Below are 112,090 nucleotides of genomic sequence, written 5' to 3'. Positions count from 1 at the left end.
GATTCAGTTCCCAATTTGAGACCATTGTTTTGTGATTTTTAGCAACTATTCTTTAAGTGTCCATCTATTCCTGTAAGTGCACTATGACCATGGTTCCTCTTTCCTAGTGTAATTTTTCTTTGTTTAGCATATGCCATTTTGATTTTTAATGTTGTTCCCCTTGTCACATTAAGTAATTTTGACATTGTTGTGACTGGCACACCTGAAATTTGGGCACCAGCTGTCTCACCTCTTTCAAAATCTGTTGGATCTTTCATGTTTGGTTTAGAAACTCTCATATTAAGATGTTGATTTTAAAACGTCTTTTATAGCAGCGACATATTGGTCAGAGTGTAGGCCTTAGTATGAAACATGTGTAGACTTCTTTTCAGTTGAGATTTGGTTACTTCATGATACGTGTCCTGTTTCATTTAGTGTTACCGTTATTTTGTTTACTCCCATGTGTCATGATGAGATTTGCATGGGCCCCACTTATCAGCAATGTTGTGCCCACGGATGATATGTCACAGAAGGTATATCAGCCTTACATAACCTTATGCTCATTTTTATTTGCATTGTTGTGTATTTGTGTAAGTATAAACACACTGGGAAAAACAATTGGATTTTTAAAACTTTAATCTGTCAACAAAACATAATAATAAGTAATCAAATTAAATGACTTTCATCTCTACATACATGATAAAGAAGACATCTCAGAAAAGGTCATAAAGCCATAATGCTATCTATTAAATCTCAATTTTAATCGCTCAGTTCGTGTGAAAAAAAATTAACATTCTGGTAGCCTCTACCTCGTAACAGCAGTGCCCCTAGCGCATGCAAGGCGTTCTTATCCCTGTCGCAGTCAATCCCGCGCAGGCGCAAACTGACGGGTTCCAGTCGGTGTAATTCAAAGCAAGGCCGGTGGGGGTAGAGAAGGAGTCATTATTAAGCAGGAAGGCAAATTTCATATTTTCTCCCTAGACAAAGAACGAGATCACTATTTGGCAAAAAGAAGGGGAGGGGAGGGGAAGGCTCGGCCGTGGAATTGGGGTTGCCTGCGCCCTGCAAACGGAGGCTGACTGAGACAGGGGAGAGCGGGAGATGAAATAAGCAACATTGGTAGCAATAACTTAACAATACAGCGGGTAAGCGACACAAAACACTGCAAATATTAGAGATATCCCGACATAGGTAGCTGCAGAGATGTGGATTGAGATGCGTGTGTGGGTAGTTCACAAAGGGGGGAATTAGGCTGGATTGCTCATTTTGTTTTCATTTGAAAATGTGTTTCTTGTCAGACAGAGTACAGTCCTTCCTTTGTTCGACTGCGCCGTTTTGCTGGTCTCTCTTCTGCGGGGTTTGTAAATAATAGTGGAGCAACATGGCTGACATTGACGCTGCTGACTGTGTAGCCAGCTTGCTAGCTAGCTTGTACTGTACTGGTTGCTGCTGCAGGCGGGAGTAGCTTTTAGCTAGCTAGCTAGCTAGCATTCTTGCATTGGATCAAATCCCGACAATGTTTTTTTTTTCCTGCACCATTTTGAAGAAGCCCCGTAATATTTTATATAGACTAGGGAAGGTAGCTGGCTATCCAGATTTTTTAGGTTAACTTTAGGAGGCGTCTGTTTGACGAGACAAGGATAATTACTTAGCAAGCTAGGTAGCTGTCTAGAGAAAGAAAATCGCAAGCTAGCTTGTTGCTAGTAGGTTAGATTGCTACTATTTTTGAGGTAGTCGGCTAGCTGTGATGGCTAGCCAGTTTGCCAGTAGCTTTCTCCTTAATTTATTATCTGTTGCAGTAAACAGATATATTGGCACAAAGATAAAAGTTGTGCTGGAACAAAGTGTTCCAGCTAGCTAGCTTCAGATGTTTTCCCCCCTTATGTTACCTTGCATGTTAATTCTTATCAAACTCTTAATGTTGTGGGATTTCCCCCTCCATCATTTTAGCTGGATGGCTAGACAGAAACAAAATCTTGTAAACGGCTAGTGCTGCATTGTTGAATGTTCTCGCCAAATTTAATTCGCATTTTAGGGGAGACCTTTTATTCACTGGATTGGTGGCGAGAGAGAGTGTGACATATTGCAGAACCAAGGTTAAATTACTGTCACCTAACCAGCCCGCTAATGTTAAATCAGATGGGAGAAACGCTTGTATCAGTAACGCAAGATAGTCAGCTAGCTAGCTATCATTAAGTGAAGCGGTGAATGTGGAGGGGGCGGGGATGCTGTTAGTTATTTTGTAGCCAACGTTAGCTAATTCATGGGTCTTTCAAACCCGTCAGAAGCACCTCTGCAGGAAAGCTACACTGCTAAATTACAGGGCAGTGTGTTGAATTTACTAACTAGCTACCAGTCTTCTGTGGTCGTGTTTATGTCTTCAAATGTATGCTGCATTCTTAGAAATACTTTAGCACACCATGATTGCCAGACACTGGGTGGCTTGCTGGAAGATACAGCTATACTGAGCTATGCGAGCGGTTTGGGTAGGTACTAGCTAGGTTAATTGCTGCAGGCATCGGAGTAATTGCTACCACTTATGTCAGTTTATAAGAATGTGCACCCATCATAACTATTTGGGTCAACAGTCTACTTTATCTACAAAACTGTATAGTTTAACATTAGCTAATATTCAGTCTGATGTTACATAAAGCATCCCTTTTCATGATGTCATGGCATGGCATGAACCGCGCTCTCCTCATAACCTTTTTAAACCACGAATACAGATGGTGCTGAGGGGTTATCACAGTATATTGAAGACAGTCTCAGAGTTGCGAATCACAGGATTAGTGTTGCTTGCATCGACCGCAGTGGTTTCATATATTACAGCCTAGCTGGAGTGTCATCTCACTTAACTATTCACTCATTAGGTGTTCACCAACTAATGAGAGCATAACTGTAATGCTGCAAATGTGTTATTAACCTCTTGTAACGTTAAATGGTCTTTTTTTGTATTTTGACAATGGAAATAATCTAATAATGTGGTAGACCCTTAAATGGAAACCATGTTCTAAAACATACCATTTTGTAATGCATCACTTATTTTGACCATATGTGAACTGGCACCAAATGTGTTTTTGAACACATTTGCTGCAATGCAAGATGAATATCAATGCCTGAAGTAAAACTGAAACAACATTGAATTAGATGTGAGCTTAATCTTTGCTCCTGCCCTAAGGATGTGCATGGACAGAAATATGGACAGTCAAATAAAAGAGAAAGCTCTTTCTCCCCCCATCTCTGAAAGTCATAGTGCATTACTACAGCAACTGTGTGTTCAGATACAGTACAATATGGACGCAGAATGTGAATGTCATTGGAATTACTTCAACTTTAAATTCTGTGGCATATGCGCACATCAAACTGCATCAAAGGGAGTTATTTACATGGACTGCTTCCTAGCCTGAAAACGTTTCTGGTCTGAACATCTGCACTCCCCATTTTAATGTCAGACAGTTTGGCAAAAAAATGATATCTGTGATCGGAATTTCTGAGAGCCTTCTCTGTCCCAATTCTTATCGAACCTTAGGTTTCCGTAGAGAAACACAGAAGAAAACTACATTGTTTTAACCTGTGATTTCACTACCCAAGGGGTTACCGGTTGTGTGGACGGTAATGTTTAGCAGTAAAAGTACAAAGTGAGATATATAAATAAGATGTATGTTGAAGTGAAATGAATACCTGGAGTAGTTGGCCTAATTGTTTTTGCTGTTATGTTTTTTTTTTTTTTTTGTTTGGCTGCTGAAAGAAGCTGTGTTGTGTAGTGGTGAGGTAGTTGCTACAGGGAAATATTACATGTGTTTCAGAAATCATGATTTGAATTTTAGTCATTTGTGTTTACATAGATGTAATTGCATACTCTTTAATCTGCACATGATGAAGAAAAGTCTCATATTAAGTCACAATACTTTGCCTTATCAGTCTCTTTGTTCATTTAGAATTTTTGTGGAACCATCTCTGAAATATTAGAAATTTGAATGGAGAGTTTCATGCAGTAAAATGTTTTTGGAAAGAGTTTTACATAATAAATTGCACAATTGTAGTGATTGAAAGGTTGGTTCTTCTTTGGAAGGTTAAACTGACAAAATAATTGTCATTTTATTTCATTTGGCATTATGAAATTGGTATTGAGTTAGACTTGATGACAGAAGAACTTTTCTAAGTTGTGTTGTGGTTTCTGTCTGGCTTATAAAAGCGTTTTAATAATTTATCTCTGGGGGTATGATGAATCTTCATTTCTTTTTTTTTTCTCAATTGTGTATGTGGGTACTTTTAGTTTTGTATCATTTGTGTCATTGTACCATTTTGCCCATCACACCCTTATCCAATGCAAGTATTATTGCTAACAAAATATAGAAGAAAATGTCTATTTTCATGCAACACAAGCATTTTACACAAGAACGAAAATGAGAGGTTTTTGACAATGGCTGCCCTGGCTAGTAGATTTCTGCGAGGTTGGCTAATGTTCTGTTACCCTAGTCCTGATTTAAAAAAAAAAAAGGACTTAGCTAATAGGCCACATTATAGTAGTTGTAATGTGTTGTAGCTAGTTATATTTTTTATATGCAATGTATCCTTGATGTTTACTATGTACTGTAGTGTTGATTTTGAACTGTATTGAGTCAATGCCTGCTGGATCTTGCAAACCACGATTGTTTAGATGCTTACATATTTATTCATTGTATTATACACAAAACAACATAGACATACAACAAATGGAAACATTGTAATTTTAATGGTGAACTACGAGAAGGAAGACAGGTAGAAGTGTGACAGCAGAACGAATTAGCCTATGGTTTGTGCGTGTCTCTTGTGGCTCCTTTGAGGACGTTTGGAACAGGTCATTCCTTTGGCCTGCTAGCAAAGCAAAACCATGACAGGACTTAATTCATCAGCAAAAGAATACATCCTCGGCTGATCGTAGCATTTGTTTCCTTTTTCAGAACAATATTGCGCCAATCAGTGCTGCTCAGAATGCCCTGGTCTGGTTGATAAACCCTTGTTGTTGTTCTCAGTTCTGCATTAAATTGCAGTAGACATCCATGCTGTTGCTAACCACAAGTTGATGACTCAGCAGACTCTTATGTCTTTCCCCTTATTGGACCATCACTTTCTGTGTCTGGATTTTTACACAAGCACATTATCCTAAGTGACGAAAGTGACTTCAGTTCAGTTTGAGAGCGGTCTCTCAGCTGAATCAATGTGTATATCTCAGAGTCGCCTTGAGCCCGAATAAATGACAAAGCAGCCTTAGATGAGGGGAGGGGCAAGGGTCAGGGCTCAGAATGATTGGCTCCAGAGTGAGAGTTCAGTAGAAAGAGGTGATGGGGTGGGAAGGAAAAACTATGTTTTGGAAAGGATCAGTTTTAGACGACAGGGAGTCGTCAAGGAAATATCTGATTAATATATTGAAGTCCAAACGGAAACCTGAGAATCCGAATGGGAAGAGAAATGCACATGCAGCACCTGCATTTAAGAGATAGGTGATAACGTAGAAAGCAATCAGGGAACCCAGAAAGGCAAAATTTAAGCACGCCTAAAGCCGAAGCTTTCTGTGCTCATCGAAAATAATCCTCGATTGGTAATATGTTGCGTTCCTCACCAAAACAATTCAAATGTTTGTTTTTTTTTCTTTTTCTTTTCAGTTGTTTACTTTAGAATGAATACCGATGTCACCAGTATAGAGCAGATGAGAAACCAATGAATGTAATATTGTGCTCTTTACTAAATAAGACAGAAAGAGCAAATCACAATTTTGAATTTTGGCTTGGATTAATAGTTAGAGTTGAGCTGATATTGCTTTCTGCTGTTACAATTTAGAATGCTTGAAATATTGGCTATGTTCGTTCACAGTATATTAGAAAATGCTGTTTCTCCAGAACTAAATTGATGTGATGAGTTAATTGCTTTAAGATACCAAGCAGGATGTAGATACATGGGATGTAGATTTATATATGATGTATAGATTTATGTTTTGTTTGGGGTGCATGTTTGTTTGTTCAAAAAGAATATTGTTCTGAAATATTAGTTGTTTGTTCTATATATTGTGGTAATTTCCCACTGAATATCATCATGGCTGTGTTTCCAGTAGGGCTGTCAAACAATTTTTAAAAAACTGATGTCATGAATCACACAGATTAAAATGATTGATTAGTCACAATTTTAAATCATTTCACAATGACACTTAAATTGAGGATGGAGACGAAAATGAAATAAGATCTAGGTAAAGGTGTTTATTTTGAAGTTAATAAGAACAAAGATCACCTACTTCTGATTTAAGTTTCTGCTTTGTAATAACACTGGGTCAGCCATTCTGAATGCTCTTTTCTGCTTCTCGTGCAATGTCTCTGTAAATGGAGTATGAAGTAATCAAGGCTCATACATATTACAGATGCCACTGGTAAGCAGAATAATTTCTAATTCAAACACAATTTTTACTTTTTCAGTTTTGCTTTCATTAGAGTAAGCTGAAAATTCATGAAAATGTGATTTGCCACAGAACAATTTGGCACCAGAACAAGATTTAAAATTTGTTTTGCATTTAATCAAACACTGAATAAAGTGAAGTAATTGTACCTGTGAAGTGATGTCAAGTGACTTTACCATAGTCTTCATTATACTGTATAATAAGTTTTGCATCCTTTGCTGCCCTCATAAAATAAAGACAAAGATGACTATGAGTCAGTTTAGCTCCATTTCCTTCTGCTGAGGCAGTTGCAGCAGCAGGTTAGCCATTCATTTACCTCTACAGTAAGAGTAAGACAAAAGCTGTTTAGAGACAGTCCTCTATAAATGTTGTATAATACTGAGCAGCTTGTAGTTTGTAACTCTTTACTTGTTAGTAGCAGCTGGGTTAGCTAGTTAAATTGTTTGAACCCCACTTGAATTGTGCCCTTCCGTCAATTCCTACATTCCAAAATAGTACTTGAATGAAATTTACCACTTCGATCGGGATACAGGAATTTAGTTTTTCTCCATATCAGCTGTATGGTTATCATATCAGGTGGCATCACAAGCTAGCTATACTTTCATGGGAATAAAATACAGTATGGACTGATACAGAGATACAGTACAGGTAACCTTGACTTTAGTCACAGAATCATCTGGAAGTTTTTTTTCACTTCCATTAGGTGTATTTCATCCTCTTCATAGGGTGAGCTTGTGCAGGAAGTCATTTTGCCAACCAACTGGCACCTGATAGTACATATGGATATAAAAATCAAATTGGGATTAATTAATTAAAATAAAAAATGTTTTTGAATCTGTAATGAGTTATCATATTCAAATGGACAGCTGTAGTTTCTCCATGTGTTAGATTGGAGATCTGTGTTACTACTTTGATGTTTAAGAAGACCTAGAAGAGGCATGTTATATAAGCAAATTTTATTTTGACTATAATTTTGCAGGAACAGTATCATCCATAATATTGGATTTTAATAGAGACGTTGAGGGTATTTCTTTTTATTCACTGAAAACTGAAAATCTACTTAGAGATTTTTCTTAAAGCTAATGTCCTTGCTATGAACTTGTGCCCTGCAATCCACAGATTTTGACAAACATTCAACTTGTTTTTGCTGAAGTATGTAAGCCTTGAACTATCAGCTTTGTCTGTTACTCAACAGATAAAAGAGCCATTGGTCCCTTGGATTATGATTGTAGTGTTCTGTAAAAATCAGTTACAGATTTGCGCAGTGTATTGGCTATGTTGGACAGTGAATGCAGCTGTGTCGAACTGCAGTAAGGAGCTTGAATTGTTGTCAGAAAGATGCAGGATCAATTCCCAGATGTGGCACTGCTGTTGTACCCTCAATCATGCTACCTTACCTAAATTGTCTTTGTAAGCGTGCAGCTCCATACTATAGGGATGCGTATAATATGTCGAGCTCCTACTGTAATGCGTAAGCTTTGTAAGTCATCCTGGAAAAGGGTGTAATAAATAATGTAGGCCTAATGAATGAATGAGTTGCAGTTTTCAAATGTAGGGAGTTTTCTCCCTCTCTTTGCAGAGTAGGCCTCCATTTCTATTGTTCACAGAGTGAATAGTGTTGTTATGTGGTGGGTCTGTTATATAACCACCTTTACTTAGCCGGCTAAATAATGTAAGGCTGATAGCCATGCCTGCGACCTAATTCTTCAGCATTCCCAGCACTGCTTAGGCTGTAAAGGGCCTGCTCAGGGGGACAGCAATTCAGCCCTCTTTGTGTTGGTTAAGAGTTTCAAGACTAGTTGACATGCATTGCCAGTTGTAGTGGAGATTTGTGCCAAGTATACCACACACTTGTTGTGTGTGAGCATATCTCAAGAGTCTCAAGACTTGGACAAATCAGTCAGATGTCAGTGGGTGACTTCATTAATGAGGAGATGTTTACATTGAATGCACTCAGTTCTCCTGTGGAGAACTGCCAAATTAATAGATAACACTGATTCTCAGTCACATTTGTTGTCTGATGTCAACCTTCTGCATAGTAATCGGAAACTGAATGTAGAATCTCGGGGGCTAATCTGCTGCTAAGGTCAGAAGAAAGTCACCAGAAGGCTGGTGTCTCCTCATTATGGTCAGAAATCAAAGGACGCTTTTCGGTTGTAACTATTGTATGTTAAACACATAGGTTTGCCAGGATCCATTTGTACATTTTTCACAACAATTGAAATAGACTTTTTTTTCCAGTCTTCCATTCATTTTTTTTCTATCGCTTGGAGTGATGGTTGCAGTGAATGAAGAGCTGCAGCCCTCATCCCCAATTCACGCTAAACTATCACTTTCCAACCTGATGGTCGTGAAAGCTTTATGTCAGTTAATGGTTTGTGCACATTAATGGCAAAAAACGGCATTTTCTTTCAGCAAAACCTTTGAGCAGAATCTCTTCATCAGGGCGTCTGGCTTGTAGATGGACAGGGAGGACAGGATTAGTTATAGAAATGTAATTTCCTGCTTTACAAAAATAAAACTGCAAAGAGAAGTCTTCAGAAATATGGAGGTTGTGCTGAAGCCTTGAATGTGACAGTTAAATTTACCAGATTTTGTTTCAGTGCATCCCTTTTTAACCACATGTCACAAAAATTCTATGCTCCCACATCATCCGTAGCTGTAAGTTGTAGCTGTTGACTGGATGGGTTTCCAAAAGAATGAATGCAAGATTTTTCTGAAGGTGAACATATGCATATGTGACCAGTTTCATGTGAAAACACAAACATGCTCCCACTTTCTATGATTTTTACAGACAGGTACCCAAAACTGTCAGCTGGTGAGGACCTGTTTTTTTCTGTCGTGTGAGGGAGCATCGATCAAGATGCAGTGCGTGAGAGCAGATGCTCGGAAGGCATCCTGATGCTACAGTAATAGCATTTTTAAACCAGTCTGGATTCAGCTGCACCCCAGCATGGCGACAGTTTCTGTCACATTTACATTACCTCCAGATGTACCTAAGCCTGTGCCAGGACCGTGCTGTGCCAGCTCGCTTTCTGATATGATATTTGAAGTAGCCAAAAACAGGCCAAGCGTTTATTGTGAAGCTGTGGAAGGAATCAGGATGTATTAATGCGCACACACACACACACCCCGCCCATTCAGTAACCATTCAGCAACAAAGTCTGTTTGTATTTTGTTTCACTGCATTACTGCAGAAAACTGGGAAAGGGGGGCATGGAATAGAAAATTAATTCAGTAACTTCTTTTCATGCTATTTCAGAGTCACACTTCAGCTTGACTAAAAATGCCAATTCCCCAACCGCATGAGAATGAGAGCTCCTTAAGAACTAGCTAGATGCCTGCAGCAGAGGCAGTTTGAGCAGCGTATAATGTATCAGCTGACATGTATGCATGGAGCGAGGTACGGTTGACCTCTGTCTGCTGGAAGATATCTGGCCTGTGGTATACCTGCAGAATGTAAAGGACAGCTTTGAGCTGATATGGCGTGGACCAGGTGCACTTGAATGTGGCCAGTGAGGATGTTGCATTATTGAGAAAAGCTCTGCTGTCTTGACAGTAAAGTCAGTCAGCCAGCCACTCGGTGCCATGATGTCTAAGTACTGTACATCGCAAGCTGAAGCATAAGGCTACTTATTGTATCAGAGTATGCGGAATGTCGTGACCAGCAAGCTACCTGCTGATGTCATCTCAGTAAGCACACCTTCACATACTGTGTGTTGCTACAATAAAGTCAAAGCTTTTTGTTACCTTTGTTAGATCCTGTAATGGTACAGTTCTGACTCAACCCTACTCATATGTCCACAGTACCTCTGCGGTATCTCTGTGAAAAAAAAAAAATATAACACATGTGCAGACTTGAACACAGCATGTGCACATAAGCATGTATGGTTTCAAATGTTTTTTGCATATTTATAAAAATCACAGATGGGTGGATATTTGTGGCCTTTAGCACACACAGAACAGATCAAAGTGATGTCCTGACACTCGTAATTCATTCAGCATTCATTTGTCTCCTTGTGGTATGCTGTCCTGTGTTTCCCATAATTTTGCACCATATAAGGAAGAAATAATGCAAAACTGATGTCCATCAGCAAAACTGTAGTCATTAGTGATGTCATAGTCAAGTCTCGTCAATACCTAGGATATAAATTATATACATGGGGTGTGACCCTTGGCAGACCATTCACTGTGAACCTGCTCTTAAAAGGTTTTTCTTGTTTGTATATCGATGTGTAATCACGTATCAGCAAAAGTGCAGCACTTTAAGGCACATGTCTGTGTTTTCCAGGACTCTGGAGTGCCACCTGGATACGAAGTGTTGTGAACATCCCTGCAAGTGCATTGACTTGCATGGTGGGGTGAGGAGACCACTCTTTCTCCTGCTGACGTGTGCTCACTGAATTTGGTAATATAGATTTTTTCACCCTAGTCTGGCAGCTTGGCTGCTCACCTAAATCCAGATGAATGAAGACCCCATTCGGGAAGACAGCGGGCCAGAGATCCAGAGCTGATGCAGGTGAGGTTCATCTGTGTGTGTGTGTGTGTGTGTGTGTGTGCGTGTGTGTAAACTAACCTACTAGCACACCTATATTACAGCCACAGATTTCCTCATCCCATGATAGTGGAAAATGCCATTCACCCTACATATTGTGTTTTTGCATAGGTTTCACCACCACATTGCCATGATGTGCTTACCACACAATGATTTTGAGAACATGGTTTCTCTGGTCAGTGTCAAAATGGAAGTATCCCTAGGATAACATAAATCTGCCTTTGACTGACCGTGTTTGAGAGTTTTTGATAGGATTGGAGTTATTTTATAAACATAAACATGATATTTCTACCTGCAAAATAAAACCATTTTCATATGGGACATGGAGTAGATACAAAGTACTGTGGTCTTTGGGACAAGTGGAGCTTAAGGTGGATATCTAATTTATTTGAGTAAACACTTCAATAACGTAATACTCGGATATGTAATATTAACAATACAATAATGCTGGAAAGATGGCTCCTGTAAAATTGGGAATTACTGCAACAGTAGCCTTCGTATGTGAGGATCAGGTTTTGTGGTTCTTGGCACATCAACTCATTTTGAGGGGTACTGTTGAGAATTCCTCCAGGGAAATTTTGCAAAATAACCTTTTCTTATCGCTGTTGTTTTTCATGCACAAAGACACAAATGGAGGCTTGTCAAGGACAGATTTTCTGCCTGCGTTTGAAAGCACCTTTTATCACAAACAATTATTCATGCACTGAGTTTGGTGGCAGGCAACTGGTGCGGGCAAGCTCAGCAGCTACATGCAGATTTCATTTTGCACTGTGACTAAATTAGTTTTAATGGAAAATGGAATTCGTGCAACTGGAGTTAATATCATTGCTGACCCCTGTTTCCGCTATTCTTTCAAATAAAGTACTGATCGATCTTGTTCAATTAAATCCCCAACCAGTATGTTTATTTTACTAATTAAACTAACGAGCAAAAAGGAATATATCTTTACCTGTATCAGCACTAACATCATGTCAACTGTACATTTCTTTCACATAGGACTAAAAGCAAATACCTGTCAAGTGACATCAAACACAGATCTGCAGTCAGTTATCAGCTCAGGCGAAGGCAGTCAATGAAAAGCCTGATTTGGATGCAAGCCAGCACAGCAGTGAAGGTTCAAGGAAACTGTGTAAAAAATGAAATTTTTATAAAACTGATCTTATACTTACTTTTTGAATGGTAAAATATTTTTAGTGAACATGAATGTCTACTGGTAGATTTTAGAGTTATTTATTTGAAATACAGAGTATCATAATTGTTACTTTGCTGAATTACAAAAGTCACCTTAAATTGTATGAACTGTTAATTATGTGAGTCCTAAGAAAGGTAATGTAAGTATTCACTGGATTACTCAAATTATCCTGGGTTACTGGTATTCTTCACCTGCTGTATAAACCTTCACATGCAACGTTGTGAAATTCAAGTTTGATTAATTTTTTATTGTTTTTTATTATACTCCAAAGCATAGTTTTAAAAAAACTGATTTGTCTTTGATGAATTACCTGTACAATGACAACACATTCACAAAAAGAGCTGATGTCACTGGTGAAATACAAAGCTTTGCTCAGATTGGTACTGTACCTTTGAAGGGGAGAGTATTTGTGTTGGGAGAGCTGTGTCTGGGTCCATAATGGAGGCTGGGTTGAAAATGTGATGACAGTGACTTGTTGTTCAAAAAGGCTTTTTTTTATTATTTTAGGGCACGCAGGTGTTTCTGCAGGTATGATGAAGAAAACGAAAAATTCCCACAAGTAAGTATTGGCATTGGCATTTAAGTATTTTTTCCCTTTTAGACTTGTAGACTACTGTGTGTGCTTCTGGGAATTCGAAGTTGACAAGCATGTAATTGTACAGTATACCTAAATGAACCCTTTGCAGATGTGATATTGCTCTCGTATGTAAATATTTTTGTTATTGATTGTGTGTAGTTTGGTTAACGCTCTCATGTTTTGATGAAACTATATAATAATTTTAGCAGTGGTACTGTAATATGTTGAGTGGCTGTCAGGATGATGATCTGTTATATATACACATTTTCAAGATGGGACAAGTCTGCTGGAAATGTTGGGTGTATGTGTACCTGTTTTAAAATGAACAGTAATTTTGTCAAAATGGCAGTAGCTGAATGTAAGCTTGGGAAATTTCAGTTAATCATTCAAAAATTAAACAACTACATAAAATTCCAGCAAAACATCCTTGGATGATTAAGTGATTACTGTTGTCATTTGTGTTGGAAAGTTGAAAAGTAAGGGCTTTTGTTGTGTGCATTTGCTGGATTATCGTTGCAGCGGCATTCATAAAGGTAACGATGCCTCTTTTCATATGTAGCACTTCCATTCCAGTTGTATCCTTTCTTTCCAGACAGTCTAATATGATGTAGGTTTCTTGCTTTGACAAAAAAAATGTTGCATCGAATGGTGGTTATAACTAGGAAGTTAACTATCTCTTGGGTGAGTTGACCTAAATACTTGCAAAGACGGTGAGACCATGAAACGGTAACGTCGCACGTCTTCCTTAACAGACGCTCCTCCAGATCAGCCTACAGATAAACAGCAGCGCGGACACCAGAGCTGTGCGCTGCACAACCAGAACAGTCTCATTGTAGGAAACAATAAACTCGCTGTCACTCACAAGTAAAGCAGTGGTGAAGGGGATGCCATAAAATGGGCCAATGATAAAAGTGCTGTAACAGCAAAAAAAATCTCAAAATGCATCAGTAATTAAAAGCAGCTGTACAGTGACAGCAGTTGTTCTTTTATGTCTTTACTGGTTTGACCAGTTACTGTAACTGCAGTCCAAATCCCTACTTCCTGGAACTGTGACAGATGTTTACCCATTTATCCCTGTAGTAACCAGCATTATTGTGGACGTGTATAGATGTTGGCAACCATGAGTAAAGGGTGCACATTTTGACGTAGATAAACACAGTAATTACCAAAGTCAAACCTTAAAATGACGAAGAAAAAGACAGGATTAGAGGAGCATATTCATGAGGTCAGGCTCCACTGTAATGTCAGCAGCAATCTTATTGACAGAGCAACTGGAGGAATGGAGGGAGTTAAATGCAAAACCAGCACTTGTGCTCAGTGCCCTGGGAATATCAATTATTCATTTAAAAGCATTTGTTAATACAACCTGGATATGACCTGGTGTCAGATGGCATGCCTTTTGTAGTTGCAGAAGACGTATAGCTGTATATATTACAATCACGCAACAGTTCCCTCACTGCCTGCATAATGTTGATAGAAGACAATGTCCAGCTGGTTTTGAACTTGTCATTCTAATTTGATATTAAAGCATCTGGTGACCTTTCAGAAGTATGAAGTAATGGCTTCCTTCGGGCTTCACTCTTGAAAGTTACACTTTCCTAGTTTTACAGAACAGGCTAATTTGGCCACCTATGATAATTTTACAAACCTGCTCCAAAGCTCAATAATTAAAAAATGTGTCTTAAAAAGGCTTCAAGGATGTGAATCGCATTTTTTCTTTCAGATATTTAAGCGTAAACCATTTATTATTATTTGGATGTAAATGTTCTCCTTTATAATTGTAAATTAAGACTTACTTGGTATAATCCTCAGTTTAACAACTGTTGATTACTAATGTCAATTGGAACATTCAGAGAATACAACTGAAGCATGACACATTTTTTAATGTGTACTAACATATCAAATCCAAATGAACTATGCATCTTTGTTTAGCAAACACTGGTAAGTGCTAATTAATTGTAAATATTGACTGAGAGCTGGCATTCTGTTTATTTAAAATAGGACTTTTTTTGCAGTGTTCAATTTCCACCAGCAGCCTTTCTCAGATGTAATTTTTCTATCCATTCATTCTGATTGGATGATGTGAGGTAATCACATTTCCTGCCTACTGTCAAGGCAGTAAAAACCCAAATAAGAGGGTGTAGAAATTTATTGTGCTGTGCAGTGTTCTCATGTTCAGTTGATTAAAAAATAGATTATTATTTATAGATCTGCTTTATGTATTCGTTCCTTCATCGCAGAAAAGTAATGAAGCATGGTCAGGTTGCCCTGTGTAGACCCTCTGACACACCCATATTTGGATGGCTGGATATAAATGTCCCAAGTGAAACAGAATTCACCGTAAATGGATGAAATAAAATACAGTGAAATTTATGCACCCTGGCTTAATAATACACACAAATATTAAGCTCTGAATAACTTAGCTTGCGCTTACTGATTGCCTGACCTCAAACTGTTACAAGATTGTAGGGAAATTTGTGGAAGTTTGCATTTTTTATCATTTATCATTTTTTTATGAATTAGTTTGATCCTTCCATTGTAATTCCATTGTAATTTAACACCAGAGCTGAATGACAGGTGAGTGAGGACACTTGAGATCTCTTCACCCGAAACAACATCTTAGCAACTCAGAGGTGCAAAAGAGATCAGTGTGCTGGGCAAGATGTGACTGTACAGTAATCCGACAAATTTAGTGAGAAAATTTTAAAGATTTTTTTTTAATCAACATATTTTAGTGCAGCAGTTCCTTAGTGTAGAAATGGTTGTTTCATGCAAAAATGCTAAATAATCTGTGTGCCAAGGCTGTGAGAGCATATTGAAAATGGATGTTTAGACAATAATTTATGATAATCGATGTGGAAAACGGAGACTTTTGTCAGAAAGACTGTGACTATGATATTGATTAGAAATTGATTCAGATTCCATTGTTGATTCACAGCTTGATATTTTGAATTTTTTTATTTGCTTTATAGATGACCTTGTCCTGCGTTACTTGCAGAGCTTGCATTTGACACACTATCCATTTATACAGCTGCATATTTACTGAGGCAGCTCAGGCTAACCACAGAGCCCCACTCAGGATTCAAATCCACACTGTGGCGATAAGTCCGGGCCACTCTGTCATACTGCTGCCGTACTGCTCGTTTTCTTCAGGGCTTTGTCTGGCACGGTCCCTCTGATTGTTCGTCTGAACCCTCGCAGGAAGCACAAGACCAATGTGGGCCCCAGCAAGCCTGTCTCCCAGCCCAGACGGAACATCGTGGGCTGCAGGATACAGCACAACTGGAAGGAGGGGAGCGGCCCCGCCACGCAGTGGAAGGGCACGGTCCTGGACCAGGTGCCCGTCAACCCCTCGCTCTACCTGATCAAGTACGACGGCTTCGACTGCGTCTACGGGCTGGAGCTCCACAAAGACGACCGGGTGCAGGGGCTCGAGGTCCTGCCCGACAGAATCGGTGAGCGCTTCTCTGCGCTGTCGCAGAGGTCGCCAGGCAGCGATTCTGACCCGCAGAGAAAGGCAAACGTTTGATAAACAGAACCGGAAATGACATGTGTGTGATGACCGTTTTTGTGCGAGTTCAGAGCTTCACTGATTTATTCCCAGCAAGCTTTGTTGTTGTAGGCTAGCACAGGGGATGCTTTGGCTTTTTTTGTGGATTTTGCTATGAGTCGGTGACATGTCAGGCAAGTCAGGTGATAAAACTCAAAATGGCGGGGATGCTTCTGACGCTGTTTGTTATATATTTATTTTTAAATGGTGAGATGATCAATACATATGAAAATAGAATAAATACATACTTAAACAGTGATCGGGACTCCAAAAAGAATGTTATTGATTGTCTGTTTCTATAACTGACTGTAACTGTTTCTCTGGCATCCCTCTAATTGGGTTCTGCGATTCTAAAAGGAAAGAATAAAGGCTGTAGGTAAAAAAAATAGTCCATGTCCACCTCAGCAGAGAGCCTGGGCTGCCTGTGCTGGTCACAGTGGGAAAAGAATGGATATGTCCCAAAAAGAAAGACAAAACAGGAAACGAGGAACATTTCACATTCCCTTGTCTGTGTTGGCATTTCTTTTATGATCAGAAGCATGTATGGATCCTTTCAAAAACACTCATTTTCCTGTGAATCATAGCTGTAATTCGTGGGAGAAGGATCTCATGATGAAACATTATGACTTAAGCTGTAATTATGAGAAAACCCTTAATTATTATGACAGTTGAAACCTGTTCAAAGGAGGTTCTCTGGTCCTTGTGTTGGTTACCAGTGCTGGTAAGTGTATTACTGAACATAATGACACAGAAATTGTATTTTTCCTTTTTGTGCCAGAAATTGGCCTCTTTATAGTGGGTTGTTTCCTCCATTTCCCTTCTTTGAGCCCCAGAATGATTTTTTCTTGCTAGTTAAAGGGAGCATCATTATCCTGTAACACGCCCACTCAGAAACCCCACCTCTAGTGAGAGAATGACAGTTTGCCTGTCAGTCTGTGGGAGAAAGTTAAATAGGAATAGCAGTCAAGTGGAGGCAATATCAATTCCAATTTGTCCTTTCCTTATTTTGATTTTCTGTTCTGCTTTTGTCTTTTTTGCATTTTGCCATTTCTTTTCCTCATTTTGCATTCTTTTTTTCATTTCCCACTCCTATATCGGAAGTTACATGATGGGAAAATGCTTTGGCATTTATGAAAATACACTATTTTGATAGCAAGCATGGCCAATGTCCCACAACAGATAATGCTTTCCCTCTGGCAATATCCTTCACTCAAAGATCCAAGATAACTTTGGTTACTGTTTTTATTACTGTTATTGTCATTTTATTTTTCTGCTGCTTTATGTTTTTGTCAACTTCTGATAATAGTGAGGGAAAAAAATAAATATGCAGTTTATTTCTTTGTGATTTTGATTTTAGCTATGTTGGCAAATCTTTTCATCAGTTTTCAACCAGTGATGATTTTCGCCAGGCACTGAAATGCAGAGTCACATATGGTGGCTAATTTTTACAGTGTTTTCATGAATCCAGGTTTAGCTGTCACTTCTTTGTTATAGAAGGCCTTTTGAGTCCTATGTAGTTGTTGCCTGGAGCTGCTGTGGTCTTAAGTCGCACTCGGACGTCAAACCCACACTCATGTCTGGTGTCTGAAGCTGTAGTCACGTCAGCTATCAGGATTGCAAATGAGGATGCCGGCTTGTTTCAAATTAGAAACACATTCTGCTACAGTGGGTGCATAGTCCTCGTCAGCGGCACAGCACCATCTTTGTAACATGGTAGGAAGCTGCTCCATTTGTGAAACTCACAGTGACTGTGAGAATGACGGGGTCTGTGAGCATGACAATTTGTGGGAATGACGTCTTTATGGGCTTACTTTCTCTGCCTTCATTGACATTGTTTCCACCTCCTCAGCACAGGAGAAGTGGATACATTTGCAAAATGTTGATTGGTTTAAGTGGATTGAAAATGGTAGACATTAAAGACATATTAAATGCAATCTGTATTTGCCCTTCAGTCCACCCTTGACTGATTGTCATAGGGGTTTTAGTTCACTAAAACCCTAAAACTCTTCAGCAGTGAATACAAGTAATAGTTTTTTGTACCCCTTGTGATTTTTAAAATTGTCTGTTTATTCTGATGCAGTGTTGGAATAGAGTAAATATCCTGAACTGGTAATATTCTTGTTTGTATAACAACAAATGGCCTAATAATTTTGTGAGGTAAATTGGCCGTTTTGTAAGAAATGTGAGAAATTGCCTTAGTGTGGTGTGCGCCTATCGCGGTAACACTTCATTCATTTAGAAAATTTGTCCAGATAGTAGTAGGTCATTTGAAATATCGAGTGCCGCAGCTTAATGAGATGCGCTCCTGTGTTGCAGCCTCTTCTCGGATCAGTGACGCCCACCTGGCAGACACCATGATCGGCAAGGCCGTGGAGCACATGTTCGAGACGGAGGACGGATCCAAGGACGAATGGAGGGGGATGGTCCTGGCACGGGCTCCCATTATGAACACATGGTTTTATATCACTTACGAGAAGGATCCCGTTTTATACATGTATCAGCTCCTAGACGATTACAAAGAGGGCGACCTTCGGATAATGCCTGATTCAAGTGAGTGCTCGGTAACAATAGCCCGCCCATTACTGCATGCCTCTGTCTTAATGTGATCGTCTTGTGTTTCGGTTCTGTTTGTGGAGATTATGCAGGGCTTGGCATACTGAAATGTTCATTGCATTTAATAAAATCACTCAGTTTTATAATTCATTATAGAGGTTATTTAAAATTCCCTCTTGATGTTACAGAGCACTAGAAAATATTTCAGTGCTCTGATATGGTTTTAAAGAAAATGGATAAGCATCAAGTGTTCCTAAAGCATCAGGGGTTCCTAAATTGTAATGAATCCAAAAATTCTCATCCGGTGCAAAGTTTAAATGTGGCCATTGCAAAGAAGTCTCCACCCTGAACATCTCTTTCAGAAGTTTGATGTTGGAAGACCTTAAGTCAAATGAGTATCCTCAGACCTAGCAGAGTCCTGAATATTGATAAGGGTCCTATGGGTTTAAGCCTCAGTTGGAACCTTCCTGCAGCTCCCTAGAGGGAAGATGCCAAGGCTCTGACTCTCACAACTGAAAATAATGAAAGCCCTGTAAACATCATGTTTCTCCCACCCAAAAAACATGAATTCCTTCAGCCAGTTTAGCTGTAGTAGCAATGACGATCCTGTCTTTGCAGATGACTCGCCCCCCGCGGAGCGCGAACCGGGAGAGGTGGTGGACAGCCTGGTGGGAAAGCAAGTGGAGTATGCCAAAGAAGACGGCTCCAAAAGAACTGGCATGGTCATCCATCAGGTCGAGGCCAAACCATCCGTGTATTTCATCAAGTTCGACGACGACTTCCACATCTACGTCTACGATTTGGTAAAAACGTCCTAGGTGCGTTGATATCCGAGGATTGGAGGAAAAAGAAAGAAAAATAAAAAAGTCAAAAAAAAATAAATAAATAAAATAAAATAAGCAACAGACTTTGCCAAATCTTCTGAACGTTGTTGCTCTAGACAACTTGAGACAAGATGGATATTTGCTTCGCAGGCTCTCACTGAAGCCCGTGGTTTCCTGGAGCCCTCGGACACCACTAGCAAAGGGCATGTGTTCATTATTTCCAGAAGAAGGGAGAGCTCTGCACAACTTGATATTAAACACATTTTGCAAGAAATATTACCAGGAGGATGCAATTCTAAAGATCCTGACCCCCCCAAGGGAAATCTGAAGGATTTATCACATCTTTCACTGACAAAAGAATTAAGATTAAGGGTTATGCACATTGCAAGTAGTACTATGCATTGTTTGGAGTGTGCAAATCCCTTAAGGAATGCAACCTTGTTTTGGAAAAGCAAATCAAGCAAGTCATATTTTTTATTGATTTCATAACTTCTTTTTTTTAATGTTTTGCTATCTTTATTTTTTTTTGTTGAGGGAGGAGAGAATTGTTTCATATGTTGTCACGAAAAGGATCATGCTAATTTGTTTACTTACATATGTGCTTAAATGACTGACAGAATTTAATGTAGATGCTTGTTTACAGCAGTTGGATCTTTAGCACTAATTATAATTTGGGTTTTTAGGAAAACAGTTGTCTTTTTCTTTTAAGGTATGAATATTATTTTGATGCATTTCAACGTAATATCCAAAATAGAACATCAGCACTGTCTAAAATAATTAGCTATATTTGGTTTTTATGTGATTGAATCCTGTGGCATTTCTTCAGTAAATCCCTCAACCTGTTTGAGCTGCTTAATATTATTATTATTATTATTTTTATTATTACTGTATAAGTTCACATTTTATTTTGATCGCCTGAACATTAAAATAATTATCTTTTGTTAAATAACTTTTTTTTTAACATTAGAAGGCTTTTGTTTAATATTTGTGTATCCTCGTAAGGTATGTAGTCATGAAACTTTTGTCAAGGGAACGATCAGTGAATTATCCTTGCTCTCAACAGAGGTCACCAGTTGACCCTTTTTGCAAATTACCACCATATGCTTTTGGTTACAAGGCTGCATACCTGAAAGAATATCCTCACTTACACAAGCAGCATTGGGAAGTGCAGACAGTATTTCAGAAGTGCAAACAACAAAAATGTTCAGTGTGCATCCTCATTTTTCTTTTTTATTGTTATTATTCTTTGTTCCAGTGCAACTAGAATATGCAGTGGGGCAAACATTTTGTTTTTAAGGAATTCTTAAAAGGCTTTGAAAGATTCCATGTTGTTTTCTTTCAGTTCAGGTCCTCCATTTTGCCTGTTTAAATTTGAGCCTACGAGCACGTGCCTCATTAAACCAGAGAATGGTATTCAATATTAGAAGAGAGCAATAGATTTTCTTTGCACCCCCCTGTCGCAATGATATGTACCACGGCCAAAATGGGTAACAGGAGGCTTCTTAAGAATGTTACAGCGGCTTTCAGATTATCATAAAACACTAAGAATCCCAGATAGAAATTCTTTGTGAATTTAACTGACAGTGTTCCTGTGAATTCAGCCTCCACGCACCTCATTATTTCTTTCCTGTTTCTCGGTGATGCAAAAGTAGTGTTTCCGTGCAAGTGTACATCTTGAGCCTCTGAAGATGGTGGACAGTACACAACAGTATCTCAATACCGAATATCAGTAACAGCTGAATTATCAGCTTTAATCGTGCTTTTTAGCATAAAGATGGAGGCCTGGACTATCAGGCAGCTGTAACTTAATTTGCCGAGTGTTGCAATATATCGTATTAACAGTGATTTTTTTTTTTTTTTTTTTAATGGAGGAGGAGTGGATCATTGCAGTCTCCATAACCTAAATCACTTTATGCTAATGTGTGTGTAATAGAAGGAAGGTTCAGATAAAACACCATTGTAAGCACTCCTTTTCTCTAATGGAGGGCTACTCCTTATTGCCTGATACAGTTGAATCCCTATAATTGCATATTAGATAATTGCATATTCTGCATTTACTGCATAGTATGTTGGTGGTCCCATTTTAATTTCACTGACTCATCTTACTCCTGTTATGTGCAAACTCTGGATAAATGCATAAACCTTAACAATGCATGCACAGCAGGGTTCAGCTGCAGTACCTGTGTTTATTTCATAAATGGACGACTTGGTCTACCCATCTTTCTGAGGTTCAAGTTTCAGAGCTATACTATATGCACACATCTCACCTTTGTAACTAAATGCAAGTGCCCCATTACACAGGGTTCTGTCTTATTCTAAACTGTCAAGAGGCTTGCGATCTTGCAAGAAACCTCCAGAAAAGACGTGTGTAAGATTTATTGGCCTTTCACATTTACCTACTGTAGTGTTGTACTGTGTTTGATGTCAGTTCCATGTTGGACGTTTTATACAACAGCAGACCATTCTTTTTGCATGAGTAGACAATTTAGAGCAGTTAATGTAAGTTAGTGTGAGTTGCATGTGATGTCTTCTGTTTCATTTTGGGGCTTTTTTTTTCCCCTAAAAGAAAAAAAACATTGTTTCTCGTGTATGCTAATTGTGAAGTTCCTTTTTCTTTTGTTTGCCTTTCTAAATAAAAAAAAATATTTTTTATTTTATTTTTATATTATGCTCCATAGGATCAAACGCACTGGTGTTGTAAGTGGTGTGCCAACTAAAGGGCAGGTTGCCAGTGTTACACAGCATTTGAGGGATCATATCTTTTACAAAGAATATTGCTGTTCTTTGGAAACAGACAGAATTATTTTCTACGCATGTATCCTTTGAGTGCCATAGTTAAAAACCATATATACCCACGGAAAATGGCCTTATATGATTGGAAGAAAGTGTCTGTGTGTGTAAGGTGTGCGTGTGCGCACGCATGTGCATATGTGCGTGCGTGTGTGTGTGTGTGCGTGTATGCGTATGTGGTGTGTGTGTCTCATAGTTACTAGTTCCATATCAAAATAGATAATGTACATTTAAATACATTTTCAAAGTTACGATGAATGAAGAGAATTTTAAAAATGAAAATATGGTCCCTTTAAGATGCTGTTGCTCTTTTTTATTTTGTATAATACAGTGCAATTTGATGGTTACAAATTCATGTATAGTTGAAACGTCTTCATGTTCTCTTTTGCGTCTAGGTAAATGGCTTCTATTGGACCGCTTGTTCATTGTTTTGGAACAGTGTAGATAGTTCATGTTATTTGCATTTAGAAGTATAAACACACTTTAAAACCTGTTACTTAATTCTGTAAGTAATTTTTATAATTATTATGTAAGTCTATCCTTATAACATTTAAAAAAATAAAAACTTAATGTGGAATTATTTGATGTCGTTTTTTTCCGTTGTCTTTCCTCAAACTGGTCACTTGGTCATTTACCTGCCTTTTTTATCGTTTTTGTTTTTAAATTGATTCTGAGAAAATAAAGCAATGAAATACACCTCAGGGTTTGCTTCTGGCTGGCTAGGAATACAGCCAGGAGCAAAACCTGGCCATTGAAATTTATGAAAATTTGCCTTTCATTGCATATTTTTGTGTGTGTCCTGAAGATGTGACCCAACAAAATATGCAGGTACTGTCATGTCAAAACAAAATGCAAAAGTTAAATCCCACAATGAATGGTATCAGCCAAAATGACCCCCATTAGTTTTCTGGGAGGTATGGTGTGTGCCAAGGGTTATTTGATTAGCAGCTTGGACTTCCTGTTGGTTCATACTAAAATGCCTCAAAAATTTTGACTACTTGGTATTGTTGCATAAGTCCAGGACACTGATACATAATAATAATAATTCTCCATAGTCAAACACAATATTCCGTTTATCACGTGTTAACATGCACTGTAATTCTTGTTTAGGAATGTTTTTTCTCTCAATATTTTTATGTGTATCTCACAAGTACTTACCTGCTCTAAAATGATTTGTCACATTACTACACATAAGCAAAATATGCCCATTGGTTTACAGAAAGTAAATGGAAAATGTTGGTCCTAGCCAAACTGTTTATTTTGTTTTGTTTTGTTTTTTAATCAGGGCCTGTGCAAAATAGTGATCAACTTTATAAATCTCTCACTTTGTTGCAGACTGTTAGTTCCCAAATGCTTTTGAATGCAATTGGTTTACTAAGTGAGATTTCTGCCGTTGTAACATTTTTGAGATACTTCCAGTGGAAAAGGCCAGTATTTCACCCCATTATTTTATTTTCCACCACTCAATTTCCTGAAGGTATGTTCCCAGAAAAAAAAAATGAAGAAAATGCTTGCATGGTGTTCAAAGGTACTTGCAGGGAGTTTTGTCATCAATAAACTAGCTACAATTACAAGTAAACCCATTTTACAGCAAAAGCTGGCACTAGTGGGACATGTATTACATAATTCATATCTGATTAAAGATTAATTACTTTTGAAATAATATTTTACTGCTCATTTTATATTTTACATTTGCAGTTCTAACCAAACATATTCTATAAAGTGCTCTTGTCAGTGTTGTGTTTAACAAGTCAGCATACAAGTGTTTTATCATGGTTTCTGTGTGTTTGAGTATGACCAAAATTGCTTAAGCACACAGCTTTATCTTAGGGCATTGAAAAGCAATGACCTAAGATGACAACATGTCTACATATACAGGCATTGTGTTGTCTTAAATTATTTATTTACAATTTTACTATTTTCCCCCTTTTTATATGACGGAGTGAATTAGCACCCTCTAGCGGTAGTGAACCTTATAATTTGGTACTTTCACATCTAGTTCACAATACTTTCAGGTCAAAATAAAAGTGTGTTTACGTTCGTTATATGTGAATCCTTGACAGGGAAACGATAACCACGGTGTGAATTAGATCTTATCAATGGTTTTGATACAATTTTCAAACGTTTCTTGCAAAGTCCAATATCTCCACTCTAAAGCTTACAACATTAACAACCCCAACTTTTGAGTCAAATTTTAATGAGATTTTGCAGAACAAAATACAAGTACCAAAACACAAGCTCATTTCTAATTATAAGTTTCTAAATGTATCATTCCAGGCAAAATGATGTTAATGCAACATTTTAACATTGTTATTGCATTACAGATTAATGCAAAATAACCTCAATTTTTTTCTAATTGAAATTGACTGAAGGGTGTTCATTGTCCAAATATATTCACAAAACCAGCATATGAACAAATTGTACTAATTACACTGATTAATGCAACTCTTTAAAAAAGCAAAGACTTGCCTGTTGCCAGATGTACCAGTCAAACTTTACTGTTGCATTTCAATAATGCTAACACATACTGCTTACGCATACTGCCATTGCAGTCTCTCTGCCCTCTCCTTATTTCTCTTGAACAAGAATAAAAGGATATGCTGCATGTTGTGCTTTTTACAAAGGTGTCATTATGGTTGTGATTGTAATTGTGATTGTGGCATGGCTTACTGAATCCATTCCTTGGAGTATGTCACTGTCAGCAGTGACGTTTCTTTGAATCCTCCTGAGGTGAATAGCGTATTTGGCTTGAGCCATTCCATCTTGGCTTGAGCCATTCCATCTTATGCATTATAATAAGCTTACAGCCTATGCCTGTCATTACAGTCTTTTTCCATCCATAATGCTGAATACAGACTTGCAAAAGCAAACAATACCAGAGCGGAACCACTGTAAGCACTTTTTCAGCAACTGTTGTCATACATCACATAAATGCATGCTTATGTGTCATCCAGTACTGCATGGACTTTACTTTTCAGTTTTCTTTAGTAAACACACAGCTCAATCAAGAAAACAGTTGGCGTCTTTAAACTGGCTTGTACAGACTGCTGATAATGACAAGCCTGGTTTATTGTCCATTATTGTTGTTTTACTTTGTTGAGATTGCGGTACATGTTGCCTGTTGACCGTGACAACAGTCTTGTGCAGCCCGCTCTACAGTGTTACATACTGATACTCCATGCAGCCATTTATGCTGAGGAAGTGATGAAGTAATCACATGTTCTGCTGGTCTGCATTCTAACATGGAGAAGGACATTTGAGAGAATGAGCAGTACTTGCTACACTACCACAAGATGTAATACCTATGCATTTTGCCAAAGTGCCAATTAGCATTTGAAATGAGACCTCATGGAAGAAAATTGAGCTGGTGAAGGAGAAGCTGCTTTTTGTTTGTTAAGGTAAAGAAGTGTATACAGTGTACAAGGAGGGACAGGGAAACATAAGCAGACTGTTTGTTGCTAAATCCCATTACAAGATTACTGTTGGCAGTGCTGTCCGCTTGTACACTGACCCAGACATCTAAGAAATACATGCTGGCAAGTATTTAAGCTAGGTAGCATATTAAATACCATAAACACAGACTGAGAATACAAACAAAGCCAGAACAAATGTAGTTTGCAATGAAATTCAAGCCTGAAGGGTATGTCAGTGTGGCCTTTTGAAAAAAGCACAGGGGGATTTTGCTTGCCTAATGCTGAATTTGGAGGTGTTTGTAAAATCTGTGTCCCAGGGTAGCACCTAGGTTGTCATTTTACAGATTAATCATGCTTGGACCCAGCACCATGGGTTAAAAGAACTGTTGGAAGTCATAAATCAATATTAATGTGATGTACTGTGTACTTTAAGTCACCTTTTGTATATAGGGTTTATGCTGAGATTGGTTGGACTTAATGTGGGGGTCTAAAATGGTATGTAATCAGGTTTCATGGCGTATTTCCTCAACTGCACTCTGATTTGGTCGCCCATGTCTTTTGACCCGCATGTTTATTTTGTAATCAGTTTCTTTCAAATAAATACTACATTAGCTCAGCTTGTCTTATTATATTTCCAGAGAAAACAGAATAAATTCCTGAGAAACCATTTTACAATATGCATTTATTCAGGCATCTACTGTATATGTTATCATGTAAGAAATTAGAAGTAAACTATCGTTTTATGAAATTAGAAATAAAATTATATCCTTTTCAACATATGATATTAATGCTTTTTTTTCACTTTATATGTGTTTCACCACAGTTCACAAGTTGATCATTTCGCTTATCTGTGATTTTAAAGAGGTGATTTAAGTATGGTTATAGATAAGACCTGGAATGAGGGTTTCAAATATGACATCACTGTGTTTGGAATATTAAAATTTAGTTGTAGTGAATGGGCAATATAATAGATCTAGTGAATAAAATGCAAATAAACTGATATACTAGGATATACATAAATGCTTGCACAAAGAATTAGTCATACATTCAAAGAATCCACCATACGGAACCTATCGTTAAAGCCTGTCTTGCCTACCAGTCATAACCCACAGGGAGAAGACTAGAAGCTGCTCAGCATGGTAAAGCAGCACAGGATCACAGCCAGCTCCTGGGCATTGCTGCTCACATGATGGTTTCTAAGGGAGTGATTACATCAGTTTTGTCAAACAATTACTTGGGATATGAACGGGTGGACATACTGGCAGTAGACCTAGTAATCACATGTCTTTTGCTTAGACCCAGGGAAAATGTGTTTAGCTTATATCTATCTGATAGTCATTGAAGCATCTATGTACAAGGACTATGCCTTAGCTCAAGATTTTGTCCAATAGGTGCAGTTGCTTAACCATACTGCCAACACATGTAGAGCTCAGCATTCAGAAAAGAGCTGGCCAACTTGGACCATTGTTTACAAAATTTGATGCAAAGTGGGACAGCTCAAATCCAGTCTTCAAGGACTGAAGCCCATGTTTTTTTCATCCCAACACTCCAGCACTCACAACTGGAGAGGGTAATGAAACTGGTCTGGTAAAGACAGCATTTCATCTATTCAGGTGGTTAAATGCTCAGAAGACAAAAGATACAGCAGCACACAAAGAAACCGTTTAGAAGCTGTGGGATGAATGACAGTGAACACCTCACTCAGATATATACAATTTGGAGCATTCATTAATCACACCAATTTTTCCTTGCATACTCAGTTCAGTTGTGACCTAACAGGATCTTCACTTGAATGTCACCTTAGGTACACTTCTAGTCTGTTTATACCATTAGGTGGGAAGTAGTAAAGTTAATGTATTAGTAGGAATAATGGCCAGTGCCCCATCTCATGTGCACAGCTTATCAATAAACTAGGACACTTGCTCACCTCATGTATTGTTCTCCATTGTTATCCACAGCACCATTACAATGGGAGTAAAAAGAGCAGTAGGTTCATAGATGAGGTCAAACAGGTAAGCAAGACTGTATTCAATCATGTTGGAAAGCTTACCATTGCACAAAGTTACCATTAAGTACATGGATATGACAAGCCTACAAAAATGGGGACACCACAACGTCATGATACCATCAGGGTAATGCCACACCCCTACAGTTATGTCAACAGCACCAGAACCTGAAAGCAATCATTCAGTGCAATTGATCCACAGCCACCCGCGGTGATATAAAATAGCCAGATGTCATAGCTGATGCCATGCGAGGCCATCTTCACTAACACCGGGACAGACCTGTTTGTGCAATGTTGCGTCACAGGCTCAGGTCTTGCCACGTCAACAGCAAACAAAATTATCTTACACAGCCTCTGCTTTTTTGGTAAAACAGCAGAGAATACGGGTCCGAACAGAGAAGAATAATAATAAAATAAATCTCATGTATGTAACGTTCTGAATCTCAGCAAATTAAAAAAAAATACAGTACACCCTTGCTGGGAATACCACAACGCACTAATTCTATACAGTAAATAAAGTCAGGTACAAAAATTAAAATGGTAACGTTCAGCTCAACCTTTCAACAAAACGAACAGTTCTTTTCGGAAACCTTTGTGTCTACATCATTCATTCAACATGATACTTTAACCCAGATGGACCTGCTGTTCTAGACCTGCATTCAAAACCTGACATCCAGAAACATTTAGTCCGATCCGAACCCGAACGCTGTAACTCAGTTATAGGCCAGAACTGACCAGACCCCAACATCGCGCTCTGGTCGGGCTGAATGGCTTTGCTACCCAGGGGATGGGAATGTTAACTGACTCTCCACTAGCACTTGGGGGCAGTATCTACCACAGCAGAATGTTGTGTCAACGTAAAAAGAGAAAGTACGTCCCACTTACAGTTGAAAATGGGATTGGTCTAGTGTATTGCCAGTCAAGGACTTTGACCTCCCCCATCCAGCCGGCTAGCTGGCTAATAAGCGACATAAATTCTGGCTGAGATTGCAAAGATAACGACACCTTGATGTCGAGCTTGCTGCTCATATCTAACAATAACAGAAGCAGTAGTCGCTCCGGCAGGTGGCTCGGCAACTCACATCAATGCCTGGGAGAAAAACTGTTCGCTAGCTAGCGAGTTTTCAGGGGGTGTAACATCTAAACAGATAGCCAGCTAGCTTGCTAACAAACTTTTCTAATGTCAGTAATTACCTAGCCTATAGTTAGACAAAGAGTTCCGAATACTATAACGCTCTTACGTTAGCTAGGTGAGCTAACCTGAATTAATCACGAGAGCCACTGGACTACTGACACCTGCTTCTTCAAATATGGTTGAGGTGTTTTCGGGACGAACTCTTTTGAATAAAGAGGGCGAAATCGTTGACCCAGAGGAGGCTCTCAGAAACAAGGTAGTTGGTTTGTATTTCTCTGCCGGTTGGTGTCCTCCCTGCCGCGATTTCACCCCTATCTTGTGCGATTTCTACACGGACCTGGTAGAAGAGAATGACCCTCCAGCTCAATTTGAAATAGTCTTCATTTCATCCGACAAGTCCGCAGAAGACATGGTCGAGTACTATCATGACATGCACGGGGACTGGCTGGCCTTACCTTGGAATGATCCATACAAACAGTAGGTATCGAATTCTGAAGACGAATAGTCTTAAATTGTGACTCTTAGGTGCATGTATATGGCTATTACTTTCTTGGTATTTTCTAGTTAATTTGTTGCATTGAAAAGCTTAGCTTTTGAACGGAAGTAAAATATCCCAGCTACTTGCAGCTACTATATTTGTGACATTATTGCGACATGAGTAGATACACGTTTAGTAACTGGACAAAACTCCAATCAACAAATTCACAGGCGGCAAATTTCCACCTTTTGAATTCTTGGAGAAATGCATTGTAATGCCAATGTGCCAGTGCATTGACTGTTTTCGTGCATTTAGCTAGATATTTAATTCAAATCGTCAGGAGAAATAATTTTTGCTTTTCAAATACATGCAATATCAGTTAGTGTGTTCAATTAGTTAAATCATTATTGTCATTGATTTCTAATTCATGACAACTACTGGCGCTTAGCAGATGAACAACAGTGCAAACTTTTTTTTGCAATACCTGCTCCGTATCATTTGGTAGAACTCAACATGTGGGTCGTTCTTAGACAAGCGGCCGAGTATCCTTGAGGCTCATTGTAAGAGGTTTAAGGATCACCCTTCGCAGTCAGATTAAGTCTAAAAATAGAAGTAGTCTTAATGACCGCGTAGGATGTGCAGTTGAGTGGCCCTTCTCGAGTTTCTTGAGTATTGGCAGTGAAAAATGTCATTACCAATTGTCTTGATGAAATGTAATGCTAAAATATCCTTCAGAATTACTGTAAAGCCGTTGTTCATTTTAGCCATCCTTTTAAAGTTTAAACGTACAAGTGGACAACGGGTCGTATTGCCTGTATGTGGTATTTCGCATCGTTATGCAATGTTCTGTGTTCTTTTTTCCACAGTGAGTTAAAAACGAAGTATAACATCACAGCTGTACCAAAGCTAGTGATTGTGAAGGAAAATGGAGAGGTTATCACAGATAAAGGAAGAAAGCAAATCCGAGACCAAGGCCTTGCATGCTTCAGGAACTGGCTGGAGGTGGCAGAAATTTTCCAAAACTTTACGGACTAGGAAGGGATGGATTTTTCCAGTGCAGTAGGGTACCCATTTTCTATGCACAATAGCTTGCCATTGAATGTACGAGGTAGAAATATTTGTACATTTTGTAGCCTTTTTGTAATTTGGTTTATTTATTGTATACTGAACAAAACTAATGTATACTGAACTAAGCTTTTTTAGTTGCGTGTACCCCAACCCCCAGCACAATACTTTGCATTTAACCCCTTGCCACCTGTTGTGAATTTTACATTTTCATGAGTTTTCAACATGTCATTTCAAAATGTGAAGAGCAATGAAAAACCAATGTACGTGCTACATACATACATTTGTAACTTTTGTAACTTGACAAATTAGACAGATGAAATAGATGAAAAACTGTGAGGGGTGATGACAATAGGATTCCATTATAACCGTTTTTTCAAACTACAGAAGCCATGCGTTCCTTACATGCCGGTCCACCCAAGTTACAGAAACAGGTGATAGACCTGTATGCTTTGATTAATACCCACTATTCAACCTACCTTTAACCTCATTGGACACATGTTTCGTGTTTCATCTGTACCTGTAATTTCAAAGTGATGCACCAATGCATTACAGGACAGGACAGATGTACATAAACAAAAGAAAGTAAAAGTGTATGGGTCCACTGCCAGTCAAATTAATTGCTGTTCCTGGTACAGCTTAGGCAAGCTATAGTTTATTCACCTTCCTGGGGAAATTCAGTGGACAAATGAAGGCATGTCGGATGGACACATTTGTTTGGAGGTGTTTCAAAATTGCATATTTTTTCACAAAATATATGAAATTCCCTTTTGTAGCTTATAATGCTTTCAAAGCATAATTTGCTGTCATTGTACATGAAAACCAGAAATGTAAAAAGGTTGAGGGAATACTTTTCAATGCAGTGGGGACCTGTGTATTTTATGCTTACTTCCAGAAAAGATGTATTCAATTCGAACAAACAAGCTAACTTGAAAAGAAAAACATCAACAGCTTTCTGTGTTTCAAGGTGGGATATTTTTTATTCATTTATTTATTTATGCTGTACAGTTTTTGACTGTAGAATTCTATGCAGGCTCATTTTTTGAGTGTCAGTATAGGAAATGTGTGAAAGGAAATGAAATGCTCTTAAAATAAATAAACAAACACTGAATTTACACAGCTGAAATGTGGGTTTTGTTCCAGATATCCGGGGTTATTCAGTAGCATGACCTCAGTAGTGTGAATCCAAAATTCATTTAAGATGGGGTAATACTGTATGAATCATTTGAACTGGTCATCTGGAAGCGTTATCTGAATGTACAAACTGCTCTTTTGGTTTTTACAGTGGAAGTGTTAGGTTTATTATACTGATTCTGCCAATTTCTGTATTTGGCTAAACTCACCAGTTGAGATGAGGTGAAGTCTGACAAGCGCTGACTGAAATCTTTGCATAGAACCCCTAATTATTACAATGACATGTAGTTGTACATTCATGAATTTATACAGTGGAGATAGATCTTGTAAGCAATGTGGTAAGGGCTCATAAATATATCAATCAGAACGGTGTGGCTGCAGAAAAATAAAATTAAGTAGACAAATACAAATTAGATGATATTTTTTCCTATCTATGTAATCTGCTAAATGCCAACAATGTAATGTAATATATTTTACTTTTCAGATATTACCATTGATCATTAGGGCTATACCCTTGCTTTGATTTCTCTGAAAATCTTTAATCGAGAATGTTTGTCTGAAATTGCTTGTGTATAATCATGACATTTTTCACTCAGTATTGTCATCTGCATTTATATAATGTTGATATAATGACAAATGTTTGGTGAATAAGATAATGTTTCCTTCATTGGGTAAATGTGTGGTTTAATCATTTATATTGTCTGCTTTACTAAATGAGTGCTACAGTTAGAGTAAGTTTACTACTCCTGAGGTTGAGGGAATTGATGAAGATAGGAAATCTGAGTCCAGCAGTAGGTGTGGTTTTGTTTTGGAACAAGTCAATTCTCCAGTGTTCATTTAACACACTACAAGAAGTCCCAAATGAGTAGTCTTTTCTGTGAACAAGCTGACTGGTATTGCAGACAACCTTCTTAGAAAGGAGACAAGCTGTTACCTTAATGTTACACAACAATTTTGTAAGGCCATGCTTGCTCTATTTATTAAAGTTCGCATTCAGTCACTTTATAATTTCTTAGGCTTATTCCATACCTTATTCCATCATACCTCAAATGAAGAAGCAAGAGCACAGTCATAAATTGCTCTGTAGATACACAGGTTATGTGGTGACAAGTGTAAAGCAAAACAATAATATTGATTGCATCATCATTTCCATTTCTAGTACTGCACAACTGGTAAATAACACGAATGTTGCTGACAAATAATGTTTTTTTTTCATGATTCTCATTTAACACTCAGGAGAGGAGAGAGTGCCTTGTAGCTTAATTATTCCAATTGAGACTTGGTACATTACTCAATGAGAAAGCACAAACAATGAGAGGAAGCTCCTGTGAGAATAAGACCATGACCGAGCTTCTGGGCCAGCAAGCTTGCAATGCACAGAAGTAATCAGTGGCCATGCTTTGCTCATGAAACACATGGCCCTATGTATATTCCCCATTATGCACTGAAATTTATTTGACTGGATAGTGCTGCTGTTATTTACCATTTTTAAGAGTGAGGTGACTTTAGACTAGTGGGTGTTTCCCCCAATAATTATTGGCTATGGTTTAGCCCTGTAGCACTTCAGCAAACCCCCTCCCTCTCTCCCATTCTTTATTTATTTATGTGTAGATTTGGTATTGTCTTATAGAGATTGTGTGAACCTCATGTCCACAGCACTGACTCAATGTGTTTGAAACTGATCAGCAATGATGTCAACCAAGCTGAAAAGTGCAATATGTGACTTGCAGTTTTACGTGTTTTAATATTTCATGTTTGGTAGCATGTGTTAATGTGGCAAAAAGAAAAATGGTATTACAGTCATTCTCATTGAGAGATTTATATTAGATTAAACAACTATGTGACACCAGAACCCATAAGCCTTAAATCCTTAATAATGTCAGAAATGTGGAAAAGGATGCATCTATATGCCATTGAACCTTGGATCAACTTGTGGATGGCATTTGTTTCATGACCAAAAACATCTATAAAATTGAGTAACATCATTTGCCGAAGGACTGTGCAAGCTCAACAAATAGTTCTTTAAACATAGGCTAGTTATTAAGCACAACCCAGTTTGCTGCAGATTGTGCACTAAATCAAACCTATAAAAGTTCCACGTTCTTTGTGCAACAGCACCCATAATTGCTGTTTGTAAATATGCCCTCACATCTTGGCTAAATGTGTCTACATCAACATTTTCTTAGCTGCAAATGTCCAGAGTAAGCAAATATTGTTTAAGGTGACTGGAAGGGCTCCAGGCCTCATTTCTTTTGCATTCTGCATCAAAATAGTGGGGATATAGGTAACTAAAGGAATGCTTGCTAAAGAGGAAAATAATGACCGATGACTGATGTCTGATTGAAAGTATTTATCAGTATCTCCATACCTTGGGTGCAAATAGAATATTTGATGAGTTTGTATTTATGAGGAACATAATGTATCCATATCATTATGCTGTATAATATTGCTTCAAGAAATAATTTCACCTCTTTTTGTGGTAAATCGTGATCATGATTGATAATTCATTCTGATTTGCGATCTTTTGAGTGATGGATGGGGTGCAGGGGTGCAGTTAGGTAAATTAACCACAGGAGGGCACTGAATGTACATTTACATGTCAAATGCATCTCACACCAGTAGGAAGGGACCTGTCTCTGTCTTTTTTCTGTCTTCCTCTCTCTCATGGGATGCCTGTCATTAAAAAAACAATTTTTGTGCCAGTGGTCAATTCAATTACTGTTGTGAAACAGAGACAGCTGTATGCTCTTGGCTTTTAAACTGCTTGTAGAATTCTGAGAATAATCTCATCACATTCCAGTGTAACTGAAGTGGCGTTGTCATGCAGTCTGGCCATGATGGTCGTCAGTCTAGAGACTTGCCAGTGGCCAAACTCATTTCTGCCTTTCTCCATTTCCCTTCAGTACACAGTGCACAGTGCATAAGTTGCACTGTGCTTCAGATGCTGTTTTCTTATTAAATAAAGAGATGAACCTTCTTTAAAAATTAAAAGCACATAAAATTTTAATTGCACCCTCAAACTGAACTAGAGAATAGGTTACGTGAGGGTAATTTTCTCTCTGAGACAGAACCCAATGCCTTATGTGTGATCACATTCTACAATATGGTCATCAACTGCAAGTTTCCTTCAGAGAACTGTGTTTGGCAAAAGCCAGCAGAGTAAAATTAATTTGTTAACCCCCGATGGAAAACACTGAAACAATTTTCCACTTGAAAATATTCTTACTCTTTTGCTTACAGAAAGAAACTGTTTAGATCATCACCTAGAGGCTATTTGCATGTGGAAATGTATGCAAAATAATTTCCTGCTCAAAATACACCTGCACTTTTCATAACCTTAACTTAGAGCAACAGCATATGGATGGGCCTGGTGCATCAATGAAGAACCCCCTGGCAAATACAAAGATGTATTCAAATTACACATAAAGTAATCTATAAGCATGCAGTAGTTATGATGGATTAAAGCCAATTCTGCTTTCTCATGTATGAAAGGTGCATGCATTTATTCTGTAAAAGCACCTCTTGTCAATGCTTATTCTTCGCTTTATCAGAAGTTGTCCTGTAATTTTTCTCAAGCTTTCATGTGTATGACTCTTTATTCCCAAGCATTAAACTGTGCCTGCATCAGTATGATGCTGTTGTGTATTTGTTTGTCTCTTGTACGTCTGCCATTATTGCAGAATCCCAGATCCATTCTCCCATCAACCCTAAACCTTCCCTGTCCAGAAAGAGCTTTCCCAGTTTCCCTGTGACTGGCAGGCTTATGTAATGCACATTATTCTATTGAATATGAACACTAGAGACAGAGACTGCTTCAAGGCTGGAAGGGAATGTTTTGTTTATTGCCAGAATGAACTTGCTTTAGTTGTCATGCCAATTCTGTTATATTCACGCTTAAATGCTAGGGTGCAAAACAATTCATGGAAGCACCAGTGTGCATACTGACTTTCTCCCAATCCACTGCCAATGCTTGATTAACAGAATTAGTAATTCACAATTAGCATCAAACACACTTGTAATGTAGTATGTAATGTGCTGACTTTGTTCAAACAGGGGAAACAATGGAACAAATGGTTTTGCTGTTAATAAATTAACTGTGGTATTTGGGTCAAAATTCAGCATACAGACCAGCTGCCCAGGACTTTTGTTTGTCACCCCGACTTCACTGTGTTAATATGATTTGAAAAAATGCAAAAGCCCTTGTCTGTCTCTGTTTCCCTGTTACTTCATTGCTAGTATTATTCTGTATTATATCATTTTGGTTGATATTCTCCAGGCCAGGCTACCAATGAAGCACCCCAGGGAGTCTTTTGAGCAAGCACTGCAGAGGTACAGAACACCATCAGGAAGCAAGTGGGCAACATTTCTTTTTCTTTTTTTTTACAGGAATAACTACCAATGTTGCGTCTGAATTGTTCTTGCTGTGCACAACAGTGTTTGTTTTCCCAAAGCCTATGGATAATTCATTTGTTCCCCTGGCGAAGGCCAAACCCGCCTCGGGGCACCTTTTCCAGGTCGGTAAAACTCTAAAATGCACCAAGGTGCATCCACTCTCTGTCTGGAGCCTGTCACGTCTCTTCTTGCCCATCTGAAGAATGGACTGTTCTCTGAGCCAGACCTCAGAGAGAGAGGACATGCTCAGGCTGCTGAAAAGCACCATTGATCAGTTATGGGCCTCCTCTCCCCTGCTCCCATCAGCTACACCTAAACTCAGACTCCTCCCTGAACAAACCTGCCTCACACTCTTCATGTTTTCAGCTCAGATCTGAGCTTCGTCAAGGGAACAACTTTAGCCTTCAAGGCATTTATTGTAAGCCCAAAAACATTTTGTTGGTAATAGCTAAAATGTTTCTTTGAATAATGTCATCCCTCATGGATATCTCTGTTTTCCTTCACATTTTATATACTAAGCTATTTCGGAATCTAAACCTACCTTTGTGTTGTATAGATTATTATTTGGCTGTTATTGAATTTACAGCTTTGAATAATTATGTACCAACTTGAGGCGGTACTGGGCTTTTGCAAAGACAATTGTAGAACAACATCTTTGCTTATACAGTACTTAGCTGGCACTTTGTCTTACTCATAGCTGTGTATGGCTATAAGAAGCCATAGAAATTATACCTGGATAGGTTGGTTAACTTTGAGCCACTTTCAGACAGTGAAATCATCTGCGCTAGAGGCCTGCAGGCAGAGGAGAAGCTGAAAACATACTGATGGTGATGCTGTTCAATACTATTGAACCAACATTTTCAGTGCCTCCATTTTTATGATTAAAAAGGTTATTATGTAGATAGAGTGACATAGAGTAATACTTTATCACAGCATTTGACAATAAAATGTCACAGCGTCATGGCTGTGGATCTAATGGAACTGGCAATTTGTAGTGTGGAGGCCTGTGGGAACAGAGGGGTGTGTTATGTCCTTGTGTCTAGAGCCATAACAGAACTGTAGTCCAAACATTGGTCATGACCTGAGAGGCAAAGAATGAGCTCTGCTGATTAGCAGACTCCTGCAGTAGTGTTGAAGGTCTCAAGCACAATATAGAGCCTTTCCTTATGAGTCACATTTCCAAAACCATGAAAGAACAGGGTTGAATATATTATTATTGTTGCTGTTGTTTTCTTATTGATTGTAAACCAGAGGCGTTTTACAATTGTATATGCTGGATTTGGAACTAGTCAAATATATATTAAATGAAATTGTGAAGTGCAGCCATTGGCTAAAAGGGAGTGGAAATCAGAAACCCTCTACACCACTGGGAGGTGGATTCTCTTGGAGTAGCGGGTCTCTTTTCACTCAAAATTAAGGAGGGGTATTGTGGTGGTACCTTTTTCTTTTAATACATTGAAAGGAGCAGATAAACTGATAAAGTCTCCCCTGCATTTTATTATTTTCAGTCACACTGCATCTCACCTGCTGCTCTCCCTGCGACTGTTTGTCCAGCAGGGGGACTCAGCGCAGGGGTTTGTCACTGGGCTAAGGGACAGGAACAGTGCTGTACATGAGCTGTCAGAATGCGATGACCCCTTTTGCTCACTGTTTACAAGTCATATTTATAAAGTGATTATGAAATTGCACACTGTGAATTATAATTATGAGACATAAAATATACATTTTTTGTGATTTATTTGCCTAAGGGGAATTTCAAGGGCTATTGAGGTTGTATGAACACAGCGATAGAGAAACAGAAAGACAGATGAATGATAGAGAATTCATTCCACCAAATTCTACCTAACTGTATTTATATTTTGTTTGGCTGGCTTGGGAATGGTGCATTAATATTATGATTATTATATAAATCTGCTGGCCAGTGACCCTTGGGAACAGCAGCTACAGACATGGAAGCCAGAGCTACTTGAAATGTTCCCGTTCCCGTGAGAATCGTCCACCGACGCTGATGGCTAGCGATGGGAAGCTGATACAAACATTGGCAAGTCTCCTCTCTCTCCCGTCTCCTTAAAGACGCAGCAGCAGGGGTGAAGCTTCGAGAGCAGCGAGTGAATGGGCCACTGTGGAGGAGCCGCGGTTTTGCCATCCCCGCCGTTTAAACGGGGCTATGGGCAGAACAAGAGCCCCTCAGTCCCGTGGAGCTTTTCCGCTTAAAAAAGGCCTCTGAAAGGCTGAGAGCAGAATTGGCCTTTCACGTCTCGCAGGTGGCAGCGATGGGCTGGCCGGCCCATCTGCCCGCCTGAGAATCTCTCAGTGCGACGGCCTTGAAGCTCCGGTTTCAGTCTGAAACCTTATTCACCGAATAGCGTGAAAGAAGCTCAACATCCTTTGGGGATATCCTCACCGCTTTACAAAAAAGGCAGCCAAACTCTTTCTTATAAGTGTCTTATTTTAAAAATGTAATTTAAAGGGTTTTTTATTGGATTTTGTTCGGTTTACTTCAAAACAAGCTCTTGCACACAGGTCAGTACAGCCAAACTACAATGTAAGAAAGAGCTATAATAGGGTTATGGTGGGGATTGCTAAATGTTTAAGTTTGTGTGTTTGGTTGCTTGATTCTAATGCTTAATTCTAATGCTGCATGGCTGAGGTTAAAAATATATATATATGTCCAGGCTCTCAGTGCTGGGATTTGTACATCAGTGTTTTTTCCCCAGAGTGAGTACACAGTTCAGACTTTTCCCCCACATTTCCTTTTATTGGGTGGATCTGTCTAACACTGGCTACAGACATGTAAACAAAATGTACAGCAGACAAAATCAAATACCTCTCCCAAGATCGTAGATTCTTCACTGCATATCAATCTAGGGCTTGCTATCTAAGTCAGTATCAGTCCAGGGCTTCCAGTCTTGAAATATTTCACCTTGAAAGAAACCATAAAGAAAATACTCCCACAAACAAGGTACACTATGAGGACTAAATGTTGGGACCTGGGTGAAAGCTTCCCAGTGTTTCTAGTGCAAACATAGAGACTAACAGAAGGTTGCTTCAGGTAACAACTTGGCCTTTATAGTAGCAGAGGGGGAGGAGCCTTGGTTCTAGCAGGCTGGAACAGAAGCTACAGTTACACAGTGCAGTTTACTGAAGGAGCCCGGGCCACTCGCTCTCTCTCGCGCGCTCTCTCTCACTCGCTCTCTCTCTCTCTTTCCCTCGCTCGCTCACTCACTCCGGAAAAACTCAGGGAGACCAATGACGAACAGAAAGTGGAGAGCCCGCTCCGCTCCAGGCATGGGAACGTGCGGCCGCGCTCCACTCACGAGGAACTAGCGCTGCGGGAAGGCAGAGGACAGCGGCAGCTGAGAGGAAAATCAGATCATGTCAGATCTCTCCCCCCCTCTCCTTATCAGAGGAGCGCATGGGCAAGGATCGCTGTAGGTAGGTAGAGCACAGTGCCGTGGTGTAGGAAGCAGTTGCGGGCTTGCGAGGCTGGTGTGGCTCATACAAGGTCTCACATGCATGCATGGAGGCACTGTTCTCTTGCCAGAGGCTGAGTATAAATGCTCTGTTTGTTCAGTGTCTGAAGCTCTCCTCCACAAAAGCAGCACAGTGTTTTCTGGGTTTCCCCAACTTCGGTGAACAGGAGGTAAGTTTTGGGATTTTGAACAAGTCTCCGGTTAATTTCAGTCATTCAAACTGCAAGAGGCATGGACTTACCTGAGAGAGAGCAGGTATAACTGAGTACTTGTTCTCTTCAGTGTTTTCAGTAAGTAAGAAACAGCAGAGGGTATGTTTGGCTTAGAATGATGACCTAAAAGCTCTCATAAAAGCATTTGTTTCCTTGCGCAGCATGAAGAACCTTCCTTAGAAGTCTGTTTTGACAAATGAATTGTGTCAATTATTCAGGCAACATTGTGAACATAATTGAAACTGATTTACAGCCAGTACACATCAGATCTATTTAACAAGCTGGGAAATGAAGCTATTTGGTGTTTCCCTTGAGTGTGAAGAACATTTGAAACATGCTGTTGCTATCTTTCTTTAAAGGGGGTGCTTCCTTAAAAATACATTTAAGCAGTGTGTGAATTAGAATGCCTCAATGTTTGTTACAGCAGTTTTTCATTGAGTCTGTAAAACCAATGAATTCTCAGTCTGTCAGCAGACTTAAAACACTGAAAACATTGACACGCTGTATCTTATTGATCAAAATCTTGATGTACCATACAAAACCTGGGGTGTCTGAGTTCTGACTGTACTTTCCAAATGTTCACATTCCAGTGACTATTGTTAGCAAAGAAACACCTCTTGGAAAGGAGTAACACATAGGTGTGCCCAGGTCGAGCTCTTTTTAAAGCAAACACTCCTGTGGTGCTGGGGAACGGCGTCTAATAGTTATCCTGGGCTGAAGCAGGGATGACACACTCCTCCCAGAGGATCAGTAATTGCCTGGCAGTGAGGGTGGAACTGGCAGACAGAGTGGAGAGTGTAGCCCAGTTACGCAAAGAACAAGCCTGCAAGTGGAGCCTGATACCAAGACACTTAAACACTCAGTAATACTGTTTATCAAGCCCTCTCTCTTTCATGCATTTGCCACATTTTCAGTCACACCACCCCCCTCTTCTCTCTTTCTCTTTATCTCCCTCTCTCTCTCACACACACACACTCATACACGCATATATAAACACACATACACACATGCACAAACCTCTTGCAAAATGCAAATGAGAATTTAAGAGATTAGCAGTCAATCCGGAAAGCTGCAAATGCGTTAAAATGTTCTTGATGGGCCCTGGGGTTTTTTTCAGAGGTTGCGATAACAAATCAGATCTGATTTCTGGTCACAGCTCAGCACTCAGACAGGATAAGCAAGTGCAAATATAACAATGATTCAACTTGTACTTTAAATTATCTGTTTTCATTGGGACGCGGGCGTAAAATGTACAGGGTTTTTTTTTTTTCTTCAGCGGCAGATTGGTCATCTGTTGATGTAGATGCGCGCCATGCCAAACCTGCATGCAGATGGAGCCGGCCAATCTCTTGACTGCAGACTGCGGTCATTTGGCCTAATTAGCCAGAGCTGTGAAACCAGGGCAGGCTTTCTGCTGTTCTGGCCGAGCCCAGCCACCCCGTGCTCTCCCCTCCGTGAAATATTCATCAGCCTCCCGCCGAGTGCGCTGACAGGCAGGGTTACCGCCCCCCCATCCCCCAAGCCCACAGCGGCATCATTAACAGATTTCTCTTCTCCGCCTCCTCAACCCCACCGCCGGCCCGGCAGGCTGTAAACCCAATCCGCCGTGAGGCACCGCTTTCTAGCACCCTACCTGGGCTCCGGCAGGTTTCCGGGTCACCTCACCCCAAGCAGGGGGTCAGGATCCCCCCCCCCGCCAAAAGCAGCCGGCACCCACTGCACGGTGAGTTCTCCAGTGACCCAGGTGTGCTCCGTCTGATGAGTGAACCAGGTTATTATCACTGCAGGCCATCCTGTGAAAAAGGTGCCTGCATCCGCTGCGCCTGAAATAATGATTGTTTTCTGACATATTTTTGAATTGCTAGGGTGCGTTTTTGAGGGGAAACAGCCCACGTCGCTTGGCTGTTTAGCTATACCTGGTCATCATATAGACAGATGTATGAAGGCAGTCCTTTAATATGACAGTGCATGTCTCTGTGTCAGTTATTATAGAATGAGGCAGTGCACTATACAATTTAAGCCTTTTGTATGCTTGTTCTGGAGCAAAGTTGTTAGTCTCACCCCGTGGAAGGTCAGACCTTTAGGAGTCATGCTTTTTAATATGTTTTATTTGTAGTACTGAAGAGCAACCCCTATTACTGTTAACATTAAAGCATCTTTTGTAATTTTACACAGGACAAATTTGTCTGTATGGGTGGCTTGCTGATACTGAGCTTTGTAGCTCCATTTGTGTTCCAAAAGGTCAGGTCTAATGTAACAAGATATTATTTTTTCTTTGACATCATTGTTAAAGGTTTTTTTTCCAACAGGGAGAAAAAGTGTGCTTGATATAATATCCACCAGAGAAAAGGTTACTAGGACATTCAGTGTGGTCCACAAATGACTAGCCATTAAGGTACATCTTTCATTATCAATGAAATAAATGATACATTAGGAATATTTGAAGTGAAAGAGGCGCTGGAACCTTTTTGTAAAAGCCCACAGTGCAACACTATCAAGGCGAAAGGGGAAGGCCTCCGGAAGAGAGTATCATTGCATATCTGAAACCGTTGATTGGGTCGATGCTATCAGGATGTGATGGAAGCAGAACAGGAAAAAAAAGCCTTAACCATAAACCACAGGTCCATTTTGAGGGCGACCTCAAATGCATAGCATGTTGCTCAACCACAGTGAACAATCAAGATATTACAATACTCTTCTAGGCAATTGTTTTGTAAAGATAAGGTTTAGTCTCAGTCAGTTGGTTGGAGAGAGGTTTCCGCACAATAAGGATGTGGGTTCAAAGAAATGGATGACATTGTACTCATATTCTGTATCTTGAAATAGAAGTTCATTATTTGGGTATTTGCACTGGAAACCTTTTTTTGCATCTGACATATGATTGAGTCTAGGTGTATAGCCCCAATTTTCAACATGTGCTTCATTTTGCTGTCAACATCTAAACACTATTATAAATGTCAATTACACCTACACAGCTAAAGTTAAAAAAGACAGCCTTGATCTTGCAGTTGCGTGTTTTTTCTCAATTACATTACTAAAAGGTACATCTCCATATGTCCATAAGTGTTGGTTACTCAGTCAGTGATGGTTCATCACACCGTATGTCCACTAATGTGTGAAACATCTGAAGGACCCGTCCGTGATTCAGTGAGAGCCGTGAATCAGTGGATGATTGTGCTCTGAGAGACCCATCTGTAATTCAGTGAGAGCTGTGAATCAGTGGAGGATTGTACTGTATCGGCCACCGGTGATGCAAACTCCCCCGCGTGCAGCCGCGCTGGTAGCATTGTTCTCCGTAGAGACTCGGCTTCCCATTGCCAAGGTATGAGTCAGCCCCGGGCCCAGATGTGAGGGCGGTCTGCCTGCTGGATCTCAACTGCCTGTTCTGAAACTGGCCAGAGTCTCACACATTTACTGGACAAGGCCTGAGGATTTTGTGGTCTGGCGTGCCAGAAGGCCGGCACATGTTGCTGCAGGGCACCCGGAGGAACGGGGATGAGGGGCAATCAAATAACAAAGAGAGGCGTCGACTGGACTGTCTGACGGCCCCCTCTGCAGATGTGGCCTGCCGTATGGTGGACACACGGCGAGGTGAGTCGCGGACGCTGTCTGCCCGGGGGCTCGCTGGGCTGTGCTGTGGCCAGACCTCTGCGGTAGGCACCCTGGCTTTTATGCTCATTTTGGTTCTGAACATTAGCGAGGCGAAAAAACCGAGAAACCCTCTCACACGATCCAGCTGTCTGTATCCTTGTTGATATCACTCGTTTGCGTTCGTAAAATCCATTTACTTGTTCTAGAACCCTGGAAGAGCAGCGGCTGCAGTGGCTTGTTTTATCGAATCAAAAACTTGACTTGATGGTGCTGTTAGTACTGCTGTTGTCTAACATCAGATGTCTTGATGATAGGCTGACAAACGTACATGACAAGGATAAGCAGAATATGGCATTCCGGTCTGAGAGACCATACAGACTTGGGTGTTCTGCTGTTGGAATCCGCAGAAACTTGGTCTCAGCTCAATCTAGGCCAAATCCCTTTGACTCTTCACCAACTTGTTGTTTATATAAGGCTTTTAATTATACACTACATGTTATGTATTGCACAATGCATTGTTTGTATTGGACTTTGTGTGTATTGTAACTCACATTAATTACTTAGCCACCTCTTCTAAAACTGGATGAAGAATGCAAGTGTCCTTTGTTTGGAAATTGAATTAGGTTTACCATTTACAGAAATAGGGATTAGTTGTGGTTTGTCTGCATGTATGGGTTGTTTGTTTGTCAAAAACATAAGCTCTCCGGAGTGTCCAAAATGCATCAGGAAAAGCATGCATGAGTGTGCTGTGAGCAACAGGAAGCATTTAATAATAGCATACAACTTTTTTAATGTAATGCAGGTGCCAGTCAGAAGTGAAGATAAGCAGCACGGAGTCCTGACCTAATCAGTAGTAAGTAAAAATCAGCCCAGGGTCAACAGAACTTCAAAGCAGCCCCTTTTCTTGTATCCCCTCTGCTTTCTCCTTCTGAAATCAGCCGTGGAAACACCTGGGACTGGTTTGATGCCTCCCCCCTCCCATCCCCACCCCCGGCTCTCAAAGCGCCCGGACGTCCTCTCCGAGTTTGCGTGTTGGTTCAGACGGGGTCCCTTTCAAAAGCCCTTTCCTCCCTGTGTCCCTCTCACAGAGACTGGGCCGCTCCTGCCTCGCCGCGGGAAGCTTCTTCACACTCCGCTGACCTTGGAAAAATACCACAGAGAGAAGACAATAAACAAAAACAGAAGCCGCGCCAAAGCGGCGCTATTATTAGAGGGCCTCGGCACGTTTCTGTGGGCTTAATACTGCGGTTTTAATTAGTGAAGGCAGACCGCTGCTTGTTTGAGTTTGCAGTACGTGTGACCTGTTAAAGACATCAGTGAAGGGTGGAGGATGACCGGCCCCCTTCTGCAGAGCTCAGGTCTCTCAGTATTCGGACTGGGTTTGCTCCATGAATACCCATTATTCACCCCCCCCCCCCCCCCCCCCGAGAATTGAAGCTTGGCTGTTTTTGCGTAGCCAAGAATTGCCTGGCGCATAAAGCGATTCTTGTAGGTCCTGTTTGCTTCCTTGGCGAGTTACTTAATGAAAAATACATGAAATTTTACACCCCTTTGTGTCATGCTTTTTGTGAACGGAATGCTTGCTAACCCTATAAGCAAGGCTTTCAGAAAAAATTCAATGGAATGGCCATGGCTTTTTTTTTCTTGTTCATGCTGGGGTCATGGTCAGAAATGTGTTTTGTAGTGACATGATTTTACCTCCCTACCTCTCAGTAGAGAGAACTACCTCACTGCTATTCATACCATTATCCTATAATCCTATACTTCATACACCCTTACCTGAAACTTGTTTGAAGAAGAGGCCATGGCAATGGGCTTCATTGTGGTTCCAGGGATATTTTTGCTGTGGAATGTGCTGAAAGACAATTCTCTTCTACCAAATGTCTGCATGACAAGCCGTACAACAGCCATACAAACCCATACATAATAAAAGTAGACTATACTGCATCTTTGCAGTTTGTACAGTCTAATTTGTCATTGGGGATGCCCTTCTGTAAAGATACATACAGATTGACAGAAATAGGTCACTGTTTCCTTTAGGTTAGAAAGCTTTTTTTTTTCTTCTTCTGAATAGCTGAGTCCCTTCTGAGTTTGGTCCAGAGACTGGCAGAATTGACAAAAAGGGGCACCACCCCAAAAGCAACATGAAACCAGAGCACTGCATGCTTTCCTGTCAGTAATCCCATGGTAGGGGGAAGTGATATCCTTGTTTCCTTGTTATGCAAGGCTAAAGAGAATTGAGATGAACATTAATTCCTGAGTCACTGTTTTGTTAATGCATCCTCCTGACCCACCTCCATGCAGAGGAAGCTCAGGGGAATTCCCTACATGCACAGACAGCAAAAACTGCAGCCATACATAACTGTGCAGGGAGGACTGTGGCTGTTGGGGCCATTTCTGTATCTACGCATGTACAAGGGCAAAGCTCTGCTCGTCCCTGTCCTTTTTTCTACAATGTCATCATCGTTCTGAAACTTCCTCACTCTTGCACAGGTTACACAGGTTGGCCTGGATTCATATACTCTGTTTCAATGAAGCAGCATATTCTTCATCACTGTCAAAGGCTTTCTGCTTGAGTCAGACATAAGCTTTTATTTAGACCTTTCTTGCTCATGTATGTGCACCAGTAGGAGAAACTTACAGGTGTAGGTAGGTTTTCTTGATTTATATACTAAGGCCAAGATGAAGGTAGAGGTGAGGAATGCATATGCTATAAGGTCGCACATTGTCAGCAAGACCAGTGTAACAGAACAAACAGGTCAACAAAACACCAACCAATTCAGCTGCAAATACCAACAACTGAAAGACAACTGAACATAGATTTTTAGAGATAACTGTGTTTCATAAGGTTATTACTACCTTCAACAAGGTTACTGTTCCTATCAAAGTAGGAAGTCTTCTTTCAAAATAATCAAGCATCACAGGCCGCTGCAGCTTTTCTGTGTTTCTTTCAGTTTAGCCACTTCTGTGGAGAAAAATTGAAATTTGTGTGAACTTAACCTTGTTTTTGTGATTCCTTAGAGCCAGCCCCTTCAATTTCACCAACAGAACAATTAAGGGACATTGGAGAGCTGGCTAATTTCTAGAAAGCTGTTTAATCGTTCACTGTCTCAATTAGAATTATTTTTGTGAGGAATGAACAGTCCAGCATATATACTTCTGATTAAACATACAGAGAGTTTGTATTTATGAAATTAAAAGCACAAAGATAATTGGTGTGGGGCATTTTCATCAGCCAGTGGCCATCTCTCTGATATAAACCTGCTGTGCTGGAAGAAGGTGTGATTGAGGAATATATATATATATATATATATATATATATATATATATATATATACTGTATATATATTAGCATTTATGTTCACATCTTCCTCCTTCAAAGAGAATGGGCTTTGACCTCATATCATATTATAGGGTTGCACAGTCAGCCGTTTTGGAGGAAAGGTTTGCGATATCACCCAAGACCTTAGTGCTGTTAATTAAGATATCTGGTTAACTCAGCTTTGGTGTGAAAATTATGTCGTTGTGAATTTAAACATGTAGGCTATCAGTTATGTAAATCCCCTGTGCTTTGAGTATTAGTCATTTGTTCCTGGTTCCCTTTTAGCTTGATGTCTCCAGTTCAATTATGGGTAAACCAGAAAATTGAAGTCAAATGTTGTTGGCAACAGAAAATGTCTGAATATGGCTATACTGCAGAACTGAATTGCAATAGTTGAGCTAAAATGTCACCTCACTGGCAAAGGTCACAGTACACAGCTGTTTACCATCAACATCAAAGTGGCTGTATTGATAGTCTTATTTATTTACTCATACAAACGCAGCTTTGTTCACTGAAGCTTTCTCACAGCAAAAAGAGCTCTTGATGTTGAGGGCCTACGAACAAAGGATAAAGGGCTAAAAATAGCAGGAAGATCCATTACAGATAAATTTTCAGACATCATGCCGAACAAAATCACAAAGTATTGTGCTCATGATGCCTTTTGCTACATAGTTGAGACTTACAACAAAATTCTATTTGATTCGGGTTCTGATTTTGCATGTCTTCCTTATAGTGAAGATGTCCTTATAGTGAAGATCCACAATAATGTGAATTGTATAGCGTAACACTTGAATTAAAAGGGGTCACTGCGAGTCACTGTATTAGCTCCATTACTATGAAAGGTTTCATATTAAGTTAATTACATAGTTAAAAACCTATTTCACTGAGATTCTGAGGAGGGGTTTTTTATTTCTTAAAAATGAGATTTGGTGGTGGTTTCAGAATTAGTTTCTCTTTTCACATTATTAGACCTAAAACACTGAACGGACGTTAGTGCAAACACGTCTCGCAAGGCTGCTTGTTGTACAAACAGCCTGGGCGGTTGTAAAGAGTCCGCTCAGTTGTTTGAACACAGGGCCAAACCTGAGCCATTGCTAAATGTCAGTCACAATAATTAGGCAGGGATCAGAGGGCTGTTAAGCTTTTTTCCTCTGGATATATAGGGAATCGATCAAGAGCCTGTCAAGCTCAACTATTCCTTTATCAGAGAGCCACTTTGTTATATTGTCAGATGTGAGCGTGTCTTTTAGACATTCAGTTTAGCTTGGTCCTCCCTTGGTATCAAACATTTATGGCTATTTTGTTTTTGTCACTGGATCAACAGAACATGAGATCAGCAACCAGTCTAGAAAAGGGAAATGTGCCAAAAGAAATTAAAAATGAGACATAATTTCTTGGCTACAATACAAAAATTACATGCAAGCATTGCTGCTGGGTTATTTTGTGTATCTGTAAATAAACACATATGGCTGACCAGCCACAGTACCTGCTACGACCATAACCATTCTGGCTGTCTTTCGATATCAAGTCCTACAATATACACATTCATGCCAACAATTAGTATGGACGTAAACCCTTACGAGAAACATGAACAGCATCATTGGAAGGAGAAGGAGTGAGAGTTGTTAAGCACAAGTCACAAGCCCTTATTGTGATCACAGTGAACCACAGAGTTCTACAGACTCTTGTCCAATAGACTACTTTTCAGGATGTGCAATAGCCCATACCTAATACACTAACAAAAGCATGTAAAATATACACAATCTGGATCAGCCGGAATATCCAGATGAACACGGCATGGGTTACGCCATGTTCTGTGGTCAACATTTTGGAACCATTTTTGAATCAGTGTTCTGGAATTTGTCAGGGCCTCACCACACATTATTCCATATCCCATATTTCTTCAGGATCTCAGCCAGTCATTTCAGCACAGGTCTCATGCCACACAAAACAGTCACAGTCTGTGGTCTGAACGATGTTCTAAGTAGGTGCAAATAAATATCGGATACTGCCCTTTAAACAGATTCCTTTACCATAATATAATCCCTCACAGGGTGTGACCATAGCTCAGAGCTCCAGGGCAGAATATGCTATGAGCAAAATCTCAAAGTGAAAGAAAAAAACTTAAGAGGCATGGAAAACACGGCAGTTTAAGAGATTATCTTATTAACTGGCTGATAGCTCCATTTGCAGGAGAGCATGTTTTGTAAATTGGCACTGCGTGTAAGAAGAATAGGCTTCATAAAATCAAATTGGAGAAGAGCATGTATTTAATTTCAGAGCTGCTTCATCTGCTCTCTAAGTACTGAAACAAAATAACACTGTGTTTAAATGGAGTCTTGTATTGGGTACTCACGAGAATGGTATTAAGATGCTTTTTTGGCTTCTTGAAATGATAAATAGTTGTTGAATAGCCTTTTTTTAGTGTTCAGTTTTATCCAGGCCGTCAAGATAGAGTTCAGAATTCACTGCAAACATAAGTAATCCTTTCATTAAAACCAGCCTCCACTAGCCCTATAAAAGGGCTAATTGTGCAGTATGTCAACAGGGACGTGCACACACACACACACACACACACACACACACACACACACACACACTCACTCATGCACTGTCTGTCTCTCAGAGCTCCAGTAGAAGCCTTGGTTGTTGCGCGTGTGTTTGGCTACACTGCAGTATAGCCATTCCTCCACAGTGAGGAGAGTTTGGCATCCCTCCATGAGGCCAATTTTAGTGTGTTCTCGCTATTTTCACACAACTGCTACAACATTGTTCTTTACTCGAGTTAGACAAGGATTTCAACACACCATTCTGGGCTTGTTTGTGTTCACTCTGTTCTGAGGGAAACCAGGGGTTTACTGTGGCATGTTTTCGGACATGGCTTTCCCAAAATAATGAACCATTGTCAGCTTCTGATGATTGAGTTTTAAATACATGGGAAGATCAAAGTTATCACTGTTGCCTAGTAACAGTGAGACCAGGGGGTGAAAAGTTCTGATTCATGCGTAATACACTTGCTCAAGACAGCTTTTATCACCCGGGAGACTGCAGACTCTGTGTTCCTTTCTGGCCCTGCAAAGGAGTTCTGATTTTAATGATTGTACCAAGGACTTTGGGTGGTGGGACAATTGCTTCACTGTCTGTTGTACTCTCAAAAATATTTTTACTCTAGTGTCTTGCACCTCCTGAAAATTCCATCTGTACCACTATAGTCTCCCGTTGTGATTTTGCCGCTGTCTAATTAAAAGTAGTAATTTTACAAATGAAACCATTTGCCTAATCTTTATAAAAACATGAATCGAACCATTCTAGAGGAGAAAATAACCATTAGCTCCAAAGTACCCATAAGGATTGTTTAGCCCTTCCTTCTGTTTTGGAAAATGGTGACATACATTTATGAGATTTATAATAGTGGATGATTGCAGGGCTCCAGTAAAACAATTTAATTGTTAAAGGAACAATGACAACATAATCTCTAAGTTATTATGAACATCTGGAATTGACTAACAAACCACATGTATCAGGTAGGAAAGTGTTTTTCCATCAAGAGCCTAATATACTGGAAATAACCCTTGGCCCATTGTTGTTTACAAGTTTCCTTTTGTATTACAATTCAGCCTTTACCCTGCAGCATACAAGGTAACTCAGGACTGTCCAACTGCGCAGACAAATACAGATGGACAGTCCTGTCACTAGTCATTTATCTGCTCAGGATTGTCCAACTGCACAGATAAACACTGGTGTACAGGCCAGCAACTGTCATTGGCTATTTTTGTAAGCAGGATTGTCTAACTGTGCAGATAAAAATATATTGACAGTCCTGTGAGGACTTCCATTGGTTATTTATCCGCGCAGAACTGTCCAGCTGTCCAACATTGCATCTGAACTTGGGCCATGAGAATTCCACAGGGTATGAGCACACGAGGTCTTGAAGGTTTTTTTTCACCATAGGCTATGCCAGAGCAGTGTGAAGAGCCACAGGCGGACCAAAAAGAGGAGTTCTGGCAGTCTGACAGGGCCTCAAAACCACTTACGATCTTTACTCAATAGTTCAGGGTAGTGGGAACAAGAACTATGCATCTCATGTCTGCTTTATTCAATGAAACAGAATATAAGCAACTGACTAACATGTAGACAAGCAGAGTTTTATCTCAGATCAAACATACCTACTGTTGGCTATTAGAAATATACACTGATTAAATTAAATCATTTCAGTAACAATGCAGAAAATCTTTGTCTTGTAATTCCATTGTTGTTGCTGGGCTGTGTGGACAGCAGTGGGGCGGAACTGTCCCTAAACCAAGAAGGTTGCAGGTTCAAACTGCCAGATGGGCTTTGCTGTTTATGCTATTGAACACTGCACAGGAGAGAACTTTATATCCACTGAAAACTTGATCGCTTTATGGTCCTTAATGGATTTACAGATACGTGAACTTGTGATTCAATAGTGACTGACCACCGCATTATGCTGTACAACTGCCATTCTCATGCTGCCCAAGCTTACTTATTTAGCAGAGCCTGTGAGGTCAGCCTCTACAAGTCGCAGAAATCAGTTAACAGCATGATTCATCCTACATTCATTAGTATAAGGGAGGTCTGGCAGCCCACATGCAGCAGAGATGTTTGTTGGCTGTGTAACATGTTCTTCTCTATGGAAACCTTGGCTGTTGCATTATTAATGTCGCTCCAATTGGCTGAACTAACCCTATTAACAATTTTAATTCTCCCTCCATGTAGTTAATTAATGGAAAATATATTTCACACTTGAAAATGAATTAAGACATTTACAGGTCAAGGTACTGTCATTTGCTTTGTTTTTCATGTTATCGCAAATGCACCACAATGCAACAGTGACCGTTTGCAAAGTCAGCAAAGGAAAGGAAAGCAAAGGAAATTACACTTCAGTAAACTTAAGTTACATCACATCAATGAATCTGTTAAACTGGCACGCTGCCATTCTTTGAACTCAAACAAGACCCGACACACTGCCACCAAAAATATGCTTTTAAAATGTCCTGGAGAACTAATTTAAAGTCTCTCTCTCATTACAGGTGGCTTCGAGGACCCAAGAGAGGATGCCCTAATTGAAGCAATGGACATTTTTATTTTTGTTTTTCACTTTGAAGAGACCTCAACATACAAAGATATATGAAATAAGCCACATTATAGTGCATGTAGCTTTGCCTATCATTTTCAGTCTATATAACAAGCCACAGAAGAACCTCTATGAAACCTTTACTGTAAAGATATTAGTTATTCAAGCACATTTGGTATTAGAAAATATTTTTTTGCTGGCAGTATCTGATAAGACATAAACTAGATGTAATCATTTGAGTGACATACTTAACAGCTTTAGGACATTCTGAGCATTGCTTGGACAGCAAATGGATGACAGAGTCTTCCTAATGAAAATGATCTAGCGTGCATGAGCTTTTGTTCCTGATCTGAACGGACAATAGAAAGCAAACCACAGATTTAGGTCACGATGTTAAGCAAACCTCTCATTATCAAACCTGACATGGTCCAACAGTAATGGTTTTGTGTGGCACGGTAAGCAAATGATGTTGTAATAGGGCATGAGCCGCAATAAAAACCCTGCGCTAGGCATTTCTGGGTTTGTCACGCAACCTTGCCCTGCAATGAAAATACTGACCAGACAGATGGACTAGAAGTGCATCTGACAAACAGGAGACAGGGGCTGTCAGAACTCTTAAACATCAGACTGGGTTTTTCACTTATGGGAAAATTGCTTGGATGAACAACAGCTGAGAGTGCTTACTGGACTGGATGTACATGGACTCAGCAATATCTAGTCAGCAGCCTGGCCTTAGGAAGAAGCTAGATCCCAGACTTCATACAGAGGAAGTGAGTAAGCACAGTTCATAGACTCATTAAGGACATTATACACTGGTATGCTCCAATCCAACTACATGCGGCACACTTCTCAGTACGAGGACAGCAGTCTGGCACACTATGATTCATGCAGCTTGACTGTGCATGCAATTTGGAGTAACCTAAAACATCCACTTGAGACAGCGGGGGATACAGGCAACCCAATTAGTTGGATCGTTTTTATATGAAGGAAACTGAATGTTGTCCAACAATTTTTTTCCTAAAATGTGTCTTCGGTAATGGTGGTTGAAACACCAACACAACATTCCATGTTGTCAGATTAAGTAACATCAAAAGAAAAATCGTGACAATCTTTGATAGCTGACCACCTTTTGCCTTTTAGCTACTTTGTTTTTCCACACACCTTCAGGAAATACGATCCTAAAGGCCCCACGGTTTCTTGTGTTTTGCAAGGCCTATTCATGGTGGGACCCTGGGTTCGGAGGTAGGGGGAAGAACACGGGACGGTACAGCATATCTGCAATGCCCAGCTGCGACCGGGGCAGGTGGGGCCCCTGATGTAGCAGCGGGCGGCGCAATGTTGCGGAGGGGGCACGTGGCCTGGGCGTCGAGGGTCGGGGTGGTGCTGGTGGTGGCCTGCTGCTGCCTGTCCCTGCTGTACGTGCTGGCCTGCAGCCCGCGCTCCGACGAGAGCCGGGCCCCGCTGCCCCGGGCCAACGCGCCCACGGGGAAGGACGGCTTCCAGGCCCTGCTGCAGGAGCGCGAGGAGCAGCACCGGCACTACATCAGCAGCCTGAAGAAGCAGATCTCCCAGCTGAAGGAGGCCCTGCAGGAGCGGAGCGAGCAGCTGAAGAGCGTGCAGGACTCCCTGGAGAGGGCCGCCGGGGCCCCCGCCGTGGGGCTGCTGGACGGGGCGGCCGAGAGGGGCCACGCTGACCTGCAGGAGTTCCTCCGCACACAGCTGGGCCGGGCCGAGGTGCACACGGGCACCAAGCTGCCCAGCGAGTACGCGGTGGTGCCCTTCGAGAGCTTCACCCTGCAGAAGGTCTACCAGCTGGAGACGGGGCTCACGCGGCACCCGGAGGAGAAGCCCGTCCGCAAGGACCGGCGCGATGAGCTCAGCGAGACCCTCGAAACTGCCCTGCAGGCCCTCAACACCCCCCGTGACGGGGACAGCACCCAGCAGAGAAAGGTGTATTCACCCTCCGACTTCATTGAAGGTGAGTCACTCCAATACTCGCAGACTGCACCGCATTTGTTTCCTGTTTCCGTGAGACAGACTGTACCATAAACCAAAATACAGTATTTGCATAGTTCCACACTAGCCCAGTCATGTAGTAACAGGTAAAATATGCTGCAAAAAACATCTTAACTGAAGTCACAGCAAATAAAATCATTTGATATACATGTAATAGAATGATGTATTAACATTCCAATCATTATTAATAAAATTAATGGCTAATACTTGGGTGGTGTCGAAAATGTATTTATATTCAGTGTAATTAGAAAACATAAATATAGATGCAATATTCTTGGACCACATTGTTCATAAAGACTTCAGACAGACCACTTAGGCTGCAATGAGGAAAAAAAAAACAGTTTGAATACACTGATGGAACAAAATACTAAGAGGAAGGCGGAATTGAAAACAGAAGATTTAAACATTTCTGCTTTTTTACGCCTTAGGTAATTTAAGATTACTCCATTCATTACGAAACCTGGCTTCAACAAAATTTCAGTGTCTGTATTGTTTGCACTGTCAAGTGCTCCAAACAAGCCAACAAGAATGAGAAAGTTGCCAACAATAACCTTGTCCAGAAACATGAATCATCTTTGGATAGGATTTATATTCTCTGACTCAACAAATCTTGCTTTGCTGGCACTCTGTGTCACATTGTTACCATGTGAAGTACAGTGCCTTCTGTTGTGTCTTGGAGTACGTGAAGTTTTGAAAATAATGTGACATTGTCAGACAGTGAGAGAACTGCAAGCTTCAAAAGCCCCAAAACTTCATGGTCAACAAAAATGCCAAACATTTTTCATCATATTCTCGCAGACAAGACAAGTTCCAAGGCCTGACTTGCACTCAGTGTGCTTAAAAATAAAGTTAGAACGTACTGAGTTCGCTGCCTTCATGTTTTAGGTTCCTGCCAATCATCATACCGAAAAAGGAAACATGGCTGAACAAAGGGTTTTCTGTTTTGTTGGTTGGTTTTTCTTGCTTGGGTGAGCTCTATTTTCACAATAGTAATGATAACCGACTCCAAATGACAGAGTTGCCAGACATGCAGTTTCTCAGGCTCCTCCTGCTGCTTGTGCCAGGATATCCTGTTAGTGCACATATGATGATCCAGCATAGGAAATGAACACAGCTGCATCTGCTTTGATTGTATTCGTTGCCATGGCTCTTCTGCCTGATGTAGGCTGTGATATACAGGACAGGCCTACTCCTGAAAGGTCATGCTTTTCTGTGGTGGCTGAGTCAACGCAGCTGTTTCAGCCTATAGGAGTGTGCCAAACAGGCCATTATGGATCATGTGTGGACAAGTCCGGAAACCTGATTTTCTTGATACACAGAAATAAAACCAGAAGATTATGACATGTAAACAAAATATTTCCCTATTAGTCTGGTACGTTTATATAACCGAATCCAAACCCTACCACAAAGAACTAATCCTCTCTGTCATATCTCATACAACACATCTTTATCGTCATCTTGGTATGCAAGTTGTGTTTTTAAATGGCCATTATCTGTTTAGCTGACACCCATACCCGAAGTCAATCTCACTGCTTACATACACTAAAGCTAGATATTTTACTTAAGCAGCACAAGTTAAATACCTCCTTCATGGTTACAGTGGTAATGACCTTTAGGGCCACATATCTTGTTTTTTTTTTCTTTCTTTTTTTGTGACATTAATGTTCTGCTTTTCTGAGAGGAAACATACAGAGACACAAAGGCTTAAGTTCATCTTAAAAAACTGGCCACTGAAGCAAACCTACAGGTTTGGTTTGGAAACACCTCCCAAAGCTGGGAAATTTGGCAGCTTTGAATTTTACAGATTTTCAACATGTGATTGTGAAATACCCATGTGTGTTGTTGACTGTTTAAATCAAACATAGATATTGGTTCACAGTGCTTAACTGTATTTTCGTGTTGTCAAGTTAGATTTTACCTCTGCCCAAAACAAAATGACACTACTAGCAACTCCTGCACAAACCACGCATCCTGTGTAAATGATGTTTCTGCTTGACATAACATAGAAAGGTGTCTGTTTGATGAGTGCCACCATAACAGGAAGTGAGTTTGTAAATTCCTTGAATGGTCTGATCCAACAAATCAATTCTTTCAGGCTGCGAATTAGGTAAAATAGTTGGTCAAATCAGATATTGTGTGTAATTTCCATCCTGTAAGCCTATTATTAGCTAAATAAAGACAAATGTCCTACTTCTGAAATTTCAGAAATTTCCATTTCAGTTATGCAGTTTGTAATGAAACAATTGCATATGAAAGAGCATAACATCACTAAATGACTCCTTTGTTTTTTTAGTTCCTTATTCTGTGCATGCACACGTGCATGTGTTCGTGCATGCGTGTGTGTGTGTGTGTGTGTGTGTGTGTGTGTGCGTGCATGTGTGAATGAGTACATGTTAGATCACAGTGTGTCTTCTATCAACAGTCTCAGCCTTCAAGGGGTGTAAAATCCCCTTGAGGGGTCCGTTTAATGACACACTCATGGCGGTGGTTAGGTAATGGCATTCCTGACTAGATCTGTCTTTGTATGTCTTACCTTCCTTTAATGTGCCCTCAGTAATTTATCCTCACAGTGATATGAATGCTTTTAAGGCAAGCAATGATAAAACGAATTCTAGGTGCTAGTTTGGGAACAGTCACATGATATATTCCACTTGTGTGAACTACACAACTATAGAGGTAATAATATTTAATAATAAATATGTTATGATAGATGATGCTGTTGTAAAGGTATTTATATTTCATCTAGACACTGACATACATGGGGCATAACAGCATCAAATATGTAACTCACTGAATAATGAGGCATACAGAAGATTTTCAGTGGAAAGAAAGAGCAACCAAAGGACCAGAAAATGAGGGAATTTGGGAGTAGCTAGTGGGAACACCTAGAAGGATGAGAACAGATATTGAGATTGGAGAATTCTTCCTAAAGAACATGAATTATGCAGCATTGAATATGTATTGACATTGACTTTATAGTCAGCACAAATATTGGCTGTATCAATATTTAAGCTGTCCTCCAAAAAATGGATGCCTAATTATCCCATGAAGGTTGAAATTACTAGAATCTAGATTGTGTTACACAACAGCTTTTTGTTTTCACTGCACCGGATTGGTGTTAATGAATCATTAACTTTCTTCACAATAAATGCAAGCATAAGCTGTTTCAAAACATGCCATGTATGTGAGCGATCCATCTGTGTTGCTAAGATTGAAATTATTTTTCAAGATAATTTAGTCCAAGTATGACTAGACAAGGAAGGATTGCAGGACAAGCATCATCTCTCACTATCGACTTTTCATTAGCCTTTCCACATGGCTCAGTGCAGTGTAGACACCAGCATTGCATTTTGGCAGCAGCATTATTTTACTGGTTTCACAAGAGTAGTGAAACCATAGTTAATTTGCCTTCAGCTCTTTCCATTTGTAACTCAAGATAGTGTAGTTGGTTTTGATTGATCATCTTCTCTAAGCTGGCTACTGTTTTCAAGAGGCTAGAAAGCCATGAAAGAAATATAAGGCTGCTAATCCCCCAAATACGTCTGCATTGCAGAGGTCTTGTAAATTTATTCTTGCTGTTTCTGATATCCAAAATCATGAAAACCAGTCAAGGGAGAACCTCAGACAGGCCTTCGGATGATAAATCTTTTTTATGATCCATTGATTAATACAACATCCAGGCTGGTTTATGATGGTAGTAAATTGCCCAGACTTAACTGAAATGTATTTTAAGTATGAAGATGCATCACCTGCATAAATGCTGATTTTACTGTGTGGAATTCTAGTTGTGATTTCCAAAACAAGCCTTTTGATGCGCAGCAGGTCAGCAGGTTGGTTTTTTTTCTGAAAAGGAACAGAGGTCGCTGCTGTTTTTTCAGAACTGCTCAAGCCGCGTGAAACAGTTAAAGAAAGGGCCCTGTTTTAATACATTCTTGGGCGTGTGACCATCCTTGCTTGGCGTTATTGCTTTGAGCCCAGGAGCGGCTGTATCTTGTCCAGATATAAAGCTGCGGGTGCAGTCCCTGCCAGCTCCTTAAATGCTCTCATTCCCTCCCAATTGTCATGGGAATGTGATTGAGTCGTTACAGTAAATTACATCGGCCTTCACTTCTCATGAATTGAGACCAAGTCATTTCTTATCCACAAAAAAGCAGAGCTAACCGGCTTTCACGCAGTGTGAAATCTCCTTTTTGTTATTACAAACCACTCTTTCTTTCCAAAAATCATTTCGCATTGCTTGTTGAATGGTTCCCTTACCTTAAAGTTTGAGCGTCTGCTATTGCTGACACATTTTAGGTTAAATGCCCAGCTGACTCATGCAAAAAATAATATTTGCTCTCCTCTTGGAATTAGCACTAGTGTAAAGTATAAAGTATTTTGCTTTGAAAACATTAGTAATTTGTCTCTAGATTTTGTCATTTCTAGGAGATGCTTTTTCCTGGTCTCTATATGTGTTCTCTGTTCTTAGTGTATTCTCTGCTAGGCTCTGCCATGGAGAGCACAATGATTATGTGCAAAAAATGCTGGCTGAAATAACAACTGTTTTGCCATTTCATTACTCATATCTCTCAGGGATCTTTTCGACAGAACTTGGAGATCCTGAAAGCCCTAAGGTCCACTAAATAACACACCCCCAGTGCACTAATAATAGTGGCATTCCTTACCTGACCTGCCTTTGTTGCATTCTGACCTGATGTCTTACAGTTCCTTTCTTCATTCTTGGCAGGGATCGCTCGGACAGAGAAAGACAAGGGGACTCTGTACGAGCTCACCTTCAGGGGCGACCGCAACCACGAGCTCAGGAGACTGGTGTTCTTTCGCCCGTTCGGCCCTCTGATGAAGGTGAAGAACGAGAAGGTCGACACGGCCAGTATGCTCATCAACATCGTTGTACCCCTGGCCAAGCGGGCGGACAAATTCCGACAGTTCATGCACAACTTCAGGTGGGATGCGACCTTTTCACCTTCCTGTCAATGTCCTGATTCTTTGTTTCAAAAGATCAAAATGGGGTTACTTTTGGATTATTCATTAAATCAAAGCCTTAAATTACTACATTTTAAATATCCCATGATACAAATCACAGCAAGCACAGTAAAAGCAGTATATCACAACATTACAGTGCCAGTTCCAGGAATTAGCCTGGCCTCCAGTGTACCTCTCTCTTTGCCACCTCAGCTGGCTCCAGAGTGCCGTGGATTAATTAGCCAACCAATTATGGCCTCATGGAACAACAAACATTATGCTAATGGCCACAGCTGCTGACATAACAACGCACTGCACTTTTTTAGGGCCAGAGCGGTTGTAACAATGCACAATAGTAAGTACTGTGCATTGTACCTTTTTGTGGAAGTTGGAAACATACAGTTTCTCTAAAAAGACTGCCACTCAAACTGTCACTAAATTGTTATTGGGCTTGGTGTGCTGTTAGCCTATTCACACACTATGTGCTGTAACTCAGGCGGCATGCAGTGAATAACTATAGCCTAGCAGATGTATACTGCTATGGATCCTAACACTGCAGCTACTGGATACACCTCTCTGTTATTTCAGCCTTCTATGATGTCACCATATATCATATTACCCACATAGACCAGCTGGAGTGCATTGTCCCTGTTGACTTCTACTGAGGTAGCTAACTTGCTGCAAAGAGCAGGGGGCTCTGTGGCTTTGTATTGTCTTGTTCCATCTACTTTAGCTTCACAATATACTATTTATTTTACCTAACTGCCTTTGCAGCAGGCGGGTTGAGCCAGACAGGAGGCAACCTCCCCCAGAAATGAAGCAGCATGTTTGTCTTATTTGATACAGTGTCTTACATTTCCTTTTAATGAAATCAATTGATGAAATATCCTGTGGCATAAATATCTATGATTAGCTGATTAGCCACAAATCCTCTCTGAAAACTGCTTTACAGTTTTATCAGAGTAAACCACAGTATTTCTTGATAACAGCTGAGTATTTCACCTGTGGATTTAATGACACAGTGGTTAATGAACAAAACAGCCTAACATGTACAGCCTTACATTTTAAGTAATTCAACAAACTATTTTTTTTCTCATGAATATTCACCATGCCCTTCAACAGGAAGCTGTGCATACATATTTTTCCCAGTACTGAGAGCCAATTGTGCAGAGACATGTATGGAATATGAGACTGACGTGGTTTTCAGCTGCTATATGTCAACCTTGCAGTACCCACTGTCCTAAAAATAAGGCACACCTTAGTGAGGTAGGACATCCTGTTCCCCTTATTCCCTTATGCCATGTTTTAATTATGCACAAACTAGGAACACTGTACAAACTACTTATGCATTCATCAGCATATTAATTCAAATGTGTTTAAACAAGAAAAAAGAGTCTTGATTCAACAGACTTTGAAACCACCACAAATTGATTTAACATGGTTTTAATTCCCTGTGTCTCTGTTTTGTAATCAGTAAGAACCAACTAATAACAGGTTATGTTGAAGGTGTATGCAACAGTGAATGCATCTGTGGACCTGACATGAGAACAAAACTGAAAAGAGGATATAAATAAATACAGCAACAAGACACCCACTTTTTTGTGTGAGTGTGTTTTGGGAACCGAGCGCTATTTGTAATTAAGTAAAAGTATATTCATCGTCCGTGTGGTGAATTCATCGTCTCTCCATTAGAATGTGTCTGGTTCAAGGGCCTGGAATTTCACATGGGGGCTGCACTCTCTCCATGCGGGGCCTGTGTGGAGCTGCCAGTTGTCTGCCCCAGGCAGTACTTTGCATGCAGGTACTGAAAAGGGCGTCCACTCTGCTCCCACACTGTCTGGTCTTAGCATAGCTGTCTCCACGACTTCCTTCCTGCCTCTCCCAGTCACTTGACTTGGACCTTTCTTACACCGGCAACAATTATGATTATAACCAAGCTGAGACGGACGCAACTGGTGTCAAGTGTGTTGTATTTCAAGCTTATAAATAGGTTAATGTGTGCTTTTGGTGATTTCTGTATTTGGAGGGAAAAGCATGCATGGCACACTGAAGAGTTGCCAATACAGTAGTTATGTACTTAAATTAATTATGATGGAAGATAATGATAAGATATTTTTAAAGTGCAGGGGCATAAAACTCCCTTCTACATGGTTCTTCATTTCCCCAGTATCTTCAACATAAATAATTGAATAATTTATTCACACAGAGCTCGATCCGGAGCCAGTTAGCACTTGATGTATTTCGCAATCCCCACAATAAGGGGAGCTTTCATTAGGACCTATAAATAAGGCAGTGAAAATCTACAATTTAAATCACGCTGAATATGAAACAAAAGTCCTCTTCATTGGTGGAGATTCTGATGACTTCAACGGTTTTTTCAAAGCTCTTACTGCTCCTTTGAAGGCATGCCATTTTTTTTGAGTTCGATTTCCCAAGAAAAAGGCTGAACTATCTCGAAAACTACATTTTTTTTACAGGGAAAGGCAAAAATATTGTCACACAGTGCAACACAAATATTCATTTTGCACTGAACACTGACACATGCATGCATGTATTGAAAATAATAAACTGTTCATGTGCACACACACACGCACACACACACACACACACACACACACACACACGCACACAAGACAGCTAGTCTGTTCTTATCAGGATGGGTGACTCAATTTAATGAGTTTGAAATGATTTGGCTCACTTGAAAGGAAGCCTCCTCAGATGATGAAAGGTCAGGCTTTCTGACCCTGGCTGCTTCTGTTAACACCCACATTAACAGTTCATGTGGGAAAGTGTCAGTGAAGGTACTGTGGCGGGAAGATTCTCATTGATGAGGAGTGCCAGCGTGGCAGCTGACTGCATTGCGGAGCCCCCCATTATTAGTTATTTATTTACCTGACAGACCCCCCCTATTGTTGGCAACTAAAATAAATGTTTTTTTCATACTGTACAGGTGTACACAGGCTTGACCTGCGCTTAAGCTGTTCTGCTTTAAGTCCCTTGCTTGAGTAAAACAGTGGTAACCCCTCTGAGAATCAAACCTGTGTCACCCAGAATTAAAATCTGCAGCCTTGTGGTCCATAAATCCAGGTTACCACCACGCTGCCACCAACTCTAGCTGCATCCCTCTACCTGCCCTCTCTAAAAACATGCATTTCTGCCTCTCCACTCCTGAGTCTTCCTTCCAAGGGCAGCTCTTCACAAACCAGAGCATGCCTGAGGCACCAGGCTGTCTCCTTTTACAGTAGATCATTACAAGGTCGCTGTGGTAGGCAGGACATCAGCAATTGTGAAAAAAAAGAGTGATGATGCACTGTATATACACAGATAAACAGATGGGTTCTGGGGTCCGGCGCGACATATGAGGAGGTGCACTGTACTGCCTGGTAATTGCAGTGTCTGAGCCAAGATGGCCGGCCATGCTGCAGCATATCTCAAACGTTTCCATTTCTCTCCCCCCTCTCACGCACCTCTGACAGCTAATCAATAACCACGGGCCTCTCCAGGTTCCCTGGTGATAGCTCTCTTCCAGGAGGCCATCTATTGCGAATGAGAATTTGTCTCTCCCAGTATCTCGCTGCCCTCTCTGCCGGTCTGTGTTTTTTTTTTTTTTGCATGCCTCGCAGTGACGAGAAAAGCCATTTCGCTATCCGCCTTTCGTGCACGGCGTTGTGAAAACTGTTGACCACCAGTGCACGCGGCAGCCACGGGGCTCATCAATCCCCCTGTCGTATACTGTAAGGAGGCTTAAAATCAAACGGATTGACAGTGCAATTTAAGCACTGGGGAAAGGGGGGCGGGGGGGACCTATGCAAATCTATGGGACAAATGATCACAGGGGCGCTTAAAGAAGAAAAGTTTATGATAATGGGATTATGTGATTAATCTCTTTGAACTGAGCTATGTTTTGTACCGTATGAAAGTAAAATAAGATTGTCTGACAATCCATCAAAATCCCTCGGTGCTGTGAAATGATATTCAACGGCACGCTTTACTCGGGCAAGTAGACAGTGAGGGTTCAGCTGAATACTGAATTGCAAAAGATAAAATATGTTTCCTGCCTTTTGTTTGTTTGTTTTTTTTTTGAGTAAAAACATAACTTTCATTTTAACCATTTGCATCTCACCACGATGGAAACAATGAAGCAAATCATGATCTAAGCTCAACACAACACTGTGAACATCTATGATACAAATGAAATTAACAGCAGATACTATTTGTGGTGACTGAAATGTATTTGTTGTGCACTTGTGACTACAGAAGCATTGTGCAAAACAGATCTGTAGAAATGGTCCATTCTGCCCTGTCTCTCTGGGTATGATTGGACAACTGCAAAAGATTGTGGACATAGAAAAACTGGCACCTATTTCCACTCAATAAGCCAACGTGTATTTTGTGCTATTGCCTGCTTGTTTGTTGTTCCTTTGCCATATCTCTGGGTACACAACCGGGATTCTGAAGGCACCTAAGGGATTCTGACTGTATTAGATATCCCAGGAATAAAACAGCAGAACCTAAAACAATACTGTGGTCAAACAGATGCTCAGACAGTTACATGGAGGAACACAATGACAGCCTCAGCCTGAGCCCCCCAGCACCAGGCTTGAACTGCGAATTAATGCATTGTTTCATTGGGAAGGGTGAGTGAACTTCAGAAGAGCTGCACAGTGGGTGGAAGACTTACCGCTCTGTATATCCAGCTGTGTGGCCCGCAACAGGAATTTACAATGCACCTCTTGTGGAGCGGAAACGCAGCGCTATGGTTTTCAACACCAAGCTGAGAACTTCCTCAAGCGTTCCGTGGTACCTCTTTACAAGCCTGTAAATCTGCCTGTCGGACTGGAACATGTCACCCATAACTGATTTTTTTTTTTTCATGATGTGATCAGGTAGAATGTACTGATTGTTCAGAGGAATAACTGGCTGGTATTGAACAGTATGGAAATGTGTTTTAATATATGTCAATAGAAGCTAAAAATATGGTAAACATGTGACATAAATACATTATGAATTCTTTATGTACATATTTGTAGCACATTTTTCTGACCGTTTCTATCTAGAAAATGTGTTGCACTGTATTTGCTTTCTGTGCGGGTAGTCAGGCTTTAGCTGGCATGTCCCAGGTCGACCCCTGACGATCAACCCTTTTATTATTTTAGAGAGGTGTGCGTTCGACAGGACGGGAGGATTCATCTCACGGTGGTGTACTTTGGGAAGGATCAGATGAGTGAAGTGAAGGGGATACTGGAGAACACATCCAGGTAAGGGAGAGATGCTCTGCTCAAATAAGCCCTCCATGTGGGAATATAAGTAGGCAGCGAGGCATCAATCTCAGAACTCAAAGAGTGAGATATGTGAGCTTGTTTTTTACGCATGTTGTTGTGTAACCTGCCTCTAATGCGCTGAACGTGGTGCTTTCTGTTAAAAACACAACAGGCCCTTCAATTTATCTGCTTCTCAACGCAAGATGGAAGCCATAATGATATTTCATTTTGATGCAGCGACAATTTAAACCAGTTTTTCAAGGTTTGTATCGACAAAAAAATAAATTGAATAGCAGTCTGTATTTGGCCATTTGTAAAAGTATCATCAGAATGGCATACCCCTACAGAAAAGCTATTTTGCATAAGTAATCTTTAGCTAAATTCATTTTTGCCTTTGCACATTTATATTTATAGAATGGTATTTTTTGAAAGATCCGCAATGTATCCACATGTCAGAATCGATTATGTTCATCATAACGTCATCCCAGTTTCAGCATGAAATGTATGCCTTTTATGAGCATAATTCAAAAACTGCCAATAAATAAATCCACTCACAATGGCTTTTTCTCTTGATGAAGTTGAAGTGGTGATACATTTTGATAAAATGTAACTGCATATTTGGTTTGGTTCTATATTATAAAGACACCCTTGCAAATAGGCTCTCGCGCCCAGGACATCAAAACAAATAGCGGATACACACAATGCATTATTAAAGTGTTTCACAACAACCCTTCACTCTGATGAATTATGCAACAGCTCCACAACCAGCACTGTGGGCTGACCTTCTCGCTCATGTCCAAAAATTACAGGTCTTTTTGGTCAGGACTGATGGTGTCTGGGATAACATTAGGTCACAGGTTTTTTGACAGGCTGCTGATATCTGGCAGACTGCCATTATCGCTGCACCCTTGCCAGATGGATTCCTGCGTTCCGGGGTACTTGATTGAATCTTCGATGTCAATCTGTGCCCAGAGAAACTAGGCAGACGGCCTCCCGAGGGAAGCTCATCACAGCGCATCTGAAATCATTGTTAATAGATCTGTCTAACCCGCCGGTATTTTCTCAAAGGTCTGCCGCAGTGTTTTTTTCCCCCAAGGGAGCTTCCAAGCCCCTCGCGGTGTACAAGGATACAAGGAAGAGGAAAAAACTGGGTTTTTTTGAAGGCTTTCAAAGTAAGCATCAGGGAATGATTGGTCCTGTCTTTCTCGTTAAGCGAGTCATACGAGTCCTCTGGGGCCAGGATCCTGCACGTCTCACATGCACGCCTCGCCATAAACGAGCAACTGAGACCAAACAAGTGCTTTGATTACTGATCCAAATGTAATGCACTGACTTCAATTAAGTATTCACAAATAGGTGAAGAGAAGACCAGACAGGCTTTTTAAATGGAGTAGAACACAGTAGAACACAACACAATGCAGTATATGTGCTGGCTGCTCCTCTCATGAAGTCTGTGGCCATTAAGTGTTTCTTTACAGCACAACCCTTTGGTGTGGTCACATAATAAAATACTGATGGGCATCGGAACATCCATACTTTCTCAAACTAAAAAATCTGATTTTTAAAGATGCGGAAGGTTATTTTATTATCCGATTCCTAACAATTTTATGTTTCCGGACAGCTTTATTCCAAAGTTATAAAAGTTTAAAAGTAGAATATCTCACACTGAGAGAAAGTTTATCGCATTTGCTCCCTCAAATGACAGTTTCACAAAAATGCAATCTATATATATATGCTGCAATATACTGGCATCATTATAGTTTTACTCAGCTTGTAACATGACCACTCCTTTCAGGTTTTGCCCACTGTCTTATTGAATCCCAGCTTGGCTGGACGAGGGCATGGTATATCTAACACAACCATCAGCCCAGTGTATAGCAATCTCAGCTCCACATCCGCTTTTAAGTTACCTCAACTGATGAGTATAACCACAGTTGTGCAATATGTTATCTCTCTTTGAGCCAGTCCCTTTCAACATCCATTTTGAGAAAGAGGAGAAAGCTATCTGATTATTATTAGGCTCTCCTTTTCATTCTCACTTGTTTAGTGTAAATTTTCAAATGTGTGCAGAACAGAAGGTAGCTAATTATTCCAAAATTTAGCCCTTTCTGAGGCTGCACAGATGCATCAATATCTGTTTTCATCTGTGCACTGCTGAGTTCTAAACAGGATTCTCGATAGACGGTCCTGGATTTTTACATGCAATACTTTCTTCCACAAGCTGTCCAGTCCTTCTAGCCTTGTGTGATATGTTACTAGTTTTGGATGTAGTTTGTTCCCAGTTGACTATCCAGCAAAAGCAGAGGATCTGAGCAGAATTTGTGGAGCTTAGCTGATACAATAAATCAGCAGTTGGTGTGAGTTGGGTGCCAGTTCCATGAAGTTCTGGGCAACATCCCCAGCATAAACACAGGAAAACCACACCATAAGCTGGTTCAGTAAGAACTCACAGCACAATCATCACAGCACACTCCATGTTTGCCAGACACAGAGGATTTTTCTTTCAAATAGCTGGTACGTGTAGGGTTCCCACCTTTGATTTGTGAAAAACCGGGACATTCTGACCATTTTTTTTTTTGTTTGCATATACCATGTTAACAGTTGTAGGACTCCCTATCGCCTCTCTTACCTATATTTGTCCTGACGCAGACGCACACCCTGCCGCAGCTGCACTCACTCTGGACTCCTTTGTCTGCTGCTGTCCACTTCTACATTAAATACAGATTTTTTTTTTTTACTTTAACATGTAAACATATACTGTCTAATTATAATCTACTATAAAATCTAATGATATGTCCAAAGGTATACTCCCTTTAGCAATGAAAACATGATTAGATTTTATTATATTTTTGTATTATAATAGATTATAAATATTATAATAGATTATAAACAACTATTTAACTTAATGATTTTGGGCAACCTGACACTGACATTTCTCACCTCTTTTTCGCACTTACTTTATTGCCACAATCCATAGATAAGTAGCTGTGGTCGTGAAGCACTCCGTTGTATACACTGCTAAGCTCCGCTACTGCTATCCTGCCTTCCTCTGGTGAACCTTTTTTTGTCATAAAGTTGCAATGGCTAGATTTTTTGCGTTTGCTTAATACAAAACTCTGGTGCTTCTCTGTTTTTGCATGATTTTCCAACGCTGTTTTTCCTTCATATTTAACTAAAGTTTTGGCCGGACACAAAACACAGGTGGCGGAGAACAGGTCTCCTTGGGCGGGCCTTACCCATTCAGAAAAGTTTCCTCTTTTCCTCTTTTCACCCAATCTGAGTTGTCACCCAATCTGAGTTGTCCCCCCGTTTCTAGAAAGCCGACAAAATAAACAGAAAGTTTAAAAAAAAACTTTCTGTAACATTACCTCTAGCTAGCAACTGAACTCACGGTAGGGTTGTGGATGTGGATACGCGCAGCAGACCAACAGCCCGGGCAGTTGCTTGGCAATAAGGTACACTTTCATATTTCTACTACCAATCAAATAAAAGTATAGACATGGCCAATCACTGTGTTTTACCGTTTACGGACACAGGCTTGGATGTATAAACATAACCAGGAAGAAAACAGAATGGCAGTAGAAGGAAACCAAATGAGGTTTTATTTGAAACTATGAAATTCTAAATTAGAAGTACATTTTCACAAAAAACTGGGGCAATTCGTGTCCCGGGAAAGAATATTAATTTCCGGGACAGTCGCTCAAAAAAACAGGACAATCCCGGGAAAACCGGGACAGGTGGCAACCCTAGTAGCAGCCACTTAATTATTGTGCACATATGTGCAACATTAAGGTCAAATGCCATATTTAACAAAGCCACGGCCTTTAAACTTTATCTAAAATACAACACAACAAAAGTGCCTAAAGTATCTAAATGTGTGCAACTGCTTGTAAGAGATAGCATGCCACTTCAAAGCATGGACAACTTAACATCAACGTCCAGTCGTCACAAAATGTGCAATTAGTGCACTGTCTGTGCACAAAAAGACAACAGAAACTGATGAAAATCTCATATCTGATATATTAAATATTTATTCCATTTATCTTTAAAAATTCACATTTAAATGTATTGCACTTCTACACTACTCAGCAGAGGCATAAAACACAAAATTATTTCATAAGGCCGTTTGGCAGCAGTTCTTCATTTGTAATGCAGGCAAAGGAAATGTCAGATATTTTAAAAAACAGACTCTGACAGGTAGTCATAGAGAAAGGTTTGAATAAAACTAACAATGAAATCCATGCAAAATGACAGTTTGTCATTTTTCATTCGAAAGTAGCTCTGCCTTGAAACCATGCAATGGACACATGATCAGAAAAATGTGGCTGTACAGGTATTCCCTGCCTTAAGGCATGACCAAATCACTAAATCAGCTTCAGATAAAATCGGTTACTCTATGTTGAGTTAATGAAATTTATTGTAATTTAAATCGCATGTCTCTGCACTTCACAGTGTCAATTCCCACAGAGTTGCCAAACCCTTTACATTGCAGGTGCTTTGCTTTAGGAGTAATTGTTATTTGAAAATGTCCACAGTCGACCAGATCACATTGTCAAACAGTGTTTTCTTGTCCGTAGAAGTAGTAGATTCTGAAAATGTAGTTCTGCGCTAGCTTTCCACACAGACAAATTCTTGAAAAGATGAAAGTTTTCTGGGAGACCACATGAAGTAATTTGGAATGCACAGGCTAATATCAAGCAAGGGTGTGGAATTTGGTATCTTGCAAGTCTTCTGTGTTTTGGGCCATTGTGACACTTGTGTATCCACAACCTTATTTCCTTTACTTAAAGTCATCACAGATACAACATGTGTCTGTGTGCGGAAGGAAATACTATTTCTCTCTGCAGCTGCAGATAAAACTGAATGTTGCTAGCGCTATCTCTAAAGCAAACGAGTAGTTTATCTTTCACAAACTCCACCTCCCAAGAGAGGAAACCCTTCCCCATAGTTAAGTCAACAGCAGGCTGGAAGAGTTACGCATGGAGCCGCTCGTTGAGATCTGGGCCTACAAGCAGTCGAGAGAATGTAAACACGTGTCTTTCTACAGAGCACCTGCATTTTCCTTGGCGTGTCTGTTTCTTTGTCCGGCCCGTCTCTCAGACGTAGGCCTGAAGGACGAGCCCATCTGTTCGGAGGCTGGTTTCCTGTTCCTGCCGAGTGTTGTGACTGGAGGCTGTGACTGTGTACTGAGATGAGTCACGCGACGAGTGCGCTGAAAGGATCTTGGGACCGCGTGCTGAAACATCAGCAGCTACAGTGCTGCGGCTCACCATACAATTACCATTTATCATCCGCATTCAACCGGAGCTTAAAACTGTTATTACGTTTTCTGGAGGAAAAAAAATTAATGCGTTTGAAAATTATCACGAGGGTAAACTTTAATTTGCACATACCAAAGCACATTCGCAACTCAATGGTCGTCACTGTACATGGTTGATTTATAAACGAGGCCCTGTATTTTTGGCAACCAGATGTTATAGCCCCTAACTCAACCCTCCAGCAGCACAATACTGATGCAGCCTCCTTGTGAAGCCACCTGTGGAGCAATCGTTACCGTCGTGGTACCTGAATCTCAGGTTGACACATACTTGTTACTTCAGTTCAACAGTATTCATGATTAAATGATAATAATATGAAAAAAGAATATTGTTTGTCCTCTCACCCATTGCTTTTCTGTTGTTTGCTATGATAAGATGGTATTGACCAATATTCCTGCTTGTGTTTGCAGGGAAAGGCTTTTAGATGTTTTACTTTGACTGAATTTTTTCTAGCCAAATCCATTCCATATCTATGTACCTTCTATGTCTATTTATCTAACTCACCACTGTGTACTCAAAGTCAATTACCTTGTTCAGCTGTAGCAGCTACAGAGCCACATAGTGGATACCAACTGAATTACAGACCATAATACCAGGTTGCTGCAACCACAGGACCCTAGTAAAAGCCTGGCTACATTTAACCACATAATGCCTGGATTTCCCTTTCCCATAGAATCAACTTACTTGCATATCTTTTATTTCAGTTACATGTTAGGTTCTCACAATGAATGGATTTTGTACACATTTGCATGTCCAATTTAACCTGAATGTACACTGCAATCACAATGTGCAGTATGTGATATCTGCTTGTCTAAGTCATCAAGCAACAGTCATATGATGCAGAGAGGATAAATTCAAGGCATAATGCTGAATGATGGCAGTAGCTGCCCCCCAAATGAATGGGAAATGGAAGAGATGGCCCCTTCATTTAAACATGTGAGTCAGAAAGTCTTCTTAGAAAAATTCCTATGGACACCAACTGCACAGGACCAGGTGTTTTGTTAAAACACACACACACACAAACACACAATTATAAAGTGGTTTAAATGTCTGGAAGATAGAAGAATAATTTGAAAATAAAACAAAAAACAACAAGGTCAACAGAAAAAATTTAGGCTTTTTTCTTAGACATATGTTTTTTTTTCCTCATACAAATGTCTTTTTTTCTCCTGCTGGCTCATAGAGTAGAAACTGTGTATTTAAATCAATATAATTTTTTATTTTTATCAGATGGATGCACTGGAGTTTCCTGGAGTGGTATCAGTGACTGCACCATGGGAGATATGGTGTCAACACCAGTAACACCCTTCCGTTTGTTAATGCAGCAGATTCTGCCGTACTACAGACATATTTAAATATATATTATATCATTCGTCACATTAATATTGAAAGTAATGCTAACTCTATTCATGGAAAGATTTCATATTAAGTATGTGGATTGTTGTTGTTTGAGGGCTGTAAAAAAAAAAAAAAAAAAAGCCTGTTTCTTTTGACACTGAATCTCTGAAGGCCTGCTGCTCTGTTGTAGTATTACAGAGTAACATATTTGTTCATTTGTTTTTTTGTTTTTTTTTTTTTTTTGGTTAAAATGCATTTTAATGTTTGAAAAGTTAAAACTGCCCATGTCTGCACCATGGAAATTAAGAGGCTCAGTTATTCATATCATTAGTATTTTTGCTCAGTGAAAGCCTTTGTTCAAGAAAATGCACATGTCTTTCGGGTTATGTAGTTATTAAGCTAAGTACGTTGTTCAAGGAGTGACTCACCGGAGATGTGAACCTGACATTTTCTGATTAGGAAGGCCAGTCCCTGAACCATTACTCCACACTGCTGCCTGTTTATGCATACTAAGTGCTGGGTTAACTACTTATAATTTGCTCCACGTAGGGTACTGAGCAGTAACATTCATTAAGATTAATTACTATACTGTACTGGAGCATAAAGAGTGTAATTAATTCAAATTATCCCTGTAAACTGACCCTTGTTTCGTTGTTTGCCCATTATTTGTCCGTTTGTTCATTCATTCAGTTATTTAAGCAAGAGATTGTCATTTGGAATATGGAAAATTATGATTTTTTTGGATGGTATGAATATTTATTCATAATACATCTCCCTTGGGCCATGTGAAAATTCAGTTCTTTGCTAGTAAATGTTGACTCCCTACAGAGAAATCTGCATTCGTTTGCTTTTACAGAAGTGAAAATAAGTGGTATGAATGAAATCCAGTTATTTTAAGACGGGCTCTCCTGTGTGAATATTGATGAGATGGCCCACAACCCTTTTCTCCACATTTTCTCCACATAATCCTGAGTTGGTTGATTGATAAGTCTTGTAGTGCAGTATAGAATAAACGGGTTAATTCAGGTTAATTCCAAAATGACTCTGTTGAGCTTGTTTTCTCAGTGGCTTTTGCAGGAGGCTAAACTGCAACCAAACTCGGTAGCACCCTGTGTCTGAGAGAGGACATCTTGTCAATGCAACGTTAAAAATATCTGAGGATTCCTCAGAGAAACTTCTGAATTATCCTGCTGAAAGCATAATGTCACACATGAGTATATTTCTTGCCTATTTTATGCTAAGGTTGCTTCAGGTTGGACTCTTTTGTAGCCGTATTTCATCAAATGTAGCATATTTTAACTGGAGATACTAGCACTTGGGCTAAGCATACAGCTGTCAGTCTGGAGAACACCAAAGAAACCACAATGTCATTAAGATGACAATGACTTTGGTCGTGTCTGACTGGTGGGATTTCACGCTTCAAGCAATGGATCCAGGAACAGTGTTCCTGATCCTCACTCTTGTAGTTTGTCAGCATGACTCAGTAAGACCTCTTAGCACCGTTAGAACTGCCTGAGTGAGTGCTCATCACCATCAGCCACATCTGGTGCGCTTTTCTGTCATCTCAAGGTTTGGTGACTCTTTGGTGTCATGGCAACAGAGTCTTAAACACATAAATAATTGCCGAATGAAAACACAGAGGTATAAAGGGAAGCCAAGGCATCAGAAAATGGCTGGCATCTCTCACGCCTGCCACAGCTAATCAGACAAGAGCAGAAAAGGGATGTTTTACTGTATGCATGACATGAACAGAAGTGGCTCCCATATGCTTTGAATCTTGCAAATCTTTAATGATTATTAAAATTTTAAATCTTTTTGATTATCTTAGGCACCCATGCCAAGACTCTTTCTTGTGTTTGTAGGTATCTTCTCTTCCCATTGTATCAGTTACGCAAAGTATTATAAAGAATTTTTTTTCATCTACATAGTTTATACTCTTATTGCAATACAGATATTCCATGTCATCAGATAGTGAGTTTAGCATAAACGTTATGTTTGGATGTAGACTCTGTCTCTGGTAGCTGGTAGTCACAGATGAAGAAAATATTGTTGTAAAAGATGAGATAGCCTGCGATGGCTGTACTCTTAAGAGACCATCCTCTTTTTCGTAATAATCAATGTGGTGTGAGTCTTTCCTATGTCTGAATCCTAGCATACCTTTGTGTAAGGAATTAACCACTGCAAAATGACCTCATGCCATTTAGCAGTCCCCCTACAACTATTGACACCTCCAAATGTTATTCTCTGAAACCCAAACAGGATATGAATGTGGGCCAGCAGTTTCCAAGGTTCCTGTTTTTTTCTGCTATAAAAAGTAAGGTACAGGCATAGTTTAAAAAACTGACTTCCCAAGCTAAAGCTGTAAGGTTATAACTTATTTATCACATTTAGTTTGTGTACTTTTTTCCTACTCCCATAACATTAGCTATTTAAAGACTTTCTCCGCGATTGCATCATAGGGTATAAACAGACCTGATACAAAGCACCACGTGCTTATCACCAGCAGCAAGTGTGTGACAGTGGTGGTGCGTCCAGGGTCTATTAGGGTGCTTCACAGGTTTAGTGGGTGGGGAAGAACTCCACATAATTGTCACTTACTGTCACTCTCAGAGCCAGTAACTGTAAGCCTGGGTCAATAGCCTGTGCTTATTACTGTCTATCAGCTGTGCAGAGATCCATTAGGAAGATGACATAAAAAATTTACTGAAATGTAAGATGTTTTCTTTGTTTATGGCATTGTGGGTAGACGATGCACAGACCACACTGCAATCTGAGAAACAGATGCATAATGAATCATCTTTTTTTTATTCATCATGTGCCCACTTATGACATTTGCAATTATTAAGTTAACTCGTTTCACAAAAGAAATTGAATTATACCAGAAAGAGGAGTGTCTGAGTGTATTTTTTTTCCTCTATGAAGACAGCAACTGGGATATTTTGTTCTCCCTGTGTTTTCTGGAACTCTGGATTCAGTCGGTCTCTCGGTACTGCATTGCGGACAGTGGGGATGACTAATAGCAACGGGGGGCGATTGTGTGATATACCTAATCAGCAAGTCTTGTGAAGCATCCGCACCCAAGAGACCAGCGCTGAACTTTCCCTGACAACGTTGAGCCTGTGACTTAATGAAAGCGGCTCTCACACTGTGCACTGTCTGCTTATGACAATGCCCTGCGCATGCTGCATTCCCTCTGGGCTTGAACCTTAGGGCGTCTCACTGCGGATTCACATTCATAAACTATATTAAACTTCATACTGTACAACGGGTCAATAACAAGCCATGCGGGATAAAGCATATTCTTTAATACATTCTTTTTTATTATTATTTCATTGCAGCAATGGGGTTGAAATCACCCTGTGTGGCATTAAAATGATAAATAAATTCATTTTTGTTACTGTTTTGTCCTTACACACATCACGTTTTGTGGCTCATTTTAGGCTGAACTGCCAAGCACGTCATTCCGGGGCAAGTCATTTAAGATTCAATCAACCCCAGAGTTCAAGTTAGACTCTTGTTTCATTATCAGATGCACTTCAAGACAAAATCATTCATGGTGCTTACCCATCATAAATAAGTGGGAAATGTACTTGACATTTCATATATAAACATTCATAATATATATCCACAGGCTCCATTCAACCTTGAGACTTGAGAGTTTTTCCAAAGTTTTTGGCTCTTTGTCATTCTTTGATTTATGAAGTGGAGGCTCAGACAAAAACAACAAGGTTAAGGCATCTAAGTGGTTGGTATTGAACTTATTGAGGTGTTATCGGGGGGGACTGACAGCAATGGTATGGCAGTATTCAACCCACTGGAAAACTCCAGCCGTAAGCATCTGCATTCTGCCTCCTCTCATACACAGAGAGATCAACTTCAAGAACTTCACCCTGATCCAGCTGAATGAGGAGTTCTCGCGCGGGCGGGGCCTTGACGTGGGCGCCAGGGCGTGGAAGGGCGGCAACATCCTTCTCTTCTTCTGCGACGTGGACATTTACTTCACCGCCGAATTCCTGGACTCCTGCCGACTGAACACACAGCCTGGTGAGGGCTTGCCGACCAGTGCTGGTCTCACTGATCTCCCATGGCACTCAAAAAACATTTCACAAGTAACAATTCTGTTCTCAGTCCACTGTGCATGGACTTTGAACTGAACCCACCATTTCTGATGCACCTTCAGGCAGCAGCAGGGGAAGTACAGCATGACACCATCTTGTAGGTATACACAGGAGAGCTCTTTTCCAAATGGCCTTTGAAGTTCAAAAGTGTGTGAATATATGCATTTCAGACCACTGACCTGTGGACAGCAGGTTCACACTTGGCTTGCATATTGATGGAATGTTCTCAATGGGAATTTACATTTACATTTACATTTATATTACGTCCCTTGTCCAGAGTGACATACAAAAGTTCAAATAATGTTACATTTACGTTTTTGAGATCTAGCAGACAACTCCCAAGTCAAGCCCAAGGTTCATCAAACAAAACGACATTAAACATTGCACAAACAAGGAACCACCATCCACACATGGAACCATTGTCAAACACAACACCAAGACCACAAATGCACACCCCACTCAATAAGCAAGTGCAACACAATATATCAAACATCAGTGTATCATTCCAACACAATACCAACACATACCCTGAAGTACAACTTCCATATATAGTGGATAGGATTTTATGCACATAGTTCATTAAGTTAATTAACTACAGCAATATGGGATAGTGATGTGACAGGGCCTCCATCAGTGGCATCACTCAATGGACTTCCATAGATAGACTCCTTTGTCTTTGTACAACGGGGCTGAAGCTTCCACTGCCCCTGCAGCACAGACACACCCAATAAATACCCTGTTCAGTCACTGAGAAGATGGGCAGATGAGAGGAGGAAGCCTAAACTACTGACTAGCAGTTAAAATGCATTCCCAATTCTAATGAAGGCAAAAAAACAATAACTAAAAACAGCCAGAGTAACCAAAGAACAATCTCCTGTTGTATCCCAAATAGCTTAGTTGCCCTGGCTTATGTGACATTCACTTGTCACACTATACAGTATCATTAGGGTGCATGGGCATTTTCTAGAATATTCTAGACTGTCCTTTCTTTTAAAGGTATGACAGCATTGTTGTCTTCTTCTCTTAGGAAAAAAGGTGTTCTATCCGGTTCTCTTCAGCCAGTATAACCCGAGCCTGATTTACGGTCACCATGAGAACATTCCCCCAATAGAACAACAACTGGTAATGTATTCTCTCTCTATGCTCATGCCCCAGCATGTTTTTAGATAAACAGATAGACAGAGAGAGAGAGAGTGTGTGTGTGAGAGAGAGAGAGCGAGAGAGAGAGAGAGAGAAAGGTAACAGTTTTTGTAATTGTCCATACAAGGTTTTCTTAACTGGTTTTAGAGTACACATGAATGTTGACAGTTTTATCCTCATAATCTTATCATCCTTTTAACAGGTAATCAAAAAGGATACAGGTTTCTGGAGGGATTTTGGCTTTGGCATGACCTGTCAGTATAGGTCAGACTTCATCAATATAGGTAAACATATGTATTTTGTTACAATGTATATTAATAGTAAGTAATTGCTATTCATATTGACTATGTTACTTACTGTGTAAGCATTTTTAAATCTGAATGATTTGGACCCACCTAAAAATGAAATTTATTGTAATATATTCAGAAATACGTTAATAAGAGATAAAGAATATATTGGAAATATAATTAAAATATATTAATGCGAATCAGAAGTATCTTGCAATATACCAAAATAGGAATAAAATATGATATTTAAAAAAGTGTATGGGTATTATGTATTATGATTGATTATCTCCTGGGCTATTACCCAAAAAACAGCCATTTAAAAGATTATAATAAATGAAGGGTGACACAATATATCCAGCATTGTTTGGCAGATCATCCTGGTTCATGCAAGCTTGCTGTATTTGGTACAGCTGCATAAGCTCAGTTGCTTATTTTCTGTATACGAATGTTTAATAGTATTTTGTATGTTTTGATATTGACTACTTGCCTTAAAGTGGGTTATTTATCTTAGAAATTAAAATGTCAAATTGTAATTGAAGCAAAGCATGAAGGGCAGACTGGTCCAGTTAAATTTTGCCAAGTGTCATACTTATATAAAATCCACATCAGTATTGCCAGTCTATTAGCTCCATTGGCAAGTTTGCTTCAATTGATTTTTTTTTCACTCAAGGCAGAGCCAGTAGATGAAGTCAGAAGTTGTAAAACATTTTGGAACCTCCAATTTCCGGAAAGTGGACAGCATGTCCACGCATGGCAGCACAGTCATTTTACTGTCTGTCAGGTTGTTTTTTTCCGCTATTGGAAAATATGAATAATGAAGGGGACATGGTGATATGCTATTTCCTATTTATTTTTTCTAATTCCCTTTATGAGCAATAAAAATACCAGTTTATAAAGACGAAGAAAAATGACTGAATTTCAGACTACTGTCAGTTAATGCATAGGCTTTAGAAAGGACTTAAGACTATACGTGTGTAATAAGACACTACAGACTGAATACCCTTGTAATGGAAACTTCCGTGCTTGTGTGTGTATGCGTGGACATGTGTTTACACATTTGTGGTCATGTCTGCAAGTGCATTTAGGGGTTTTACTAAAAAAAAAAAACACACATTGAATGTTATTACTGATACCTGCGCATGTCTGCTTAAGCATTCCAGGGCTGTCCTCATGATGGAGTAGATCACTTCTATATATTCTCTCACCCTGCAGTGGTCTCATTAGAGGACTACTACAACTTATTTGGGTCACTTATTCAGAACAACTGCACAGCTGCAGAACTCTACTGCCAAACATATCATTGGGTGTTTGGACCATGAAGTTTAGATTCAGACCAATTTAGTATTCACAATTTGGTATGAAATCCTTTTTTTGTTCTGGTGGGATGAAGGGTATGAAAGTGGAACAGGCTGTTGCTCAGGTCCCGATCTGTAAACGGATAAACAAAAAAAGAGTCTTTCTCAGCTTCATGGTTCGCTTCTTTGTTTTGGCCCTGAGCACTGCGCTGTCAGCTCGAGAGAGAGGAGAGAGAGAGGAGACAAGCTCGTGCACAGACACACACATACGCACACACACACACACACACATACGCACGCACACACACACACACACACACACACACACACACACAAACACACACACACTACTTAAACGCACAATTGTCAATGCAGTTTTATCCCTAACCTCACTATAACCATTCCAGATAACCTGTTGTGGACTTCTGTCTATTGCCTTCTGGTGATTCATTTGGACACTAATGATTTCCTGTAATATTATCATTCCAGTTTTTTTTTTTTGTTTTAATATTTCATCATTGCAGTACCTCACTCATGGAAATACTGATATATGAACCAATCACATATAGTGATTAAAAGCAGTGGATAAAACTCTTCTCATAATTATCAAGAAATCTGCCTGGAAGAATCAATTTATTCTCACTTACAACATGTAATACTCAATGGAGTGCATGGCATGTAATGAATGAAAAAAATTTGTAAAAATGGCAGCTATGTAAGTTGCTCGGGATAAGAGAATCTGCTAAAGAAATGTAATGTAGGTGAGTCCTGTCATGGTCCTAAAACCTATGAAAGAAAAGGGTGCTGAGCCTACACTGCCTAAGATTACATTTACAATTAAGCAGGCTTCGCATAGTGAAAATGAATGCAAGGCAAGGCGTCATGTACTAATTATCAGGGAGACACTCAGATACTAATTAACGCACGTCAAAGTATGGATTTTATAGTTTAATTTATTTAGGACATTGACTAAGGACATTGAATATTGACTGGGCTATGACATTGTAGCTTGAGCAGTGGCAGCAAGTTGTACAGTGACATTCAAATAATTGAGAGTAAAATCCATCCATTTTACCCTTTCATATTGAATTTTTGCACATCACATATATAAGCATTTGCCCCAAGTGCGCCACCATCTGCATGAAGTGTACCTGCTCCGCCAGTACGTCTCTGCTGACTGTCCCTCGTGTCCCGGCAGGTGGCTTCGACGTGGACATCAAGGGCTGGGGTGGTGAGGACGTGCACCTTTACAGGAAGTACCTGCACAGCAACCTGCTGGTGGTGCGCTCGCCCTCGCGCGGCCTCTTCCACCTGTGGCACGAGAAGCGCTGCGCCGACGAGCTGCCGCCGGAGCAGTACAAGATGTGCATGCAGTCCAAGGCCATGAACGAGGCCTCCCACGGCCAGCTGGGCATGCTCTTCTTCAGGCACGAGATCGAGGCCCACCTGCGCAAACAGAAACAGCACGCAGCTGGCAAGAAGACGTGAGAGCAGAGGTGGACATAGAAGACTTAGGGGTGGATACAGAGACCCGGGGCGGGGAGAATAATGAAGTCTTGCAGGTGGAGGACTTGAAGCATGGGTAGAAGACTTTGGACGGTAGGAGGGAGGACCTGACAAGTTAAAGAAAGGTGGAGGGGACAGGATATATAGGAGGGAAGACATTTTTTATCTGTTCTACACCAGCCCCTCCTCTGCTGAAGCCTGTATCAGATCCTCCAATCAGAAGAGCCAAAAGTACAGCAGATGACATTTGTAAAGGTATGAATATGTTGCTGTGGTAGCAGCTTTCTGTGAGGAGGATAATCCTGTGGGTTGACCCCTCAATTTGAGGAGTACAAAAAGACATGATGTTGTTAAAAAAAAAGCCACAATTAGCTTTATTACACCTCTGAGTTTTTGGTCAAGTTTGGTCACACTATTACAAAGTATCTAAAAGATACCTTATGGCCACAGCAAATTTACAGGGTGGATAGGAATATGTGAAGGTTACCAATAAGTTAAAAACGCTTAGTAAAACTTCTGTCCTTTTGCATTTTGCAGTGATGATACTATGTACTGAAATATGCCTTACACTCATTGGTTAACAGCACATTACCTGCAGATGGACTCTACACAATCAAATTACCCTCCTTGGATGGCACTTGGCATAAACTTGAATCTGTTCAGCGTGCTGTTACTTGTGACTTGTGATGTGAAGTCCCACTCGCATGATGAAGGAGCAGTAAAACCTGTCAGTTTAGCATTGACAGCTGAGCCTCCTGTGCATGTATCAGCAGAGAAACTGTATCAGCTACCTCTTAATATGAATGTCAGACATGCATACTGAGGGATTTTATCTCTGTTGCTGTGCATCAAATCTGTGACTTTGTGTAATGTCATCCCCTTTAGAACGATGCGGTCAGAGTCCCATACATAAGACTGGTCTCAATGCCTGCCTCAAACACTTAAAACTGTTTTACCAATGTTCTGGACTTAATTCAATGTTGTCCTAATATATGCTTTAGGGTATACCTGTATGTATTTTTTAAAATTTGTGTATGGCAGAGACGACTCACAGCCTCAAGCATTTTATAAAATCCGTCTGTGACTATTGGTGCCCTTAAAGCTTTTTTCACAGTTCTTACTTACTGTAACGTGCCTGGAGGCAGACCTGCATTTGATTTAAGGTTACGTCCTGGCGATAAAAACAGCGGCTTGGATTGTTGATACTGCTGTAAATGAAACTAGGGTAGTCAAGAAAAGGTATATGGGTTTTCTGTACATTAAATATAAATTCAAGTACACAAAGCTGTAAAACCCCTGTCTGTATAAAATGAGATAAAGCTTGGCTTAATTTGAAGGGGGCACCTGCAGCCAAATGCTCAGTCCTGAATTGTAAAACGTGCAAAGATGTAAAGTAACAGTAACAATAGACCTGTTCTAACATGTGTTCTTATATGTGTCACAGAAATCCAATAAGGACCTTATTTCTATGGTATGACCACAGTTTGGAAACTATGCCATGCACACAATTCTCTACCAGTCTGTCATGCGTCATGAATCAAATAAAATATTTATCTGACATGCTTCCCAAAAGCTGTATTTTTTGCTTTGGGGAGTTTAAAGCCATTAGGGTAAGAGTGAGGAGCAGGTCACTTGTTATTGTACAATTTTTCAATGCAATGAAGTGATTCAAGCACAGATTAGTGCATTATCCTTTACTTTGTAGGATAAAATAGTTAATCACAATGAAATATTATTTCACATTGCATCATATATCAAACACTATTGTATGCAGCCTAAAGAATGACATTTTATTCTTTCTATATGTACTTTTGTTTTGTACACATTTGAGCTTTGTAATTATATCAAAACAAAGAGTAAAATGTTACAATTATAAACCAAAACTGCACTCTTGTTAAAATGCATTTTATGTCAGAAACAGTTTTTTGGCATTTGCAAATTGAATCTATATATTATTCTAGTTATTCTGTTGATGCTATCTTTTCCAACCTAGGAGTGAGTATTTACCTACTGGTTTTTGGTTTATATTTATGTCTACCCAAATAGTCTTGAATAAGTGTAGACTTGAGAGACCTGTTAATAGCTCTTTTTAGACCAGGACCATTGTCTTCTTTGTTCTGAAAGAAGTGCTACAGAAAATCCCAGAAATACCAATAAAACTGGGTCAGAATGTTTTAATGTGACAAATCATAGTCAGACTTGCTTCATTTTATTGTAATCTTGAACATGAAGACAAAGTCAGAAACGTCTCCCAATGTCCTTCGCTACGATAAATAACATCATTTTCGCCGGAACATCTAACGTTCAATGACGATAAACTTTCCCTTAACGGGCGGTTCTAAGAACTGCAACATTGCAAATTAGACATTTTGAACTTACGGTGGTGTATTAGCTGGGGTGCTTGGCCCACCTAGTGGTCAATCACTGTAGGTGCGTTCTCAGCCATGTCTTTTTTCCCCGATGGTTTCTTAGCAACCAGAGGAATTTTAACTTACTTTATAACGTGTAAACTTTAAAATAATAATAATGGTTTGTAAATTATTTCTAAAAATATTTATATGGTAATTTCAGTGTTACAGATAAAGAAAGGCCACAGCTAAGAACAAACTGTTTTTGCTGTTGTAATTTTCACTTTGCCGTGAGTAAATTCACAAAAAAGGTAACAGTTGTTTATAAAGAAAGATATGTTTTTTATAAAATTGTTGCTTCAAAGTCTTCTATGACACGTTATTACTCAGGATTCTAGTCCTTGAAGCAAGAGTCCTATTTTTGTATTTGGGTTACCAAATCCTGTGCAGAGACCAAGCTAATATATTTAGGAATGCACTTTGCATTGAATGCTGTGATGTTTCCATATAAACCAGGAAGATTGTTATTATTGTGACCGAAGAAAGGAGAACTTTGTTAACGACATTTTGTTTTACGTTTGCTGGTTATTGTGATGAAACTGCATTGTAAATATTTATGTTTGATGCTGTTGTGTATGAATTTTCCCTCTTGAGAGGGGGGAATAAATAAAATATGAGTTCTGAAAATGATATTCCTCAACAAAAATACACTCTGCCTAGTACAGGTGACATTCATGAGTATGATAGGTTGATTTAATGTTCTGCCTGACAGTGAAGCATGTCATTTAAAGCATTTTTGAAACACATGAATTATGCAAGTAATGCACTACTAATCAGTCTAATAATAAGTAATGCAAGTGAAGACTGTATGTGAATATGCAATCATGGGAGAAGTGTCAGCCAGCTTCCTCACACTGTGCTCCTTATGAAAGGCTACTGTGCAGCTTTTATGATCTCATATGAAGATTTTCTTATTTAACTGGCAATATTATAACAGATCAGTTTTTAATAAGTTAAGTTAATAAGTTAAGTCTTTTGAATATTAAGCACTACATGAAGACTGAGATGATATGCATTGTTCCTTAAATTGTATCATAATTTAGCAGCAATGACTGTCTTTACATTTCAGCAGTAATACAAGTACTGCAGCCACAGTTTTTCCATTTTCATCTTTTCATTCTGCATACCTCCTCTGTCACCTCTTCAGCACATTAAATAATTTTAAATATCAAGTAATCACAGATTTAGCACAAGCTCTGGCTTTAGATACTTTTTGCAGTGTTTTTGGTCTTGGATAAGGAGCAGGATAGCAATAAGGATAAGGGTCAGACTTGCTGATATCTTGGAACAGCTTGTGGAACATAATATGTCCAAAGCCAAGAAGACACTGAGTGAATAAGCTATTCATAATATTTAAATTCAATATTCAATATTGGGTGTTCAAAAGTGTCTATCATTGTCTTCCACTAGATGGCAACATTTGTTTATCACTGTCATTTCATATACAGCAGCGTCTCTTTACCACTGTCATCCAACAGATGGCAGTGTTTCATTACATTTATTTCTGGAGGCTTCGAAATACGTTAGCCTAGACTTTTTGGTTTGACAGTAAAGTAATGGTGCGAGCACAAACGTATAAAGATGCAGTTTTTGCACTCATTGCACATGATCAGACACTGTTTAATAGCCGAAAGATAGAATACATGTTTATATCAAGTACACAATGTGGAATGACTTTTCTGACCAGAAAAGTAGTCTTAACACAAACGTATCCTTTCATTTCTCACGGTTCATTTGGATGCATTGCTTACATTTATCTTACAATGAGATTCTGAGAGTTAGGAAATATGCATTTCCAGTTATAGGAATACATTGTCCTGCCTTCACCTGTTTTCTCTCATTTTGAGCAAATACAGGCAAATCAATTTCACTACGGGATGAGCAGTTAGGCTGTGCTTATTTGAATAAGTGTGCAATGTTTAAGCATCCATTCCTGGACAACGTTTATCTTGAAAACCGTGCAGAACCATAAAGTGGCTTTAGGGGGTTTTTTTTGTTTTTTTTTTTCTATTTTCACTCACAAAAACATTTAATGTTCAGGTCCTGTAGATTGTTTACATTATCTTTATCAAATACAACATAAGAAAAGGCATTGAATACAACACCCCATGTTACATAAGCAATAATATAAAAATGAAATTCCCATTCTTGATTCTATAGGGCTGCATTCCATTAGACTTTACTTATTACCTGTTATGTCAGTTTGTATTCCTTGAAGGTTATTCTAATCCCTCTGGAACACTGCAAGTTCATTCACTTAATGGATGGCCAATCCTTTTAAGCGACTTTACTGCCAAGACAGGGATTATACATGTGATCATGACTGTGAAGACAGATCTGAGTTAAGATGTCTGACTGAAAAGCTACACATGGTCCTCAGCCGCTTGTTGTACAAGAGGCAACTGTTTATTCTGTTACGGCAAAGACTCAGTCACGTGGTACATTACGACGTTCTCCGCAGCAAGGTCAAAAGGTGCCAGTCAGTGTCCTTGGTACTAAACATTCAAATGAGTAACAACACTTCAGGCTTATTAAAGTAAATTTATTTGTTATATTGCATTTGTAATGATTACAGAGTCCATTTTCCAGAGGCATTTGAATAACCATAAACCCCTGGTAAACTGTGGAAAGCTTCACAATAAAAACCCAAGGGAGAAGGTGATTGAGCAACACCATTGGAAAACAATGAAAAAGAAAATAAGTAGAATATAGAAACACAAGCAAGCCTGCAGGTGACAATATTAGTCAGTTTACAGCAAAGTCCAGAGACTGTTAGGTGGCTAGAGGGTTAGCCATCGGTGGAAAAATGGAAGGGTACAGGTGAGTACTTCCCACCCACAGTGACAGAGGATGGGAGATCAGGGTCTTTCTTTCACATTCCTGTCCAGCAATGCATGGTCATCCTGCTGTATATAGCAGCCTGTTCCTAAATACAATTTTATTCAATATAATGTGTTTATTTTAAAAATCTAAATAAATAAAAAAGATTTTCTACAACCATTTTACTTCTTATTTTATTTGTAGCATAATAAATGACTGTATGACCACATTCAGCATTATACTATGACACCTTGAAAAGTATGGTCAAATTGTTTGTATTAAAAGCACTTATGAAACTTTGTTGAACCTCCTTTTGTAGTTTATGTAATGTTTTTTGTCCTGAGGTTGAGGCACATTCTACCTTAACCTAAACATAAGAGCAGTTTTATTATTCTGAGCAGCCATAATGCAGTCAGTAAAAATTTTTGTTATTTTTACTCTCCTATAATTTTCCAGGGGGAAAAAATGTGATGCTGGTTGCATATTCGAGTGGAAATTTTGATTATGTCACCATGGCTTTGACCTAGATAATAATTTGTGTTTTTATGACCATCCTATAGTATTTCATAAATTTCGAGTATCCACAGCAAACCACGCTATTTGAGAAAACAGGCCTTTGAATTTGAAGTTGTAGATCCAAGTTTGGCGTTGAGTGCCAGATACTGGCACTAAAATACTACTCTACTATCCCCTTGTAAAACAATCACTACACAGGAGAAATAAGAACCATCTACATATTTACTCAGTAGCCAATGGCACTATAGTGGTCTTATGCCAACCTTGCACACACTGGTTTATCATTGCCATATGGGAATACCATCGTGAAGCCCATGTTCTGTCGTTGTTTTTATGTTGAATGCTTCTTGGGATGGGTGCACACAACTTTGACAAAAAACAGAAGCTCCAAGATAACATTTCTGGTTAGCAGAACTGAAAACAAGCACAAACAGGCAAAGGGTTCATATTTGTACTGATACACAATTGGCTGAGAATTAGAGCGGACATGGTTCATGAAAAAAAGTAGAAGATTGTATGTGCATACTACTGATAGGTAAAATGGAAGATCCTGTAAATGTTAGTTCTGTTTTCATTTAATTCTAATGACCGTGTTCCCTTTTGCTGCCAACATACTAGCAAAACTTTCAAAGTGCATCAATGGGATAAGTAACCCTTACCACTCAATGTGTATTCAATGTTCCTCTTTTCCCGGATTTTCTGTGCCTTGACCATGTGATCCAAGACCCCTGTCTTAAATTGTCGGTGGGAAGCTGTCTGTTTCCTGGACCTTCTGAACTTGTTAAATCCCACTCATATCCAAGACAACTGGCAAATGTGATTACCAGAACATTCAAGTGTCAATACACTTCAAAACATAACCAGAATGTTTAAATAATTACTACAGGCATTTGTTATTCTTAAAAGTTATAGTGTAGTTTACATTTAACTGGTACTGGTACTGGCATCTAACAAAGGGTGAATTCGATTTCAAAACTGTGACGTCATAGATCACGTTTCCGCTTTTTCCTTTATCCGCAAGAACAATGAAGAACCTCTCATATGCCGAAGAGGGGTGGAAATTACTTGCTCGCTATTAGAGATGAATTTCTGACGTCATTAAGGGGGAGTGACTAAATAAGGAAGTCGAGCTGACTTTGTGCAGCAGGTTTCGTACTGACAAGAAGAAGAAGGTGGAGCGATTTTGGACGTGGCCATCTCGTATTGTGCTGGCAGGCACGCGATAGGCTCCTCGCCCTTATCCTTGTGAAAACCACCAACATGACATCTCGCAGCGCTCATCTCTCCGAGCGCAGTTCGGGCCGGGGTTGTGCAGTGCCAGCACCATTTGCGAGAACCCCCGCTAGATGAGACGCTGGGGTGGGTCAAGTTCATCGGGTGAGGGTCGGCGCCCTTTGTTTTTATTTTTATACTATGCTCGGCTGACACCAAGGAGGCAAGATAAACATTCCGTTTTCAATCGTATCGATTAATGGTCGCCATTGCGTAGGCTCTTCCTTTATAGCCTAACTTTCAATTGCCTTATCCTATTAAGTCTCTCTGTTATTGTTTTTTTTTTTAATGCAAAAAAATAAACGACTTGAAGTCGACTGATATTTTCAAGGAGACCCTCCGTACAGTAAACAACCAAAGGAGCAAGTGATAAACCAGAGCAGAGCGAAGAAGACCGAACATGTTTGAAACGAAAGGAATTCCATTCATTCTTCTTGACATTGCCTGTCTTATACTTGGTACGTATTGACAGGGGAGATGTGCATTAATTCGATATGATTGATCGTTGCAGTTGTGTGCATGCTCTGTCACCTTAACAGGTTCATTCTTGTCAGTTACGTAAAGACAAAGGGAGTGGTCATGCTTTGGTCGTTGCTGCAGCGCTTCATCTCTCCTCAGGCAAAGTGTATTGGATCGACGTTACGAAATATATGTTGACATTCGACTGAGGCATACAAAACTGACTTCCAACAATCGTCGTGTGACACATGATCTTGCATACTAAAAGTGAGATCTACATTTGTGTATGGTTTCAAGTTTCAAGTTGCGTCTTTGCAGACTAATAATAAATTTGATACACGTTATGTAGCTGTTACCTCGTGATCACCAATCTTAAAATGTCAATTTATGGAAAACATATTATATAGGTAATTCTGGTGTGAATAATACAATATAGGAGCCCTTCTCGGGAGTTTGCTTTGGCGATATGGTAGAAAGTCTGTGATGGTCCAGTTGAGTGTACACTCGTCCGTCAGTGTGCATGCAGAATTATCCTACTGCTTGTGAGAATAACACTGTACTGCATTGGTTTTAATAGAACAGAACGGTCTGTTATTTTGTTGCACTGCTGTAATCAGGTCAGGGATGTTATTTTGCTGCAATTAGCCTGTTGTTCTAAATTTGCTTTGTGTTACACACTTGGCAGTTTTGTAAAGAATCATATATTACTTGTTGTATAACGATTCTTTAATTGTATTATCTAGCTGTGTTATCGCTGCAGAATTTTAGAGCGATCGCCTCTCTAGTGTAATTTCCAGTGACGTATAAACAGCTGCATATAATTTCTTATTTACGTCAGAAATACATGTACAATAAAGTTCAAATCCGTTATTTTTCACGTGTTCTTATAAACACATCGCAGTTGCATTTATTCACTATCTTGGCATTGCAGCTGCGAAAAAAAATTCTGTGTACTAATAGACCATCTCTTGCTTTACTCTGGTGTCATACATATTATTAATATCGAAGCGAGAGGCAGCAAACATCTGAAGGTTGTTAACTCAAGCCAAATGTTTTTAGTTTGTAAAACTGATGAACATGTGGAACGTGTTTCCAAGTGTTTTAAACGTTTTTACTCATACATGGAAGATGGTAGATGAAATCATGATAAACACTAAGCTTGTGGCTTATGATGTGTAGAGCCCCCCTACAGACACTCACAGCTAATATCCGTAACTGTTTGAGGAGTTGCCAAATGGAGTAAATCACTAGTTTAATAATGGAGGTGTCTGTCGATTGGACCTGTTTACATGTGGAAAGATAGTAAAGTTGGATTAATCTGATATTATACTTGTATTTGTGGGGTTAACTTCCCTAACCAAATCCATATGGTCGGTTTTAAGTTACTGCATATGTTGCCAAGGGCCATTTATGTGAATTACATTACTTGTCCTGCATTGGTGTGCATACTTACTAGTGTGTGTGTGTGTGTGTGTGTGTGTGTGTGTTAGAGAGAGAGAGAGAGAGAGAGAGAGAGAGAGAGAGAGAGAGAGAAGGAGAGAGACAGAGAGTGTGTGTGATTTCTCAGAATAATTTGCCACTCATTGCCTGTGTAATCACCCTTACATGGTCAGAAGTGTTAAAATTAAATACAGATTTTTGAATTTCCCATTAAGTCAAGGTAATTCATTAAGCACAGGGGGAGAAACTAACACATTTAATTAATTAACCTGGCTGTGGATGAAATCAAACGTTGTTGATAAATTCGAGATAAAATCAATTCCAGACAAAAACTGTTCAAAGGTCAGAAAAGACAGCACACCATAGATGGCTGATTGTAAGTCATTTCAGGGGCTGGAAGCAAAGAAATTCTGGTGAGCGGCACATTGTGTGCTTATGCGTGTCTCCTAATGCACGTCCCAGAGGCCAGTATTGGACCGACAAATTTTGGCACAACGGCATTTCACTTGAGTAGAAAACTGTCTGTGGAAACTCTGCCACTGTTATAAGCTGTTCCACTTGGAAAGGAGGGTCAGAAATACTGACTTTAAAAGGAAATACATGGCGGCATTAAAAAGGAAGCAGTAAATATTCATAAATATTTCTATTTATAAAAGATTTTGTTTGTCCAAGAAGAAATTAATTTCTGGTTTTGTTGATTATCAAACATTATTCCATGTGCAAAGACTGTCACTAAGGAACCCAGGTCATAAAGCATGGTTAATATTGATTCAGAAGCTTGTAAAGGAAGCCATGTTTTCCACCCCCCTTCCCCATTTGTGTAAAACCCATTACTTTTTTTGGCTTTGATGAATGGGTTTTTTTACAAATCAAATGAGTGTTTCGCACAGATGATTTTTTTTATTGCATATATTAATGTAATTGTTCCCTTGTATGTTATTGGATTTCAGCCTAACTGGAAAATGTGTCTCATGATCAGATGAAAACTGGAGGAAATTATGAAGGCAGTAGAACCCTTAATCTTAACATTCCACACCAAATGTGCAAAATTTAGCTTTTATTAGTATATAAATATCTTCAAATAGATTTATTTCCGGACTGTTTTAGGTGCTCCATGTTAACCAAATTGTCCTGGTCCCTGTCCTTGGTTTCCCCAAATGTAACCACCTTAAACATAGAAGAGAATACAGATTTGAACAAGATCATAAGCAACATTTTCAGTGGAAAGCATTCACATCACAATTACAGGTAATGGCATGGCAACATTTTCAAGAATCAGCCTGGAAAAGACTGAGGTCGGCAGAAACCAAATTTGTATTCAAATGATAGGCAAATACCCGAGCACCAATAAGTAGTTTGGGGGGAAAAAACCTGTGTTGTTCAATGTTGTTTATCATGTATGATATATCAAGTTTCATCCTCTTGAAGGTTAATACTACCAGTCTGTAAATATAGAAAAGTCACAGTTCTGACCTTCCCCTTCATGTGATTGGTTGCCTCATTTGCTGCAAGTCGGCAGATTGTACGTGTCTTATCTTTTACCTCTTGTTGAACAACAATTCTCCTTAGTCCATTTTTTGATGACAAAGCTCCATTGCTTTTGATCTAATTCACTTCAAAGTTACGTCAACTCTCAACTATTAGGTTCGAAGTCTCCTGTTGTGTTTACATCTATATTAAATTAGTCATACACAATACACAACATATCATAACTGGCCTGTTGCTGTTTCCTTATTTGTCTTTCAAACATCTGAATTTAATTTGCATAAATTGACTAATATGCTCAAATAAATGCTGTAAAGTTTTAAGACTTAAATGTACTCATGCACAGTCATATTGAGTAGGTTTCCACATCTGCATGTATGCACAATAGCAGCATAACATACAGATCAAATAGTACACAGTGAAATCCATCACTGAGATCATATCACCATAATCTTTCATCTCTTTCTGAACGCAACGTGATCATCAGCATTTTGCCCTGGGTTCTTTACTGTTTTAAACGTGGAGATGTAAAATCAGGGCATTATCTCGTGACCGAGGGGGTCACAGTGTGGTTTCCCTAGAGCTCGCCTGGCGCTGGTGTCTGGATGCATCTAAGGCAAGGACAAGTAGTCTTGACATTCCAATGGGGGAGGATGGGAGGGGGTGCTAGTTACTTCTAAAAAAGAAAAGAGGGGTGGGCTGCAGTTAAAGTTTCCAGTTTGTAGGTTGGGGATTAACTGGTGCTCTATTATAGAGAGAGCAAGGGTTGACAGAAGCCAGAAGGAAGTGGGTTTGAGATCTTATATTTGCTGTTTTCTTTTTGTGCCTTGGGCTATTGCTAATTATTCCAGTGCATATGTACTCAATAACCTGGTCTTAATTGTTCTGTACTGCCTTGTATGACTTTCAAGACTTCTTACAATCTATGAAAGTAAGAACATTTGTGTGAACAGGGTCAGAAATTGTAGGTTATCCATCCATGTTAGAGTGGCATCATAGATCCTTATTGTCCATTAACCTAAGACAGCAAAGGTCATTTGACAAATTTTGCCTCACAATCTGTAATGTGTTTTATGTACAACCTTAGTGTCAGTGACCCAGTCAGAAAGACTCAGCTAAGCCACAGATTCTGAGCCAAAACTGATTCATTGTGTGTGTGCTTCAGTGCGAACATGAATCAGTAGAGCTGCATCCACTTCCAGTGATATTGTGGATTTCACTGATGTCTACCTGGGAAAAACATGTTGTACTGTGCATGTTTCTTCATTCAGCAGCGTGCCAGCAGAAAAGGAATGATATCAACAGTGCTTCCAACCCAAGTCATTTCTGTTGCTGTTAAGCATCTGCAGCTGTATTTGCCTGCTACAAGCCCTTCCTCAGCGCGTGTTACATCTTGTCATTTATTGCTTAGCCACCTCTCCTCATAGTTGCCCAGAGTGTCATAATTAGTGTTGACAGCCTGTGCCGTTTTTAAGTATTATGTAAAGTTTGACATTGCATCTTCGTTTTACCAGCAGCACTTTCAGTCATTCGGCTGCATTTGCCTGAACTTTGCACATTGTCTTCTGCCACATGTACCAACCTCAGAAGGGTAAAACTCACAGTCTGTTCTCAGAATTTAATTTAAGGCCTGTGACGGCTAATTAGTTTATGGTGTGACCCTTCTCTTTAGGTGTATCCTAGCACTTTGGCCTGAGCAACAAACAGGAATCTTTCACATGTCATGTGAGGGTTTTATTCCTGTGCTATTTTAAACAAACAGAATAAAGGCCTTTCAGTTCTTCCCCTGTAGTTATTCACAGATTTGATTAGCTGTGCTGTCAGAAGAGGAACCGGTTAATGTGAGTGGTGCAGCAGGCATTCTTGGGAAGCCCATGCCGACTCCGTTTCGCCGGCTTTCATCCAGTTTAATTGGCTGTTAGCTGACAATGAACACTTAAAGATATGTGCTGAAATGCAAGGCTAAAAATAAAACCGAGAAAACAGACGGGCCCCCTGTCTCCACTGGGGGACACGTGACTTTTGGTAGTGCTAGTTGTTCACTTTGTCATTCTTCTTGTTAGTTGTATGATTTCTGTTACATGTAATTTTTCAGAGCTGATCAAGGAGGTTGACAGGCACATTATTAAAGGCACATTAATCCCCCTCAAAAAAGATGAAATTACATATATAAAAAATTACATGTCGAGTAAGGCATATGGAAGCTAGTAATGTTAGCAGTGTAGTAAACCTCTTCATCTGAAACCACATGATGATTCATTGTACCAGTGTGTCTCATTAAAAAACCACCAAGATCAAACTTGCACACACATGCTTGAAATAAGCTTATCAGGGGGAGTGGTTACTTGCTGTAGACATAAAGTGCACAGCTTGATCAAAAGTAAAAGGTTTGCCAGCATGATAAAGTTTTTATCTCAAGATCCAAGCAATACATAATGGATACACAATGGACGTGCCTGTTACCTGAAAATGTACTCCAAGAAGCAAAACGTTGCATTTTTATTGCATGCTCCAGGGAGTCCTGTGTTAGTATGCTTGAGTTTCAGAATTCAAATCTTCATTTCACTTTTATTCACATTTATGAAACCCTGTAGTGTTTACAAGGATCATAACTGCTGTAACTATTTTTTTTTTTTTACCTTGTACTCATTCACAGAAAATATGTGAAATGTCTATCAAGTTCAAGTCCTTTAACAGAAACCTAAAGAGAAGAGTACTCCTCCTTTTGATGGAGGAGCAAAAGCATGCCCGTGAAATAAAGCTGCCATGTAATTCAAAGAACCACCCTAATGTGCATTGCCTTAAAAGAGGGTCTGACCACAACAAGGCTGCAGCACTGACTTCACCAATACCCGCATCCTCTGTAAGCTGTCAACCAGATTCTTTTAATAAGTGACATTTGTGGCTGTCTCTTGTTTCAGTACATAGAACATGTACCTAGTAAGCTAAGTTACTCCATCTATCAAACACTTCCATAGCTACATCTCATGGTATTGAATAAAGCTAAGGATTTACTGTATAAAGGATATACAGTCCTCAGTCGGTGTAAAAAAAAACAGTAAATACCAAACAGGTTTACGTGAAATTGGATTATCTCTGCATCATCTTCTTATCATTTTGTGACTGCAATGTGAAGTGATTCAATTCAAAATCGTTTATCAGAATAAATATGTATTAATGTCAATTTGGGGAAACCCTATATTAGAAGAGATATTTCATAATGCATATGGATGTACTGTATCAGTAAAACATACCCGTATCAAATTGAAGATTACACATTAGAATACATGTCATATTAAATAGGACATATGACACTGACAGAATATTTGTTCAAATATGATATATTCAGTTTGGTATGGTTTTTGATATAATAAATCCATTTTTCATTGATATGTCTGTTTTGATGTATGGTATATCCAATTTGACATGATATGTAGTACATCCAGTTTGACATTAATGTAGGTTGTCTATTCTGATACATGATGTGAAATTTCTTATGATAAAATTATCTACCTAGTTTGACTAATTTTGAACTGAACACCATCCTCAGGCAACTCATCTATATAAGGAGAGAGTTAAGAGAATATAAACCAATTATGTCCAATGGGCAGTGATCGATAGTCCTTTGTCTCAACGGGTAGCTTTCCAGATATTAGACTGTTTTTTTCTTTTTTTCTTTGTTTGTTCAAACCCAACATTGTCTAACTCCAACACAGAGCACAGTATTTAAGATTAGGCTATGGTTTTCAAACAAAAAGTCACAGGACAGTGTCTTCACAGGGTACACTGTATGGCAGTCAGTCATTAAGAAGGGAGGCCCTCTAATTGCCTGTTTCTGAGTGCCTGCTCTTACTACTGGATTGGCTGCCCCACAGTGCCTGCCCCATGTAGGCAACAGTCAACTGGAATTCTTAATGTGTGTAACCTCTTTCCATCCACAGCTGGTTTGCCCCTTGCAGCATTTAACCTGGGCAAAATCAAGCCCTATCAGAGGGGCTTTTTCTGTAACGATGACAGCATCAAGTACCCGTTCCACTCCAGTACCGTCACCTCCACTGTGCTCTACACAGTGGGCTTCTCCCTACCTATATGCTCTGTAAGTAATCCCACCCTTTCCAGTGCAAAGAGCGGTAATAAAAACTAGCATGACGCATGCCCAGGGACTCCACTGAGTACAGGGACGGACATGGTGTCCCTCCACCCGTAGCCGTGGAAACTCGCAACTGTCATCCTCATGGGATGTCTCATGGAGTCTGACTGCCACTCCCTTCTTGTTCATGTTTCCATCCAGTATCATGTGCAGCAATACAGCATAACAAGGGTCTTACTAATCATCAAGTGTGGTCTAATGCATGGAGACTGAGTTGTGGTGAACGGGTCCACAGAAAAAAACAGTGTGTACTGTACAGTGCAATGGCAAACAGGCCTCACTGCTGCTGTATTGTTAGAGCTGGACACCGAAGAGACTTTGACGGTTAAGATGATTAAATCTAGATGTTCTGTTAACCCACTACTTAGCTAATGCTCTAGGGAGATACAGAGCCTGCAGTGAACACAACCTGATCCTTTGATCACCCTATGAATTTGTTATGGAGGCCGATCTATTACACAGTTACAAGCTCTTGGGTTTCTAAATCTTTTCATCCCTATCAGCTGATGGTTCCTAAAAATTTAGAGTCTTCTGTTCTCAGTGGATCCCCTGGGCATGCTAAACTATACACTTTATTGCCAGTCCAGAGGACTGGATGTCCTCCATTTAAAGTTATAGGGATCTTACACCAGTTGAGATTTTGAAATTGAAAGAGTCAGTTAATTGGGTAATTTGTGGTTTTTATCAACTGTTTTTTTTTTTTTTACTAATGTAATGCTCAGCTATATTTGGAAGTCATACGATTCTGCAGCTCATCCCTTAGTCATATGTGAACACCACAATCATGGTCAGTTGCCAAGGAGCTGTCAAGGCCAAGGACCAATGAGGAAGTTGTTTAATTTCTATTCTCACATTAAAAAAAAAAAAAAACATTTATCAAATTTCTAGTATAGATATTAAATTGAATATTCAGTAGCACCTTCTCCTGTAAGACACATACGAAGCAGTCATTAAGTAATAAACTATTTTTACAAAATATAACAAAATATAACATTTTAAATGTTTTATAATAATTTATATATTGCACTGAAATTTAGAAATAATAAGTATTTACATTGAATAATTGAGTTTTGCATTCACTTCAACACATGTAGATATATAAAAATTTTAACAAGAAATTGCTTCTTGTTCATGAATTGTGCAAGTGACAGTGCACTTACTTTCTTTGACAACTTGACCTCTGACCATGAAAGGCAAAGGGTGACCTGCCTCTCCATGCAGCAGCTACTGTGCCTCCTCTGGCCCCATATCATGTGAGGGATATTAGATTCTAGGTGTCAGTTATCCTACTTACTGGAATTTTACAATGTGTGACAATCTATCTCATCTCTCAAATTGCAGCAGCCATGAGCATGGTGACATGACACTGTGCACAGCGCTGATAAGCTATTTAATGTGTCGTGTGTACAACTTTGTTAAAGTTTCACAATTTGTTCCAGGGCCACAGTAAAGTCAACAAATGAGGAGGGAAAAAATGGCAGATTAACCTCAATTGACCTATACTCTTCAAGCCCAGACAGGTGCTTTATATTTCTGGCCCTGCCTGTGCTGTGAATCTGAATGTTTATTGTGCCTCTGGACCAGAGAGCTACTATCATTTTACTCTATGAATATTTTTCACAAAGGCAGCTGAAATATTTTCCTAGAACATTCAGTCATGGCCCTGATTGGATGTAGTTGATACGAATTCCACTCTCTAGAATGACAGAAGCAGAAGTGGCCTGGCATATGTTTTCATCCTGTGCATGTTATAATGCCAAAGTCCACTCCTGTAGGCTTCGATGTCAGTTAGACTTGAGGCCAAAAGTTCATATCTGCTTGTGATGGCACAGAGGGATACTGTTGCTTCAGGTCTCTCGTCTCAATGAAAAGCCCTGGACCCGAGCTACTCGTTCCCTTGTCCTCACATTAATGGAAACATAAAATGTCTTTGTGTTAATCACAGAGACACTTCACTCTGAAAGGGAACTTCTTGGTAAAAAAAAAATGGAAGTGAAATGTTGTTATAATGCAATGGAACTGGGTGCCAATGACCAGTCTTTTGAAATTCATACTTGAGTTTTGTATTTCACACATTACTTAACCTGTTAACATTGCCTTAGTTCTTTCAGTATTTTGGATGCAGACTTGCTCCTTGACAGACTCTTTGGAGGCAGTTAAAATAATTCAGTGGTACTTTCAATGCAGCTTTTGTGGGCAATGATTGAATGTGTTTCTGGTGGATCTCTTTGGCAAAGAGCTGTGAACTCTGTTTTATAAAAATACTGCTGCACAGTACTCTGTTTGTCAATGCATTCTTGAATACTACAAGGTGGATTGTCTATCTGTTACAGTTGCTGTCCACCGAGATTGTCTCAAACAATATGTTGTTCCTTGTATAGTTTCCTTATGCTGGGATTTTAATCTTGGGCTCCTCATGATTCACTTTTGTAAATTCACAGTCTGGCTTTTCTGGGGACCCCAGATCATAAACAGGATTTAATGAAATTAAACGGTTATTTAAGTCCTGTATTTATCCTTCCCATTTAATTGATTCCATTTTACTGCATATTGGTTGAGGTTACATAATTGTAATGTAAATGCTTTATGCATACCATCTCAGTACATTGATTTTGCTGAAGTCAGAGTGTAAAAATGCACATTATATATCTCTGTAAACTGTGGTATGGATTGTGGAATGCATTGCACTGTGGAAATTGCTACAGCTAACTCCTTTAAGTACATACAGTAAATGTTGATGTTCCCACCGTGAACAAAACTTTAAACCAATTATAAATATTTATAGCATATAATGTGCTTAGAATGTGACTGTTTAAAGAAAGACTGCATGCAACGCTGCATGAGAAGCAAGGGTCTTCCCTGCTTATGGTTGACAGAATGTGTCACCACTAGTTCACGTTTCATTGTTTTATGTTCAAGCCAGGAAAACAATATACAGTTTATGCTTCTCATCACTTGAGGGGAAGCTGTCCTTTTAGTCTCATTGCCACCATTTTTTTTGTTGCCCATACACTTTCTCTTTCCCTCCAAAAAAAGTTGACCAGAGTCCTCTTGCAACACCCTCAGAATTGATTGTGTGTAGGTATGTGTGGTATGTATCTAAAAAAAAAAGAAATGTCTGCTTTGGCCACAAGTTCCTCATTAATGTTTTTGCTGGGTGCCTTTGTGACCATGTGTCTTGTGTTGACAGTGAATCAGCCACTTAGTGATAGTTCAGTTGCAGTTTGGTGCCGGAGTCTCAAAGGCCAGTATAGTCTGTGTTAACGGCTCTTTGCTGTTTGCTTTTCCTAAAAGGCATTCTAAAACAACCCGTATGTGTGCTTTGTCATTCACAGCAACTCCATTGACCCCCTTAAAACAACCCAAATAACCTCTACTCAAACAAGTTGGCTGGTGGTTCATATCTAACATTTTACATTTACATTTGTCCACATAATGGTAAACCATCTGTATAAGTCACTATTAAGGAAATGGCTTACAATGAACCAGTGGAGAAACGGCAGTTATCAGAGTGAACGCAGTGCAATGTTGATTTGCATTTTGGAGCATAAGGTATCTGTCTTTATGATCCACACCTGCTGGATATTGCCTTATGTGTTCCTGAAACCCAAAACAAGAAAACTGAGCAGGCTAACATTAGCATGCTATGTTGGTATGTGTCCTGTTATGCATGTATGGCCCACCAGCCAAATATTCATCCAGTCTCCTTTTAACACTATCTGTTTGTGTATTCATAGGTAATGTATTCACATGCTTTGGTATCCAGCATGACCACAACGAGATTTTAATGACCAGCTCTAGGAGAAGACATGGGCAAAGCTATTTATTTATGGCTTCATAATTTTTTTTTTCAACATTATATAACATTTATTACATGTGTCATTGTATGGTCCTTTTCTAATGAATTGGTACAGTACACTGTATCTTTTTCTTGGCATATTGGTCCATCCACTGCAATTTCCTATTTCAAACCAAACAGTCTGACGTGGACCGCAGTAGATGCAAAGAAAAATGATATGTGGGTAGATCCCACACGCTTGTAGATTAGTTTGAAATTTGAGGTCAAGCCTGGTGAGTTTACCCTGGGAGTTTACAACCAGGCCGTGATCTGTTTTGGCAAGGGCTGTGCAACGCTATGGGAAAATTAAATGCCCACAGACTACAGGCCACATTCACTTTGGTTTCTGAGTATGATGAATGGAGCAAAGACCCAACTAAATCATAATAATTCACAGAACAGAGCTGTAAGAACAATTATGCCGCAGACCTCTGCAAAAAGCAGAATTTATAAACACAAGAAAAATATCTGTTTTTGATTTTTATCATGTTTCTTCTAATTTTGTGTTCAGTGCAGATTCAAACAGTGACATTTTTAAGACTAACAACAAATTGAATAGCATTTGCATAATACTGATACCCTTTCTGTTCAGACTGCAAGTTTTTGATGTTTACTAGGCTGCTACATACACATCTTGTGCTTTGGCTTCTGTTAACTCTTCTTCTGGGAAGCAAGGTGATAATACATGTCTAAACTTTAACCACCATGTAAGACTCTTAAATCTACGGGGATGTGAGAAATTGGGTATTTTTCATTGCTTTTTTTCTCTGTTAAATACTCACTTCCTTCTAATGAGGGTCTTCAGTGGTGTGTGTGCGTGTGTGTGTATGTGTGTGTGTGTGGCGGTGGGGGGTGTCGGGGGCGGGGGTTTGGTGCCTCCTTTTAACTGTTCTGTATTTTCTCATTGCTTTTGCTAGCTGGACTCCCATTCGCAATACTCACACTGCAACATAATCCATTCAAACGAGGATTTTTCTGTAACGATGACACGATCAAGTACCCCTATAAAGAAGAGACCATATCCTATGAGTTGTTAGGTGGGATAATGATTCCCTTCACAGTGCTCGTTGTAAGTCATTTTTGTTTTTGTCTGCTAAATGTTCTCCTTTCTGTCCTTGCTCACCTGCTGTCATGTATTCAACACTGTTGTTGGTGGCATATACCTCAGCAAAAAAGTGGATGTGCTTTTGTGCTGAAGTGCTTTCTCTACCTTTGCTATACCCCCTGTTCTCTCTGGGCAATGACAGGCTCACTCACATGAAAAACAAATACATAAGAGATGGAACATAAGAGAAATCATTATAAGGGTGAAAAAAGAATGATTTGATAACACTTAAGAAAAATGGTTCTCAGCAGTGCATTATTATGTAAATTTTAGATAGTATTTAGATTATTTAGATATTATTTTAAGTATTTATTTTTCATGTGGTAAAATGCATAAAATGTATTCAAAGATTATTGGTACTAATCTACTTTCTTAACATACTGCAAATGGAACAGATACTGGTGGTGGTGACCCTTTTAAGTTACTGAAACATTCACACTTGTTGCTGTTGGGGTAGTTAAGTCAGTGAAACTGTCCCTTCCCTTAAATTCAAACAAACTCTCTCCACTGTGGAGCAAGAGATACAACAGATCCCAGACCTTTAAACATAAGCATCTCCCACTAGAAAATGAGAATTCCCAGCGTAAAAGTAATCACATATATCCACAGCATTTCTGGACTATTGTATGTGAATAAAATATTGTTATGCTGTTATGCATTACTACTAAGGGTCCTTTTTAACCTGAGTAATAACAATGAGTAATCACATTTTTAAATTAATATTAAATAATATTTAATATTTAAATATGTGATTACTCATTGTTATTTAATATTGTACTAAAAATGAAGGGCAAAGGTTTGGCTGAATATCCCTGTTACATTAGACAGAATTACTTATTTTGAAAATGCAGTGAAAATTAATTTCACAACATGCCACTTCCAACAATGGAAGGTGATCCAGGTCACTTTATCCTATACTAAAAAATCACATAAATTGAGCTGTTATGGAAGAGAAAGCATGATAAATGTTTTATTGTCATAGTAAACTGTAAAGGTGTTTATTCTTAAAGGATTTGCTTTCTTGATAGTGTTTTGATAAAGACGTTAAGTTCTACTGAAATTTGCACTACTAAAAACAGGCCCTCAGTTTTGTACTATTACTGTATCACTGCATCTTGCAGAATGTGCCATTTGGGAAGGAAGTCTTTTCAGGGAGATTTTAAATGACTTTGTTCATCAGGCAGGGCAATAATGTTTGTGAGATACTAGAACACAGAAAGGATATTTGACATATAGTTAGATAACCCATTTCACAAAGCCATTCCTTTAGCATGGCCTACTCATTTTCTATGGGGAGATTCTCAGTGCTTGTCTGAGGTAAAAGGAATTAATAAACTGGATGAGTAATATGATATCTACCTCCAATTTTCTGTACGCTTGCAGTGTGAATGCTTATGCCAAGGCAAAGTCTTTAACAAAGAAAGTAAAACACTGGCAGATCACTTGAGATTTATAAAATAATCCATGTTCTCTTATGCCCAGATTTAATCACTCAATTCCAGTTTTTCCTTTACTCACATAATATTATGATTAAAACCCTTGAAGGAAAAATGAAAAAATAACACTTGCTTAACATTCATTGTTCAAAGTGAAGGACAAAGCACATTATCATGAGTTTTAGTTTGGGCCTGAGCTCAGACTCATGCAGTCACTCGAATTCTCTGCGCACTGCTATGAATTTTGTGAGAATTTTTCATTCCAAAAGCACAGTAGAATCTGCCAGTGTTTCAGTGCCTTATTCAGCCTCTGGAATTGAAATTAAATTTGTGTGTCCCTTTGTGTGTATTCATTCCCTCTCAATTACAGTGCTTAAGAGATTTTCTATTCCGGCTTTATTTATTCAAATCAGTATACATTTGTACATAATACACGGTGCGTTCAACAGTAGTATATGTGTTGAGCTTCTTTATTTGCGGTTTCGTAGTTCAAAACTATTCTAGTGGCTACAATCCCAGCTGTGAGATATAGGGAATTGAAGGTTAGTTTCTGTTATAAATATACCATATCAACTTCTGCATGATAAAGACTGAAAATAACTTAATATTATACTACTAAATTGTTTCCCTTAAAGAATAATTTCACTTAATAATTAAAATATGATATTTTGTTCCTTACCTTACAGTGCAAGTAGTATGCCTATTGAAAAGCCAAGAACAGGGTTTATAGCTTCTGCAGTTTTTTGTACTGTGGCAATATTGTGTGGAAGAGCCAATCTGTACAGTAAGGTATGAATTGCATTAATTAGCTGTCCAATAGGTTTTTCCACAATCTCCATATAAGCCTGAAAACCATGTACAGATGGTTGTCTTTAATATGTAAGCCAATTATTTTTTATCGAAATGTTGATGTCTCATGTAGCTTTCATTGGAAACAGATGTGCTCCATCTCATTTCGTTGCCTGCCTTCAGTTCCCTGAATGTGCTGTGCGGCTGGTTGTTGGCCACCAAAATAAGACAGACTATCTCAGCATAGAAAGAGCAGACTATCTAGAGCTCAGTTAGCTGTCTGTATTTCTGATGAAGAATATTTTTAGAGTAACAACAATGCAATTTACAATTGTGATTATAATTTGAGAAGGTAGAGAAGAGAGAGGAATGCTTTTTGGATTTTTATGAAGGCTGTAGGCGACCTGACATAAGTCAAGATACCATGAAACAATTAGGTCATGTTTCTAGTTAATACATATCAAAAACGTTTAATATGAGTATAGTTAAAGGTAAGGAACAGCACTTAAACTGATGACATTTAAAACATTTAAAATTTTCCCAAAGTTACTTTGGGATATTTTAAGAGATTGTTTATCAAGATTTTTTATCTTAGATAAATGATGAAATTGTGTAGAATATTTGAGAGCATATGGCTGTTGCCTCACTTATGATGTGGCCATTGAGGGACAAAGATGTATGAAAGACAAACAGCTTTAGGAAGTTCAAAAAATAACTGTAGGTTTATTTATATTTCTTTCACAAATAAATGTTGATCCATGAAAATCCACTTCCATCTGTGTCTGTGATTGTCAGAACTTTATGGAAATCAATGACAGCTGCATTGTGAAGTACCACTATTCTTTTCTCTGTCTCCAAATGGTCATCGGCATTCTGTCCTGTAGCACTGTGAAATATATGATGTATTTTTGTGGACTTCCTGTTAGGGACTGATCTTTCTTTGGTGCAAACATTCCAAACTGCCAAAATTTGAAAATGTTGTTTTACATTGAGTCTCTAATGATGTTAAAATATAGTTTTTTTTTTGTGTAGCACCTATATCCTTCCACAATATGCAGTTTGATCATAATGCTGTATATGTAATTGAACTTGGTACACACTGATTAGGGTAGATTCATGTAAAGTGTTTTCATCCAAACGATTGTTAAGCATGTGTTATCCCACTCTTACCAGGCTTTGAGCTAGACGCATGCAGCACACTGAATATCGAAACCAGTCATTTGTTATTAACCTGTTTATTCCATCCGTCTCATTTTTCACAGATGATCTTTGGGGAGTGCCTTTCAGTGTATTATAAGCGCATCAAGTCAAAGTCGTCTTTCGGCAATTGCTATGTGGCGTGCGTTTATAAGGCAGTGGGCACCTTTCTGTTCGGTGCTGCTATGAGCCAGTCGCTGACTGACATTGCCAAGTATTCAATCGGTCGACTGAGGCCACACTTCCTTGACGTGTGCAGGCCTGTCAGCGTTAACTGCACCGCTGGGGGCTACATCGAGAACTTCACCTGCGCTGGGGACAAGAAAATGGTCAACGAGGCCAGGTGGGTAATGCTGGAAATAGCTCATTTCTCATCAAATTCTATGGGGGAAAAAAACATCTACGTATGTCATCGTGGTTAACTGTTGATTTGTAAGCCTTCTCGTCTGGTTGTCAAAAGTGTGCCTAGGCTGTGTCATATCTAGGTCATATACACAACCACACTTTGTGACAGTTAATAGAAAACAGATCATGAACTATTAATAGGATCCCCAGTATGTGCAAGTAAGTTGAAATATAATAACATTGATGCAGCAGCAGCAGCACAAGTCACCTTTTAAAAAGCATAGGTATGGAGGAAAAGCATGAAAAATGTTTAACTAAATTGTGTGAAAATTACAGTACACTGCTGTATTCATATGTCCTTATTACATAATCGATATGGAAAAGGGTCAGTTATGTGTTTGACAGCAAAGAGACAGAATACACATACAGAGAATCAGGGCTAGAATCTAGCGTCACTAATTTTGGCAGATAGGCCTGGCAAGATATAATGATGTGCCAAGGACATAGCAGTCATTTTCTTTTGGCCTCCAAAAGCTTGCATGGTTTCTGATGAGAGGAGTCAATGCTGATGTCGTGGAAACAGTTAACCACCACAGCGGCATGAACACACGTTTCCACTACTGCCTGTGTCTCCACTCTTACTAAGGGGGATTTATCATAATCCTTTAGAAATGAGGAGTCTTACATGGCCAAAGGTCGATCTTGTCAACTATAAATAAAAAGACGTACAGATTTGTTAGCATTTAGTTGTAGTATGGTCTTTGACCAGTGTGATAAGTGCCTGATTATTTTTAATCCCACCCCACACTGCCAAACACACATTGTTTGCTTAAATGGAATTCTGATCTTACACAGAGCTGTTCCTGTTATAACTGTATTTGTTTTTTCCTGATAAGATAGTTCTTTAACTATCTTAAAAGGGAAGCGGTCTTTTCCCCTTAATTCACTCAAATCAATATGGAGGACTTTAAGGACATATCCTTAAATTATCTGCAAAAATGTTTGGCTTCATAATAAACACTCAAAGAATAATAATTAAATACAATACAAAACATAAATCAAAAATAATTAAGTTTCCATATCAAACAACATTAAGGTTTTTAAATGTTATGCCTTCAATTAAATACTTGCACAACAGAAAGTAATTATAAGTGTCTGAAGTATTTATCACATTGTCCCACAAATTACAGGCCGTGTGGATTTAGAGTAACCAATAACACCTACTTTGGAGGAGAAAAATTTTATGCTCCGTCCTCCTTTTTTATCCAGTTTTGGAATCACTGTTAGATTGCACAGTGAGCTCACCTCTCAACGTCCTCTATGCTCATGCCAGAACACTAAAATGAGACAAATTCATCTGAATTTTTACATTTGGGGGCAGCCAACGGATATTTTTTTCACACAACATTTCCCACAGTGCTCCATAGTGTTGCGGACGGATTGACACATCTCCAGTGACATCATTGAGACTTGCAGGCACATCATGAGCTGCTAGAGACTGTCACAGCAGAAAAAAGAGGGTGGAAACCCACCGTACCCAGGTGGAACAAAGCCAGGTGTCTTTAGCTGATATGGCGCACAGTCATTGTTGGCAAATTACACAGCTCAGACTCAAATCCAGGTCTCAGATGTAGCGCTAAGCCTGTGTTGAGAAAGATTTTTATTATGTAAACAAGAACTCCTCAATTTATCCACAGTACACCTTGTTTTTAACCCATTTAAGTAAGCGTTTAATTTTGTCTTTCTTTTTTGAGTTTTTGGCCCTGGTATCATTATATAGCAATTAGAAATGAATAGTACTTGCGGCAAAAGATTGACGTACATTTATCAGGGTGGAGTGAGTAATAATGGCACTCAGATTATACTGTCAGCTTGCATCAGAGTGTATGGAATTCAAGGCTGTTCTGCTAGGGTATATTTACAGTAGGTGTGGTTCCTGTGTTTAATGTAGTGGAATGTCTCTGGTCGGGGTCTCAACTGTTTTTATATGTGTGGCAGTCATTAATGGAACAAATAAATCCCTCATTATGGGGAATTGTCGCTCAGAATAAATCAGGGTCATCTTTCAGCCATCCAGGAATTTCCCACTGGAAATAAGATTCAGTGGTGGTGCCATGTTGTTGTTATAAATTACCAGGGCCTCCTGGAACTGAAAATCTATACCAAGCTAGTGTTGCTTTCCTAGCCAAGTAATAAAGTGGAATTAAATCTATTGCTCGTGGCTTTGTGCAGTTTTATGTATGCATTTCTATTTCTGGCTAGACTCTAAAGTAGAAAAATGGCATATTAAAGCACACTTGGCCTTGTTCGCACTGCATGTTTCAAGGACATTACTGAATCATGCAGACTGATCTAGCACTTGTTTATATGATTCTCTATGCCATACGTGGAGGAGGGCTGTAGTGATTTTAGCGTTGGACAGTGTAATCCAGGCCTAAAACAACAACTGGTGTATACTTAAACCTAACTCTCTCATTCACTATACATGGACTCAAGGTTTTAATTCGACCATTCCTTATCAGACCCATCTATGGGTGGACTCTGCTTTGCCTTGCTTAAGTAAACAGGAAGGCTCTAAATCCAACGAATAATTTGCTCACATTTTCTCGTGCTGTTTCAACATCCCCTGCCGTTAGCGTCGGATTATAGACGTCAATGGATGTGACATTTAGCAAGGTTCGGTCACCAGGAAAAAGGTGTGTGCGAGAGTGTTATTCTGGTGAACAATGGGGGGAATATATCAATCAACAGTATTAGTGCTTAGGGTTCCGTTGCCCAGTGACCAGCATTATGACCTGTCTTAGTCTTGAATGAGACAGCACAACTCCCATGTTTATTTTGTCTTTTGCTTTGCAGGCTCTCCTTCTATTCTGGCCACTCCTCCTTCTCCATGTACTGCATGCTTTTCCTAGCAGTAAGTATGAAACTTTGGCCAATGTTAATTCATTTAGAATTGATTGTACCATTTTGCTTATCCAAGTTGAGGGGACTGGTCAGTGACCTAGAAAATATTAGAACACAGTGGTCTTTTTAAATCAAACAGTACACTCCTCAGACTGTGCTCTGGGAGCACAGCAGGCAGGCTCTGTAAGGACTGAAATAGTGGGCAATATGTACACACTCAAGAGTATGCCTATACATATGTTCATGTGGAAACCTAGGTAAACAACTATGTCACCTTTACACTTATTCACAGTGGTGTGTAAACAGGTTTAGTTTTCTTGTCAAATATTTTTATTTATGGTGCCATTGTTTCAGAGCCTACTCTTAATTTTATTTACAGAAATATCATTTTTGGGCCTTGTTTTTTGAGGTTGTTGGTTGCAATATCAATTACCTAGAAGCAAAAAAAAGGAACATTCACTTGCTGGAAATTTGCAATGCCAGTCAAGAAATGTACTCAACTTTGTATCAGTCTCCCTTATGTAATTACAGCTAATCCTTTCTTGACAGTGATTTTAGTACAGCTTTTCCTTCAAAAGTTAAGAAACTTTAAAGTAACTTCAACAGGAAGACAGAATGCTACAAATTAATGGCATGACAGGGCCATCATACTGTGATTGTGGGACAGTTCTTGTGCTATGTACGTAATAATGTACGCACATGAATGTATATGCCAGTAATCACTGAAACTACTATTGTAACACACCTTGAAAGGATTACAAAAGTCAGTTAGTCGTGAGTATAATTTATGACTTTAGGAGTGCCAAAAAATCTATTTATAGAGAAATGTGCTTTTGACACAAAACCTGCTGTTTGACGTGACCTGAATGAACACACCTATGATTCTGAGTCATGAGTAAATTGCAGCTCTATAGTTTGAGGTGGGGAGAATGTACCTTCCAGTTTGACGTTTTGATCTTGGTGCAACTTTACTGTTTGTGAAGAACATCACATTGGAGGAGTTTGGTTTTATTGGTTGACTGTTACAGGTAAGAAAGTGCTCAGGGGAATGGCCATTATGTTAGTTCCAATACATGTGTTCAGAGTAATGTATTTTTGTAAACAATGTCTCTATCAGGGCTATGCTACTCAACCCTGGTCCTCGAGGGCCCACCAGTTTTCATTGAAGCCAGGCATTTTATATATCTAACTCGACCATTCGCTGTCTCACTGTCACAAGCCACTCTGTACTTAGCCTGCTTCAGTCTGCCCATGACATTTCCATGACGTGATCCATCCTCCTATGCATTATCAACCATTTTGCAACTTAAATCATTTTACTGTAGCATTATCTAAACCATTAATAGCAACAATGTCAGCATTTACAATCTTAAAAGTGTAGTTATGCAACGGTGAAGTTTTTGTGCACCTTCACCTTTGAACCCCATTAAACCAAAAACCAAACGTGTTCAGTTACCGTAATTGCGTCCATGCTGATAAGGGAATAAAATGAAGCGACTGTTGCATATTGTAATACTTTGAGATATCTGAGTTGTGGGACAGTAGTCCTTGACAAGAAGTGGTTATAAGTGTGGTAATGATGTTGCCGGAGAGGGAGTATACTGAATCAGGCGATGTTGCTGTAATGTCTCAATGCTCACATTCTAAAGCACTTCAGACTATACTTGCACTCTTGTATATACTGTATTTGGCCACATAAAAGTTGTCACACACCTACTGAGTAGCAAGAAGCAGCACCTTAACATGTCAGCTCTTAGAAAAGCAACCGCATGGCCTGCAGCATGTTTGCTGTGGGTCTTCAGAAGGCCTTGTTTATTTGAAATAAATGGAAGTCTATTTTCAGTGAAAGGCTTATCTGATGCTCTGGCTGTAGGTCTCCTGTAATCGAATGAGACTAGCACTTAAGACGTTTCCCGAGGTAACCGATGCTAGCTTTTGAAGGGCTATATTTTTATTTCCCCAGGGCTTTGGGTTAACACCCCACTGAAGCTCAGGGAATTAGTACGTTCACATCAAGACTTACCAGAGGCCTTGAAGTAGAAACAAAGAGAAACCTGATATTTGACTTGATCGTTATGTTTCTGTTCACAACAAAGAAGCCATGTAAAGGCTTTCAACCCACATATAGTTTCTTATGATGTCACACATGTCGATGAGACCACTGAAGGAGCAGCATGGACCAGTCCTTCAAAGCTAACCGGACATCACTTACCCGTGGAATATGGCAGCAAAACAGCAGTGGCATGTTCCTGCAATCTGATTAAAATACACTCGAGGGTAATTTCTCCCTCTGAATCCCTTGTAAACTCTTGCACCATTTGGCAGACTTCCACAAATTAAGTCAGCTGGGACTCAGTCCAGATTTCATGTGCGCACTTAAAACGCCGTACTTAGTTCAGATTGCCCCCGCCAGCATGTGAAGTCATAGGACTGACACGGTGTCAGGTCATGTTAGGAAATGTGGCCTTATGCGAAATGCGTGCCAACTCTCAGATTACCCAACAGAACATTTTATGTGTTGTTCTTCATACCCTGTTTGTAACACACAGAGTAACTGGATGGAAGTGAACAGAATTAAGGGTTAATTTCAGGATATATTTAGAGTAGCATGAGTAATGAAAACAAGGGGGAAACATTTTAACATATTTTAGCAAATTTTTACATATTGCATTAAAAATGGATTAACTGACAAAACAAAGCCAAAATATGAGCAAGTATGATGTGCACACACATACACACACACACGCATGCACACACACACACACATACACATACACATACATAAATGCGAACTGAATATCAACATTGCCTAGCCACCCATACACCATTTGTCAGTGTCAGGTGGAAAGGGGAGAGGGGAGAGCACCTCTCCTAACTCAATAACGGCCATCCTTCATGTGCTCTCCTGCAACCCACTGCAAGAGATACCGTCAAAAGCACGCTGGGCTCGGAGAGGCAGGAGGCAGAGGGATACCCGCTGGCTGCTGGGAAGGCGGCGGTCAGGACAGGGCCGGGTTTGCGGTGACCGGGAAGGCTTGGCTCCGAAAGCTGTTTATTATCGCCGCGCTCAGCCTACGTGGGCCACTCGCCGCCACTGCGGCTGGGCTGCAGGGAAAGGAGCACCACAGAGCGCGGTGGGCCCCCCCCAGCACCTCACCAGCCACAAAGCAGCTTTATTGAAAACAGAGGGTGTGAGGGCACCCACAGTGCTTAGCATGCAGGCCCACCCAAGTGTGAACAATACCAGGCACTCAAAACCACATGCCCTGTCACTCAGCTGCATCTACTTTCTTTGGCAGTATGGGATTTTGCAGAGGTCAGTGTGGACATAGGGTGCTTTCTTTGAGGCCGTACATTTCAATTTTGTCCATATACTTGTTAGGCGTATCAGAGAAATGACTGTCTCTAATGTTTACATGTTGTCACTTGGCAAACGCTCTTACAAGGGAAGGGTACAAAAGTACATCGGATTAGGCAACGTGAACAAGCGTACAGATAACTTACAGGCAACTTGCAGGCCACCAGTGGACATCTTACCAGAGTGAATTGTTTGATTTGGACTCCAGATTTTAACAACGGCATTATTTTTGCATCATTTTTGCATCATCTACAGGTCACATGCCCGTGTCTGTCCCTTTGCTGGATTTCTGTCGTTCCCAAATGACTACCAGGCAGATGGGTTTGGTTATTTACGCTACAGATTTATGAATGAGCTGAAATGCAACTGGCTTCTGGTGGAGAAGAACTGATGTGCAGTGCGTGACACCAATCAGACATGTTGCAGACAACTTAAAAAACTTTGTGCTGCGCTTTCGTGCGCATAGCCAAAAAACAAGAACAGTGAAGCAGTGTATACAGAAATAGTTCCTCTCGGAGGTTAAACCCTCCTAAAAGCAGAAGCTGATGCTGAAGAACACGCTCCCATGGTGTTCATGTACGTGCACGTGTCACCCCTGCACATAAAAAACTTAACTGAACAAGGTGTGTTGTCAGAAATACATTTTCTCCTTACCGTTTTCTTCGTTCTGAGGTGAATGGTTAAATGATGTCACGCCCACTAAGATGTTTATTGATTCATTTTTTTAATGACTCTCTCAGCATGCTATTCAAAACATATTCGCTTGAGCTGAAAATGGCAGCAAGATCTGGCATATTAAATGCTCCTTTACACACATGATGTGGTTATAGCCTCAGCAGAACAAAACAGCGGGGAAAAAAAGAACTCTGCTGGATTCAGGAACTCCGTTTCCCCTTGTGTTTGTTTCCAGCTTTATATTCAGGCGAGGCTTCAGACAGAATGGGCCCGGCTGCTCCGGCCCACTCTGCAGTTCTTCCTGATCGCCGCCTCCGTGTACGTGGGTCTCTCCCGGGTGTCCGATTACAAGCACCACTGGAGCGACGTCCTGACCGGTCTGATCCAGGGAGCCCTGATGGCCATACTGATCGTAAGTGCTTCCCCAGGAGCAGTTTGCTGCCGCGTTGTCCCTTTACCAGGCCAACGCTTTGGGTATTACACATCATCTGTCGCTGAATTGTTCGTACAGTCTGACAGCATGGCCGAATAAACCTGTTATGCTGATATTTAAGCTTTATTTTTGGAAACCTGTATAGAATGCTAGCAATGTACTTGAAATACCTCACTGACATTCATACGTCCTAGTCAAAATCCCTAATGTATAACAAGAAAAGGGCAAAACAAGGTGGTCGAATTATATGTATTGTTGTGGCCAAAAACAAAACTGTAGCACCTCTTCTGAAAGTTTTTGCATTGCTTTGTAAGTTCTTTCACAGTGGTCAAGTGACAGCTGTACAGTATAATCTGACACCTCCTCTCCCTCCTGATTGCAGGTGGTATTTGTGTCCGATTTCTTCAAGAAGTCAGTAGAGCCTGAGAAGGAGGAGGAGATCCCCCACACCAGTTTACAGGAGACCCCCACTAATGGAAACCATTACGGCAGCACTCATTAAGACAAGGAAAACTCATGTGGACAACCTGTGAATGTAACCCTGCTTCTTGCTACCCAGACCGTATATATACAAGTCTGGACACCGAACTCATCACGGACCTGTGATTACATCAAATATTGCCTTGGCCGGACTGCTACTGCTGCTACCAAAGCTCCCTGTGTAACCCTCACTAAGCACCCCATATTATGTACATGTGCTCACAAAAGCACTACCCCATTTTAATCTTGTTTTTTTTTATTATTCATCCGTATATATGAAAAACAATATGCAAAATTATTTTTTATATTAAAATTGTTTTAAAACTTTATGTACAAATTTGTGTTCTGCGCTTTTTGAAAAATGAAAAACGCTTATCTTATTAATACAAATTAAAAATAATTCAACATCCATTTTTGTCCAGTCTTTTGATAAATGCTTGAATAATATGCAGAAAGAGGATGCACAGTATGGACCTCATAGTATCATAAATGAGTTTATGATAAAATACAATTAACCTGTAAATTTTTTTACTTCGGGGAATGGTATGTAAATATTATTTAGCCATTAACCTTTTTGAATACACCAAACCCCGCAATAGCAAACCAATTTAAATCATTAAACTTTTTTTTTAAATAGGAATCGACATTTTGGAGTACAATCAATTGAGGTGAACCGGGAGGATATACTTCTTATTCCCTTGGTGCCCGCTGAAAATGCCATTTCTTCTGGAACAACAGGAACTTGTGCTATGAATTCATAATGCATTCATTCAGTACTGTGGTATTTCATTTCTGGTTTCTTGTGCCTTTCCAGTAACTCAGATCATTGCTTTCCATTGCTCTGGGCACTGAAGCCTTGCTTGTGTAAGGACAACCGTTTCTTTCAACTAGTAACACTTGCAGCACAATGTCGTTGTTGTTGTTCATTAATTATACAGAAAACAACAGACCCCTTTTGCAGCGACAACCCCAATACAATGGATGGTCCGGCAGGTGTTTGCCTCGCTGAAGTTACACTGAAGCTATTCTCTGATATCAAGAAGTTTGACTCCGACAGGGTAGAGGGCAAAGGAGAGCAGAGCACGCTCCACACTCATTCTCCAACTTGTTTCCAATGTGCTTGGCTGTCTGACACGTCTCAGCTGCTCCTCCAGACATCTCATGCGGCTGTTGATGCTTCCTACAGACATTGTGGGGGGTGGGGAAGATGAGTCACTTGGAACAGAATGCAGTCAAACAAGCCAGAAATCCACACTGTAAAAGACAACCAATCCACTCTGCACACCCTCCACCGACATCTCTATCTGAGGTCACAACTGAGAAGTGGATATGAAAGCTGACAAACCTGTTGGGAAATGTCAGACTAATGTTGTGTGACTGCATAGCTTTAGAGCAAAGCTTACTTTGCTCTATTTATTTGAATGCCTTCACATTGTGAAACACCACAAAAAATGGTACCTTAGCGTGGTGATTACTGGGTTAATCTGAAGGTACGATTCATTTCTCTTAGTACTTTCTTGTTACATGAAATGTTCAATATATATAAAAAACTATCCGCAAACGATTAGATTAGATGTAAAGGTTTACTTAACAAGAGAATGCTTAAATTAGGCCTAATCAGCTGTGGTTCTAGAGGGTGGCTGTGTCTGCTGGCTGCCGTTCCAGACTGGCACTTCATAACCCGATTGAACTAATTGTCTTGATTGAGCCAATTTAGCTTCTCTCTCCAGTTGCATTGTTTAAAAGGGATTGAAAAACATGTTGGATTACAGCCTTCTATAACTGAAGATGCGCAGTTGTAGTTAAAAAAAAAGTTCTGCATTATTTTTTTCCTATAATGACAAAAAGTTATAATGTTGCAGTGTCTGCACTGGCACAGCTCCCCTCCGCTCTTAATTAGCTAGGTTCACTCTCATTATGCATCTGAGGACAAGACTGTTTAACAAATGACACAACAGCCCCAATTAGTGCAACCTA

General features: G+C 39.7%; 4 protein-coding genes across 12 annotated transcripts; all 4 read left to right on the top strand.

The window, feature by feature from the left end:
* Positions 1-1,004: 1,004 nt before the first annotated feature.
* Positions 1,005-20,242, top strand: LOC118778048 (spindlin-Z). 3 transcript variants are annotated; one of them, XM_036529362.1, is made up of 6 exons: positions 1,005-1,124; positions 10,698-10,925; positions 12,661-12,712; positions 15,932-16,185; positions 18,597-18,830; positions 19,452-20,242. In XM_036529362.1, the coding sequence occupies exons 2-6, from the start codon at positions 10,874-10,876 to the stop codon at positions 19,649-19,651; spliced, it is 792 nt and encodes a 263-aa protein (XP_036385255.1). In that variant the 5' UTR covers positions 1,005-1,124; positions 10,698-10,873; the 3' UTR covers positions 19,652-20,242. The 3 variants fall into 3 exon arrangements, with proteins under 3 accessions (XP_036385255.1, XP_036385256.1, XP_036385257.1); XM_036529363.1 differs by lacking the exon at positions 1,005-1,124 and adding an exon at positions 6,329-6,379; XM_036529364.1 differs by lacking the exon at positions 1,005-1,124 and adding an exon at positions 9,970-10,099.
* An 8,600-nt stretch (positions 20,243-28,842) lies between these two features.
* Positions 28,843-30,724, top strand: nxnl2 (nucleoredoxin like 2). The gene is made up of 2 exons (XM_036529892.1): positions 28,843-29,477; positions 30,345-30,724. The coding sequence occupies exons 1-2, from the start codon at positions 29,176-29,178 to the stop codon at positions 30,511-30,513; spliced, it is 471 nt and encodes a 156-aa protein (XP_036385785.1). The 5' UTR covers positions 28,843-29,175; the 3' UTR covers positions 30,514-30,724.
* Positions 30,725-39,247: 8,523 nt separating this feature from the next.
* On the top strand, positions 39,248-79,436 carry csgalnact1a (chondroitin sulfate N-acetylgalactosaminyltransferase 1a). Of its 4 annotated transcripts, none has more exons than XM_036529656.1 (9): positions 39,248-39,504; positions 41,342-41,477; positions 51,719-53,740; positions 58,505-58,721; positions 63,897-63,998; positions 74,523-74,701; positions 75,803-75,897; positions 76,118-76,199; positions 78,696-79,436. In XM_036529656.1, the coding sequence occupies exons 3-9, from the start codon at positions 53,098-53,100 to the stop codon at positions 78,983-78,985; spliced, it is 1,608 nt and encodes a 535-aa protein (XP_036385549.1). In that variant the 5' UTR covers positions 39,248-39,504; positions 41,342-41,477; positions 51,719-53,097; the 3' UTR covers positions 78,986-79,436. The 4 variants fall into 4 exon arrangements, with proteins under 4 accessions (XP_036385549.1, XP_036385548.1, XP_036385550.1 ...); XM_036529657.1 differs by lacking the exon at positions 39,248-39,504 and adding an exon at positions 39,588-39,712; XM_036529655.1 differs by lacking the exon at positions 41,342-41,477.
* A 6,498-nt stretch (positions 79,437-85,934) lies between these two features.
* LOC118777376 (phospholipid phosphatase 1-like) lies at positions 85,935-110,410 on the top strand. Of its 4 annotated transcripts, none has more exons than XM_036528206.1 (7): positions 85,940-86,124; positions 86,351-86,477; positions 93,345-93,499; positions 101,984-102,261; positions 105,120-105,177; positions 109,436-109,612; positions 110,016-110,408. In XM_036528206.1, the coding sequence occupies exons 2-7, from the start codon at positions 86,420-86,422 to the stop codon at positions 110,133-110,135; spliced, it is 846 nt and encodes a 281-aa protein (XP_036384099.1). In that variant the 5' UTR covers positions 85,940-86,124; positions 86,351-86,419; the 3' UTR covers positions 110,136-110,408. The 4 variants fall into 4 exon arrangements, with proteins under 4 accessions (XP_036384100.1, XP_036384099.1, XP_036384098.1 ...); XM_036528205.1 differs by having other exon boundaries at positions 86,333-86,477; positions 110,016-110,407; XM_036528207.1 differs by lacking the exon at positions 93,345-93,499 and adding an exon at positions 98,309-98,460 and having other exon boundaries at positions 85,935-86,477; positions 110,016-110,410.
* Positions 110,411-112,090: the final 1,680 nt, after the last annotated feature.

The sequence above is a fragment of the Megalops cyprinoides genome, chromosome 5 (genome assembly GCF_013368585.1).
Source record: "Megalops cyprinoides isolate fMegCyp1 chromosome 5, fMegCyp1.pri, whole genome shotgun sequence".
In the NCBI taxonomy this organism is placed as follows: domain Eukaryota; kingdom Metazoa; phylum Chordata; class Actinopteri; order Elopiformes; family Megalopidae; genus Megalops; species Megalops cyprinoides.
Note: the sequence above shows the minus strand (reverse complement) of the source record. Positions and strands in the feature narration are given on the sequence as shown.

Excerpts from the sequence above, each read along its gene's own strand:
- nxnl2 (XM_036529892.1), top strand. The coding sequence starts at position 29,176 with ATGGTTGAGGTGTTTTCGGGACGAACTCTTTTGAATAAAGAGGGCGAA. Across the intron at positions 29,478-30,344 it reads TGGAATGATCCATACAAACA|TGAGTTAAAAACGAAGTATA; the intron begins GTAGGTATCGAA and ends TTTTTTCCACAG.
- csgalnact1a (XM_036529655.1), top strand. The coding sequence starts at position 53,098 with ATGTTGCGGAGGGGGCACGTGGCCTGGGCGTCGAGGGTCGGGGTGGTG. Across the intron at positions 74,702-75,802 it reads CCGACTGAACACACAGCCTG|GAAAAAAGGTGTTCTATCCG; the intron begins GTGAGGGCTTGC and ends TTCTTCTCTTAG. Across the intron at positions 76,200-78,695 it reads GTCAGACTTCATCAATATAG|GTGGCTTCGACGTGGACATC; the intron begins GTAAACATATGT and ends GTGTCCCGGCAG.
- LOC118777376 (XM_036528206.1), top strand. The coding sequence starts at position 86,420 with ATGTTTGAAACGAAAGGAATTCCATTCATTCTTCTTGACATTGCCTGT. Across the intron at positions 93,500-101,983 it reads TCTCCCTACCTATATGCTCT|ATGATCTTTGGGGAGTGCCT; the intron begins GTAAGTAATCCC and ends CATTTTTCACAG. Across the intron at positions 102,262-105,119 it reads AAAATGGTCAACGAGGCCAG|GCTCTCCTTCTATTCTGGCC; the intron begins GTGGGTAATGCT and ends TTTGCTTTGCAG.
- LOC118778048 (XM_036529362.1), top strand. The coding sequence starts at position 10,874 with ATGAAGACCCCATTCGGGAAGACAGCGGGCCAGAGATCCAGAGCTGAT. Across the intron at positions 10,926-12,660 it reads GAGATCCAGAGCTGATGCAG|GGCACGCAGGTGTTTCTGCA; the intron begins GTGAGGTTCATC and ends TTATTATTTTAG. Across the intron at positions 12,713-15,931 it reads AAAACGAAAAATTCCCACAA|GAAGCACAAGACCAATGTGG; the intron begins GTAAGTATTGGC and ends GAACCCTCGCAG.